The following is a 135,911-nucleotide window of genomic DNA, read 5'->3' as shown; positions in this document are numbered from 1 at the left end:
CTCAGGTATCCAGGGTAGATCCTTGACTGGTTGTGCAACCTCAGTTGAAAGCTGGGCCGGGTGGGGGTGCCGTGCTGGGAATAGAACTCCAGGCCTCTGTATGTCGGGCATACACTTAACCCTTTTGCACTGTCTTCCCAGCTCCACATTGGTTTTGAATACTCCTTGACATTTACTTATTTATTTTTGGTGCTTGGGTCGCACCCAGCAGTGCTCAGGGTTTGCTCCTGGCTCTGTGCTCAGGAGTCACTTCTTGCAGTGTTCAGGGAACCACATGGGATGTCGAGTATTGAACATGGGTTGGCTGCATGCAACGCAAACGTCTAACCTGCTGTGCTATTTTTCTCTAGCCCCAACTCCTTGAAATTTTCTTTTTCTTTTTTTTTTCTGGTGGCGGGGGACAGGGGCCACCCCCAGTAGTGTTCAGGAGCTATTTTCAGCACATTGCTCCTTGAGGTGCTTGAGGCACCATGAGTCACTGTGGCTCGAATCCAGGCCTATTACTGACAAAGGCTGTGACACAGATGGGTTCCATGAGCTCCATTTTGCAGGGCAGACCATGGAGGGACTCCCAAAGAATACTCTAGGGGCCCAGAGGCTAGTCCTGGTGCCACTGGCAGACGGGGCTGGATGGTTCTGTGTTTGGGCCCAGCAATGCTGCTCGGCCCCTCTTGGTGGTTTCCATCTTCTTTCTTGAGGAAATGTCGATCTGGGGAGTGTTAGACCAGTTGATCTGTTGAGATGGGTTGAGGGTGGAAGGACAGAGGCCAATGCCTGTGGTCCCAGTGCGGTTATATATTTTCTGCATAGCATCTGGGAAAGCCTCTTACCCTCCATGTACCTCTGATCCTCATCTGGAAACCATGACAGCTTGAACGATGCTGATCTTGGTTAGAGACTGGATGTGCTCCTGGGGTTAGAACAAAACAAGCCCAGTGGGATGAGGTGAGGCCAATTAATGAGCGGAGAGCCCTGTTCCTCACACTGCAGGGTGTCTGCGGATGCCCTGGGAGCTTGTTAAAACGCAGGCCTCATTCCATTGCTCTGGGAAGGCGTGAAAGGCCGTGCGTGTTACGTAGCTTGGAGAGGGCAGAGGAGATGGTTCAGGGGCACATGCCTTGCAGGTGGAAAAATCCAAGTTTGACACCAGAGCACAGAGCCAGGAGTGGCATCCAGCCTTCCCAGGTGGGCTTTCTGCAAAAGAGAGATTGGAGGAAAAGAGCCTGCTGGTATGGTCCAGAGATACCCAAGAATCAAAGATCTTGGTGTTTTAGTACCATTACTGGTTCTGCTTTAACCGTGTCTTCATTGCTCTAGTTTTATAATTTTTATTCTGTTTACACTACTTGTTTGGTTTGCTTAATGTGCATCTCTTATTGAACTTGATTTTGTTTTTTTTTTTTTTGGGCCACACCTGGTGATGTTCAGGGCTTACTCCAGGCTCTGCACTCAGTAATTACTTCTGATGGTACTCGGGGGACCATACAGGATGCCGGGGATCGAACCCAGATCGGCAGTGTGCCCGGCAAGGGCACTACCCGCTGTACTATTGCTCCAGTCCCCTTATAGAACTATTCTTATATGTATGTCTCATATCATTATCTCTACAAGAGGATACAATCTTAACACCAGGCGTGTCTTCTGTTACCTTTATGTCCCTGCTGTGGTCACGGTTGCCACACCACACACAGTGGTATTCAGACTGCTTTGCATTTTGCTGAGATTCCTGTAACATGGAAATTGCAGAGTGGGGATGACCCATCTTCGTCCACAATGTCTGGTGCGCTGCAGCGGGGGAGCCAAAGGCTGCTGGTGACTTAACAGCTGGGTTCCTATGAGTCCCTTGTTACGGTTTAGTGGTCGATCCTTGCTCCTAGCCAGGACATCCACCATGACCTGTCCTTCCAGTCGTCCAATATCCAATATCCAGAAGTCATGATATTGGACTTCTTCCCAGCACGATGCCTGGGCTCCAGGAATTTGACTTGCAGGAAAAGGTAGAAGAGAGGGATGGGTTCCCACTTCGCCTGGGAAATGTCGACTCTGCTGTCCACTTGTGGCTGCATTTTGTTTCAGAGGCTTGTCCAGGGTAAGGTGGAGGGAATAGCCACCCTGCCCGGCATTTGATGGGACTGTGACACCCGTGTGAGGTGAGAGGCAACATAAGGGAGCTCATCTTTGGCAAATGCATCCTGCCAGATGTCCCTGGCACTGCCTAGAATAGTGTGGAACATGCGGCATGAACTCAGGAAATACTGTAATGATATTTAAACACCCAGGTTGGGGGATTGGATAAGCAGGGAGAAGGCTCAAGGGGGCTGGAGTGCACGTGGGAGCCCCTCCTGATCTGATCGCAGTACTGTATGGTCCTCCAGGCACTGCTGGGATGTGGCCCCCGCTGCAAAATAAAGTATTAAGCACCGAGGTGGATGAGGACCAAATTAAAGCACTCAGTTCCCTCAATAAACTTTACCTCATAGTACTCAAATTGTGACCGTCCCCTTCCAGTCTCTTCTCATTCTGTTTCTGGCCTGGGAGTCATGGAACTTCTCAGGTGAGACTGACAGTCTGGGGCTGTGCCTCCGTGGGCTGTACTCTGCCTGCCCCTCCGGGCGGCGGCGGTATCCGAGAACTTTCCCAGTGCCACTGGCGGTTGCTCTAGTTGCTTGTTTCATTGGGGATCTCCAGAGCAGAATGTGAACTCTCTGTCTGGAACTTTATGTGCCTTTATCCTTTTTTCTCAGGACATTATGTCACAATCAATTTATGTCATAGGAAAAGCAAAACCCAATCTCTTCTGCAAGTGTAAGATGGTGTTGTTTTAGCTAAATCACCAAGAACGACTGGCGAATGTTCTTTATTTCATTTTACTTGAATGGGTCAGTAACTCATTATTTATTTATGTTTTTATGGTTTGGGGGCCACACCCAGCTGGTAAGCTTAGGGCTCACTCTTGGCTCTGGTTTCAGGGCTCACTCCCAGAGGGCTTGGGGGACCATATATGATACCGGGAATTGAATCCCGGTCTGCCACATGGAAGGCAAAAGCCTTAACCTGCGGTACTATCTCTTGTCCCATAATTCAGTATTTAACTTTCATTCTTATTGTTCTGTCAGAAAGTAGTTTTTCCATAGTCTTTTAACATTCTTCCTAGTGCAGCACATTTCTGATTTAATGCTATTTATTGTTCTATTTAATTGTTATTATTTGTTTATGGCATTGTAGGCTAAAATGGTTTCTACTTTTTGTTTTGTTGTTTTTTGTTCTTGAGTCCCACCTGACAGTGCTTGGTAGAATTTATTCTGGTTCTGCACTTAGGGATCACTCCTGGCAGTGGTGCTGGGAATTGAACCTGGGTTGGCTTCATGTAAGACAAGCACCCTACCTGCTGTACTATTGATTCAGCCCAAAGTGTTAAAAGTGACTTTGGGAAAAAAGTGACTTTGATTTTTTTTTTTTTTAAGAGCTAGCTGGGCAGTTTAGTGGAAGGCAACAAGGGGGTGGTACTGGCCTTCCAGGTATTAACCCTTACAGAGACCCATTAGAGGCGCTCCCCTCTGAAACTTCTTAAGCTAAAAATATTTGCCAGATCATTTTACAGTCATTCTAGCAGCACTATGGTCAGTTTCTGCTTATTCAACATGAGGAAGAAAAGCAGCAGATAGAATGGCCTTAAATGCCAATCATGGTAGTTGTCGTGGTTTGAAAAAAAAAATAGAGTACCTGCAGGGTCCTGGCAAGGTGCTGGCAGGACCGAGGTAGCATCTCTTGTGGCCACCACTCTTGATACTGAACTATTGGGATGAGAGGCCACTGCAGGCGCGGATCTTGTCTTTCTTATAGGACTTTGTACTCTGATGTTTATCCTTCAGAGACCAGCATTGAGAGCATTCTGCAAGATACACGTCACACACACATACATATACACATGCACGGCTCAAGTAGGATCATTCCTTTTATCTTTCACCCACCCACACACATACACACACACACACACACACACATACACACACACACTTACACACATGCACGGCTCAACTAGGATCATTCCTTTTGACTTTCACCCTACCCTTATGACCCTGGCCAGGGAAAATTTTCCCTCCAAGAAGTAAATGCTGGGGGCTGGAGTCATAGCAGAGCGGGTAGGGCGTTTGTCAAACATGTGGCCAACCCGAGTTCGATTCCCAGCATCCCATGGAGTCCCCCAAGCACCGCCAGGAGTAATTTCTGAGTGAAGAGTCAGGTGTAATCCCTGTGCATTGATGGGTATGACCCAAAAAGCAAAAAAAAAAAAAAGTAGTAAATGCTGTGCCCAGAACATCCTGGGAGACTGGGTGGGACTCCATGGACAGTGACGTGGCCCTTCCTTGGTCTCCAGGTGAAAGGTCATGTGCTGTGATGGCACCTCGGAGCTCCCCCTGTGAGCTGCCTGTGGTCTCTGTAGGGCAGAGTGTTGCCAGGAGTAGTCTGGAGAGAACTTCCTATTTTTTGAAAAAAAATTATTTTATTTTTATTATAGTTGTTCACAATAATTTATTACATCCAATATTTCAACACCAATCCCACCACTGTTACACCTTCCCACCACCATTATTTCGAAGTTTCCTAACCACCCCCCAAGCCTGCCCCAATTGCAGGCCCTGAATAATTAATTTTGCAGTGCTTGTTATGAATAGTCCACTAAAAATGATCAAAAAAATTTTTCTTAGAAGAAAGTGTGTGAAGATTGTTGTATCTCAACCTGGAGCCGTTCAGTCTTTGTATAGAGATCACTAACATGTCGTTATAGGTTGGAGCTTCCTACTTTGGGTGGCAGGAATAAACTGGGGTTTGGTCTTTGCTTCAGAGTAGCATTTGGAACGTTCTTAGGGGGCCCAAGAGATCATCAGGGGCTAAGGCGCCTGGTTTGCACGCAGTAGATACTGGTGTGGTTCCCAGCACTGCTATGGTGCCCAGTCTATCACTGTGTCATCGTCATGGCCTAACTTCCCTCCCCCTAAACCAAAACTGACGATGGCGGGCAGGTGTGTGAGCCGGCTGGGACATTGAGAGTGCCGAGGTTTGGGGAGGGGGTGTCAGCTGTCCTGTCCCACGGGCACACAGCAGCTCCACCGCCTTGGCTACCTCCAAGCTTCCTGTGACTTGTCCTTCTCCATCATTTGGTCCGTTCGGAGCCCTTTTCTGCTCTGCAGGAGTGCCCAGGAGCGTGTGCTGGAGGCGCAGCCAGGCCCGGTGCCCTCCGAGTGCTCTCCGGCAGGAGTTGTTTTCCAACCCTTGGACCTGGCTGTGGCGTTCTGAGCAGCTTTGCTGGCAGCAGCCGCGGCAGGGCGGAGCGCCGTGTCTGTCTCTCTTGGCTTCTGCCCTGAGGACTCAGTCTGTTTTCTCCCTGCTCAGCGCCCCCACCCGGTGCCCTGGGCCCTGCGGGGAAGGCTGGTGCAGGTCTGTGGTGCCCGGGCAGGCTCGGCTCAGAGGGCGATGCTGCCCACAAGGCTCACAGTGTCCTGGCCACAGTCACACGGAAACCTCGGTGGAGGTGGGACCTGCAGGAGGGAGTCGCCGCTCGCCGTTAGAAAACTGCACTTTGTGTTTCTTACCACAGTGACTTGGCTTTTTAAACTCTCAGGAATCTGCCAGGGACAGACTTGGAAGTGGCAGGCGATTGCTCTGCCACAGGACAGAATGTTCTTCCCTCCGCCTTCCTGCACACGCACGTGTGCCCGCTTCCTTGCGGCACTGCGTGCTTGCTCTTCCTCCCAACGTGACTTCACTGAATTCCTCTCTGGGTGCCGCTTTGGTATTCCTGAGTCATCAGGATGTGACTCCCCCAAGAAGAGTGTGACCTGGGGTGCAGTTGCAGCAGTAGCTCTTTTTTTGGGGGGGGTGGGTGGGTAAGAGGTGAGAGGGTTTGCGCCATGCCCTGTGGTACTGAGGGACTGTATTTGATGCTGGGGATCAAATCAGGCTTGGCTTCATGCAAGGCAAGTGCTTGGACCTCTGTAGGATCTGCAGGATCTAGGGTGGCTCTGCAGTGGCTCCCTTTGGGCAAAGCGGTGTCTCGGGAGGGACTTGGGATCTGTCTGCGTATGCACGGGCCTCAGTTTGGGCAGGGCGGGGTCTGGGGGGCACAGCACAGTACCCGCCTCTACAATGCTCTGGGAAACACTCCACTCACCGCCACTGAGTCAGAGCTGGGGTGGGACCCGGCACTGTTTAACCGGCCCTCCCGCGAGTTCTCACATGCTCAGGAGAAAGCCACCGCAGGAGAAAGCTGTAACTGTTTGCAAAGAAAACTGGAAACATGCGCATTAGGTGCTCTGGCCTGTGTGCTCCTCAGTTTCAGCCCAGAGAAAGGCAGGTGTAGGTTCACACAAAGGTCTCCTATGCTTGGACGGGTACAGAGCCCTGCTTGAACAGCCCAGAACTTCAGGGAACGTGTGCCCTCAGTAGAGTGGCTCATTCACGGTGTAGCCACGCAGTGGAATGCTACTTAGCCCTAAAAAGGACTACTCAAGCTTCAAGATAGGCTGAGCCAATGCCAGACTGCCCCACCCTCCACCCCAATAAATCCCTTCACACTAGGCTTCCATTCTGTGTACAAAACACAAACTGGTGTCTAGGTAGAAGCCTCGCTTGGGAGTAGGGCTAGCCGAGGACTCTGACAGGGAGTGGAGGTGATAGGTTTTCAATAGTAAAACCCATCAAATCCTGTGTCACTCCTGCCTCAGCCCAGTGGGCAAGGCAGAGCCCTGGTTCCTGGCACAAGCAGGAGGGCGGGCAGCCCCAGTTCTGGAACTGCATGGCTGGTTTCTCGGTGCCCACAGAGAGCATCGCCTTGGGTTTCCCTGGGTTTCGGTCTAGGCGGTGCTCTTGAATCGCCTTACGAAATGTAAGGCCTTTTGACCACAGCTTGGCACCGCGTGGGCCTCGTCGCATTAAAATTCAGGCTATTTTACTAATGCATTCTTTGTCCATGTAGCCACTGAGCCTGCCTTCTGCTAAGACTTATATTCTAGTCCTTCTTCTGTTGGATCGTCTCACTGGCCCTGTTCTTGCCTCCTTGTCTTACCTGCAGATCTGACTTGTGTCTGCTGTGATCAGCACTCTTGCTTAAGGCTTCCTGGATCCAGCTCCAGCACCCCAGGGCACACTGGATCGCTTACGCGTGAGTAGCCCCTCTGCTCCCCTGGCTGCAGGTCAGAGGCTCTCCTCGTCTCCTGGGCGCGGCTACACCCTGTCCCAGGGAGCACAGGACCCAGCAGTAGGACTCTGTGGTGAGAGGAATAAAAGTGCCCAAAGTCACAGGACCAAACAGTTCCCTTTTCACTATTAATACTGAAGAGAGCTTAGAGTAAATACTAAAGAAAGAATAGACTTCGGATATGAAACTAAGTAGGTAGGATTCATCTCGGAGCCTAGTATTGACCGAGGGAGGTGAAGTTCCCACATTTAGTCACAGATCAGCTAACATGCGCCTAACATGAATATTTGAGGCCTAGGCCTTCAAATTGACAGGAATTATTTCCAGGGAAATGCTGCAGCACATTTTATCCCAAACATGTTGGATATCCAAGTGTTCATGTCAGATACAATAGGAGTTAGCTATCTTTTGATTTGGGGTCACGCCTGGCAGTGTTTGGGGAACCCTGTGGTATTGGGGATCAAACTCAGGTTTCCTATATGCAAAGCGTATGCTCCATCCTTTGAGCTCTTTCTCTGGCCAGGAGTTACCTATTTTTTTTTTAAAGTAACACAAAGCTAAGGTAACAATATATTTGTAATGTTTCTCTCATATAATGCAGTTACAATTTCATATCTTTCTAGTCCATAAAGCAATTTTATTAAACATAGCTCTCAATGTGATATCATATTTTGTACTTACGTTGTAAGATCTGTCTAAAATTAGGCTAGGAAACTATAGCCATCCTGAGGAGACTAGCACGCATATGAAAAACAACATGTGGGCCAAATAAACAGGTTAAAGTGCCTGTCTTGGCATGTGGCCAACCCTGGTTTGATCTCCAAGACACTGCATGGTCCCCAGAGTGCTGCCAGGTGTGACCTCTACCCTCTGCCCCCCACAGTCTCTAAGGAGGGGTCAGAATTCTATTTCATCTTTATTACCAGGAAGCATCACCCATTGTTATTCAGCAGGCGCAAGGACCTGGGCCAGAAAGCGCGTGCTCTGGGCTGGAGCACTTGTTTAGCAACCGCTGGGTGCAACACCCCCTCTTGCACAAGCCAACAAATAGAGTACAGACACGTGCCCTGCATGTGGCCCACCCCTGATTGATTCCTGGCAACACATAGCCCCCCAGCACAGCCAGGGAGACATCCCCTCGTCCCCGAAAGAAGGCAAGACCCTGAAGACTTGCTCAGGAATCAATGGGCCTGTTTCTCTTTAACTTTTCCTAAAATCAGTTGGCTATTTTATTCTAGTGCTCCTTCCCCACCCCTGCCTCTTTTTAAACAATCACCAGAGCTGAGTTCCACATTGATTTTCCATTGTCAATGGAAAATCAATTGCTTTCGCCAGTTGGTCAGTAGAAATTGATTTACCTCCCTCTGTTCAAGCACACAATCTATTATAGAAAACAACCTCCTCAGCCTTTTACCAGCCCATCCTACAAACCCCACCAAAGGCTGTGCTCAATCATCCAAGTGTCAGATCAATGACAGATCCCTGTGTTTCAGGAAGGAAACGGTCAGTTCGGACTGCTGGGCGGAAGGCGGCACGCACACTCCGGTCTTGCCCCCAAGGATGCGAGTGTGACCGCCGGCGTCTTCATGAGCTCCAGAGGTCACAGCACGCTCCCGCGGACTCTCATGGCCCCTCGCATGATTTCCGAGGGAGACATAGGAGGCATCGCCCAGATCACCTCCTCCCTCTTCCTGGGCAGGGGCAGCGTGGCCTCCAACCGGCACCTCCTCCAGGCTCGTGGCATCACCTGCATCGTGAACGCCACCATCGAGATCCCCAATTTCAACTGGCCCCAGTTCGAGTATGTTAAAGTGCCTCTGGCCGACATGCCTCACGCCCCCATCGGACTATACTTTGACACGGTGGCCGACAAGATCCACAGTGTGAGCAGGAAGCACGGGGCCACGCTGGTGCACTGTGCAGCTGGGGTGAGCCGCTCGGCCACCCTCTGCATCGCGTACCTGATGAAGTTCCACAACGTGTGCCTGCTGGAGGCGTACAACTGGGTGAAAGCCCGGAGGCCCGTCATCAGGCCCAACGTGGGCTTCTGGAGACAGCTCATAGACTACGAGCGCCAGCTCTTTGGGAAGTCGACAGTGAAAATGGTACAGACACCTTATGGCATAGTCCCGGACGTCTACGAGAAAGAGTCCCGACACCTGATGCCTTACTGGGGGATGTGATGCCACCAGCGCCCGCAGCAGCCCCCGGCGCAGTACCAGCAGCTGCTACACACCGTCCGCGCCCCTCGTCACCTTTCTTTTCCAATGGTTGACTCTGGTTTTCCCTGAAGTGTTTTTTACACTGGGTGTTGAAATTTATTTTACGACCTAGGGAGGGGAGGAACATAACGGGAAAGTATACATTGCTAGTAACATTTTTAAATCAACATTTTGGAATAGTGTTTATGAAAAATCTTTAACTGGCTTTTAATCATTTTTAACAATCTGGACAGTTTAATAAACTGATTCTGCTCTGTGCTGACTCCCATGCCTTTGTGACCATAGCAGGTGTGCGGGGAGCTCAGTAGAAAAATAACAAACAAACAAACAAAAAATCTCTCTGGGCCTTGCTTACAGCCCTGAGGCCAGCTCTGTCCAGGGCTGACACCAGCTCCCACTCTCGGATTAGCCCTTCTCTTCCTTTCCCTTCTACTAGTGACTCTGTAAATGAAAACACTATGTCATCTTGTTAAATAGAATGAAATTTGCTGCAAAGACCCTCTTGGAGTCAATGTGTCCCAGGGTTACATTAGCATTATTTTTAATAAATATATCTGCTTAACATTAGAATTTTTACTAATAATTCTCAGGGCATGTGTGTATGTATGTATTGATGGAAGAAATTGTGTTCCAACAGTTGTATAAAGAACAGCTCTGGTGACATTATTAATAGTACTTAAAAAAGAAAAAAAATATATATCAGGGGGCCAGAGGGAGGGGGCAGTAGCTTGCCTTACATGCAACTGATGGTGATTGATCTCCGGCACCACACACAGTCCCCTGAGCACCGCCAGAAGTGATCCCTGAGCACAGAGACTGAGTATCACACAGTGTGGCACCAAAAACAATACCTACCAGAGGCTGGAGGGATAGTACAGGGGTTGAGGTACGAGAGGCCCACCCGATCTCCAGCACCACTATAGATCCAGGACTACTCCAACTAGGAGGAGCCCTGAACCCTGATGAGTGTGGCCCCCAACCAAAGCAAACAAGGGCCAAGAGACCTCAGCAGCTTGAGAGCAGGCTTTGCAGGTGGGAGGCCTGGGTTTGCTGACTGATCTGGCATGAACTCCCAGGCAGGGCTGAGGAGATGGGTAAGGATCTGAGTTTAAGCCCAAGAACCAGATGGCCCCATGCTTTGAATCACACATCCTGGTTGATTATTACTGGGAGTCACCCCTGAATCTTCCCACCCACAAAAAACAAACAAAAAAAGCCTGAAAGAGCATGTCAACATTTACCTTCTTGTAAACTGGCAGATACTCATATTCACAATACTACATAAAAGATAAAATTTTTGTTGTCTTTTGGAGGATGCCAAAAAATTGAACCCTCCAGCCCAGAGCCGAGTTTTTACTGAAAGGCATGTTGACTGGGGCTCTTCACACCCGCAGATGTTTGGGACCAAACCTCATTACAGGTGAGGGCAACTAACAGCTTCCTCTGCCGCAGCTTGGAAATGTGACCCTGGTCATGGGTCCTAACACCTCTGACAACACACTGGGGAGAAGCTTGATGGGCTTCATCACATTCTCCTGGGAATCCAGCAGGCACTGCCCAGGGCTGCCCCATGCTCTCAGACTTAGTTGTCACCGTCAGCTGCACAGTCTGACGTCACTTCCCGTGCCAGGCAGATGAGGCTCCTCATCCACAGCGGTTTTCTAGACTTTTGATGCGTGCCAGCAAGAGGCCAGAAAGAACATTGCCAGTGGCTGCATATTGATATAAATGAAATCTTCCAGATTTTACATGGGCTGTGGCAATGGTTTCCATCTAAATTCTACCTTTTCTGATTTCATATGACTTGCTCACTTTTGCAAACGTCTACTGGTGTCTAAGTAGGGGAATGAAAATCAAGGACTGGCTTCTGTGGGAAGCCAGAGGCCCCTGTATAGATGATAATCAGCACATTCTCTGGAGAAAACAATCCAAGGGGGCCCGGACTGTTAGCAGGAAGATAACTCAATCTCAAGCCCTATGAGACCCCGAATAAATCCGCAGGTAATTAAGGAGTATTTCCTAGAGAAATCCTGGCACTCTACTGTGACATGAAAGATAGCAAATTTCTTTTTTTGGGGGGGGTGTGGGGGGGTATGGGCAAACCACACATCAGGGCCTGCTTTTGGTTCTGTACATAGGGGTGGCCCTGGGTGGTGTACGGGGGAACATGTAGTGCTGTGGATAAAACAGTTGGATATATGCCAGGCAAGCACCCTACCTACCTGTCTCTGTGGCCCCCAGAAAAATTTTTGTATTTAGGAAGCCCAGCACATTTTGGGGGGGATTATCCCTGGCTGTATGCAGGGCTTACTCCTGGTTATGCATGAGGGATAACTGCTGGCATGCTTGGGGGATCATATAGGGTACTGGGGATAGAACCCGGGCAAGCCATGTGAAAGGCAAATGTCTTAAAGACTGTACCATTTTCCCAGCCCAAATCTAACACCTTTTAAGTAAAATTGTGCTTTTTGTTGTTGTTTTTTGGGGCCACACCCAGTGATGCGTAGGGATCACTCCCAGTGGTGCTTGGAGGACCACACAGGTGCCGGGATTGGATCTGAGTTTCTGCATGCATTCAACATATATTCCCAGCCTGTTGAACTCTCTGCTCCACCAACATCTTTTCCCTTTTTCCCCAATTCAGAAAAGGTTTTATTTAAGAGAAAGGAAAGAAGGCAGGGAACTGCCCAGGTGATGAGAGGGATCCCCTTAAGCAGGATGCCCCTTTAACACTTCTAAAGTAAATATCAGCTTATGAGCCAGTCACAGAGGATGTTGTGTGACCTAGGAGGTGTTAGAATTTTGTAGTAATCCCCAGCACTGAGCAAACATTTCAGATTTCCATCACATAAATGCTCTAAATCTTTTAAAATTTTTTTTTTATTACAACACCATTGTTTACAAAATTAGTCATAGCTGAGTGTTAGGCACACCATGTTCCGGCACCAGTCCCACCACCATGCCAACTTCCTTCCACTGCTGTTTCCAGTGTCTGAAATCTTTCAAAGGCTTAAGTACTCACTAGTTTGGGCCGGGGGCATGCTCGAAGGCTGGACAACATGCTTTGCATGCTGGAGTCCTGGGTTCAACCTCTGCCACCACAAGGTCCCTGAAGTATCACTGGGTGTGACTCCAGAACAGTAAAACTCACCAGCTGGGTTGAAGAGGTTGTATAGTAGGTAGGACACTGGCCTTGTACATGGCCAATCTGGTTTGCCCTGGCATCCTATATGGTCCCAGGCCTGCCAGGAGTGATCCTGGCACACAGAACCAGGAATAAAACCTGAACAGAGCCAGGTGTAGCTCCCAAACCAAAATAACAACAAAAACCCTCACCAGTTCTGGGCCTGGGAGTAGACCATGTGAGGTATGTGACTGGGTTCAATTCCTGGCACCACGTGGCGTCCCGAGCATGGCCAGGTGTGGGCTCACCTGACCCCCATCCCTGCAGGGCTCTTCAGCCCGAGCACTGACTCACCAACTTGAATGTGTGAGTATTGCTAGGAGTGATCCCTGGGCTCCCTGAGCACTGCTTGGGAGGACCCCCCCCAAAAAAAACCCACAAAAACAGTCTCCCCCTCCTTCAACTAGTCATTTTAAAAAGAACAAGCAGACGGCATCTTTAAACAGAAGATTCATATATGCACTCAACACATCCCCTAGACTATGCAGGAGCCTATGTGGAGTGAAGACAAAGCCCAGATAACACCCTGCTGGACCCTGTACCTCTTCTGCCTCAAACGTGTCCAGACAAATTCAATTACACACAAAGCTGTAAAAAAAAAAAAAAATTAACGGCAGAATACAATACCCAAAAAAGAAGGGTGTTTATTAATCGCCACTCAGGCCGTAAGGTGAAACCGCCGCCACAATGCACAGTATGGAAATAAGTAACCTTGGTTACTGTTTCCAAGGACACTGGACTCTGGCTAACAAGAGCCATGGTGAAGATGAATGCAATGTTGAGTCATTCCAGTACTCTCACACAAACACCAGCACACTGAGACTCCACATCCCAAATCCCTTATCAGTGGCATCTAAAAAAAATATTTCCATTATTAAAGAACGATGGAAAGTAGCGAGTACCTCTCACGCCCAAGGTTGATGTTGCCGTCTGCTCCCCACAGAGCAACTAAGCGGACATATCCAGGAAGATCAGCAGATCCTCTACCTTAACAACTTGAACTGAGCATTCTGGAATCAATCCAGGATTAGGGAAAGGCTCCAGGGCTGGGTCCAAGTGGGAGGCTCAGGTTTGCTCCTTGGCACTACATGGTCTGTGCTCTGAATATCACCAGGAGTAATGAGCCAGGAGTAGCCCCTGAACAGTGTCAGCTGTAGGCCCAACAACCACATCCCCCTCCAAGAAAAAAGGATCAATCAAGTTAGCAGGTGAGCGGACTTCAAAAATGCCAGGTGCAGGCTGGGTGCGTAGCCCCAGTGGAATATCTGCATGTTCTCCCCCGGCACTGTGTGGCCTCTGAGCACCTCAACTCTCACGCCTATACCACCTTGCTAAGCATCACCAGGACTGGCTCTGGCCCCGCTGTTTCACCAGCATCGCTAGTGGTGGCCTGTTTGGAAGAAAAAAAAAAAAAACAACAAAGAAAGCCATGGTGCTGCTTAGGCTGTAGACTGAAACACAGCACAGAAACCTCAGAAGTCTGCTAGAAACTGGCCCACTCGTTATGATAACCCACAAGTGCGTGGGGAGAAAGGCTGTGAAGGAACACTGCAGAGATGTCTCAGTTGTTCATGAGGGGAGACGGCACTGGTCTGCCAACCTGAAGCACCGCTTTTCCCTGTGTCTGCGCCTGGGGCTCATGGTGGGGGAGGCAGAAGTCCCGTCAAGAGCTGGTCTGTAAGAACGCTTGCTCGCTTTCACCTTTGTTGGAGGAGGAGGGAAAAGGTGTGAAAAGGAACAGACAGGTTTGCTCACATTTTGTTCAGAGGAGTAAAGCAACAATTACAAAGGAAAAAACCAACCGAATCAGTGGAAAACTAGCTGCAGGACAGAAAACCTAAGTCCTACAAAATTAAACAAACAGGGCTGGAGAGATAGTGCAAGGCCTAAGGTGTTTGCTGTGTATGTGGACAACCTGGATTTGATCCCCAGCACCACACACAGTTCCCCAAGCACTACCAGGAGTGATCCCTGAGCACAGAGTCGGGAGTAAGCCTTATATACCACAGGGAGTGGCCCCAAAACCAAAACTTTCAAAGCACACATATAAGACATAATCAACAACTTAGGTAACTGTTTCCTGGAGTAACATGTGCTTCTCAGGAAACAATTATCTTTAACCACTTAAAATAAATAAAGCATCCTATTTAAGAATATAGCCCCCCCCCCCCCCCGCCAAATCCTGACACCAGAGTATGCAAGCCTTCTTCTAAAATTCAGAGCTGTTTCTAAACAGTCACAGATCGCTGCCATAACTATCCATCTTACTAGTCACTTCACTAGGCAGGAATTCTAAGTTCAATCAGGTTTTTTGTTTTTGTTTTTTATTTTGGTCTTCTGTGGTGCTGGGGATTGAAGCCAGGATCTGCCCTGTGCAAGGGAAGCGACCTCTGATCTGCCACTGAGTCACATCTCAGGCAGCAGCTCCACCTTCTAACTCTGAATTAACATTCAGGTCTCCACACAGGAACTGCAAAGTCAGGCAGTGTGGGTCCCCATGTCAGCATATTTATGGAAATCTGAAAAGAGGCCTGGGTAAAAACATTTCACTCCCTTGCCCTTCCAACACTTGCTGGCAAAGCTTACCGTGTTTGTAGCCCTTATGAGGCCATAAAACAGTTTCTAAGGTGAGGATATTTTATCTTGACGTGCGCAAATGGGGATCTCCGTCAAAACACAGTCATCACTGTACAATGCCGAGGCCCCTTTTGGGAAAGTCCTCTTGAAAGTGGGTAGTTTTAGAATGAGCAGAAGTAGGGGCTGGAGAGATGCCCTGCATGCAGCCAGTGCTGGTTTGATCCCCTGCATGGCGCACAGTTCCCTGAACACCACCCATGGCGACTCCTGAGCACTGAGCAGGAGAGAGCTCTGAGACCGGCCTGGTGTGGGAGTGGCCCCTGCAGCCAAGGGGATGAACACAAGGACAAAAACGATCCAATTTCAACAGAAATAGCTAGTAAATCTGCCCTTACCTGCCAGGATTTTTTCCCCCTATAAATAGATAAGACATCAGTTTAATCACAAATTCCCCTTTTATTCATTTGAGATATTAAACTCAAGGCAGATAAAGGCATTCTACTTCACAGGACAGTAAGGGTTCTAGCTATGAATGACCACGTGCTCAAAACAATTTTGCTAATTTCGATTCTACAACAATAACTTATGTTTCTTCAAACATGGCTTCTTCACAGTTTCCATTCTGCAGCAGCAGCAACAGCAAATTATCTCGTAGGGAAGAAAATTATGGTCCATTCTTGGAAACATCCTAAGAGACTCAGGATAAGTTCGCCAACTTTTGGCGCCACCACAGAGGGGCAGGGCCCTTTTTCTCTCTGTCCCACTGGTGGTGGCAGCCGGGAGACAAAGGTCATCTGTAGGAAGGCCTGGGGACCGCCTCAGCTTTGGTCTCCCCCCACCTGCTGGGGATTTCTCTTCACACAGATTCACGGAGTAGTCAGATTCTGTTTATTGGTTCCTGTCACCCCATCAGGTATGACAAAAAATAAAAAAAAACAATACTCAGGCTTGCACTTCCCAGAGGGGCTTTTCAGAGCAAATCAGGCAAGATGAGGCCAGGAGGCTTCGGTTCAACACAGTTGATCCAGAAGTTGGCACAGCTGGCGTGGTACTGGTGTCCTCCATACGCTAGCTTGAAGCTGTCTGTTTCCGAGTTGAACGCCTGTGGGAAATGGACAGACACACCCCTGAGAGCCCAGACAATGCCCCAGGTCACAGGGGCTGAGGCGAGGCTGGAGCAGACACAGAAGCTGAGCTGGGATTCAAGCAAGAATTACAAGAGCTGAGCTGGGATTCAAGCTTGATTTAGCCGGGATCCCTGCTGCTAAATCAAGGTGCCCTCAGATCTCTGCCGCTCAATCCAGCCTCCGTAAACAAAGGTCAGCTCTGTCCCAGAACAGCCTGTCAAGGGCCGGGGATGTGGATCAGCGACCAAGCGCTTGACCTGCCATGTGTGAGGCCCAGAGTTAGACCCGCAAAAGCACAAAAATAAACAAACAAACAAACAAACAAATAAATAAATAAAAGAGAAAGAAAAGGCAGACTAGGGTGGGGCTAAGGAAGTGAAATAGCCAGGGGCAGTGGCTGCCTCCTCCCTCCTGTGAGAGGTAAACCAGGCTACTGACTGGGACCTGTAATCCAATAAGCTTCTGTGCCTGGTTACCGTAATTTCATAAAAGAAAAATGGCCTGAGAGTTAGAAAACAAAGAACGGAAAACTCTTAGGGTCTAATGCCAATGGGAGTTAAGAGAATTGATATAGAAAGTCCGAGTAGGCACACTGCTTCGAAAAGAAAAAGGCATTAAAACATCATCCAGGTGAGAAGAGCTTATAGGCAAGCTACAGCCAGCTAGTTCCAGCCACAATCCTGAGGAATTCTCTACGGCATTACAAGTAAACAAACACAACTCTAAACCCAAAGAATTTGTTTTGTCTGTTAATTGTCAAATCCTGAAGGTCTGTGATCTCACTCTGTGTCAATACCGCTTCCAGCTTCCAGAAGTTGCCCAGTCTGTTACCCTCTTCATGGCAGAGAAAAATAACCGCAATAGCAGAAGCCAATTATGAGATACAAGCATGCAAACAAGACAGAAGTGGCTCCACAGACATAGTCGCTGATTAAATCAAACATTATGGGAACAAGAATGACTCAGTCGAGGATTCATGATTGGAACAATTTGGGATGACATGGAATCATCTGATATGCCTTCCACACTCAGAGTTAAGATGGAGACGCTCAGATAAGGTGTAGCTGGTTCATACTTTTTTAGGATGTTCTCCTGTGGGCTTCTCTTCTTTCTGAAATAACGTCGAAACCATAAGGTCAACAAAGTTCCTAGAATTCTGCCTCCAAACAGATTCGCTGGGTAAAGCTTTCCTCTCTGCCACCCCTCTGTGGCCCCGGGTGCTGCAGGCACAGATGCAGACAGGGCGGGCGGACAACAGGACCTAGTGTCCATTCCCTCACAGTGCTCCCACGGTCCTGCCTCTGTGCCCAGCTCAACTTGGTAACAGCGCTGCCTCTGCACCTGGGGCTGGCCGCAAGGGCGCTGGAGGGGCCGTCCCAGGCCATCTGAGGGATGGTAACTGCCACTGCGAGCAGGAGGGCGTACGACTTACCCGGCTCCTGGAGTCCACGTTTAAGAGGCATACCCCACAAGCAAGCTCCTGCGCGTTCTTAATGCCGGGCCGAAGCATACAGGAGGAAAAGTCCAGTGAATTCTCATCGGGCTGTGAGAACAAGACATCTGGGTAAGAACTCAGAACTCGCAGTGCTGCTGGCCTCCCTCCCGGATCATTCCTCCCCGACAGCTTCATCAGTAAAATGGATCAAGGCTCTAATAGCACCAATAAAATGATGCCACTGCCCAAATACTGAGTACCTGCTGGACTCCAGGGCTCAGGCTCCCGCAGGAAATGCCCACTAGCCCCTAATCTCAGAACTCACATCCAGAGTCGGGTAAGGGAACTCTCAGGCAACACGGTGCCAGGATAGGCAGACAAGGCTGAGACTCCCAGCCTTAAAAACTTAAAAATACCTTGGCTGTGTCTACGGGGTCTAGGCTAGGTGAAAGGGTGAGGGAGAGGGGGAAGGTGTTTATTCCCTGGAGACCAGCAGCACAGGTAAAGGTCTCTAAGCCACAGATGGGGTGTGGGAAGGAAGCTGAGGGACTGGAGCAAACTTAGAAAAGGAGCTAGCAAATGAAACTGGAGCATGAGACCTTTCGAGAACTAGAAGGGGTGGCGGCTTTCTCCTGGGAAGCCTTCAGAGTTCCAGCTGAATCACAACTGGACCCTTCGGCTGCAAGAATAGGTATTGATTGGGAGGCAGTAAATCTCAAGGCATGGGCCTTGGTGACTTGGCTGTGGCAGAGGCCCAGGCAGCAGATATAGAGGTGAGGACCAAAGTGTAGCATCCAGCCACATGGAAGAGCTAGTAAGGCAATGGGCTCGGCCAGCCCGCATGAGGGGCGAGCGGGGAGAGGGCTGGCAGCTGAGCAGGCTCACAGCCTACGGGGTGAGGAGGGCCGGAGCGAAAGGACAACAGGAAGGGTGCTTGCCCTGCCCATTCAACTGACGTGGGGCCAATCCCTGGCACCTCCTCTAGTCCCCTGAGTTCTTCCAGGAGTGATCCCTGGCTGCAGAACCAGGAGTAAGCCTGAACACTGCCGCATGTGGCCCCAAGCCAAACCAACAAAAGTGTGTGTGAGGAGACCAAGACTGGCAGCGGAGGAGGGGGAGAGATGTCTGTTTGGCGACAAGTGAGCTGGAATTGCTGTAGTTCTCCAGTCTATAGCCAAGGGGCTGGAGCAATAGTACAGCGGGTAGGGCGTTTTGCCTTGCACGCGGCCAATCCGGGTTTGATTCCCAGCATCCCATGTGGTCCCCTGAGCACCGCCAGGGGTGATTCCTGAGTGCAGAGCCAGGAGTAACCCTTGTGCATCGCCAGGTGTGACCCAAAAAGAAAAAAAAAATCCAGTCTACAGCCAAGAATGGGAGCTGTGGGGGCCAAGGATGAAATTCAGAGAATGTGTGTCACAAGGTTGAGGGCCTGGGCCCCCTTTCCGGCCCTCCCTGTTCCTTTCTAATTTGACGTAAGCCCCTCGGACTTGTTAAGGGACCTGGGCTGGAACTGTGGAGACTCATCTTGGGCGAGGCGGGGAGGTTGGCCGGGGAGCGCCTGCGCGCAGGACTCTTCTCCAGTGGCCGACGGAGACCCACAGGATGGAGCTCAGCAGGGAAAGTTTTGCTTCTGTTTTTGGAACTGGGGAGTGTTGGGCCACACCTAGAGGTGCCTAGCCCTCTCCCCTATTTCTGGCTGCCAGCCCTCTCCCCTATTCCTGGCTGTGTTCAGAAGTGACATATGATGTGCTTAGAGGACCAGGGATCAGATGGGGGCTGGCCACATCACTATCTTCTCTCTGACTTCTTGCTTTCTTGTGAGTGCAATTCTAGAAACAGGAGTTACTATCTTAGTACTGCTTGCTGTAAAGTCCTGTCATCTGTGAAATGGTCACGATTTTACTAGCTCTATCTCCTTTAGTTGCTGACACCCTATAAATATATACACATCTGTATGTATATACACATCTGTATGTATATACACATCTATAAAATGTGCACACACACATATATAAATACATATATATGTATATATATATATGTTGCTTCAGAAATGATAAACTACTCTATATAGGGGTGGGGAACTTTTACACTTGAGAATCACTAACATCAGTCGTGGACCCTACAACACAGGCCGACAGGTCATGGGCAGCCGTGGGAACCATGTGTCCGCGCTGTCCTGGATCTGGGCCAGGCACAGGCTTTGCAGGCCCTGAATGTCCATAGGCTGGCCAGCCCTAATTCCTGCTCTAAATGATTAATCACAATTACTCACTTTGACAAATAAGATAAGAAAGCTTTGCAGAGAGGATGAAAACAGCAGTTCTGAGATGGGGGAGATGGCTCACAGGGCTGGCGCGCATGCTCTGCCCGGGGGAGCCTTGCGTCTGACCCTGAGCACCACAGAGCAGTGGAGAGGAACTGGATCCGACCCTGAGCACCACCGTGTGTCCCCTATGCACTGTCAGGGGCACCTTGAGGCAAGGCCAGATGTGGCTCAGAAATAAACAAAAACTCAAACTAAATGAAAGAGTAGCACTTCCATAATTGACACTGTAGATACTTATCAAGTTAATGAAGAAGAACTATTTGAAAAATAATTAGAATCTGGGAAAACTCTTCATCTTGAACCCAATCAAATTAATAAGAGCCTTTTAATATTTATTTGAGCCCTTTAATATTTATATTCCAAAGACAAGAGGGAATCAAAGGGAAAGGTCATATTGTAACTTCTGGTTGAAATACGTAATGTTCTGCATAAATTAGTGTGTGGTCAAATTCATCTTTCCAAATGATAAAATCCACCTCTATAAATGTGTCAGCAAAGGACTGGAGTCCACAGTAATGATGTGACGCCATTCAATGGCTATAATTCTATAGGAAGCTATGGTTTCTACAGACTGTCATCTAGTTTAATTTGGCAGACATTTTACACAGTAGCACTGTAGCACTGTCATCCTGTTATTCATTGATTTGCTCGAGTGGGCACTAGTAATGTCTCCATTGTGGGACTTGTTACTGTTTTAGGCATATCAAATACGCCACTGGGAGCTTGTCATGCTCTGTAATGCGGGAGGGATACTCAATAGCTTGCCGGCTCTCCGATACAGACGGAGGAATTGAACCCGGGTTGGCCGCATGCAAGGCAAATGCCTTACCCGCTGTGCTATCGCTCCCGTAAACATTAAAAATTTGGTGCTGGATACCAGGAGTAATTGCTGAGTGCAGAGTCAGGAGTAACCACGGAGCATCATAGGTGTGACCAAAAAAGATAAAAAATAATTTGGTGGGGGCTGGAGCGATAGCACAGCGGGTAGGGCGTTTGCCTTGCACGCGGCCGACCCGGGTTCTAATCCCAGCGTCCCATATGGTCCCCTGAGCACCGCCAGGGGTAATTCTTGAGTGAAGAGCCAGGAATAACCCCTGTGCATCGCCGGGTGTGACCCGAAAACCAAAAAAAAAAAAAAAAAAAAAAAAAAAAAAAAAAAAAAATTTGGTGCTGGAGAGATGGTATAATGGGTCAGATGCTTGCCTCGCACAAGGCTGACCTGGGTTCAATTCCCAGCATTCCACACAGTCTTCCGAGCACTGCCATGAGTGATTCCTAAGTGCAGAGCCAGGAGTAACCTCTGAGCATTGCTGCATGTGACCCCAGAGCAAAACAAACAGATTAAAAATTATGTATTACACATGACGGCCTATAGTGACAAGTCTCAGAGTCAGGCTTAGAGATATAATCCTGAGCCTTCTGCTAATAGCTACTAAAATGATGTTCAAGAAAACCTTTATTTTTTGCATTGCTTGAGGATACTGAACCCCGGGTCTCACACGTACAAGGTAAGCACTTGACCACAGAACTATATTCCATGCCTCAAAAAAATAATATAATAAAAAGAATAGTAATTTTTTTGGGGGGGGCTTACTGGGTAGTGCTCAGAGGTGACTCCTGGCTCAGTGTTTTGGGGTTGTCCCAGAAGCACTTGGGGAACCATGTGGTGCTAGGAGTTGAACTCAGGTCTCAGACAAGCACTCTGGCCCTCTGAGTTTCCCCACCCCAATAAAAGAATTATTAGGGAAGGAGAGTTTCACAGTAATTAGTGTTCCTCACCAATATACTCATTCTCCTTTTTCCTGACAAATGACAGGAAGAGCCTCTTTAGCCCTTCAAATAAGACACGGATCTTGCCAGGATCAAGGCCGGGAGTGTGTCATAGATGTCGTTTCTGGAAGGAAGCCTTTAAAAGCAATGTGTCACTGATCATGCTCCCTTGCCCCTCCCATGGTAACCAGTCTTGTTCTCTACGGTAAAGCTCCTCCAGCTGTGGTCCCTGAGTGAGGAGGACAGGCCACAGAGGCCCTACGGACACACAGCGGGAGCAACAAACACAGCTTTGCTCGGGTGCATTGTGAGTGTGCATTACTGCAGCTTAACCTAACCAACTTGACTGATGCCAGGGCCCGACAGAGGTTCCACGGGCTGAGTGCATGAGAAGTTCTAAACTTCTGTGAATTCAGAATTCATACAGCACTACGACAGGCTGCTAATGCTGTGCTCCATCTGAAAATTCATGGGAGGAATATCTCCTGCCCGTTCTTGTTCCTTCCTAGCACTCCGTCTAAACACCTCTGTCTTTAGGGCCAGGAGCACAGTTTCTGTCACTTTTCCTCCCTCGGCATGCCACTCGTCTTCTCTCTTCCTCTCCTGCCTTCCCCTGATGAGGCGCCTTGTGATGTTCCTGGGCCCACCTGGATACCCCTGGAGAGCTTTCCCAGCTGGAGATACTACAGAGAACATCTAAAATGTCCCTTTTTCCATCAAGGTACTACTCAGGGATCAATCCTGGTGGGGCTTAGGAGACCATATGTGATGCTGGAGATTGAACCGGGTCAGCCACATGAAAGGAAAGTGCCTTAACTCCTGAACTAGCTCTCTGGGCCCAGCAAAATCTTTATGTATTGCCATTTTTCATTTGGGACAAAGGCTAATTGGTTTGAGTACTGGCCTTGGTTACTGACATTGTTTACTGAGATCACTACTGCCAGCAACTGAGGTAGAAGTGACTGTTAAGCTCCCATGATGCTTTTGTGTATTTATACCTCCAGATGTGGCCTCTCCTACTCCCCCCCCCCCCACTTTTTGTGGGTAAGATCCACATTAGCCTTATGTGCCTTAAGCATAGCCTGACTATGCTTTTGGAAGGGGGCTGAGGGATGAAGAGATGGGAGGAAGGCGGGGCGAGGGTACATGTTTTGCCAGAGATCAAACAGTCAAACCCAGAGCCCCACACATGCAAGGCATGTACTCTGCCATGTGAACCTCCTTCTCAGCCTCGCCCTCTTTGATCGTTTTGAAACGCCAACACCTTCATTATAGCATTCAGTGAATTTTGTCATCATCCAATGAATTAAATGAGGACCATAAAAGTCTATGCCCATCATTCTGGGAAGGTGCCTTCTTAGTCATTCCCCAACTCAGAATCCCTATTCTGATTTTTAACACTGAGAATTAGTTTTGTCCAGACTTTTTAAAATAAGCCGTACAATTTAATTATTTTTTAAAAATTTTTTGAAGAAAGCCTATTGGCTTGGGTCATCTATCTGCTGTGAGAGTTCACAGCACCAGTGCTAAATCCCTCAGTGGGGACTTGAATACCGCTGGGGCAGCGGGTAGAGGGCATTATTTTATGGTATGTAATAGTAATATTCACCTTATGGCCATTTGGGCAACTGAGCAGAAACATGAAAAGTCTGTCTCTAAAACACTGTACAGGTATAAGATGACAAAAAAAAATGCAATCATTATTAAAAAATTGTTCTTCTGATGTAGGGCAGCAATAAAAGTACTATAGGTTTTTAATTCACTGAATATTCTGAAATTCACTACTTATTTCACAGTGAAAATACGAAAGAATTTGTATTATACTGAGGATTAAAATGGCATCACAGAGTCTTAAGATGTTCAGTTGGCTAGAGGTCAGAAGGATAAAACAGCCCTTTCTTTTGGTAGATTTTTAATTAGGAAAATGAATTCACTTTGTTTTCCAGGACTGAATCATTCTGTTCCAAACCTACTTAATTCCAGCCCACATTCATGAGAGAAAATTACATAACAATTCTGTCAGGGAGCTAACGACTGGGGCACATCCTTACTAAAATAGTTGGTTTTTACTTCAACAGAAGGAAGCCCAGTTCCTTCAGTCAACGCCCACAAGAGACACACTTCTACCACAAGAGGGCGTTTTAGTCCTGAGATAGAGGAAATGGCAAAAATAAAATAAATAAAAAATAAAAATAAAACTTGGCTAGTAGAAATTCCAGCTGAAATGAGTAAGGACTTTCCAATTTGGACTTTTAAGGCTGTGTACTCTTGCGTTCCTTAGAATTACTTCTCTGCTGTGATGCAGCATTAACATTATGGGAGTTTTTTCATGGACAAAAAGTTATGTGGTCACCTTTCCACGGGAAGAATTTCAGTCTTTTTTGGCGGCGTGGGTTGGGAGAGTTGGGCTACACACAGCTGTACTCAGGGGGTCCTTCCTGGCTCTGTGCTCACTCCTGCTGGTGTTCAGGGGTCCATATGCGGTGCTGACGATTGAACCAGGGTCAGCCACATGCAAGTCAAGTATCTTACTCCTGAACTATGTCTCATGGAGTTTTTGTGAGAATAAAGAAGAAACAAGTCTTACTTCTTAGAAGCTGGGGTTAACACAATGGGAAGAAAGGATTTAGCACTCTTATGTGCGTTCAAATCCTAGATTTGCTTCTTCTCCTATAAAATGGGGATCATCAAATAAATAAATTAACTTAAAAAAATGGGGCTGGAGCAATAGCACAGTGGGTTGGGCGTTTGCCTTGCATGCGGCCGACCCAGGTTCGATTCCCAGCATCCCATATGGTCCCCTGAGCACCGCCAGGGGTGATTCCTGAGTGCAGAGCCAGAAGTAAGCCCTGTGTATCGCTGAGTGTGACCCAAAAAGCAAAAAAAAAAAAATAATAATAAAAATAAATAAAATGGGGATCATACTATGGAGTTCAAGTGACTATTCACAGGATTACATGAGAACTGCAAAAGATAGACATACAGGACATACATACTGAACATACAGGACAATGTCTGGTAGATTCTGGGTGTACTACAAAGATTAAATTCGTTAGGGACTTTAAATTTCACTTAAAATGAAGCAATGCTGTTGGCAGTTTAAAGATTTCTTTATCACCTCAATTATGCCTCTTCTTAATGATTTCTCTGCTATGAGACCAATTCAAAATCCATACAGTTTGTATAGTTTGTTCCAACTGAACTACATAAATATTGGTTTGTGTTTCATTTATATTTATGCATCATTTCAGAGTACAAGCTCCATGACAAGGCACAACTTCCATTTCCTCTGAGACTGTCTGCTATCCTATCTGCACGGGGCAAATCAAGTATGATTTATAGGATGAGGAGCTATCAGTCAGAGAAAATGACACAGTAAAATCAGCACAAATACCTGAGTGGAGAATGGTTGATTTTGTGTGACACCGAACCCAGGAGTAATCACAACTAGGAGAGAGGGAGGGGAACAAGAGAAACGAATACTCCGTGGTGCTCACACACAGTCTGCGGCCCACTGCCGAGCTGCTGGGCTGCAGACGAGTCACCCTCGTTAGCCATCCTGGTGTGGAAAGAAATGTCAGCTAGCCTCTCCCTACCACCCATGTGTGGGTGCTAGGGTGGGTGCTCCTAAGGGGAACTGGAAAGGGAAGAGAGAATGTTCAGCCACTCTTCCCATTTTCCTCAGATTCTGACCCCTGAACAATTCAGCACTGGTGCCTGTGAACTCTCATAGCAGATGGATGATGCAAACCATCTTTTGGCTTTCTTCAACATTAAAAAAAAAAATTAAATTGCACGACTTCTTTTAAAAAGTCTGGACAAAACTAATTCTTAGTGTGAAAAATCAGAACAGGGATTCTGAGTTGGAGAATGACTAAGAAGGCATGCTAGAGTCCTTCTTGGAATGATGGGCATTGGGTAGGGGTATAGGCTTTTATGGTCCTCATTTAATTCATTGGACGATGACAAAATTCACTGAATGCTACAGTGAAGATGTTGGCATTTCAGAAAGATCAGAGAGGCTGAGGCCAAGAAGGAGGCTCATGTGGCAGAGTACATGCCTTGCATGTGTGGGGCTCTGTGTTTAGACTGTTTGATCTCTGGCAAAACATGTACCCTTGCCCTGTCTTCCCCCATCCCTTCACCCCCCAACCCCTTCCAAAAGCACAGCCAGGTCACTGCACAGAAGGCTGGTTTTGATTCCCACAAAATAAAACAAATTTGGGGGAAGTGGTCACATCTGGAGGCCACAAAAGCATCGTGGGAGCTTAGCAGTAACTCCTATCTCACCTGCTGGCAGTAGTGATCTCAGTAAATAATGTCAGTAACCAAGGTCAGTATTCGAGCCAATTAGCCTTTGTCCCAGACTTAAAAATGGCAATACATAAGGAGTTTGCTGGACCAGAGAGGTAGCCCAGGAGTTAAGGCGCTTTCCTTGCTTGTGACTGACCTGATTTATTCCCTGTATCACATATGGTCTCCTAAACCCCACCGGAGTGATCCCTACGCAGTTCTGATGAGGAGGAAGGGGAGGCTGTGCAACCCCAGGCATCTTTTTCTAACAGTACTAGAAGAGATGCATCTGTATAGACATCTGGTTTAAGAAAAGCATTTCCACCGAACAAAATCTCATGGAAAATTTCTGGTTTTGTATCAAACCCAGCAGTGTTCAGAGGCTACACCCAGTTCAGGGCAAGGAGGACCATGTGGTGTTGAGGATCAAACCCAGGCTGTCATCCTTTTAGCTATCACCCAGTCTGGCAGCTCCAAATTTTAGTATTTTCTTCTGTACACGGAAAGTGAATAGCATTTATATTAAAAAGACTTTATTTCCTTATTTTTGGTAGTGCCAGGTATTGAATATAGAGCCCCATACATGCAAGATAAGTACCCCATCACTGAGCCACATTCCTGTTCCTTATTCTCAAAACTTTTATGAAAATTAAATACATCTAAAGAGTTCAGAATAGTGGAGATAGCTTAAGGCCAGAGTGTACGCCGTGCCTGGAAGGAGTTGCAGGTTGCTGGATCCCCAGCACCACATGGTCCCTTGAGCACCACCAAGCATTAGTCCAGGGGAAAAAAAAGAAAGAAAGAGTGAGCTCTCGGGAAGGGAGATGCGTGCTGAAAGTAGACTATAGACAGAACACGATGGCCACTCAATACCCCTACTGCAAACCAAAACACCTAAAAGGAGATAGAGAACAAAAGGGAATGCCCTGCCACAGAGGCGGGGTGGGGTGAGGGGGATGGGATTGGGGGGTGGGAGGGATACCAGGTTCATCAGTGGTGGAGAATGGGCACTGGTTGAGGGGATGGGTTCTCAAACATTTTATGACAGAAACACAAGCACGAAAATGTGTAAATCTGTAACTGTACCTTCACGGTGATTCACTAATAAAAAAATAATAAACTAAAAAAAATTAATAAAAAAAAGAAAGAGTGAGCGCTAAGCATGTGATTAGTACTGAGTAAAAGCTGGTTCATGTTGATGATATTCAGGCTTAATTTAGTTCTCACCAGCACAGAGAAAGGAAGTAGAAAGTAGTTGCATTAGAAGAGACCTAGACTGGGGCTGGAGCAATACTACATCGGGAAGGGCGTTTGCCTTGCACGCAGACAACCCGGGTTCGATTCCCAGCACCCATATGGTCCTCTGAACACCGCCAGGGGTGATTCCTGAGTTCAGAGTCAGGAGTAACCCCTGTGCCAGGTGTGACCCAAAAAGCAAAAAAAAAGAAAGAAAGAAAGGAAGAAAGAAAGAAAGAAAGGAAGGAAGGAAGGAAGAAAGAAGGAAGGAAGGAAGGAAGGAAGGAAGGAAGGAAGGAAGGAAGGAAGGAAGGAAGGAAGGAAGGAAGGAAGGAAGGAAGGAAGGAAGGAAGGAAAGAAAGAAAAGACCTAGACATACAGATCTCTAGGTTCCTAACACATGGTCTTAGACATAAAAACAAGGAATAGACTCTGAGGTAAGATCTTTGTAAAACTCAGTAGAGAAATTCTGATGGACTACAATACCAAGGGAACCACGCATGCCCGATGGGGAACTCCTCCTCCTCTCTCCAGAGCCTCCCCATGAGCTAGTGAATGCATCAAAAACTTGATCAAAAAACTTGGCCAGCATTATTTTTAGAAGTATTTTTAAAAAATTAATATTATGGGCCAGAGAGATGGCACAGTGGGTAAGGTGCTTGCCTTTCAGGAGTAAGCCCTAAGTACAACTGGGTGTGGCCCAAAATAAGAAGAAAAGAAAAATTCCAGTTGAGAATTTCGTTGCCTGAATATATTCTACAGCTCTCCATCTTTCCTTCCAAGACTGGACAGTTGTGTGTTACTTCTAGCTTTGTGCTCCTTTAAGAAGTGGATGTGTAGTATCCTAGTGAAAATTAAATCACACAGCTGATTTAATCCTCTCGATGTGGACTTTCCATTAACTTCCTAAAATATAGTCCACATTTTACCTTGTGGTGAAATTAGAATTCAACTTAAAAAATGGGGTAAAAAAAGCCCATTTCAGTGTTAAAGAACATGCCTTGCATGTGTGAGGTCCTAGGTTTGATCCTCAATACTACCAAAACAAACAAACAAAAAAAAACCCAGAAAAAAAAAATCTTAGCTTAGCTTTTAGGTAAGGTGCTTGTCTTGCACACAACCAATCTAGGTTCCATCTGGGTTCAAATCTGGCACTCCATATGTTCTACCTACTGTACTACTACTCCAACTCTCAGGGATTTTTTTTTTCCTTCATAAGAGAGGTCAGAGGATAAATATGCTTAGGAATCTGGATTGACATAGAACATTCCTTTCCGAAGGTGGCATACCCAGCTACCCAGCACTGGTCTTTTCTCAGGAATGGCTCCAAATGGTGGCCGAGGGAACCACACACAGTGCTGAGGATCTAACCAGGGACAATTGCATTTGAGGTAGTACCTGACCACCTGTACCATCTCTCTGGTCCATCCTTTTCCTTTTTTTTTTTCTATTTCTTTCCATCAGTGCTTTTAGGGTAGGTACTCTTGGTTTGAGGCTTGGGGGAATCACACCATGCTGGCTATAGAACGCAGGGCCTCACACATACAAGGCAAGCAGTCTCATCTCCAGCCCTAGAATATTTTCTTTGGGTAGAGAGTATTTGAGCCACACACCAAGAGGTGCTTAAGGATTACTCCTGGATCTGTGTTCAGGGGTCACTCTTGAAGTTTTGTGGGGGCCCTTATATGCTGACAGGGTCAAACCAGCACTGGCTACCTGTAAGACAAGTGCCTTAGCTCCTGTACTATCTCTTTGGCCCATGATACCCTTGTTAGGTATGACATGGTAGGTTATTTGTGGGTTGCAAGGTTGGGAATGCTCAAAAATTTTCCTAAATTAGTGGTAACAGCATTTCCACACTAAAAATATAACCTACCAATTCATACCAATTGGTACTGTTTTACTTTTGGACAATGGGGGAAATTTATAAATTGGGAAGAAGAAAGTCTCAACAAACACTGTGCTAGAACACAAAGAAAAGACCCAGACCTATTTTTAATAGCTCACAAGCTAGTGGGTGGGAAACAATCGCACAATTACCAATAAGCATAATAAGCATATGTGAAGTGCTTTACAAGAGAGAAATATGCTACGGACACACAGGAAAGCATTTAATTCAGCATGAAGGGAGCTCGGAATGGTGTCTGGGGAAGACAACACACAATCCAGAGGGGAAAGTCTAACAGAGCGAGAGAGACAGGCAGAGTCCGAGTAATAAAAAGACCTTTCACAGTGAGCTCTGGAATTTGAACCTGATCTTGAAGACCATGGTGAGCCCACTATAGAATTTTAAATGGGATTTAAATGACATGATTTGATTTGCATTTTAGAAAGAAATGCCTGGTTGTGTGTGCAGAACAGACTGATAAGGGACTTGAAAAAAAAATGAACCTACCTATGTGGTCAGAAGTGATAAGGCAAGAACCTGAATGATTCGGCACATTAAAGAAAGGCTTCCACTTCTCTCTATTTTCCAATTCTTATTAATGTAAGGATGCTATGAATTTTATCAAACAACGGACTTTCTGACTTCAAATTCTGTGCGCATTTTATATCATCAGCTAAACATAATTTTATCTCTGAAAATCTAGAGTAAATAAATTTTTAACTACAGTGACCAGAACAGCATTTGTGTCTTTTTTTAATTACCCAGGCGTGAAAGAGAGAGTCCGGAGGTAAAGCATTTGTTTTCCGTGAAGCTGACTCCAGTTTGAGGCCTGGCAGTGCATAAGATCCCTGAGCATAGCTGGGTATATAGTGCCCCCGCCCCTCGCCCTCTTCAAATCCACCCCCCCAAACCAGAAAACAAACAAAAATGGGCGAAAAATATCCAAACTGTGTAATTTTAGATTGCAAACTGAAAAATGGTCCAAAGGGACAGAGATTTGCGAAATGATTTAAACCCCCAGAAACTATTATTACAACCAGAAGGACCTCCCAATTCGGAGAGGATCCACTGAGCGCTGTTAGGGCCACTGGGTAGGGGCGGCGATCCACACACGGCAGGGAGAACCACTTCCTACGCCGGGCTACAATCCAGGCGGATGCTCACACAGTGAAATGTAAGGAAAAAAGAAAGAAAATGGAGTAGCATATTTATTCCAGCTGTGCAAGGGAGATAAATTTTTAGCTATTGTGCAATAAAGAATATCATGAGAGACCATCTGAATAAATATGGATATCTAAAACTAGTTTTGCCCAATGAGATATAAGAAAAGGAAGGGGAATTAGGAGAAAAAAATAATTCCCATAAGCTTACTGGCATGTGTGTGAGTGCATGTGTTTGCACAAAATAGTAAATACTGACAACAAAACAAAACAAAAACTGCAATACTGAATAATTTTGGTAACTGTGTTTCATTGAATAAGTCACCAAATGGTCAAGAGATGATTAGTTTAAACATAAAGGAAACAAATAGTAAATTATCGTTTGGAGATGCAGAGCCTCCACAACAGAAAAAAAAAATAGGGAAAAACTGCTTATTGGTTAACATTACATGTTTGTTAAATTAGGAAACTGACAAAGACAGTCAGGACACAATGCAGAGAACTGTGTACTTATGTACCTCTGCTAGCACTGTGAGCTAGCCCTGACACAGTGAAAAAAACACATGAACACACGTAATAATGGTGAAATACTGAATGCATGTACTTATGTAAATTCACTGACTCCACCCACTTGGAAGAACTCTCTTTCTTAAAGGGGAGACGGTGGGAGGGGTAGGAGGGAGATGCCCCAGAGCACGCCTGGAATGAGGGAGGCCGCACTCCGTCCTTGGCACTGCACGGTATCCCAGCACCGCTGGGAATGAACCGAGGTCCTACACAAAGGGACCACTACACACACAGGGAGTAGACACTGACCACCACAGGATGTGGTCCCCAAATTAAATGAAGGCCTGGAACAAATGGGCCCTTTATTTAAAGACTCTGAGAGGCATAGCAGGGCAATTTAAAAATAACCCCCAAACCTAAAAAGCAAAAACGGTTAATAAACCCCAGAATAGGAAAGAGTTCAAAGAGTTTTTTTAATTTGATTCTGTGGGATTCTTACCAAGTCAAGCTGAAGTAAGGGCATGAACATTGGGGTGTGAGCCCAGGGCCTCTCACGTGCAAGGCCTATGATCTCCCACAGAGCCACACACCAGTCCTATTACAAAGCTTTTAGAAAGGACACAAATGGGAGTATAATGGGAGTATAAGTAATTCGAATTACAAAGGAAAGAACCCAAATACTCTAATGCTAATTTGGAGCCAAATCCAGAGGCACACAGGGGTGACCCCTGGAGGTGCTCAGGCGACCATATACAGAGGCAGGGATGTGACTGGAGTCAGCCTCAGGCAAGGCAAGCACCTTAGCTCATGTACTATCTCAACAGCCCACATATCCTTTATTTGTATGTGCATTAATCTGCAGTGGACCAGACAAACAGCACAGCGGGTAGGGTGCTTGCTTTGCCTGTGGCTGACCCAAGTTTAATCCCCAGCCCTGCATATGGTCCCCCAAACTCTGCAGGAGAGATCCGGGAGCACAGATGCAGGAGTAAGTTCTGGGTACAGATGGGGATGACCCTCAAACGAAAATAAAACAACAAAAAGGATGTAGAAGGATGAATGTTTTTCTATACATTTATCTTATTTTGACATGTCAGTGGGCTTGAGAGCTATCTATAGATCAGTCTAGTATTATTCAAGTAAACCCCACACATGATCGCCTTTCTTAAACATAAGCACCTGCAGTTTCCGGTAAGTGGTACAGGAACACACACTCTGTGACCGTAGGACTGTGGGAGCTTACCGTGAGTGTGGCCAGCGACATGAAGCCAATCAGGTTATTCCATACTTTATCGATGTCCTTCAGCAGCTGCTGGAGTTTCTCGCTGCACACTGCAGTGGCTTTTATTCCCAACTCCACACGTTTAGTCACCCGATACACCTCCACAACACCTGATAGGTGGGAGAACAGAGTTCAGTGAAAGCAGTAAAGAAGAGCAAGAAATGAGCCAGAGATGATGATGATGATGATGATGATGATGATGATGATGATGATTTTGGCTGGTGATGCTGAGGGGGTATTTATAACTTCTGGTAGTCCTTGGGAGACCACATGGTGCTTGAGATTAAACTCAGACTTCCCACATATAAAACATGCTAGATGCACTCAGCCTATTATCTTTCTGGTCCAAGAAAAGAGATTTTTCTTTTTTTCCTGGGCTAGGGGGCCAGGGTGATCACACGTGGAGATGATCAGGAGTTACTTCTGGCTCCCCATTTAGGAATTACTCCTGGTGGTGCTCAGGGGACAATATGAGATGCTGGGGATTGAATTCGGGTTAGCTGCGTGTAAGGCAAGTGTGCTACCAGCTATACTATCTCTCCAGTCCCAAGAAGAGATTATTGATTGCTGATATCCTAGTTGGAATTACGAACTTCATCTGGGAAGAGGGGGCATTTCTTATTCCTTGGGATCAATTTGCCTCTCGACATAACAGCAGTATAACTCACGGACTTTAGAAGCTGGGGGAACAGCTCAATTATGAAGCAAATGCCTATCATGTGTGAGGCTCTGAGTGCATCCCCAACACTGCATGGCACCACCTGCCCTCAGCACTACTGGGCATGGCCCCTATTTTTAAAAAATAAGAAAGAATAAAGACTGCAGAGCTATACTATTTGGATTCTGTTCAGGGGCTGTGTAACCATGAGCAAATTATGTAACCTTTCTTGGTCTCAGTTTCCTAAGCTGTAACATCAAGATCTCTTCAAATGATGGTTGAGACGATCAAATGTGTAACTCCCATAAAAGTTGGGAATAATGCCTGCAAAACAATAGGCCTCATGGAAGTATTAGTGTGAATCTTAATTTTAATTTCCTGGTTTCTTTCCAAGTCCATCTGTTTGAATTTGGGAAGTTCTATTACACTGGCTGAAAATGGACTATTAAAAATTTAAAAGAACTTGAACATCATCAACATAAAGTAACTAAGAAACATCTTATTCTTCTGAATGCCCAAGGATTTATAAGCTCAGAGACTTCTTATACCTTTCACACTTAACAGGATACAGAAAGTCTGAATTGTGGCATCAAACAAAGGTGATTGGTGCCAAGTATTTTCATGTTCAAAGGACATTCCTGGCCTCTGTAACAGAGGGCTGGAAGAATTCCAGGCCACCATCAACTGAATGTAGGACACTAACATTTTCCTCTCCTCTTTCCATGAGAAAGGCAGAAGCTCCTGCCCACCCTAAGATAGGGTAGGGACTTCTATGGTAATCTTTCACTGATACTAGGAAACCCAATTGTAAGGGAGAGACAGGCACCCCCTTACCTGGTGACCTAATGTGTACGCAATAGAGTTGTACCTGTGTGAGCAAGAAGGAGGAACCAGAGTGAAGTGGCAGGAGTAAGAGACTATATCCCTTCACTAGCCATTCGTCCAGCCAATATTTCTGAGGGACTACTATGTGTCAGGTACTAGTGTAGATGTTGGAGGCAGCAGGGAATGAAACACCCCAAATCACTTTCCATTCTTGGAGACTCATTCTTGTGGGGGAAGAAAGACAAAAAACCATAAAAAGTAAAATATACACAAGACTAAAGGTGATATACAAGGAAAACAACCAAACAGGGGAAAGGACAGAACATACAAGGATGGGGAGAGGGATTTTTTGAGAAAGAAGACATCTTTTAGAGAATGCTGATCCAGGTTCAATCCCCGGCACCCCTTATGGTCCCATGAGCCCTGCCAGGAATAATCCCTGAGTGCAGAGCCAGGAGGAAGCCATGAGCACCACTGGGTGTGGCCAAAAAACAAAAACAAAGTAAAGAAGAAAGAGAGAAAGAAAGAGAGAGAGAAAGAAAGAGAGAGAGAAAGAAAGAAAGAAAGAAAGAAAGAAAGAAAGAAAGAAAGAAAGAAAGAAAGAAAGAAAGAAAGAAAGAAAGAAGGAAAGAAAGAGAGAGAAAGAAAGAAAGAGAGAGAGAGAGAAAGAAAGAAAGAAAGAGAGAGAAAGAAAGAAAGAGAGAGAGAGAAAGAAAGAAAGAAAGAAAGAGAGAGAGAGAAAGAAAGAAAGAAAGAAAGAAAGAAAGAAAGAAAGAAAGAAAGAAAGAGAGAAAGAAAGAAGGGAGGGAGGGAGGGAGTAAAAAGAGAAGAAAAGAAAAGAAAAGAAAAGAAAAGAAAAGAAAAGAAAAGAAAAGAAAAGAAAAGAAAAGAAAAGAAAAGAAAAGAAAAGAAAAGAAAAGAAAAGGACATCTGAGAGCCAGAGAGGGAGTATCTCTGGGGTTAAGAGTTTACCTTACCCTTGCCCTTGCCTTGCATGTGGTCAACCAGGGTTTGATAGCCAGCACTTGTATGTTGCCCTGAGCACCACCTGGAGTGATCCCTGAGCACAGAGCCAGGAATAAGACCTGAGTTCTGGAGTGTATGGCTCTCTGGCCTCAAATCCCTTTCCCTGACCCCCAATGACATTTCAGTGAAGATACTAAAAAAAAAATCTAGGTCACATGAAACTGGGGCGGAGAGAAACAGTGAAATGGACAGAGACCGAAATTTCAGGCTGATTAGGGACTGGGAGGTTTAGCAGATGAAGATGGCAGAAAGGAAAGGAATTCGTGATGCCATGAAATGATAGCGAGGGAGAAATGGCACTGGAGATACAATGATTTTATTTTAATGCCTCCCCCAGTGTAGACTGATAAACTAGTGACATGGATGTAATTTCACATTGTTACTATTGCATGGAGTTGGCCAGAGACCGTAACTCAAATAGCTGTTACTGCCTGTGACCTACACATCTTATCGACAAATGCAGATGCTACTTAGTGAAATCTTACATAGCTTGAGAGATTTAGATGAAATTACTTAACACAAAGAAAAATAAAAATATTGAAACATTATGACTTTTTTAGCACTCTGATTTTAGATAAGTGAAATGTAAAATAACATACCTAATAAATATTCCATGCCTTGAGCTGACTGGATTACTTCTGTGCAAACAGAACTACTACTGATTCCGTTTAAGGTATCATTTGCCTTCTTAATGACCTACAACAAATGAAATCACATTACCTTATATAATCAAGGAAAGTCACTGCAAATTAATTTACTGTTAAAAGTCAGGAGGTGTGAAAAAGCATGGCTGAGTGAGATGAGATTATGAAGATAATGAAACAAATCTGAGAATTTTAATCTTGAAGAAACAATCCTCTATTTCTTTGGAAAATAAAAGACAGGTTCTTTAGCTTAAAAGTCATTTTAACTTTGGTAGAGTTAATGGTATAAACAAAGTGATGGTCAAGGGCACAGTGGACAGTGAGCCTGCACTTGCTGAGTCAGAGCTGTCTCACTTAGGATGCATGATTTTGCAGATAAGTTGGTTTCCAAATGCTATGGAGGTTTTGAGGTCTCTGCAAATTTGCATCTGTCTATTCACAAAGACCAAGAATGCAAAATTAAACGAAAGCATCTAAATATGTGTGAACGCCACAAGAGAGACATACTTACATCTAGAGCGCTTCCCAGGCATCTCTGCCACTCATAGGCATACCTCTCATTCTCCTGTGAATTGGTAACAAGAAGTGGGTTAAAAAGGCCTGGGATCCCCCATAACTTCTGTCCACCAAAAGAGTATGGTGAAGACTTTCATTTTTTTTTTTTTTTTTTGGTTTTTGGGTCACACCTGGCGATGCACAGGGGTTACTCCTGGCTCTGCACTCAGGAATTACTCCTGGCAGTGCTCAGGGTACCATATGGGATGCTGGGATTTGAACCCGGGTTGGCCGCATGCAAGGCAAACGCCCTACCCGCTATGCTATCACTCCAGCCCAAGACTTTCATTTTTTGACATAACATAAGACTGACACCCAAGGACAGTAGATAGAAGGGTCAGGAAGATTGCTCCATAGTTGGAAGCCTGCCTCATGAGCAGGCAGGGAGAGGACAGCTGGAACAGAGAAGGGATCACTAAGAAAATGATGGTTGGAGGAACTGGTCGGGATGGGAGATGTGTGCTGAAAGTAGATAAAGGAGCAAACATGATGACCTCTCAGTATCTGCACTGCAAAACCATAATGCCCAAAAGTAGAGAGTATGGGAAATATTGTCTGCCATGGAGGCAGTGGGAGGGTGAGAAAGGTCAGGGTATACTGGGGATATTGGTGGTGGGGAATGTGCACTGGTGGAGGGATGGGTGTTTGATCATTGTGTGATTGTAACTCAGACATGAAAGCTTGTAACTATAACTCACGGGGAATCAATAAAATTTTTTTTAAAAGACTTTCATTTTTATTATAATAACTCTAGCAGTTTTTCTTCTGAATTCACTAGAATATTTTTTTCTAGTAACAAAAAAACCTTCTTCAAATTTCATGTGCCCTACATAGGCGTCTGATACAAGAGTCAGTATCGAGCCATGTGTGTGTCTATTTGTACACATACATGGGAAAATAAAGGAAAGGGGAAGGCGAGTTAATAGAGTTGGCTGCAGGCCCAGAGCAGTAGTACAGCCAGTAGGGCATTTGCCTTTGCATGCGGCCAACCTGGGTTAACCAGGCATCCATATGGTCCCTCAAGGACCACTAGGAGTGATTCCTGAGCACAGAGCCAAGAATAATCTCTGGGCATCACTGGGTATGACCCCCCAATAAACAAGCAAACAAAAAACCCTTCTTGGCTAGAGAGCTTGTACAGAGGGTAAGATGCTTGCCTGGCACAGCTAACCCGGGTTTGATTCTTGGGATACCATATGGTCTCCTGAGTGAATCCATCAGGGGTCATTCCTGAGTGCAGAGCCAGGAGTATCTAAACATTAGCCAGGTGTGGCCCCAAAACCAAAAATCAAACCAACCCACCAAAACCAAAAAAACAAGAGTGTTGCCTATAGAGGGTCAAAGAAACAGTACAGTGGGAGCGTGTCAGCCCTGCATGTGACAGACCAGGGTTTATTCTGTGGCAGCACATGTGGTCCTGAGGCTGTGAAGTGATTCCTGACTACAGAGGCAGGAATAAGCCCTAAGGATGTGGCCTGAAAATTAAAAAAAAGATTTTTTTTAACAGTGTTGGCTGTAGGAGGAAGAAATAACAAGTGATAAAAAAAAAAAAGCTCTCCCCTCTATTTTGATGCATTAACATTTGCTAAGATGTTGAAAGTAAAAGTCTAGGTGCTCAAAAGTAATTTCCCCCAAACACTTTTCTCTTTGTGAAGTTGTAAAGAGTAGCTCTGGTTTTAAGTCACAGATTACTTTCTGTGATGCCACATGAGGGAATTATTTTCATCTAGGGCTAATGTTACCATTGTCTCACTTAAATGACACATTTTAAGTCTGGTGCACTGTGACTTTTCTCCCTACAAAGCTCAAAGCATTTTTTTCCTGGGTTTTTCAGTGCTCAGCTGGTCTTACTGGTCCTTCGCTGGGGGAAAAGCCTGCACTCACCTCAACCTCTCCGGTCAGATCTTTGTACTTGTCACGAATGACAGGCAGAGAGGGTTTCTCACTCAGAGTGTTGGAGCGGTCTCTGAAAGGTTGCTCCAGGGCTGGAGAAGGAGAAGAACGGCTTATTTCTTTATCACCAAGGCTCAGACTCCTCTTGTGTGACCCTGGGAGGAGTGGAAAGAACAATCAAAGGTTTTCATCAGTTCAAGCTGAGTCTCTCACTAAGCGGATAACCTCTTCTACAGACGTTTATGTCACGAGGCATTCACAGATACAGACCGCGTTCATTCTGTCAGGCAAGCAATGGATGGAATCCTCTCCATTGCTCCTTCCTGTTTGGTTTCCTTGTCTTTTGTTTTCTCCATTGCCTTCTCTGACAGTTTTTCCATAATTCTAAGTCTAAAATTACTGGAGTCTAGAGAACAAAAGTTTTCCTCAGTATTAATACACAGGCATTGTGCTGTTTTCCTAAGCATTAAACACATTAATACTGAGCACGACATATGCTTTCAACTTCAATGGACCGATTGAGAACGGAATTGAGAGAGCAGCTGAGTCAAGTAAGTGACAGAAGAGATCAGTAGGTAGGAAGTAAGGGAGCTAACATGCAGGAGACCACATCCCATCTCTTTTTTGGTGTGTTTTGGGGCCACACCTGGGTGCTTGCTCGGTGACAACTCCATGCACGATGTTCAAGAGTCACTCCCAGCAGTGCCTGGGAGACCCGGAAGTGCCAGGGACTGAGCCCTCGGAGTTCCCACATGCAAAGATGGTACTGCAGTTCTCTGGGCTGACCCCACCTCTCACTCTTAGAGGGACAGTGCTACTCAGCTTCAACATCAGGGACTGTCAAGAAAAAAAGGGAATCCATACTGTGACAGTTCATGACTTTCTGAATACTGGCAACTGCTTCACACATGAAAGAAACATCCTATGTGGGAACATAGCTTGAAAGGCTGTTTGTGCTTTGCATGTGGGAGGTCTGGGCTTCAGCTCTGCTGCTGCAGGATCCCCTGAGCACTGCTGGGGAGCAAGCACCGAGGCAGGAGGAGTCCCTGAGCACTGAGGCAGGCATCCAACAACAACAACAACAACAATAAATACACTACTACTACTACTACTACTACTACTACTACTACTACTACTACTACTGTCACCACTACCACATGCTTGTAGACTAAACTCAGGTCCACAGCTGTCAAGTTGTTGTCTCTGGATTAGCAGAAACTGTCCGGGCTGGGGAGACAGAGTGCAAAGGGCTTGTGCACGTGTGTTTTGGTGCGTTTTGTTGGTGGGAGGCCTAGGGCCCATCTCCAGTGCCGGATAGTTCCCTGAGCACTGAAAGGAATGATCCCTGAGCACTGCACCAATAGTAGCTCCTGCACATCACTATGTACAGTTCAAAAATAAAAATGAAACAAAGCAACAAGCCTAGATACAGAGATTAAGAATACAGATAACCATTTCTCTGGCTCTTAATACAATGCAGCTCCAAGTGAATGAATAAATGAACATAATAGAACTCGGGCCCTGCTTGCTTTTAGCCCCAAAAGCAATTATCTGAGGAGACTGGTTTAGTTTCAGTACAGTTTCAGGGGAATTTTGTTTATAGCTACTTGTTATAAAATTTAACTCCAAAGGCTGGAAAGCTTGTTTTCTGTTAAACCAGGGATTAATTTTAATTATTTTGGGTCACACTTAATGGTGCTAAGAGGTCACCCTTGGCAGTGCCCAGTGCTAAGGGGACCATATGTGCTGCTGGTGGATCAAACCAGGGTTGGCTGCATATAAGGCAAGTGCCTTAACCCCTGTACTATCTCTGCAGCCCCAGTGACTTATTCCCAAGAAAGAACACCAACGATGAGAGAAACAGTTCAAAGAGTTAAGCACATGTTTTGGAAGTTACAGGCCCAGGTTTGATACTTGGCACCACCTGTTCCCCCATGAGTGAGCCTGGAGCACAAGGCCAGGAGTAGCTTGAAGCATTCCTGGGTATGACCCAAATACAAAACCCAAAAAAATTGAAAGAGAAATCAAAAAGGTAAAAAGAACATCTACGTCCTGGGGATAGTTTAAAGGCCTGGAACAAGTGCATGTTCAAGGTCCAGAATGCAAACCTCAGATCACGTGCCCCCTCCCTCACCCTGCAGAACTGGGGTAGTGATCAAAAACCTCTCAGGGGTTCCCTGTGTCAGGAGAAACCAACTCTCCTAGACTCCACCACCTGAAATTCTACTTTACTCTGGATTTCCTTGAGGTCTCCTTCCAGACCTGTTTGACCTGGTCAGTAGCTGCTTCTCAAGGCCTGCTCTAAGATAAATGGGTCAACTGCACCCGGGGCCAGGCCATAACTAGATGCTGTAACCAGAAATAAAGCCCTAACGTTAGGACAGCATCTGTGCCCAGCCCCCACAGCTATCCTGGTGTAAGGACAAGTGCTCAATCCCCACAGCAACATTCCTCACTGCAGGCACAGCGGCCTCTCTCCCTCTGATGCCCCCACAGGGTGCTTCGCTTCAGTTAAACTGCTATGCGCCATGACAACTGCGAGTTGGGTGTGCTCACTCTTGGACACCACTGGACAAGCATCTGAGAACTTAACTCCAGCACAGAGACTTGCTACTGCATCAGACCACTGGGCCTGGACACTGACCCGTCAAGGAGCACACTCCAGCGGAGAGTCACTGGGGTAGCCGCTGGGCCCTATGAGCACTGCTGAGGGGCTCCCCACTACCCAGAAAAGAAAGGAGAGGGGAAAGGAGAGGGGGGAAAAAGGAATGCAGGGAGAAAGATGGAGGAGGTAGGAAGGGAGGGCACTTGGGAGGGAGAAGGGAGGGAAGGGAAGGAAGGAGGAAACATGGGCAGGGAGGGACATCTAATTGGTGGAAGAAACCAAAATCTACTCACCCTGAACAGAAAGGTCAAAAGTTGCCAGCTCACTTCTGATCATTTCCTCACTGGATTTCATTTTGCTTTGTGGATTTGCCACTAAAAAGTCAAATTTGCTGATTTTGGGTTTTTCGCTCTGAAACTCTCCAAAGTCATCTGAGCACTCCTTGGGGGTGTCATGAGAAGCATTGCTGGACGCTGGGCTTGGACACGTGATCTCCTGCTTCTGTTCAGTGGCACGCAGGTCCTGTCGTGTGAAATCTTGATAGTCACCACTTTCAAATTCCTTTTGCTCACCAGCCTGAGGAATCACGTCTTTAAAACTGGCGAAAGCTGGAAAGGCGGCATCTGGAAGAGTATCTTCACCTGCAAAGGTTTTCACTTTGGAGAGAGATGCCATGGTGATGCTTTCAGAACTGCCAAAGGAAGGCTCTTTGTTCTGAAGAACTGAGGCAGCTGAGGAGGGTCCACTTCCTGCTGAGAGGACAAATGGAGAGAGTTTTCTGCCCTGAGATGCATCATCCCTGTCTGACCAGTCATAGCTTGTAAGAGTGCTCACTGCAAAATTGCTACTGTAGGCTCCAAAAGCAGCATATTTTAAGTCCTCTATATCTGAAAGGGAAATAAGACCCTACAATTAGAGGCAAGTGCATGATTTAGGCAAAATGTCCTAAACTCTTCAAAATCAAAACATCTAGCATATTTGATTAGTTTTATGCTATGTTGGAGTTCACTAAATTAGAGCATGTACTTAAATGAAAGGAATTGGGCTGTAAAATCTGATATTTAAAACCCACACAACCCTCAGATGGACATTTATATTTATTCACAAAGAACCATTTTCTTTGGACATGAAAATTACTTAAAAAAGATGAAAAGTTCATCTACCAATGTGTCTATACTCTCTGATATAAGATTAGGGTCATTTAATAAAATGTTCATTTAATAAATTGTTCACTTATAAACCTTTAAACGTACTTACAATATTTCCTGTTAAAATACATGTCTCTTGTATCTTGACTTTAATGAAAAATGTTCATTGAAAATACATTCATATACATGTTAGATCATTTTAAAATAGAGAGTACAAGGGGCTGAGTGCATGCTTTGCCTACGGGAGGCCTGGTTCGATCCTCAGCACCGCACAGTCCCTGAGCACTGGCAGGAATGATTCCCGAGCCACTGAGCTCGGAGTAGTCCCTGAATACTGCCAGGTCTGGGCACTGTCCCTCCTCAAAGAAGATAAAACACAGTCACATAAATTGTATATGAAAGCTCGATTTGCTTGAGTGGGCACCAGTAACGCCTCCATTGTGAGACTTGTTGTTACTGTTTTGGCATATCGCATACACCACGGGGAGCTTGCCAGGCTCGGCTGTGCAGGCGGAATACTCTCGGTAGCTTGCCGGGCTCTCCGAGAGGGAGAATCGAACCCGGGTCGGCCTTGTGCAAGGCAAATGCCCTACCCCCTGTGCTATCGCTCCTAGTTAAAAGCTAAAAACTTTTCGAGCCTAAAATCAAAATGTTTTAAATCCTCTATATCTGAATATAATTTGGGAAAGAGGGGCCCCCTCCCAGTGGTGCTGGGGTATACATATGTGGGATCGAACACAGGACTTCACTCATACGGAGCATGTGCTCTACCTCCTGCACCCCATTCCTGGGCTCTGTGACTTAATTTTAAATCAATTATCAATTTCCATCCCGGCAAGGACAAATATGAGATTTTAATGAAATCATTACTTACCTAGTTGTTATTTTTGGTCATTATGGACGTCATACTGCTGTGATGGAGTATGAGGGGGGAAAAAAAATCAATCTAATCTACTTTAGCCCCTAAAAAAATAGAATCAAAGGTCTGAGTCCTGTTGGGTTCTTATTTCTCCTTCAACTATGTGTTAGCCCCTCATTTAAAGAACAAAAAAAAAGGAAAGAAGGGGGGGAAAGAAGAAAATGCCAGGCAGGAACCTCATTTTACAAAGCAGTTCTCAGGTTAAATAATTTAAGGGGTAGCTTACAAGAATAGAAAGATTTTTTTTTATGGCGACAAACCTGAGGTCGACACCCAGTACTGTCATCTACATCCTACTTGTGTCACTCTAAGCAAGTTAACAGTTCTTCAGTTTGCATACCTGTGACATAAGAAGCCCAGTCTTTGGAATAGCTGTGGTGGGCCATGAACCGATTCTGGGCACACAGGGCCTGGCTCAGCCTGGTGAGCGATCCACACCACCGGTTATCTGTACGGCAGAGGGGCCACCTGCCTTAATTTAGCTGCTGCTTCAGGGCCTCACGTGGAATAATTTCACAGTCTAAGTGAAAAAGCAACTCCTCCTCGTAGTGACCTCACTAGGGGGAAAGTGTCTTTCTTGTCCGTTTCCCAAGGCAGGCGGCTGCGCTGAACAGTGCTGGTGTGAGAGGGGCCTTTCCACTCAGGCTGCTCTGTGCTCTCACCCGCTTTCGTCATTGGCCAGGAGGCAAGAAGGCTGACCGTGAGGTTCCCTGTTTGACACCCACAAACCTGGTTTATATGAAAAATGCTCAGAATCTGTCACTCAGATGTCCGGAGCAAAGCCCAGAGGCGAGCCCACTTCGGGTCATTTTTCTCTGTGGCTTGCAGCAGTGTCCCCCCCTCCTGAAGCAGCTTAGGGGCTGCTGACGTGCCACAGCTCCTCGAACAGTATGCCCCAACCCTCACCCCTTAAAGCCTAGTAGAAGGGCACCAAATTAATAATAAGGAAAACCTTCAAGGGACAAGAAAGGCCAGTCAGCAGAGCGGGCATCTCTCAGAGAACAAGAGTATACTTCAAAATTCTAACATACAAATGGTACTCCTCAAATCTGAGTTACTAAACTGGAGGGGGGAGGTGTTGGGAAGAAAATTCAGTGGACTGGGCACTTGCCCCGCACGTGCCAACTGGGATCGGTAATGGGCATCCCATACGATCCCTCAAGCCCACCAGGAGTGAGCCCTGAGGGCAGAACCAGGAGTGACCCTTTGAGCACCACTGGGCTCAAATATAAATAGATAAATGGACAAATAAACAGAGGGGAGGGAGAATAAAAAATATACAGTTTGGAATGAATGAACCCAGCAGTTAGGCAAAATTCTTCCTTTCCTTAGTCTCTGGCTATAGTGTTTTGCTTCCTCAGTTTTTAAAGGAACCAGAAGGTGACCTGACTGAAATGATGAGAAATTCAAGCAGTTGCACACAGATGCAGTTACACACAGACTAATCTTCCAGGTAGAGTTGAGAGAGTGTTTCACAACACAGACCTTTTATTCCTACTGTTTAGGAAGTTTGTTAAGAAAGCTATATTATGTACAAGTCCTTAAACCGTTAAATCCAGGTCATTTATAAGGTAGTTTTCTAAGAGACCAAAGGTAAATTTAATGAGAAGTTAAGCTCAACTTCCAGTATTACAACCAAGTTGCTATGTAACAAGAAAGGAAGTCAGGAGGCTTTTTGTTTGTTTTTTAAACAAATAAAATACTTAGAACAGATTGTAATATAATCAGGTAAAAGGCATAAACAATAGGAATTACTTTCGGTGAATTGCTTTCAAAGCATTTATATAGTACTATAAATCTCAAAAAAACCTTTGTTAAAAATTGTTAAGTTTAACATTTTGCCTCTTGGAGCAACTCACAGAAATAACAAAAGACAAATTAAATATCAAATATTAAAGTGAAATGTTTTATATGTAAAAGTAACAAAGATTAAATATGTGATAATACTAAGATTAAGCCTCAAGGTTGTTTTATAAACTTTACTTTTACTTATATTTTTGGCTACTCAAAACTAAAAAAGTAAATTGCTGAACTGCAAAGCACTTAAAAACGTAGGGTCTGATAGTACAGTGGGTAGGACGCTTGCCTTGCATGTGGCTGACCTGGGTTTGGTCTCTTGCATCTCCTTTGGTCACCAGGAGAGATTCCTAAGTGTAGAGCCAGAAGTGACCCCTGAGTACCATTGGGTGTGCACCCCTAACCCCAAAATAAAACATTAAAAAATGTAAGTTAAAGGGGTTGGAGCGATAGTACAGCATTTGCCTTGTTAGGAGGGTTAGAGTCCCAGCATCCCATATGGTCCCCCAAGCACCGCCAGGAGTGATTCCTGAGTGCAGAGCCAGGGGTCAGCCCTGAACATTGCTGGATGTGACCCAAAAAGCCTATATATATATGTGTGTGTACACACACACACACACACACACACACATACACACACACACACACACACACACACACACACATATATATATACACATACACACATATATATATGAGAGAGAAATTACAGAGGCCAGAGAAATAGTACAGGATTAAGGCGCCTGCCTTGTATATGGCAGACCCTGATTCAATCCCTGGCACTGCACTTCTTGGAGTCACTGCTGAGCACAAACTCAGGAGTAACCACTGAGCACTGCTGGGTGTGCCCCCCCAACTAAAAATCAAGAATAGAAACAGAAAATACACACACAAAGATATATAAGGAATGTAAAAACTCAGTATTCCAAATACCAACGTATCTTCTGCCTTTGGAGATCAGTCATAGTCGTATTTCCTATTTTTTTTTTTTTTTTTTTGCTTTTTTGGGTCATACCTGGCAATGCTCAGGGGTTACTCCTGGCTCTGCAGTTAGGAATTACTCCTGGCGGTGCTCAGGGGATGATATGGGATGCTGGGAATCGAACCCGGGTCGGCCGCATGCAAGGCAGATGCCCTACCCGCGGTGCTATCGCTCCGGCCCAGTCATATTTCCCATTAACTAGAAAAAACGGTTCGACTGTAAGTCTCAAATACCCTGACAGGTGCTGTTGAGGATAGGACTAAAGGTGACCAATAGTGTTAAGTACGATAGATATAAGATACTGCTGTAGGACGATATTCAGTGCTTTCTAATCTGCACAGAAACTCACATTCTTCTTATAAAATGTAGCACTGTGGCACTGTCCTCCCCTTGTTCATCGATTTGCTCTAGTGGACACCAGTAACGTCTCCATTGTGAGACTTGTTGTTACTGTTTTTGGCATATCGAACACTCTCGATAGCTTGCCAGGCTCTCCGAGAGGGATGGAAAAATTGAACCCAGGTCGGTCATGTGTAAGGCAAATGCCCTACCTGATGACTCATAAAATCTATGGTTTAAATCTGTAATTTTCAATTGCTGTACTGCAGGCTAGTGGTGGGTATATAGGTGAAAAAAAAAAGGTTGAAAAAATTGGTTTATATGATATTGGTGGTCTTTGTAAACATCTTTAGGTTGCTAGGTGAGTAATTTAATTTCAATCACTATCACTATCACTATCACTATCATCCCGTTGATCCTCGATTTGCACAAGCAAACCTGGTAACATCTCCATTCGTCCTAGCCCTGAGATTTTAGCAGCCTCTCTTTACTCGTCCTTCCCAACGGTGACACACTAGGGGCTCTTTCAGGGTCAGGAGAATGAGACCCATCATTGTTACTGTATTTGGCATATGAATATGTCACAGTGAGCTTGCCAGGCTCTCCCATGTGGGCAGGAAAACTCTCGATAGCTTGCCAGCTTTTCTAAGAGGGAGAACTAGGCTATAAGATGTCGTGCGGCTGTGAATGCGTCCGTCCTTCCGGGAGCTTGGTTTTAAAATTTTTATTATTTTTATTATTTTATTATTTTTTAAAATTAAATAAAGAACAGCAGCAATTCTGTGGGCATTTCAAGTCAGAGGGAGCTGGTAGGCCACAGAATGGTGTGTCAAGAGACACAGTGAGACCACAGTGGTGATTGCTCCGTGGACTGACAAGCTTGCAGGGCACGAGGCCCAGATTTGATCCGTGCACAATCGCTGTATGATCCCTTGAGCAGAGAGCCAGGGACAGCCCCAGAGCTCTGCTAGCTGTGACCCCAAGCCCAAACAAACCAAAATCTACCAAATGAGTATAAAAGATGGTAATTATAACGGAGTCCTTCGTTCATGTTAGGGAGAGGTTTAATATCCAGAACCTCCAATGAGCACGAGCCTTTCATGTTTTCAAAAATACTGGGCACATATTTCCTCAGCTTTGATAATAAAAGAGCTAGAAGCAGTTCTTCAAAAAAAGAAAAAAAAAAGATTCTTTCAGCTTTTAGGATTGAGCTAAGCTTCTTTGATATGGACTATGTTCTGTTCATATACAACTGCTATTTTAAAAAACATCAGGTAGGCTTACTCCTGTTCTCCCTTGAACATGTACCTTGCCTGCTTGTTGCTATACTTCTTTACTTGCATATTTCTACTCTGGAGAAGCATGTGTTCTCTCCTGAACACACACTTCTCCCTTCCTCTACCCTCATATCTTTCTAAGTAATCGTATCTTTCTAAATAAGTTTCAATAAAAATGTTCTGATTCTCTCTCTCTCTCTCTCTCTCTCTCTCTCTCTCTCTCTCACACACACACACACACACACACACACACTCACACACACACAAAATTAGCAGGAATGTGAGGGTCAGAGCCTTGATTGAGGCAGACTTGGGTTCGCTCTCCAGTGCAACATATGGTCCCCAGAGCACTGCCAGGAGTGATCCCTGAGCATAGAACTATGAATAAGCCCTAAGCACTGTGTGGCCCAAATAAGGAAACAAAACAAAAAAGAAAAACTAACAGGAAGAAAAATAATAGAGTAACTCTAGAATATAAATGCATTTGTGTTTCTCAGGCAAGCTTGTGTGAAGTCAAGAGGTATTTTAATTTAGAATCACAGGTAAGGAAACACAGCTGGTTTCAACCTATAACATTAAGTTCATGTATGTACTGCAAGTTACATTATTGTTAAAACTACCTCCTTTGGGGCTGGGGACATAGTCAAAGAACTGGTGTACATGATGTGCATGAGGGAGGTCCAGGTTTGATCTATGGTATTGCTGTTGGCCAACGACCACCAGGAGTAGCCCTGAGCAACACCAGGTGTGGCCTCGAAACAGAAAAATTCGGGTGACTTTGGTCAGGGATGGAGATCAGAAGCAGAGCATTTGCTTGCCATGTGTAAGATTCTGGGTTTGATTCCAGCACTAGAAAGAAACAAACCAACCCCCCCCCCCCTACAATCCCTACTCCCTAGGGCCAGGAATGGAGCTGAAGTAGTAGAGTGCTAACCTTGCATGCATGAAGCCCTATATGAAAATAAAAGAATAACATAAAATTAGGACTAATATGGTGTGAAAGATTCTACTGAATTTGGCCTCTACTATTCCCTTACAATGATTCTTAATATCTCACATGAGAGATTTTATGCCGTATCTGACCCTCTCCTTCTAACTTCATTCAACATAATTCCCTCTAGTTCCACTCATGTAGGACCAAATTGTACAATTTCATTTTTTTCTTACATTTAAGTACTATATCATTATCTATATATACACCAGAATTTGTTCTTCCAGTCATCTTAAAACAAAATAGATTCAAAAGGTTGAAAAAAACTTGGTTTACTGTATTAAGATATTATTAATCATAATATATTATATCTAAGATCTTCATCTTAGTCATTACGTTGTTAGCTAGGCTACCTACTGTGAGTAGTGCTGCAATGAACACAGGAGTGTGATATCTAGAAATAGTATTTCTGGGACTTTGGGGTAGATGCTAAGGGAAAAACAATGGTCAAAGGCAATAGAACCTGAGAATTACTCTACAGAACTGAATTTCCCAAGGCTGGGGGGTGGGGCGTGGGTGGGTGGCATGGGTGGGATAATGGTGCAGGGAAGTGATCAGTGGTGGACAGTGTGGTATTGGGATGTTGTATGCATGAAACCCTCCTGTGAACATTATTGTTAGTCAGAATGTGCCAAATTTTAAAAAATTCTACAGACAAAGAGACTCTTTGATCAAAGCCACCACAAGATTGCTTTTACACACTGCAGCACAGAGTCCTAAAGGGCTGCAGCCTTTAACACTAGCTGGAAGCAACACCAAGAGATTGCTTCCAAAGCTGTTCGCAGCATACTTCAATAACTGAAATGCAATACCATTAATCAAGGCTTTTGAAAACAAGTATTCATCTACTTTCTCAGGATTCATTATGCTCTGGAAAACACAGTATTTTAAGTTTTTTTCTTAGAAAACAACTTCTCCAAGAATTCATGTAAACTCTAACAAGCAATTTTAGCCTTTTTTCTTTCTCAAATGGCCTATTTCAAATTCTGTGCATGATCTCAGGAATCCTTTTCAAAATCCTCATCTCCCACAGTTCAACTCTTTCTTCCTCAAATTTTTTTTTTCTTTTTGGGTCACACCTGGCAATGCACGGGGGTTACTCCTGGCTCATGCACTCAGGAATTACTCCTGGCAGTGCTCAGGAGACCATATGGGATGCTGGGAATCGAACCCGGGTCGGCTGCGTGCAAGGCAAACGCCTTACCCATTGTGCTATCACTCCAGCCCCTCTTCCTCAAATTTTAAAAGAGAACAAATAACTAAAACCTAAAAATATTACAATAAAAATTGTATTTATTTTTAATTATTTTGGTGGGAGGTGGGGGGGGGCATACCTAGCAATGCTCAGGGCTTACTCCTGGCTCTTTGCTCAAGGGACCATATGTGGTATCAGGATCAAACTGTGGTTGGCTGTGTGCAAGGCAAGCACCTTAACCTCTGTACTATCTCTCTAGCCCTAAGAATACACATTTTAAATACAAGAAATAACCATTTTTTCCCTCAAATTTTTGTTGGTCTAAGACTTTTATCTGAAAAACAGTATTTCCAGGTTTATTGCTTTTATTATACTGTATAGTGGCAAAAAAAACCTGCCAAATTTGGCTTACACCCATTAAAAATTTTATGGGTCCTTCTAAAACTGTTTTCTTTAAAAGGAAAATGGTTTAAAGCTTAATTTGAGGAATCTCCTAAGGTCATTTTAAGAAGTTGCTTTATGAACTATAAGTAAAAATGATGAAGGACAGCTTCATAGAGCAGTTTTAAGTTGAAAAGCTAATGTGCTCTACAATTAAAGGATGGGATGACCAATTTCAAATCAAATTCAGTCCTGAAGACTTCCCAGTATTAGCACTGAACCTTTCCATCAAAGAGATTCTCAATTTAAATTCAGTTTGGACTACTAAGCTCAGAAGACCACTTCCATAATATCTGACAATTTAAATTAAATTTACAGCTATTTAGTTATTAACAGTCTGTGCCCCAGTTCTGTGCCCCTCTTTCCCTAACACTAAATTCATATTCTCCTCAGTTTCCCCTTCTTCTGTCCCTCCCTTCACAGAGTAAGTAACAGACTCTACTGGAAGAAATTGGGGGTAAATTTCCCCCTATATATATTATGTTAAGTATTTAAGGTAAAAGTAGACTTACTCCTAAGTTTAAAGTTATATTTCAGTTAAATGACATGTTATAAATTTAGACCAATGAAAATTTAAAAAGTACTTTTTTGGGGTGGGTAGGAAGGTGTACTGGGGATTGAACCCAGGGCATCACATATGCAAATCAAGTGGAACGTTGATGAACTACATCCCCAGTCAGATCAATGATATTTTAAGAGAAAAAGAAAAAGATTAAAATGTATCAATACTCTCATGAGAAAGGTGCTTGAAGAAACAAACAAAATTGAAAAAACCCTCTAATTTTAGGAGATGCTATTTTTAAACTTGATAAGGACCAAGTAGTTCTATAGCATAGTCCTGAAAAAGCACAAATTACACACATCCCCACACTTTCAAAATATGCCAAAGAATTATTTATTAACATAGGACTTACAGATCACAAAAAGAGTGGTACAGAAGAGCTGGAAAAGGAGTAATCAGAATAAGCATGCAGATCAGTATTTGCAGAGGAATATACCAAAGCAAGTTCAAAAAGGCACATTCACACAGAAAATGTCTAAATTGAAAAAAAAAGACATCAGAAAAGCAGCCAAAAAAAGGGGATGGGGAGCTGATAAAATACAAAGATTTTCAGTGTCAAAGAAGAGCTACTTTACAGGTGGTAGGTAGTTAGCTACAAGTCTTGCTAACCCTTTGAGAGTGTCACAAATGAGATTAAGTCCTTGCTGCCAACAAAACCAGAAAATCTTAATGACTGCGCACATAAGATGCTACATGACAGAGATTAAACTGTGTGTGTGTGAGGGGGTGTGGAGGTGGGGGGAGGGGGAAAGCAGGGGAAGACAAAAGCAACCTAACTGAAATTATATGCAGCAAGGGCCCAAAGGGTTAAATGCAATATGCAGCAGAATCAGGCAATGTTATTAGTATCATTATCTACCTTCCATACAGACAATTATAGCAAGAGTTAAAAGAGCCAGTATCCCCTTCAGAGTTAAGTTAGGGTTTCAAACCAGGACTAAGGTCCTGAGACAGCAATCTAGTAGGTCTAATTCACTCATTAACCCGCTTACTTCAATAAGAAGTACTTCAAACTGTAATGAACCTGAGGACCAAGTAACACCAAACTGCAGTGAAGAAAGCCATTTATCCTCGACAATGCATTTATACAGTCGTTTTGTTCAAAACAATTTAGTTCATTGGTCAGACATGAGCCCTTTTGAACAACCGCTCTAAAGGGATACTGCTCCTTTCTGACAGAAGGTTTACAGATCAAAAAAGAGGAAACACTTTGTTTTTTAGATCCTCAAACTGAAGACACTTGGCTTGAACATTAATTTCCAAGCTGGGAATGTTCCAAACATACAGAAAAGAACATGAGCACAGAATTGTTTTTTCTTTTTTAAACAGTCCAGTCAGAGTAAGCTAGATCAAAAACCCAACCAGCCCTCCCCAAATGAAATGAAAAGTTAAAACAAAAGACATCCCAAACCCAGATTAGACTTCTCTCATAAAGACATCAAGCTTGGCACTGTGAAAGAATATAGATTCACTTTCAGAAAAATAGCTTCTAATTAATAACTTCAGAGTCCAAAAGGTAAGTATCTACGTCATGAGATTTGAAATAGAAAACAAAGATTGTTCAGAAAACAGAGCACACTCTTCAACCACTGCTGTGGCTCAAGCAGCTCGGAGAAAAATGAGAAACAAAGCCATTCTATTAAACATAGAGCAGCAAAAAAAATAGGAAAATATCTGAGGAAAAGTACAAAAAAAAGGAGTTGCCTAGGGCACAAGGAACTCTCCAGACAGTCCACTGCACTTGGAAAACGCTGTACCAGCTAGTGGGATCTCGGATAATTTATTCTGGATTCAGCAATCTACTCAAGAATACACCCCCAGATTTCAATCAATAGCCAAAGGATGGTTGCAGTTTTGTTTTCTGACTTACCAATTAGATCTACGTAAAAGCTGGAATACTTTACAATTTCTGCATGAATCTGTAAACTTGGAAATGCTTAATGTGTCCTTCTCCAGTTGAAAGAGAACAAACCCTTCATATGCAAATACCTTTGCTAGAATAATACAGTAATACTGAGATAGTTCTCATTGTTAAAGGCCACAAAAATAGGTTTATCTTTCTATGTATATACCAAATAACAAAACTAAATAAAAACTCGGACACTTGGCAATCTAGTTTTTAAATGACAGGAAGTTGGACTAGAGAATAAATGTTTGCTACATTTAAATCCACAGGAAAGGTAAGGAGGGCTCAATCATAAGATACTTTCAAACATTTTATGAGAAAGTTAGTAATTACCCTATTCTACCATCTAGAGCTATGTTACAATGCAATACTTCTGGTATCAGAGTTAACATTGGGAAAAAAAATCACATCTGATTCAATTAACAACTCACAACCTCCTCCTCACCAATCCCTGACCCCCAAGGACGCTCAACACTCTCCCTCCTCTTTTCTTGTGGGGATGTGACAAACTGTGGCATACAACTCCTTAGACAGTTTCATTTCTTTAGTCTCACAAGACTCAACTTCAAACAGAATACTATACTGGCAGCTGCCACATAAGCCCAAGAAAAGAAAAAGGAGAAAGAAACACTGATTTCACTCACAGGAATTGAGGAACATTACAGACACTACAAAAGTATTTATCATTCCTGGCAACGTGGGGTTCTGTTAGCAGTAGACTGTTTTGTGCCTCGGTAACACTAACTTGGTGGCAGATTTCAAAATGAAAATATTTTGGCTATCCAATATAAGTACAGTATTCATGATATCCGTTTATCCAATTAGCTACTGAATTAAACTGAAGACTTTTTTTTTTTTTTAAAGAATTGGCAATGAAGAAGGTAATTACTGGAAATTCATAAAGGTTAAGGGCCAGACTTACTCTTCGTAAAATGAACTCCCACAGAACCATCTCTGAGACTTAAAACACCATCACCAGAGCAATCGTACCAATTCCTCACCTGCAGCAGGAGGATGCTGGCCACTAACTGTTGGCAAATCCAAAGAGCTATCAGACATGACATGCTTAAGATCTCCTCCTACATCAGCCAGTTTCATGTCAAACTGAACAGAGAGTGCATCTTCGGAGTCCTCCTTGCCAACGCTGCTGCCCCCAATGGAAGGGAGATCCAAAGACTTCACGGAAGCAGAGTCTTCTTTGGCGTGTCTGAAAGCCATCGCTTTCTCGCCCAGGGATTTGTCTGAGCTCGTGGAAGAAAATTTATTGGAGTGGAAGTCAGCAAAATCATCATCGCTTTTGGCTGAAGGAGTGTTTTCTTTCAGTTCTTCGCCACCCAGTCCAGATCCTTCCAGAGAAAGCTGTTTGAAGACGTCGTATTTGGTAGATGGAGCAACGGAGTTTGGTCCACTCTTCACTGAGCTGCTTGAGCTGCTGGTGACAGGAGCGGGACACGCTTCCTCCCTAACGGCCTCGTATTTCTCCTCTGCCTTTTGCTCGCATGAAATGGAGCTATTACTGAAAGCCATAAACTCTGCAAAGTCGTCTTGCTCCCCACTGGGTGCTGGGCTAGAGTATTCTCCGAAAAGGCTGAATTCTCCAAAGTCATCGGCCAAACTAGAAGTTTTAGTCGATGCCAATGAGGCTGTAGCTGCAGATCCCGCTGGCTGGGGTTGTGTGGAAACGGATTTTGAAGCATTAAAGGCAGCAGGAAAAGACAACGGCTTCTCACTGCTGCAGTTAACTGAGGAAAACATATCTAGGTCAGCTAAGTTCAGAGGGTTTTTCACTTGAGTTTGATGTTTCTGTTGTACAGCTCCTGAGGAAAACGCTGCTGGAAAAGTTTTGTCTTTAGCTGGTGGCTCTAGTGGTGATATACTATCGGCGGTTTTAAAATCAGTGAAACCCTCATCGGCTCCTGCAGATCTGAATTCCGCAAAGTTTTCTCCTGAAAGAAAAAAATGCAACCAAATAACTAATAAAAAAGACAACCCGAAGGCCACATGACACATATTTGCAAGCATATGAAATTACAGGCATCATTTTGCCAACTTTCCCTGACAGGCTTGACAGTATTTAATCACAATTCAAAAACCTAAAAATAATTCCTTTGGAGACCACATATCCATCTTCACATTGAATGTTAGTGGCTGGGAAATAAAAGCCAAACTGAGAGCACCAAAAGTAATGTTTTCATCTGTTTATTATTATGTGCTACACTCCCTAATCTGACATCATCCAGATGGCAATAAACACTGTTCATCAGATGTTTTTTCACAATAGTGAGCCAACAAATAAGCATCGAAGAATTAAGAAACTGGTGCCCATTCATGTAGTGGCACACTGAAGACAAAATTCGGGGCCTGGGGAGGTAACTCAATGATGGAGCACGTGCCGTGCATAAGCAAGGCTAAGTTCGATGCCCAACACAGCACAGTCTCCTGAGTGCTGCTGGGTAGAGTCCAGGTGTGGCCCCACATAAAAAAATGTGCCACCGAGATAGTAAAGAGCTTGTCTTGCCTCCCGCTAAGCCTGGTTCAAATCTCCGGCACCACATTCAGTCCTCTGAACACTGAAAGTGGTCACACTTGACCACAGAGCCAGGAGTAGCCCCTAAGCACTGCGAAGCCTCAGCGCCCACACCCCCAAAATTAAAGATTAAACATATCAATAATGATCAAGAAAACATACCATAGGTAGAAATAAAGTTGTGGAAAATCCACATGTAAATCTACAATTTGCCATGTAGAACACTCTGCTCCGTGAGGTGCTTTACTATTGGATACTATGTGGTCTTGCTCCACAATACGGAATCATTCATTTTAAGGCAATTTTGATAAACAGTTTTGAGTAGGTATCTACTTACTTGGAAAACATTCTAGCGAAGGGGACATTTTATTTTGGTTTGTTTCTTGCACCATACCCAGCAGTGCACAGGGGTTACTCCTGGCAGTGTTTGGGGGACCATGTGGCACTAGGGATGGAATCCAGGCCTCCAACATGCAAAACATGCTTGCATCTCATTAAGCTCTCTGGTCCCAAGGTACACTTCATTTATTTTACTGTTTTGCTTGTAGCATTCAATGGTACTCTGGGATTACTTTGGCTCTGTGCTCTAAGATCACTACTGGTGATGCTTGGGGGACCACGTGGTTTTGGGGATTAAACCCAGGCCATAAACCCTATACTATGTCCCAAAGAGCATATATTTTTGAGGGGTTGGGGGGGAGAGGTGTGGGCCACACCTTGAAGTTCTCGGGGTCATTTCTTAGGAGATTGCATGCAGTGTCAATACTGAACCAGTTTCAAGGGCACATTTTAAAGTAATTTCTCCTATAATCACTGACAAATTATTTTAATCTGGCAGGGAAAAAAAAAGTCTGAGTATTTGGATTTTTCCTGAAATCAGCCATTTCACCATAGCAACCTGAGATTTTAATTTATTTTGTCATTATTTTAAAATGTATTCTTTTTTTTTAAATTTAAAATTACAGCGGGTAGGGCATTTGCCTTGCATGCAGCCACCCAGATTCAATATCTGGCATCCCATATGGTCCCCCAAGCACTGCCAGGATTAATTCCTGAGTGCAGAACCAGGAGTAACACCTGAGCATCGCTGGGCGTGACCCAAAAAGTGAAAGTCATTCTATTTTTTTATTTTTTTAAAATTTTTTTATTTTTAATTTTTTTGGTTTTTGGGTCACACCCGGCGATGCACAGGGGTTACTCCTGGCTCTGCACTCAGGAATTACCCCTGGCCGTGCTCAGGGGACCATATGGGATGCTGGGATTAGAACCCGGGTCGGCCGAGTGCAAGGCAAACGCCCTACCCGCTGTGCTATCGCTCCAGCCCCCCCCCCCCCAATTTATTCTTTTTGAAGAAAATAGATATTAATGAACTTCTCAAAACATGTGAATAAAAAAATCTAGTCCTGGGGCTGGAGCAATAGCACAGCGGGTAGGGCGTTTGCCTTGCACGCAGCCAACCCAGGTTCGGTTCCCAGCATCCCATATTGTCCCCTGATCACTGCCAGGAGTAATTCCTGAGTGCAGAGCCAGGAGTAACCCCTGTGCATCGCCAGGTGTGACCCAAAAACCAAAAAAAAAAAAAAAAAAATCTGGTCCCCTGGGGACTAGAGATAGCACTCAGTGACAGAGCATATGTGCATATATAAGGGCTTGGTTAAAGACAAGAGCCCTTTCCACACAATCTGGACCACTATTCTTGTAAGGTTTCTATTACTTCTTGTTTTGTTTTGGCTATCCTAGTGTTCCAGGATAGCTCCTGGCCATGCTAAGAGGACTAAGTGATGTCAGGGATCAAATCTGGGACCTCCCCCGCAAACCATGCACTCCAACCTTTTGAACTACCTCTTCCACCTACAGGATTTCAAATCTTTTTTATTAATCCTAATTTTCACTAAAAATGAACTATAGAAACACATGAATTATACAAATAAATTTAAGGGGACACAGAGAAAAGTACAGTGAGTAAGGCGATTGCCTTGCATACAGCTGATCTGGGTTTTTTTTTTAATTTTTATTTTATTTTTATTGAATCACTGTGAGATAGTTACAAGCTTTCATGTTTGGGTTACAATCACACAATGATCAAACACCCATCCCTCCACCAGTGCACATTCCTCACCACCAATATACCCGGTATACTCCCCCTTCCCCACCCTCGCCCTGCCTCCATGGCAGACAATATTCCTCATACTCTCTCTCTACTTTTGGGCATTATGGCTTGTAACACAGACACTGAGAGGTCATCATGTTTGGTCCATTATCTACTTTCGGCATGCATCTCCCATCCCAACTGATTCCTCCAGCCATCATTTTCTTAGTGATCCCTTCTCTATTCCATCTGCCTTCTCTCCTCTGCTTGTGAAGCAGGCTTCCAGCTATGGAGCAATCCTCCTGGCCTTTGTATGTACTGTCCCTGGGTGTCTCAGCTGATCTGGGTTTGATCTCTGGCACCCCATATGGCCCCCTAAGTACCACCAGGAGTGATTTTTGAGTGCAAAGCTAGAAGTAACTCCTGACCATCACTGGGTGTGGTCCCTAAACAACCTTCTCCCACCAAAAAATAGAATTTAAAACCAAAATTTAATTAAAGCTGGCATTCAAATAATATAGTTGCTTTAAATAATTATATTTATAAGTATTCTGATGTATCAAATAAAAAAAGCATGGGAAACAATCTTTGATTTTTCCTCCTTACCAATAGCACAGCGAATAGGGCGTTTGCCTTGCATGCGGCTGACCAGGGTTCGATTCCTCTGTCCCTCTCAGAGAACCCGGCAAGCTACTGAGAGTATCTTGCCCACATGGCAGAGCCTGGCAAACTCCCCATGGTGTATTCGAGGGGAGAAGGCAGATGGAATAGAGAAGGGATTACTAAGAAAATGATGGCTGGAGGAATCAGTCGGGATGGGAGATACATGCCGAAAGTAGATAATGGACCAAACATGATGACCTCTCAGTGTCTGTGTTGCAAGCACAATAACAAGTCTCACAATGGAGATGTTACTGGTGCCCGCTCAAGCAAATCGATGAATAATGGGATGACAGTACTATAGTGCTACCAATTCACCAGGATAATTCATCAACACTGAGAAAGCTAATTAATATTACTAGGAAACATTTAGAAAGAGTAAGGCAGTATTCTGAATTTCTGTATTTCAGGTTTGTTTTTTGAGGTGCTGGAAGTTGAATCTAGGGCCTTTACACATGTGAGACATATGGACGACTACTGAGATGTACACTGGGGTCGATATTTTACGCTTTTAAGACATACGACTAATAAAACTAAGGTCAATTTCACAAACTAAGAGAAGCAGATGTAAAACTTTGAAGACCACCCTACAATTTTAGGCAAGTTTATCACTGATTTGCATTGTTATTTTTATAAATAATAAAAAGTTATAAATAGCTAATTTTTGGTTTTTTGGGCCACACCCGGTAGCACTTGGGAATTACTCCCAGCAGTGTTCAGGGGACCAGGCAGTACTAGGGAATGAATCCAGGGGCTCACATATGCAAGGCAAATGCTCTACCAATGAGCCATACATCTGGTCCAATAAGCAACTAATTTTATCACAGACTAAATTTATGCTAGGCTGCTTTGAAATATTGTGAAATTGACAAGTTTTACGTAGCTATTTAAAAAAATCACCACAGCAAACTAAACTTACTGCTGATTTGCAAACTTTTCCATTAGAAATGTAAGCTGGGTGAGAGAAATTTAAATGGATAGGTTTACAAATTTAAAAATGAAAGTAATTTTTTGGCAATAAGTTAATTATATAGCTAGCAGATTTAGTGACAAACATAATCCTTAACACATGTTTCAGCTCAAATTTCTTTGGTTTTGTTTATGGGTCACACCCATGGTCCTCAAAGCTTACTCCTAGCTCTGCATGCAAAGATCACTCCTGGAGGGCTAAGGAAACCAAATGGGGTGCTGGGGAATGAACCCAGGTAGGCCACATGCAAGACAAATGCCCAACCTGATGTATTATCTCACCAGGCCCTAAATTATTGTTTAATATTCTCTCAACTCTAAGCTCTTTTATTCAGGGATAGGAACTACACACCTACATAAATTCTTACTTCATCTAATTAAACTGCAAGCAGGGACCAGAGTGACAGTACAACAAATAAGGTACTTGCTTTGCACATAGATGACCTGGGTTTGATCCCTGGCACCCATATTTTCCCCTAAGTCTACCAGGAATAATCCCTGAACACACAGCCAGTAGTAAGTATTGAGTATCGATGGGTGTGGCTCAACCCCCCACACCAAAACAAACAACCCTACAAAAATTACAACCAATTAAAAAAATTTGTAGTATGAAAGATTGCTGCCTTTTGTATAGTCCAGACAGTTCAAAGTTTGTTGAACATTACAATAATAAAAGTTGGGGCAAGAGAGATAGTATAGTAGGTAAGGAGTTTGTCTTGGAAGCAGCCAACCCAGGTTCGATCCCCAGAACCCCATATTGTACCCTGAGCACTACCAGGAGGGAGCACTGAGTGCTGAACCCAGGAGTAAAAGTGAGCATCGCTGGGTGTGACCCCTAAAACAAAACCAAATAAAAGTATTCACATCCCCCATTTTATTCAGTGCTCTAACCTGCTTTAAGGTTTCTAGTGAAAGGGAATGTACTATTTGTCAGGAAAATGCCCTAAATTTGAAGAGATTCCCCTAAAAATGAACCATACTTTTCCTCCTGTAATTTTCAGTCACTGAATAATGCTGAATGTCACTGAAAGAATCCCTCATCCCTGCCAAAAAACAATCCCTTTTTATTAACAAGCAAATTTGAGAAATGAAAACTTACCTAAAGATTTATTCTCTGCTGTCTGTTCGAGTTCTCTGAAAGCACTATATTTATCACCAGATTCTGTGATGAAAGACAGAAGTTTAATTAAAGTTAAGGACCCTGAGATCAGGGGCCGGGGATGTGGCCCAATGGTAAAGCGCATGACTTTCATGCATGAAATCTTGGTCTGATCCCTGGCACCACAAAAAGAAGAACAATTTTTAAAAGAGTAAGATCACAGTTTAAGGAAAACAGACCAGGTTAATTAAACAGACTTACATATGGTAGAAAGCATTTTACACATTCACCATGAAAGACAACCATGAAGAACAAAGATTGAGGCTGGGGATGTGGTCACGTGGTAGAGTACATGCCTTCTTGCCTTGCATGCATAAGGCCCTGGGTTAGAATCGTGGCATCCAAAAACTAAATGACATTCACAGGTTTATGACGCGTGAACTGGTTTTACCTCCAAATGGAACAGTATTTTCAGAGGACTTGTCAGTTGTAATTCCTTTAAACACAGCATATTTATCTGCTGAAGCAGATGTTTTAGTTCCAGAAAGTGGCATCAACAAAGAAGGGGCACTAAAAGGGGGAAAAAGATTCCTTAATGATCAGAACATCAAATTATTCATCATGTAGAAAATCAGAATTAAAATGACAAATAGGTATCTGGTTAAAATTCATGGATCCCTACTTTAAAACTGGAAACTGGGGGGGGGAAATTTTTATTTAAATTGAGTTGAAGTCTACTTTTCTTCTATGAATTTGCTTTAAAAAATTTTTTTTTGGGGGGGCACACCCAGCAGTGCTCAAAGCTTCTGGCTCTGTACTCTGGGATCACTCTTGGTGGCACTCAGGGAACCATATGGGGTGCCAGGAGATCAAACCCTGTTGCTGGACTATCTCTCCAGCCCCCATAAATCTGCTTAATTTCATAATTAAAATGTAAAGAAATGAGAAACAATAAAAAGTTAAACACCGGGCCAGACAGAGAGTAAAGGGGTAGCAGACAGGGGCCTGATCCTCAGCTTTGCAATACCAGGAGTGACCCCGAGCCCTTTGCCCTGCATTAAAAGAGCATTCAAATAAGTAATTCTTTTCTTGATAATCTTCAAAGGATTTGACGCATGCTGACTGTTTAATCTGTTATTCAAGCTATAACAATAAATGGAATGTCACGGGGAAACAACAGAATGATGACCTGTCATTTTAATTTAAGGTTCATAAATCTGCAAAGTGGGAGCCAGGGAAGTGGCTGAAGAGATACAGCACATGTCCTGCACGTGCAAAGTCCAAACTTTGATCCCCGGCACTGCATGGACCCCCTCCTGAGCAGCACTGCCATATGTAGCTTGAATCTGGCTGGGTATGACTCCTGTAGTCCTAAACCTCTGTCGGCCTTGGTTTTCATGGGTCCATCTCTGCCAGCTGTGGCCCTGGACCACCCAGTACTGAGTGTAGCCCCAATTAAAAAAATCCAAAAGACAAAACTGCAGGAGTGAAGAGCTCCAGGCCCGGGGAGATAGCTCGGAGGCCAGGGACATGCCTTACATGCAAAAGTACCTGAGTCTGCTCCCTGGTACCACGTGGACCCCTGATCCTGTAAAATCCCCAAGCACCTCTCAGAATGCCTGGTGCCAATCATCTGGCCACTGCTTGGAAGACTCTCAGCTTCAAATATATACACCCAGTTACTCCTGTTCGGTGCTTGGGGTTTCCTCCCAGTGGTGCTTGGGGGACCACATGGTGGTGGAATCAAACCCTGGCCTTCTATATGCAAAACATATGCTTCAGTGGTCTTATAACCAGCATCTTAACATAAATCATGTTAGCCTTAATATATATATTCCCTAAAATGGGCTCAGAATGCAGAGGTGGAATAGTTAGGATAAAATTTTATTTATTGTGGGGTTGGAGCAATTGTACAGTGAACAGGGCATTTGCCTTGCACGCTGCCAATCCAAGTTCGATCCCTGGCATCCCAGGTGGTCCCCCGAGCACTGCCAGAAACAATTCCTGAGTTCAGAGCCAGGAGTAACCACTGAGCATCCAGGATGTGGTCCCAAAACAACAACAACCCAAAAATCTATTTATCATACCATAAATGTTAACACAGTTGTAACCCTGTTACCTGAATGATACTAACATTTAAAAAATATAAGTGAAAATCAGTTTGTGAAATGTTCAAATCAAGATGTAAATTTTCTTTTTGATCATGTTCCAGTGCTTACTGGCAGATGCTAACAGATCTGATGGGCAACAGCAGAGCTAAAACAATCTGCATCTTTACAAGGGTGACATCAGTGGCTCCAGAAGCTAGCTTTGTAGGAAAACAACAATTGCTTGAAAATTAGATACAGATACTTTTGACTATGGATGGAAAAGTCGTGTAATGAATTGTATATGTGTGGGTAATTCTTGGATAGCTTAAAGGCATACTATTAAAAGCTTTGCCTTTTCCCCCCTTCTCCTTATCAGACTCAGGCAGCTCTGTGGAATCTTTGCACATGAATGACTACATTTCACTACCAGCATGTGTCATTCAATACCACATACATATTCTATAAATGGATTTCCATTGAGTTATTTGCCTTTGAGCAAAAATATTTCCAGTCATTCTTATCAGCAGCCTACAAGCTAGGGAAAAACCCAGCTCTTACGAAGGCATGGAGGTCCAGAGCCTTTTAGGACTTAGTGCTTCAAATATTGTAACTTTTCATCATTAATAAATATCTGCTATATATTTGATCTTGACAAATAGGTTATATTCTATATACTATAGCTAGATTTTTTTAAAAATGTTCCATAAGTAAACTACAACTTACCATACAGAAAGGTATATAGGACTAAAGAAAATTAATGTCATAGGGAAAAATAAACAAATGTGAATTTATTTTTCATGGTCCACCAACTTTAGCTATGGTCTTTAAAAGTACATTGGCAAGGGGTTAGAGGAAGTGCACAGATTAAGGCACGTAGCTTGCATGTGGCCAACTCTGATTTGACCCCGCACCACATGGTCCCTAGGGCATCACTGCTGGGCAGAGCCCAGAGCCTCAGCCACTCAGACTGAACTACTGCCCAGTGATCTGAGAAAAGCCAGGAGAGGCCCCTGGGTCTTCCTAGCAGCTCCAACCAAAAAGGAAAATGCATACTGTCAAAATTATCTGAAGGCGATATTTAATTGAGATTATAAATTAAAATTTCTGCCCCCCCAAATTTGGGAAAAATAGAAATATTAAAGGAAATGAACTGCTGTTTGAAATAAAGTAAAATTCAATTCAATGAAAGTTATGGCTCATACTGAAATTTTTATGACTATTACAAATTAATTAATTACAGTTTTCTCTACAGTCACTTGTTTTTGGGCCACACCCAGCGGTGCTCAGGGCTTTCCCCTGGCTCTGTGCTCAGGGATCACTCCAGGCAGGGCTCGGGGGACCATATGGGATATCGGGGATAGAACCCAGGTTGGCTGAGTGCAAGGCAAATGCCCTACCCACTGTACTATCTCTCCAACCGCACCCCTGGCAGCTACTTAAAAAAAGAAAAAACTATAGTCATCATGAAAATGTTTATGCTACATATAGTAGTCATTATCTATTTTAAATATTAAAAGTTATTTCTGGGGCCGGAGCGATAGCACAGCGGGTAGGGTGTTTGTCTTGCACGCGGCCGACCCGGGTTCGATCCCCGGCATCCCATATGGTCTCCCAAGTACTGCCAGGAGTAATTCCTGAGTGCAAAAGCTAGGAGTAACCCCTGAGCATCGCTGGGTGTGACCCAAAAAGCAAAAAAAAAAAAAAAAAAAAAAAAAGTTATTTCTACTTTTTCCTCCCTTCTTTTTTTTTTGTTTCTGGGTCACACCCCGTAATGCTCAATGCTCAGGGTTTATTCCTGGCTCTGCAATCACGAATTGCTCCTATTAGTGCTTGGGGGACCATACGAGCTGCTGGGAATCGAGCCCAGGTTTGCCATGTGCAAGGAAAGCATCCAACCCACTGTCCTATCAATCTAACCCCTATTTCTACTCTTCAATACCACTGAAAGGTACTCAAGTAAGAGAGGTAAGTACTGTTTAAAAATGTTAAGCTTGCACACAGGTGATCATACTGGCCGGTGGGGGAATTGGTGGGAACACTGAATGCTTAAATGCTCGAAACAACTGTATTATGAACAACTTTATAAATCATGGTATTTAAATTTTTTAAAAGTTAAGCTTGCATACCCTTGAAAAGACTAGAGAACCTGGCCACAAAAATATACTTTGCTTTTCCTCTAGTGTACCCATTAACTTTTCCCAATCATTCCATGTGGCTCTAATAGATGGTTTTACTTAGTAGCTCATTCTGTTTAATACACACATTTAAATAGCAAAATAAAACAAACTAACCAAATACAATCTTGGCCCCTTAGCTCCTTTCCTCCTCTATTCTACTGTCAGTGTCCCATGACTAATTACTATTCTAAGCTCTCCTGTGCCTGGCACATAGTATTTTCTGAGTGGATAAATGAATAATGTTGCTGTCTTCCAGCCTCCCTTTCATGTCTGAGGAGCAAGTTTAAGCACTATTTCTCCTCTCATTTGACATCCAGTTCAACACCAAGTCCAATCAATTACTCAGACACGTCTCAGTGTTTGTAACCAAATCTAGAATAACTCTCTCATTTACAACAGGACTGCCATGGCAGCTGAATTTATCTCAACTAAGCAGCAGGAATCAACATCATGTTGTCACTTTTTATTTCAAAAATACTTTACAGATTATGTCACAAATCATAAGACACGTGGTATCTCCCTTGACAATTGTCATTTTTTTCACAGACCAACAATACTTAATCATCCCAGCCTATTTTTAAGACCCTACTTTCTTTTTCATCTTCTTGGACAAATGCTCATTTTCTGCTCTTACATATTGCCCAAAGTAGTCATTCTTGCTGTAGGTTAGCTATTCATATTGTGACTTTCATACAGACTATTCATACAAACTTTCAAGATAAACACACAAAGGAAAGACTATCATAAACCAGAAAATTCATTATATATGAGTATATAAACCTGAACCATTTCTAAGAGAGTTTCTAAGAAAACACAAATACTCAGATTAAACTTATTTATAGCAGGAATTGTGTTCTGTTGCTGCATTTCTAGTACCTACTCTATGTCTGGCATAGAGCGAGCAGATGCCACATACATGCTCCTGAAGGAGTCCATGAACAATGAACGGGGACTTGTAGACATGAGCACCATGTTTTTATAAAAGGAAATCATGGAAGAAGTGAAGTCAAAATGGAAACTTTGTTTTTTGTTTTGATTTTGGGTGGGCCACACTGGCAGTGCTCAGTCTTCCTCCTGGCCCTGCACTCAGGGATCATCACTACTGGCAAGGTTCAGGGGACCATATGGGGTGCTGAGGACTGAACCCACATCAAGTATGTGTTCTACCTGCTGTACTATCTCTCTGGCCCCCAAATGAAAACATTTCAGTTTGTAAGGTATGACTGCATATAAAAGTGAACTATTACGTGGACACTGCCACCCAAATTGTTATTACTGTCTCTTAGATCTGGTCATCATCTTAAAACTTCTATCAACAAATTCTGATTTTATCTATATTAAGATACATTTTATCCCAGAGGGATAAATAACCAATTTAATAAACTTGTTACAATATAGCCCATATTACATTTTTTTATGTTTTGTTATGTTTTGATTTATTGTACTTCATAAATACTGTTATATTTTTGTCTCTGGACCACACTTGGAAGGTGTTCAGGGTCACTCTTGGGTTGGTGTCAGGGAGGCATGTGGTGGTGGGGATCAAACCTGGGAATTTCACATGTAAAACATAGTGTAAACTCATTTGTGTCTTACTGTCATATATATATGCACACATATACATATACATACATATATATATACATATACATATATATACACACGTACACACACATATATATTTTTTGACACAATGCTACCATATAGGTAACAGACTATAGTATAGTCAAATGCAACGTTCTCTCTTTTTCACCTCTTCAGTGGTTCTGGGGGCCACCAGGGATGCACTGAGAGGCACCTGGGAGACACATGGAGGACACGACTAACTCCCAGCCCTGTGTATGCCAAGCACGCACTTCCCCCTACAGCCCAGAGCATTTTTTTTGAGCCACACGTGATAGTGCTCAGGAGTTTCTCCTGGCTCTGCACTCAGAGATCACTCCTGGTGGACTTGGAGGACACACGGAGTGCCGGGGATCAAATCAAAGTTGGCCGTGTGCAAGGCAAGGCCTTAGACACTGTACGATCTCTCCCACCTGTGAACTTTCATATGCCCTGGGAAACGAAAGAAAATTTTGTATGACTTGCTTTACAATTTTACTGCAGTGGCCTGGAACCAACCTGAAATATACCCCAGGTGTGCTTGTACTTCCACCTCTACCTCTGGGAAAGCACTACATGAGAGACATAGAATATTCTCTTTAGGATCTTAATGGTCCAATGAGGTAAATAATAAAGCCAGAAAGTACCAATCAGGGCACAGGTACTTGTAAGGCATTTTTGATATAGTGAGGAGGGGAAGTGGGCATTGAGATTGTGAGGATTATTAAAAACTAACATAATAACTTTAATATTGAGCTTAGTTTTGAAACAGAACTAGAATTACCTACAGAGAGAATATAAAAGGCCAGAAATTTAAAGGCTGGTCTAGATGAAGAGTATGGTCAGCTTACAGGCCTGGCTGAAGTACAAGTATTAGAGAAATGGCAAAGAGCAGAGAGAGCAGGCAGGAAGAGAATGTCACATACAATCTTTCTCCAAGCCAAAAAAAGCTACTGGAGTCAATAACAATAAAAGGAGAGGGAGCCCCAACAAAAAAATGTGTCTCTGATTTGGTGACCAGATATAATGACATGATTCACCAAGGAAGAAAAAGATAATCTAATGTCTTAAATTGGAAAACAATTTAATTTTAAGATGGTAACTTGAGAAGTCTGGGTGATTTGTTTTTTTAAGAGACATTAAAAAGAATGAATTTTAAGAGAAAAAGATTGGGGCTGGAGCAATAATACAGTGAATAGGGTGTTTGCCTTGCACGCAGACGATCTCCGGCATCCCATATGGTGCCTGGAGAACTGCCAGTCTGATTCCTGAATGTAGAGCCAGGAATAACCCCTGAGCATCACTGGGTATGACCCAAAAAGAAAAAAAAATAAAAAGATCTAGAGGCTGGAATGATAGTACTGTGGGTAGGGCATTTGCCTTGCATACAGCTGACTTGGGTTTGATCCCTGGCACATCATATGGTCCCCCAGGCACTCTAGGAGCAATTCCTGAGTGTAGAGTCAGGAGTATCCACTGAGCATCACCGGGTGTGCCCCCCAAACAGAAACAAATAAAAATGAGTGAAAGATCTAGTAAAGAAATACAATGTGTGGGGGTAGGGAGTTGGGAGGGAAACAGGAGACACTGGTAGTAGGAAATGTATACTGCTAAAGGGATGGGTGCTGGAAAATTGTATGACTAAAACCCAATCACCTCACTGTGGAACTCACTGTGATTCAATTACGAATTAAAAACAACAGCAAAAGAATGCAATGTGTCTCTCGTGTTAATTATACAGCTGCTTGTATAAAGGGCTTGGAAATGTATTTCCATAGTATTTTTCTTCAATGTGTCATTCTCATGTTTTCTTAAAAACACAATAATCTCTTTTCCTAATCTGTAATTATATGCAACGTCTATCTCTGAGTTATATAACAGTGTATATGCAGCAAGTGTTAACCATGAAAGAATTAAGTGATTAAATATAAGATCAATTAAATTGTACCAACAGAGCATAAGAGCAACGGAGTATGTATTCTGATAAAAACAAGTTTTAAAAATAAAAGCAATGAAATTCTTCTTGCTTACTCAAAGTTCAGTATGTTCCACTCTGTGAAAGAGTGAATACTTTAGAAAAGTGAGTGATATAAAAAGTGGTTGATAATGCATTGAATTAGTCACTGCACCTGAATAAACTAGTAAACAAAAGGGCAGATGCAAATGCAACTCTCCATAAATACACATAAAATCCTAAAAGTCACTGAAACCTAGAAACATCTTTCTGAATAATGATTCATGTGGAAAGTCAATGGCTGAAAAATATCACAGCATGTGCCCATGTTTAGAAGGTTTTTCAGCTAAAACTTGGATTTAATACAAGAACATGAAGTTATCAGTCATCACAGCACAGGTGCCCTCAGTTATAATAAATCAGGTGTCATACAGGGGAAAAATGAAAAACCAAAACTGTCCTAGAGAGGTTCCCAAGGAGAAATGGCTAGAGCTGAAATTTAAGGCAGGCAGGCAGACACAAAGGGGAGAAAAGCTTAGAGAGTGAAGGTATAAATAAAGAGGGAAATTCCAGAAGAGCGCAAGTAAAGAGTCCCTACATAGACACATGTAGGGGTCACCCTCGGTGCATTCAGGGGCTATTGGGTGCTCAGAGGGCTGTGTGGTACCCGGGCTGCACATAGGGCCTTGCACATACTTGCTGTGTGTTCTAACACTTATCCCTGGCTGGAGCGTGAAGAGTCTTGATGGTCTTTTTTAGGATTCTCACTGGAACACCTCTTGCCCAATTACTAGAGACAATGTTAATGGTAACAAAGTCCTTCTACCTGTTTCCTTGCTGGGAAGTAGCTGTTTTTGAAGAAGCAGGCAACTCCTGGAAATCACTGAAGGAGACATCAAGGGATCCTGGCTTAGAAGCATCTTGAAAATCCTGAAAGTCATCCTCTTCTGGTTTTACCTAGATTTACAGGGGACGTTTAAATGAAAAGCATCAAGTTGGTAAGATAATGACACATCTCCTGCTGCCAAACTCAACTTTATGTACAACTACTAAATTTTAGAACAGCCTTTAGATATTACATCAACTAAATTGCTTAAGAAATCCCATTTATCAGAGTATCAGAGTATATCAGAGTATATATAATATATATGTATATATATACATATATATATGGTATGACAATATTAGGAATAATCACTCTGGACAAGAACTGAGTGTTGAAAGTAGGTAAAGGGATATACAAGATAACCTTTTAGTATCTGTATTTCTGTATTGCAAACCATAAATTCCCAAAAAGAAAAAGAAACCGAGTTTGTGTGTGTGTGTGTGTGTGTGTGTGTGTGTGTGTGTGTGAGAGAGAGAGAGAGAGAGAGAGAAGAAAAGTGAAAAGTTCCTGGTGCCTGCCACAAGGTAGGAGGAGGGGGTTGGAGAGAGGGAAAAACTGGGAACTGGGGACATGGGTACACTAGTGAAGGGATGAGTGCTGAAACATTATATGACTGAAACCCCATCACAAACAACTTTGCAACTGTGTATCTCACAGTGGTTAAATAAAAAATAAAAAATACACCCCTTCCCAAGAAATAAATTACGTTATTTAGTAAATAAAATTAAAATAAAGTACTTTTAATGGAAAAAATATATATCCTATTTTGTGTGTTTCTTATTAATGTCTTTTTTTGCCACGCTGGGCAATACCGGGGGTGGGGTGGGGGGCAGGGACTCCTCGAGTGGGACCTGGGATGGAGGGCACAGTATTGTCTGTGTTTCTAGATACTATCTTAAATACATGGGTTCTTAAACCCCTTTAGGGTTGATTTAAGAAGTAATCCATGCAAGTTTGAAACTGCTGATTACTGAGAATCTGTCATCTTTCAAAGGCATTTTATTCATATCCATAAATCACAAAATGCAAGCCTGTTAGAACACAAACATGCATTAATAATGAATGCTGGGGCTGGAGCAATAGCACAGTGAGTAGGGCGTTTGCCTTACACGCAGCCAACCCGGGTTTGATTCCCAGCATCCCATATGGTCCCCTGAGCACCGCCAGGGGTAATTCCTGAGTGCATGAGCCAGGAATGACCGTTGTGCATCGCCAGGTGTGACCCAAAAGAAGCAAAAAAAAAAAAAGAATGCTGATTTCTAATCTCATGTTTTATTTTATTTATTTATTTATTTTTGCTTTTTGGGTCACACCTGGCAATGCACAGGGGTTACTCCTGGCTGCACTCAGGTATCACCCCTGGCGGTGCTCAGGGGACCATATGGGATGCTGGGAATCGAACCCGGGTCGGCCTCGTGCAAGGCAAACGCCCTACCCGCTGTGCTATTGCTCCAGCCCCTAATCTCATGTTTTAGAAGTAGTTGTTCATTTCATTGCAGGTCCAGGGAAAGGTCAGACCTAGGTCTCACAAAAATGCAAGGCAACTGCTCTACCGCTGAGATATATCACCAAGTCCTCTAGTAGTAATGCTCACAGTTCATTTTATTATTTATTTATCTATCTTTGGCTTTTTGGGTCACACCTGGCGATGCACAGGGGTTACCCCTGGCTCTGCACTCAGGAATTACTCTTGACAGTGGTAGGGGACCATATGGGACTCTGGGGATTGAATCCAGGTTGGCCTCGTGCAAGGCAAATGCCCTACCCACTGTACTATGGCTCTAGCCTCTCATAGTTCATTTATAGAAAAATGAGGTTAAACTACATTGTTATATAATTTAAAATGTAATTACATAGCATGGGCATCTTTTTACATGCAACACATGTAGAGCTAATGCTAAAACAGGTTGCCACTGTGTAGATGAATCATTTTTACTAGGCTTGATGTATGTGCATGCAGGTGTAAAATTAAACTTTTAGTTTTTGTATTTCCAGGAAGCTGTTAAGTCTGAAATTAGAATCAGTTTATTTTCCATATCTCAGGCTAGCAAAAAATTTGAACATACTTAGTTCCAGTGAAAAATGTAGAGGCAATGAGACTAATATATTATGGATTTATTGATTTTTTTCTTTTTAAAGTTTTATTTATTTATTTATTTTTGGCTTTTGGGGTCACACCCAGCAATGTCCAGGGGTTACTCCTGGCTCTACACTCAGGAATCACCCCTGGTGGTGCTTAGGGGACCATATGGGATGCCGGGGATAGAACTTGGGTTGGCCATGTGCAGGGCAAACACCCTGCCTGCTGTATTACTGCTCCAGCCCACAATAGAGTGTTTTATGAAAACCAGTTTGGCAATAGCTAAATTCTTTCCTATAGAAACATTTACTCCAATAAAGAAAGACATACAAGGATATTATATAGCATTGTTAGAGTAAAAAATTTAGAATATCTAAATGTCCACCAGACAAGGTTCAACAAATTTGATTCCTCTAGCTCTATAAGTGTGACCTGGCACTAGCTTAGTGGCAGAGAACCTAATCTGTAAGCATGAGGAAACATGTTTGGTCCCTGGCTCTGCCACATATGCACCTGACACAATTCTGGCAGCTCTCTGGGACCCTCTCCCCACCCCCACCCCCAGGGCCATAACAAAATGTGTGATCCCTGGTACACTGTGACCACGTGTGTGTGTGAGCACTGCAAATAAAGTGTGCAGCTCTAGGGAGCACTGTAACTTTAAAAATGTTCAGGAGCACTGCAGTCAAGTATATCAAGTGCACTGAAGCCCTGATAACTGCAACAGCAAGAAGAAAGGGGAAATAATGTGTATAGATAATGAAGAACCATCATCTTTTGGCCCAAATCCAGGTATTTTAAAGTCTTAAGATCTTTACGCTGTATCAACAATATACCTTATAATTGCAGTTCTTTTCTGAGAGGAAACAGACTCTAAGGAGACAGTGCGCAGTGTTCCTGGGGCCTGCCCTCGGGACAGAGCCAGGTCAAGTCTCTAGAGCTCCTCTGTGGGCAGGAGGGTTAATGTTCAGCTGGCAATCTGATGTTGCTTGGGTCCAGTGGCACTGGGAATCTCGGGTCACGAGGCACCAGGCAGCAAATCTGGGGCCCCATGAATGCCAGTGAACTATCTTTGAACTATCTCCAGTCCTTGAACTATCTCCCTGGCCCTTGGTATTATTTCAATAGTGCTTAATTTTCACCTGTAGGCTCATCATACTACAAAAATCTTCTCTATCTCTAGAAAAAAATGTTTCCCAGATTTACTTTCAGGGATGATGATTAGTTAGCACTTTTATTGAAGTACTATGACTTATAATGCTGTTAATTATTTTTATAAGTATGTATCGGTCCAACACCACACCTACGCCAGAGAGCCTGCTTTCTTCCACCAGTGTCCTGAGGAACCCTCCCATCCAACCGTCTTGCCCCAGATAAGCTCATTTTTCTAGACAAAGTCTCCAGTTCCGGGGCTGGAGTGACAGCACAGTGGGTAGGGTGTTTGCCTTGCACGTGGCTGACCCAGGTTCGATCCCCAGTATCCATATGGTTCCCTGAGCACCACTAGGAGTAATTCCTGAGTTCATAAGCCAGGAGTAACCCCTGTGCATCGCTGGGTGTGACCCAAAAAGCAAAAAAAAAAAAAAAAAAGTCTCCAGTTCTGAGGCTGTGTTTACTGACTTTCTCTGTATCCCACATATGAGAGAGGTCTTTTTTGATTGCGGAGGTGATGACACCTATACACACATAGATGAATAGAACTGAATTCCTTAAATTCTACAAAACTGCAAATGATATTTATATTTTTTCAAAACTATTATCTTTTTTGGGGGGGCTGGAGCAATAGCACAGCGGGTAGGGCGTTTGCCTTGCACTCGGCTGACCCGGGTTCGATTTCCAGCATCCCATATGGTCCCCTGAGCACCGCTAGGGATAATTCCTGAGTGCAGAGCCTGTAGTAACCCCTGTGCATCGCCAGGTGTGACCCAAAAAGAAAAAAAAAACTATTATCTTTTTTACATATACATAAATTTAAAAATTAATAACATAAATAGTTCTATGCTACTACTTTTAGTTTTTCATTTTGGGTGGTGGGTATAGGTTTACTCCTGACTTTGCACTTGGGGATAACCCGTGGTGGGGCTCAGGAGATCAGTGGGGTGTCTGGTATTAAACCTGGGTCAGCCACATGCAAGGCAAGTGCTCTACCCACTCAACTATCTCCCCAGTCCCTTACATTTTAAGTTTTACATGAAAGAGATAAATTCTATAAATGTATATATACTTTAGTAAGAGTGTGGAGAAACCTTTAAAAAAATTAAAGGGAAAATCTGATAGGCCTACAAAAGTACAGGTGTTTTATCCTAAAAGGGTAATGTTGGTTTTATAATAGAAAATATTACATTATAGATAATGCTTAAGTATCTACATTAAGCAAAAAAAAATCCATAGAATTTTTATGTTTATAGACATAAAATAATTTGAATACATAGTACATTCAAAACAGATGAAACCTTAATTCATTATTTAAAAAATATAAAACCGTGGTGCCAGAGCAATAATACAGCAGGTAGGGCATTTGCTTTGCACACAGCTAAGCCGGGTTCAATCCCTGGCATTTCATATGGTCCAGGAGTAATCCTGAATGCAAAGCCAGGAGTAATCCCTGAGGGTGTGGTTCCCCCCTCAAAAAAAATTTTAAAAGCCTAAAACCCTTAGAGAGCTAGGAATAAAAAGATAGAGGACAACCATACCCAACAGTGGATACACGGCTCAGTGCAAAGTGTTAAGGTTGTCTTGTCTCTAAAGAGGCTCCTTTAATGCTTCTTATGAAACTGGTTTCAAGGCCACAAATTTCTGGTAATAATGTATCCTGGGAGTTTTTCTATTTGCATTTATTTTTGCTGGGATCTTTCAAGTATAATATTATTATTGTTGTTGTTGTTGTTGTTGTTGTTGTTGTTAATGGGGAGTGGGTTGGAGAGATAGTGCAGGGGGAAAGGTGCTTGCTCTGCACGCAGCTGCCCAGCTCAATCCAGTACCAGATATAGCCTCCTGAGCACAACCAGGAGTGCTCCCTTAGTACTGAGCCAGGAGTAAGCCCTGAACTTGGTTGGGCCCATCCCCACAACAAAACAAATAAGCAAATGGGAATTACACTCAGCTCTGAGAGGGTCTTTATGTTCTTTATAGTTTGTGGTACCAGATCATGCATGGCAAGTTCCCTACTGATGAGCAACATTTGCAGCCTTTCAGGGATTAATTGGCATGTACCATTTACCTGATTTGTAGGGTAAGTTGGTATGAAACCGCTGGAAGCCTGGGCTGCAGCTCCCCCTACTGGCCCTGCAAGGTTAATGCCCATGACCGGCTGCCCGAGGTTGAGGGCCATGGAACTGGCAGGGACTGAAGGCATCCCAGTTGGCTGACTCACGGCAGGAGGCAAAGTCATCGGAAAGCCAGTTAAAGTTGGAACAGGAGCGGCTGGCAACTGGCTTAGAGCATCGGGACTCATGGCAGGAACACCCCTCTATGCAGAACAGGAGGAAAATAAAAGGAACCTCTTTAGGAAACTAAATCAAATATGATCTATGTCAGGCATGAATGCAAAATCTATAGCATTGGGATTCTTCTCCCTAAACTCCTAAATCTGATACAAGAAAACAAGCTAAATTTCCTGCAAACCTATTATTTTTTTCAAGTCATTTCCTCATTTTAATAACAATTCATTCTAAGAGTGAAGTACTGTTCTGTATTTCATACATTATCTGATTTGATTAAATTAATGCAAGCAAGGTATTATTTGCATTTTTTTAGAGAATAAACAAGTACCCAAAGGCAACAGAGATAAGAACTGGTCTTTAGCAGGAAGCCTATCACTATAGGATGGGGTGGGGGAGTGAGGACAGGACTGGGGACACGGGGAGAAACATGGAGGGAAGCTGAAACTCTGGTGAAGGGTGTGGAGTTAGAATGTTTCATGCATAAAACCTTGCAATATCATTATTGTATTCGTTTGTATTTGTACATTAAACCTTGCAATATCATTATTGTATTTGTACATTAAATATATCACCAGAGTAGATCACTTCAGATCACTGAAGATATGTGCAAACCTATTACTAAGCAAAGAAACAGCCAACACATTATCAGCTCTGATATTTTCACTTTGACAGAGTACCTAATTCAATAAAGTCATCATCAAAAACAATTTCTACTATGATAAAAATGGTTAGCTTAGAGAATAGTTTACCTGCAGCTACCTAATTTTAAACAGGAACTCAAAGGGCAGAAAAGAGTATTATTTTTCAAGATCAGGAAGAATATAGGTAGATGGTATTACTATTTCAGCCTTTTAAATGTTTTGCTAGTATACATATCATATGAAAGGCACACTTTTGAAACACTGCACCCTGAAAATGAATTTTAATACAGAAAGAATCCTACTAGGTTGCAGTCAAAACAAATTATTATTTTTTCAATTCATACTGAAAAGTTACTTGATCTAACAAGACAAATTGTCTACCTGTGTCACAGCGATCATCGCAAGAACAGTAAAAAGTTCTTCTTTAGTAAGTTTGCCAGGTGTAGTTCGATTAGCTAAGGCCCATATTTGTCCGAGAGTTTCCCTGGGAAGCCCAGATGACATCAGTATGGGATAAAGTTTAGCAGTATCTATTCCAGTTGGAGTCATTGTAGTTTCTAAAATTTTCTTATAGGCATCTGTTAGAGGAAAATCAAATTACAAATGTTAATATAAGTGACGGACTGTTTTTTGTTGGCCTGGGTCTTCTTTAAGAATGATCTCTGTTGGACTTGAAGAGGTAACAGGTTGGAGTGCAGGGTTTTGCATGTGGGATACCCGAGTCTGAACCAAAGCACTGCATATAGTCCCTGAGCACCAGGCTGGGAGAAGCCTCTGAGGAGCAGTGAGTATGGCGCCAAGACCAAAGGGGACTCCTCCCAGGGAGGCTGGGGAGTTGTTCCCAGCAATCCAAGAAGGGACCTTGTACTGCCAGGAAACACATAAGCATGCACTTATACAACCTCCTGAGCTAGCTCTCTGGCTCTAGAATAATTTTTTTTTTTTAATTTTGACTTGTTCTATTTTTAGTGCTAGGGATTCAACCCAGAGCTCTATAGATGCAAAGCATTTACACAATGGGGTACACACTCAAACAAGAATAATCTAAAGTCTAATTGCTTTTATTATTTGTTTGCTTTGACTATACCTGGCAGTGCTCAGGGCTTATGCCTGGCTCTGTGCTCAGGCATCACTCCTGGCAGGGCTCAGGGAAACATGGGATCCTGGGGGTCAAACTCAGGTCAGTCAGTGCATGCAAGGCAAGAGCCTTATCCTCTGTACTATCTCTCTGGCCTCATTATTACTCATAAATTACGTCAAATCAGGGTTTGAGCTGCTATTCAAATGGAAATTGTATGCTAACAATTAAGAATAGGTTGGAGCTTTGTCCTAAAGGTAAGTATTTGGGTAAAAAAATAGTACAAATAAGACAGAAGTAGTATAAGTAGATGTTTTGCACCTTAAAAGAGAAGTTGTATTGTAATAACGGTGGGAATAGTAGAACATCACTGGGGAATAGTTTTTAGAGAAAGACCCTGTAAGGTGAGCAAGCAGAGTGTTTGGAAAAAGGAAGCTACTGCTAAGTTCTTCCACGATTAATTTGAACTTCCAAAACACAAAACAGAAAGATTGTTAGAGAAAGTAGGGTTTTCATATTGGTATGGAATGCCAATGTTAAAGGGGACAAATTTCTACAAAGCAATTATTGCTATTTATTCAAATTTAACACATTCTACAGGCTTATTTTTTTTAAATATGGCAATCCTCTTTAAAAGAGTTTTTGGGGATTGGGGCTGGAGCGATAGCACAGCGGGTAGGGTGTTTGCCTTGCACACGGCCGACCCGGGTTCGAATCCCAGCATCCCATATGGTCCCCTGAGCACCGCCATGGGGTAATTCCTGAGTAAAGAGCCAGGAGTAACCCCTGTGCATCGCCGGGTGTGACCCAAAAAGAAAAAAAAAAAAGAGTTTTTGGGGATAAAAGCAGATAGAGTTAAGGCTCAGACACAAGGATCTAAAACAAAAATGCTGTAAGATTTAGATACGAACTATAGGTAAATAGGCTATCCATAGGAAAACATCTGTGGAGGGCTGGAAGATGGCTCACCCAGCTAGTGTGAGAAAGTGAGTTCAAATCTTGACACTAGGGTAAAAACAAAAAGCATTTTTGGCTGGGAAATTATGTGTACATCAATGTTTGGAATGAAGAGGAAGAAAGAAAAAAAAGCTGGCAGAAAATGAATACAACTACAAAATATAACAAGATATAGATTCTGTCTGACTTAAAGACAGAGAAGAGAAGTAGTTCATCTGCTCTCTGGAGTTTAATAAAGAGCTTTAATAAAGAATTTTATCTAATAAAGTATAAACTAGCTTTAGTTTTTGATCTATTAAGAAAACTAACATCTCATGAAAGCTATCTTTTGTTTTCAAGAGGACGCAAAGCACAGAAAATGAGAAGTTATAGTAACATAACATATGCTATTCTAATTGCTATTCTGTGCACAAAGCCCTATCCTGAACAGACCATTCCCTTGTGTTAATATGGCTGCAAAACTGAACCTACGTGACTGTTTTTGGCTTAACAGTAATCAAAAACTAATGCAGAAAGAAAAGAGTAAATACCACTTTGCAATGTAGAAAAAGATGTCAATAGGGCCTTTTACTTCATATAGTATTATAAAACAAAGAGGCCATACTTAAAAAAAATATATATATATATAATATACATATATAAACTCGGGGCTAGAGAGATAGCACAGTGGGTAGGGTGCCTGCCTTGCATGTGGCCGACTGGGTTTGATCCCAGTATCCCATGTGGTTCCCCAAGCCGCCAGGAGTGATTCCTGAGTGCAAAGCCAGGAGTAAGCCCTGAGCACCACTGGGTATGACTCAAAAAACAATAAATAAATTAAAATAAATAAATAAATCATGACGCACTTGGAATATCACATTAAGTATATCAGCACTATTCTTGGTAGGCTTCATAATCTGTGAAATGAATATTTATAATATCTTAAAATATAAATCTACAGAACAGCTTTCAGAAACAATAAACCCCAAATGACAAGTGTCTCAATTTCTGCTTCATATTTCATAATGATGACAGTACAAATATTTACAACTACTTTTATGACAGTTAAAGCAAAATACTCAATATATCCAATATACTCAATATACTAAAAATCTCAAAATACTGGAAATCTGGAACAAAGAAGCTTTTTACCTGGAACCAAATTTTCATTGTAAATCCAAGCAGGCATCCTAGTCTGGACAGGATCCTGTGAGGGAAATACCCCCACACCTAGAAGACAAGAAACATTATCTACCGACCTACTACATATAATGATCCATGCAGGAGATGAAGGAATCATAGAGAGGCATAGTTTTTATAAGGGCATTGGCTGGAGATGTTAAAATAAAAAGTCACCAATGTAACTAAACTATTTGGTTCCAAACAGTTTTTACACAATTCTAAACAATTCTTATACTGAGATTAATTCTTATACTGAGATTGGTATTTTGAATCATAGGAGGCTTGCACTATTTCACATGTATTGCAAATCTAAGAGAAAAGTATGCAAGATGGTGGTTCAAAATTGTACATGTGAAAGGACTGTAGTGTCGGGGTTCAAATTTAGGGTCTCACATATGTGAGGCACATTCTTTACCAGGCTGTCACATGCACAGCCTGGCTTTCAAAACTTAATGTTCAACTTGGCTTGCAGCTTTTAATAACATGTCTTAGTAAAGTCTGACTATTTTTTTTACTTCAATAATATCTGCTGATATTATTTTGAGATATAAATATTTTGATATTTTGAGACCACATTGGTCTACCAATACTGTAAATGTTTAGATTCTATAGAGGCACACCTTTTAAATTTTGTAAAGTATCCTCCGAGAATGCTTACATTCTAAAGATCTTTATAAGCAGAGTTTTAAAAATTTGGATCTTTTTGGCTGCAGTGTATACAATTTATTTCAGAGAAACAGAATTACATTGTCATTGGTGACTTTTCCAAGGTAGGTTTTAACTTTCAATCCTTACAGAAGAACAGAAAGTGAGTGTGTGTGTGTGTGTGTGTGTGTGTGTGTGTGTGTGTTTGTGGGAGGGAGAAGGGGGATGTGAAATAATTTTTATAAAATACAAGGAGATTTAAAACCAGGAATGATTCAAATTTTAAAAGTGGTTATCAAACAATTATATAAAAAGGAGTAACAGTGCATTGAAAGAATTTAGAACAAAATCATAACGGTTAATTGGAGAAAAGAATGCATTAAATATATTTTAAGCAAAATTTCGATTAGCAAAATCAAGCAGCATTCATTTTAAGATTAATGCTTAAGTTGTTAGCATTTGAGCGACATTTGGTTAAGTGAACTTGTTGCTGAATATTTCATGAGCTCACCACTCTCTTCAATGGACAGATTTTGATCTGAAGTCTTTTCTGCGTCTGCAGTAGTGGTACCACTTACACGGCCATCTACAGCACCCCCGTTATTGGCTGTAAAACTGGAATGAGTTTTACTGGAACCTGGGGCTAGGTCTTTGTGCTCAACTTCAGAAGTATTTAATTTAATTTGTTCCTGCCCAGATGTACTTATATCACAAGATACTAGAAGCTTCTTTTCCAAGGAAGGGCCTAAACAAACAGCACGAAGGATTATTTGTTTATGATTGCAACTTTCCAATTGTTTCAATCATCCATTCCCACCCCCATATGCTAAAGGGAAGGCCCATCTGAGAGTAAATTTTGAGATGATTCAATCACTATGCATTTGTATGGGATTTGAGAGACTTTAGAGAACTTAAACAACATTACGTAGTTTGACTCAAGAATTTTGAGACAAGAGGTAGGATGGCTTAGGAATCTGGTGAGCAAAACAAGAGATGAACACTTCCACTAACTACTGGATCTGTTTCTGCATTTGTTAACTGAAAGAGTGGGACTAAGACAGCCCTCCGTATGACTTGTGGAAAATGTGTAACTGTTCCTCCCCTCATTATTTCCCAAAGAATAAAACTGAGGTAAAGAAACATTTGAAGACTTGTTCAAGGACAAACCATGGACAAGTGAAGATCCCATTCCTTTGTGACTAAAGGAGTGTTTTGCTATTGTTGTTGTTGTTGTTGTTGGGTCATACCCAGTGGTGTTCAGGACTTACTCCTGGCTCTATACTCAGGGATCACTTCCAGCAATGCTTGAGAGACCTTATAGTGCAGGGGACTGAATCCAGTTTGGCAGGCCAATGCAAGTGCCCTACCCACTGTACTAGGATTCCAGCCCCAAGAGCTTTTCCCTGACTAATCTCCTTCAGAAAACACTTTGCGGGGCTGGAGCAATAGCACAGCAGGTAGAGCGTTTGCCTTGCACGAGGCCAACCCAAGTTAGGTTCCCAGCATCCCATATGGTCCCCTGAGCACCGCCAGGGGAAATTCCTGAATGCAGAGCCAGAAGTAACCCCTGTGCATTGCCAGGTGTGACCCAAAAAGCAACACCACCACCACCAACAACAACAAAAGAAATCACTTTGCTTTAAAATTCTAAGCCAGTTTAGGAGAAAAAGTTCAAGTCATTTTTTAGAATGGGAAGCCCTTAGGAATTAAAAAAAATCTAGACTCACATTCTCGTGAATTTCAACAGTACTCTTACAGTTAGGCACATGTTTGTTTGCCCACATCTCTGTATTGTCTTCACAGGAGAGAAAGAAAACATCATCCTAAATTTCCCGAAGGATACTTTGATCACTATTCTAGGAGTCACTTGCTCTCTGTACACGGTGTGAAGTAGAGCAGCAGAGAAATACAGGCTTTGCCTACAGACCCCACAGAAGGCGAAGGGCACTGAGATCTGACCTGGAGGGAGAGGCTGTGCTCCAGCCTTCTGTGAATGCGACTGGCCAAGTGGGATGGTGGCATGGAAAGACTGAAAAGGCTGGGAAGTGGAGGGGAGCCCACATGCGGGGACTTCAACAGGCCCCTGCATAAAGTCACTGAATTCTTCTTCATCAAGAAAAGCAGGTGATGGGGAGACAGTTTTGGTAGAATGAGATGTGGGATAATCTGCAAAATGGAAAATGCAATGAAACATACAGAAATGAAAATCAACAAGAAAAGAAATTAGATGTGGTACAATTCTAAAAGAACACAGTAACATGAATAGGGAGATGAATAAGGAACAATAATATGTAACAATAGGTATGTAATGTGCAACAATACTGAATTGGAATTATCCACACAATGCAAAAATGCTCTGATGTTATACACAATCTCCTATTGTTTTAAAAAGACATTTTCTATATTTTGTTCAAAAACAAAAAACAAAATTTCTTTCTTCCTTTTTTAAAATTAGGACAGTACTCCTCCTTCACTAATAATTTACATGAAAATGGTGATTGCTTTTGAAATGTAAACAATCTAGGTAACATTCTATAAAGCCAATATGTGACAGAAATAATAAAATCCACCTATATGCTGAGGATATATTTTGGATAGACACACATTCTTATGATAAAGTTTCATTATACCAAAAATACAAGGGAAAACTACACACTTCCAAATTTTGATAATCATGCCGAATTCTTTTTTTGCTTTTTGGGTCACACCTGGCAATGCACAGGGGTTACTCCTGGCTTTGCACCCAGGAATTACCCCTAGAGATGCTCAGGGGACCATATGGAATGCTGGGAATGAAGTCCGGGTCAGCTGTGTGCAAGGTAAACACCATACCCGCTGTGCTATTGCTCCAGCCCCAATCATCCTAAGTCTTATACTCTGCATAGATCATATTTCAGTAAACTTACCACATGGAGAATGAAAATTATAAAGGACCACTAAACATACTGAGTGACAGTTTTTTTTTTGTGAGAAGCACTGAAATTGGGGCACCAAACAGTGCTAAATCAAACAACAGTCAATTTAATAAAATAAACCTTGAGTGAGATCCATGTTTTAAGGATCTTTGATTCTGGGGCTGGAGAGAGAGTTCAAAGGGCTGGTGGAGTACATGCTTTGCATATGTGAGGTCAAAATTTGATCCCTGGTACCACACGGTCCCCTAAGCACTTGGAGTGATCCTGAGCACAGAGCTGGGACTAGACCCTGAGCATCGCCAGTGTGGTCCAATCCCCATCCAATACCAAACTCCCATCCAAATATAAATAATTAAAAGATCTCTAATTCTAAGGAACATAAATATCACTGTGGTATTTTACTGTTCTTAATAATCTTCTCTAGAATGTCTACATTTAGCATAAAGTTCATAACAGTATTATTGTTGTCATTTCTTCACTTTTTGTGTGTTTGTTTAGGGGCACTTCCAATGTTGCTCCAGGGATACTCCATGGCTTAGAGGCTGCTGCTCCCTGTGGTGGCTGGGGGACCATTTGGGGCAGGGGATCAACCCAGGCCTCCTTTGCATGCACAGCAGTTCTTTGAAATATCTCCCTCGCCCTTCACATTTTTAATTATTGAATTGCTTTGAGAGTTACTTAAGTCTAAAGTCAATATAGTCAATAATACGCAGTCTTATCTTCAAAAGGTTCTCATCTAGGGGATAAAGAGATAGTACAGGGGGTAAGGCATCTGTCTCTCAAGCAGCAGGCGAAGGTTCAAACCCCAGCACCCCAGGTGGTCTCCCAAGTTTGCCAGGAGTTACCCCTGAGTACAGAGCCAGGAGTAAACCCTGAGCTCCACCAGGTCTGGCTCAAAGACCAGAAGAAGAAGAAAAAAAGCAAAATGAATACACAAGGTATTGCCTTAATTTTAACAATGAAAAAACACTCATGCCACATTGTATTCTGGAACCACGTTAACTGAATGTGGTAAATATTTTGGCTTGACATTATTGTAGCTACACAGGTGTTAGCACATTATGTGAAAATACAGGTTGTATATATTTTCAAGTAAATAGTCTAGTGAGTAGAGTAGACCTGAACATTATCAGATGTAGCCCCAAACTAAAACAGAAATTCAATCACATTAAGTAAATTGTGAAGTAGGCCCATAAAAAGTTGGTAGTTTTGGGTTTTTTTGAGGGAGGTTATTGCTATGGCTCAAACTTGGGTCTCACACGATAAGCATGTGCTCTGTAAAGATGCACTGAGCCACCTCTCTGGGCAGAAGTTAAATTGTCCGTAAACGAGAATGAAACAATAAATTTATTACATTTGCCTCCAGTGACTGGATTTTACTAACAGCCACCTATACCAACGACCTATAAGTTGCCATACTGACTTTGATTATAAGTCAAGAAGTTTTATCTACCTTAGTTATTTAGACCAGAAGCTCTTAACTCCAATGTAAATAATGTACAATATCCAAATCTGTGAACTGCCTGCAATAAGAGCTCAGCACTTACTCTTCACACACACATATCAGTCAACTAAACAGCAAGGACTCTATGTCACCTGTCAACAAAATATAAATTTCAAAGAAAAGATACCTGGCTTCTTAGGGTGCGATGCTGGCGTAGGGTGCATCTTAGCATCTCTGGAAAAACCATCTAAGTTTCCTTTAATGGCTTCCAAAGCATCATCTCGACTCCTTTCTCCTGACTAAGAGACAATAAATATTGTACTGACTCTCTTTCACTTCATTTTAAATTCTCCAAAATTGAAAGCATAGTAATTATTCTATCCTCAATATTTTTACTGCATACTTCCGACAAAGAATTCTCCAATTCAGAAAAAAAAAGGCAAATGAATAAAACAAAGGCATAATAAAACACAAATTATAATACAAACATTCAATACAAAGGAATCTTTTGTAAATAATCTAGAAAAGCATTCCTCAAAGGGGGCTGGCACACGGCCCCTTGTAAGCCTTTAGAATATTCCAAGAGGGCTACAAGTGACGGGCTGGAGTGATAGCACAGCGGGTAGGGCGTTTGCCTTGCACGCGGCCGACCCGGGTTCGATCCCCGGCATCCCATATGGTCCCCCAAGCACTGCCAGGAGTAATTCCTGAGTGCAAAGCCAGGAGTAACCCCTGAGCATCGCTGGGTGTGACCCAAAAAGCAAAAAAAAAAAACAAACAAACAAACAAACAAAAAAACCAAACCAAGAGGGCTACAAGTGAAATTCAAATTCAAATTAATGGAGGACCAAAGCATAAAACTAGGGGGTCAACCTGTAGGTCTGGGTGGGTGGGCCGGGAGTGGTGGGAATCGGAAGGAAATAACGTTGAAAAAGGGCCATGGTTGGGAAAGATTGAGAAACACTGGCTAGAACATAGTTATTAGGTTTCAGATATTTTCTAACACGCTTTCAAGAAAAGGCTACAAGCACTGTGATAAAAGATTTTTTGTTTTTTAAAAGGGAATATGTGTGCACCCTGGCCTGCAAGTCTGATAGCTGGTGAGCCTGTGAGAAGGCAGTACAGTGACTCCCAGTGAAAAAAACTCTAACTTGTGTGCCTCAACTAAGGATGTGATTCCCAGTTAACATGCATACACGCACTGCAACAAAAGACCTGCAAACCTCGGCAGGCACCATGGCTGAGTACACAAGTAACACAACAACGGGACACGTGAGCCCCGCATGAGCACCATAGCCAGGTGCAACACCCACATGATCGCTGAAGCAAAAACATGGGGGTGGGGGGAGGGAATTAAACAGAATTGTTTTTTCGTTGAAAACATATGCTATTCCCTTCAACAATACCGTGTTTCTTCAGATAAGAAAAATGCTCTGTTTGGGGACTCAGAAACCAAAATTAACCAAGCTCAGCTTTAGTTACAAACCCACGGAATGAGGAGAGGCGCACGCAGCCTGTGTGCACGGGGAGGGGTGGAGTACCTTGGGTTTCACACTACTCAGAAGTCTGAGCTTCTGCTTCTGCTCTTCAAACTGGCGTCGTTTTCTTTCTTCTTCTAACAATTTCTGCTGCTGCTCAAATCGTTTTCTGAGGGAAAAAAAAACAGCATCAGTAAAGAACCAGCTTCAGGGATTAGCAAACTATGTTATATTCATATTTCTACCAATATTATTAATGATATCAAAATTTCTAGAATGAAAAACTTCCCCTGCTAATTTTATATATATATGGTTTTTTTTGCAGAGGGGGGTAGGGGGCTTCCAAGCAATGCTCAGGTGCCTGGGGGGGGGGGTGCCCACAGCGATATTCGATCAAACAGGCCTCGCTGCTTAATGCTCAAGCTCATAGTTGAAGTCAGTGCTGCGCAGGCCCTGAGGTGCTGAAGGGCCACCAGTCACAGGGATGTCAGAGTCACGGATAAGGTGCCTCCAGGGATATGCCTAGCAGTGCTTGATTATTTATCAAGTTAATGCAAACCACTGTGTATGTTTTAGGGGTACACTTTCTAATTCTCTCACAGCAATCCTGTTTTCCCACTACTGTGATTTCAAAATACATGGATCATCTGGAGGTGCAGCTCAGGGGATGCTCAGGGATGTGGCTCTCAGGCCTCAGTGGCACCGGCCTTCATGGAGACCACGGGCCTGACAGCACCACTGGGCACTACAGGTATGGTACCTCGGATGCACTATGGCCAAGCGTGCATCTCGGGGCCAATGACAACAACAGAGAGAAAAAAAATGCATAAAATATGTTTTAAAAACCATTTATCAAAATTACAGACTCTGAATCCACCTAATCTAATGCATCTAAAGAAGTGAGCTTCCTAAATTACAGGTAAGAACTCACTTCTGGTCTGACTTGCAAGGGGAGGAGACAACCAATAACATACAAGCAAAGAAAGAAAAACAATAGGGAAGCATATAAAATAAAAACACTCTTTGCTCTACACATGAATAAAATAAAATAAAAAACAACCCTCCACTTGGGAAGGCAATGTCAGAGAAAAAGAGTAATGCTCAGGGAATCAGAAGGTCTGCACTTGGTCTTGCACTGTGTAACCTGGACTGCCAAGTAGCTTTATTTCTCTGGTGCAAAGTAAGAGAGCTGAATTGGGAGATCTCCGAGTTTCCTTTTTCAAAGTTATAATAAAAGTATTTAAAAGAGTTTTAAAAGCCAACACCAGTTTTGGCTTCAAATCTGCACTAAAACACATACAGCAGTGAAAAAAATGTGTCATGGGGCTGGGGAGATGGTAAGATGGATGCTTGTCTTGCAGCAGCTGATCCAGGTTCAGTGCCCCCTGCACACCACATGTTCCCCCAAGCACCGCCAGGAGAGATCCCCGAGTGCAGAACTAGGACTAAGTTCTGAGTACAGTTGGGTGTGGTCCCAAAACAAAATACACAAAAGAACTATCCTGTATCTTTGTTACTCTAGAATCCTGGCGGTCTCTTACTGTTGCTCTTCAGCAAACTGCTTCTGCATGTCTGGAGTGTACTGTGGGCCCGGAGGACGCATTCCCAGGAAGGGTGCTTGACCCAGGTAAGGCATTCCTGCTGCTGGCATCGGGCCCATTGGTATGCCTGCCTAGAAGAAACAGTTACAGACTTAAAACTGGAATTTCTCCTTCTAATTATTAAAGATCGCTGCAATTTCTATAAAAATTTTATTCATCAACTATGCAACTAATTTTAATACAAGAGCAGGGGAAGCTCATCTTAATATGCTGCCCCTTCTATTTCCTTCACTGCCTTAAGAGGTGACCAGAGCTGACAGTCTGAAAGTCTGTGTATATAAAATCTTTCAGGGAGCACAAACATGCGAACATGCTCTGGGTGGCTCGCTGGTCCATACTCTGAGAAGAGGCATATCATAAATCTTTGAGATATCACAACATATGGCAGTTAACTGGCAAAGGGAATGAAATACTTTCTTGATATTATAGCATGCACACTTTCACAGAACATATGACTAATGACGTATCAATGCAATAGAATAACGTTTACCCAAGTGTTCCGGAGTAGAAACAGTTTACCAGGATTGTTACTCACAAAATCTGCTAACTATGATGACAATATGAAAATGATTAATTTTCACCAAGTAGAATTTCTCTACTCTTCCTCCTTCTCCCTGACACATTTCCCTCCTGCTCTCTGAGAAGACGCTGGCTGTCCCCTGAAGCCCGTCTCATTGGGAGACTGCTGCTTCTCCTCCACACTCCTACAAGTGGTTTTTTTGTCATGTCACTGTCATCCCGTTGCTCATCAATTTGTTTGAGCGGGCACCAGTAATGTCTCTCATTGTGAGACTTATTGTTACTGTTTTTGGCATATGGAATACGCCACGGGTAGCTTGCCAGGCTCTGTCATGCGGGCTTGATACTCTTGGTAGCTTGCCGGGCTCTCCGAGAGGGGAGGAGGAATCGAACACAGGTCGGCCTTGTGAAAGGCAAATGCCCTACCACTGTGCTATCACTAAAAAAAAAAAAAAAAAAGTACGGTCCCTTTTGCTTCTTCATTGGGCTTCTGTTCTCTCAATTTTCCAAAAACCGGAACTCCCTCACTCCCTCCACCCATCCCTCCCTCCGGTAATTCCAACTGTTACCATATAAGGTCATTCATTGGGCCAGCTTTACAGGCTAACAATTAAATCTCAGAAGAGATGCAAACCAAGCTGCAAAAATTCAAGAGTACATTGGTCTCCTGAATGAAATCTCCGGAGTGTCCTTGGGAGGGGGTGGGCTCAAGTCCCACAGTTTCGAAGATTGGGCAGCCGCACCCACAGCCCACAACTGCTGCCATGCCAACAGCCCAACTCCACTACTTCATGACTAATATCTGCAGAGATACCAAAATTGCAAGTGCACCAGTTTTCAGGCTGAGAACTCTGGGTTCTTCCTGGAGTGGAGGCAGGCAGCCTCCTTCGACTGCTCGGTACTTCTGGAAGCCTGACAGCCACAGCCACAGCCACATCTCACAACCCTTCTCATATACTCAGTCCAGCAACATAGCCTGGAGTTTCTGGCGCTTGCAGCTGCCATCTAGAGCTATGTGACACCTCCAAATTTGACAATACTGATATCCCAGTAGGAGTACACTAAATTTGATGGGAAAGTAACATAGAAGCCAACTATACTCAATAAATAATAACACAGAAGGCTCAACTAGCTTAGTAAACTCTAAGACATGTATTTAGTGACCCCGTGATGAGATACAACAATTTTCACAAATTTTATTTTACTCAAATATTTTTTGATAATTCCATTAGCAATTTCATTGTAATAAGCAGTATAACATATTTTGTGCCTATTAAGAGGGCAGGCTTGGGGTGAGGTTGGGGAAAGGGGGACATACTAGAAGGAAGGTCACACATTGGTGTTGGAATATTGAATGCCTAGTACTGTATTATGAACAACTTTGTAAACCAAAAAGTTGTTTAAATAAAGGGAAAATGAAAAAAATATTGGTAAGAGGTGGGGTGCCAAAAAAGATAGTACGAGGGTAGTGCACTTGCCTTGCATGTGGCTGACCTGGGTTCAATCCCAAGCATATGGTCCCCTGAGTACTGCCAGGAGTGATTCCTGAGTGCAGAGCTAGGAGTAAACCCTGAGCATTTTTGTTTGTTTTCAGGCCACACTGGGTTGTGCCAGGGCTTACTCTCAGCATGGTGCTCAGGGGACCACACATAGTAGCATGAAGTCACATCTCTCCAGCACTTTAAAGCATCCTCCCATCCTAATTTTTTTTTTTTTCAGGATGATAGTTGGTCTCATACTTCACAATGTTCAGGGATCACTCCTGACAGTTCTTGGGAATAGACAAGGGACAGCTGCATGCAAGGCAAATCTCTCAGGGCCTGCCTGAATTTTATGTTTTAAACAAACCATTTAGGTTACTTAAATTACATAAGTATTGTCATATTTTGGGTTTAAAGCCCTTTTAGCTCTGGGCCTTCAAAGGTGGAAAGCTTAGCTCTGTGCCCAGTGGCAAACTGCAGGCACATGACACAGTGATTAAGAAGCAATGAGACCCGCTTCCTTCAGTGCTAACATGTAACTACTTTACTCTTCACATTTATTCTCTCCCTTTTGTGTGTGTGTGACTTTTTCCTGAATCATTTGGGTGCAAGATGTATATTTATGCCTCTTCATACCTCTATTTAGTTTTTCATATTCTCATAATGTGTTTCCCAAGAACAAAGATATTACTGATCTGTGGTCTTTATTATGATAAAAAATAACACTCAAAATTACCTTTTGTTCCAAGCTTATGTACTGGTGTGTGGGAAAAAGTTTCATTAGGCTGAGGCAGTTTGCCACAAAGACTTTTTTCTTGGAAAAACAGAAATATTTTTCCCTTGAGTAAGAAAGCCTTGAGATAATCCCTACCCAAATCACAAATCCAGCCTCTTGTGAAGCTATTAAGACAAGAACAGGCAACTTTTAATTGCTTAGCCCTGGGCCTTGTATTCTTTATTCTGTGAAAGTTTAATTCTTATTCAGGGGTTGGGGAGATAGCTCAGTTGACTGAAACACATACTTTGCATGTAGTGGCCGATCCACACGGCTGACCTGGGTTCAATCCCCAGCACCCCATATGGTCTCCTGAGCTTGCCAGGAGTTATTCCTAAAGGCAAGAGCCATAAATTAAACCCTGAGAACTGCCAGGTGTGGCTGGAAGACAAAAGAAAACCCCCCAAAGCAATGGAATACAAAAATTAAGAGATCAAAAGGGAGAAACCTACAGAATCATCATCATTAGATACAAAGAACTTGACAAAATTCAGCATGGTTCATAATGTTTAACAAATTAAGAATAAAAGGAACTACCTTAATAAAAGCTATATACAAAAAAGCATACAATGAACATCATACTCTATGATAACAGAATAATAGCTTTTCCTCTCAAGATAGCCACCTTCACTTTCTATTTGACACAGTATTTCATGCAATTAGGCAAGAAGAATAAAAGGTACCCAAATTGTAAAGAAGTAAAAGCATGAGCTTGAAGATGATGCAATCTTTTTTTTTTCTTTTCTTTTCTCCAAGCTATGTTCAGGGTTACTCCTGGCTCTGCACTCAGGAATTACTCCTGGTGGTGCTTGGGGGACCATATAGGATGCTGGGGATTGAACCTGGGTCAGCCGCTTACAAGGCAAACGCCCTACCCACTGCACTATCACTCCAGCCCCAAATGATGCAATCTTTTATGTAGAAAATACTAACAACTTCATAAAAGATGTCAGAATAAACAAATTTAGCAAAGCAGCAGAAGATGTCAACTCACAGCAAAAACATCAAATGTTTGGTGTGCAGTGCCCTCTCTACACACCAAACACCAAACAATTTTGAAAAGGAAAAAAAAAACACAAAAATATATCCCATTTACAACAGCATCAAAAAGAGTAAAATACTTTGGCCAGAGAAAAAGAGCTCAATGGGCTGAGTGCATGCAGGTCAGGCACTGCCTTGTTCCCTAGCATTTGCTAGAGCACCCCGAGATAAAATAAACAAAATAACACAGAGGGAAATATTTAAGAATTAACCAAAGAGGGCAAAGACTTGTACAATAAAAAAGTACAAAATATTGGTGTAAGAACTAAACAACAACAAAAAGAAACATATCCTATATCAATTTTTGGAAGAGTTCACATTGTTAAAATGTCAGTGCTACCCAAAGCAATCTAAAGATGAAATCCCTATAAAAATGCACTAGCTTTTAATGAAAACAAATAAAACATCAAATCCATATGGAATCCCAAGGGACCCAAAATTGCCCAAGAGTTTTGAAGTGAAAACTAAAGGACGTGGGGCCAGAGAAACAGCCTAGACAGCAGACCTGCCTTTCACACAGCAGACCTGGGTTCAAGCCCTAGCACTTTATGGTTGCTGAAGTCCTGCCAGGAGTGATCCCTCAACAGTAGAGCCAGTAGTCAGTGCTGAGCACTTCCTGGTGTGGCTCAAAGAAACAAACAAAACACGGGACTGGAGTAATAATACAGTGGATAGAGCGTTTGCCTTGCAAGTGGCTGACCTGGCTTCAAGCCCCAGGATCCCATATGGTTTCCCCAAGCACCGCCAGGAGGAATTCCTGAGTGCAAAGCCAGGAGTAGCCTCTGAACATTGCTGGGTGTGATCCAAAATGCAAAAAACAAACAAAACACTAGAGGAATAACATTGTCTTATTTCCAAATTCTCTATTTAAAACTATATGTGATTAAAACAGTGTGACACTCACATAAAGACAGACATATTGACTACAGGAACAGAACACAGAATCTGGAAACAAGTAGTGGCATCTATGGTCAAATAATTTTAATAAGGGTACCAAGACCATCTAAAAAAAAACTTCTTTTTCAACAAATGCTGCTGAGAAAACTAGATATATACTGCAAAAGACTGAAGTTTGGCCTTTATAAAACACACCATCGAAGTTAATTGAAAACAAATCAAGAACCTAAACTAGTAAAACCCTTAGAAGAAAACAGCACAATAGCTTTTGCAACATATTTGGTAATGATTTCTTGCATATAACACTAAAGGCACTTGCAACAAATTGGAATTCACGAAAGTTCAAACATTTTGTATATTAAGGGACATTATCCATGAAGTAAAGAGCCAACAATCAGGAAATGGGTTTTGTTTTGGGGTCACATCCAGAGATGCTCAGGAGTTACTCCTTGCTCTGCAATTCAGGATTACTCCTGGCATGTTCGAGGACCATATGGGATACCAGGGATTGAAGCTGGGTTGGCTGCATGCAAGGTAAGCACCCTACTCTCTGTACTTATCACTCTGGCCTGGAGAATGCAGTTTTCTTTGCTTAAAAAAAGAGAATTGTGTCTTTAGTTTACAACTGGTCTATAACTTTTTGATTTGAAGTCTTCTCTTTTCCTACTCTTTTTCAATAAAATATTTGTATCAAGTAAAGCTCTCAGAATTTTCTTTGGACATTTTCCATTAGGGAAGTGCAAATTAAGGGGCTGGAGAATTTGTACAGCAGATAAGACACCTGCTTAGCACATAACTAACCTGGGTTTGATTCCTGGCACCCCAAATGGTCCCCTGATCCTGCCAGGTGTGATCTCTGTGCAGAACCAAGAGCAAGCCTTGAATATGGCTCCAAAACCTACATTTCAATTCCCTACCACCCACAAAATTTCTGTCTAAAATTCAGTTGAAATGCTAATAACAAGTGGCAAAAATCATAAAGGTAAGAGGCCAGAGCTGTGACCCAGTGGTAATATGTATACTTGGTATACATGAGACCTGTGTTTAAAACCTGGCACTGGGGGAAAAAATACACAAAAAGGGTGATACACAATGACCAAAGTTAAGGAAGCACCAGTAACTAAGAACTAATCTCTTAAATATAAGATAGCTTTGGTTTAAATTTCTTCTCTGAAATAAGTTTTATGATCTTGAAAGGATGACTGAATCTCTGTAGTTTCCTTTTTTATGAAAGGAAATAAAAATATATTACCTATATTAGCGTTATCATAAGAATTGGTACAATGTACACAGTGAATACAGCACATGTAAGTAATACATAGTGGTTATCACTGGCTATTATTATTCTATAAAGAATTTCTTAACAAGAATGGGAATTGCGAATCAATTAAAGCATGGAAACAGTCAGATAAGTATGAAAAAAAATAGCAAGTCACTAGAGTGATTACTTCTGATACTAAGATTAATAAAAAAAATTTTGCCACTTCTGGCTGAGTGCTAGATACAAAATTTTTAAAAAATTAAAAAAATATTTTTTCCTTTTAATCAAATCACTGTGAGATACACAGTTATAAAGTTGTTTGTGATTAGGTTTTTAGGCATACAATGTTCCAACACCCGTCCCTTCTAGCCTTACACAATTTTCTCATTCATTCCCTTCTATGTTTTACTCAATTCACAGGTATTACTGCATCCTATTTTACAGGCAAGTGGCAAAGCTCAGATTTGATTTTAGGGCTATCTGACACCAATGTATACACTAAAAAAAAAAAAAAAATCCTTCTTCCCCTACACACACTTCTTGTAGCTGTTCCTTTTCAATATCCTCTACTGACAACACTTTCTCTTAGATTTAAAACATGATATCCTGGTGTGAAGGTCATAGCTCAGGAAGTAGGGGTGCATGTCTTGTGTGCACAGGGAACTAAGTTCAATTCCCGGCACCAAATGGCCTCCAAGCACCACTGGGCCCAAGCACTGACCATTCCACCAAACTGGCCGAGTATCTCCAGAAGTACTTCCTGTGACTCCTGAGCTTGGAGGCCCCGTAAATTAAAATGTTAATTAATAAAAGTTGAAATCCTGTAGACTCTACCCTAGACTATTTTCTCCATCTGGATGTTCTTTCTTGGATGTTCTAAACTGATCACTATGGCATCAATTCACTTCTATGTGTGATTTCCAAATCAATAATTTTCAGCCAAGGGTGATAAATCTTGTGTTTCTGGTTATTTTGCTATCTCTGTACATTCCCACCTGAGTGTTGCACAGGGTCTTCAAAGTTGTGCACATTAAACAATTTCCCTGCAGTGGTACATTAATAAATATGCAGAAAGCAGGGAATACATTTGATACTACCTTCTTCGTTTTCAACAGTCAATCACTTAGCAAGTTCTATTGGTTTTATTTCCTAAATAAAAATCTTACCAAAAACATTTTTATTTTTTCTTTTTGGGTCACACCTGGCAATGCATAGGAGTTACTTCTGGCTCTGCACTCAGGAATTACTCCTGGTAGCACTCAGGGGACCATTTGGGATGCTGAGAATCAAACCCGGGTCAGCTGCAAGCAAGGCAAACGCCCTATCCACTGTGCTACCACCTCAGCCCAAAAACATTTATCTTTTATCCCTCTGTTAATACCCTAACAAACCTCAGGAGGTCACAAAGGTAGACCAGCAAGTAGGGTGTTTACCTTGCAGGTGGCCGAGCTGGGTTCAATCTCAGGCACCCAGTATGAACCCCGAGCCTCACCCAGGAGTGATCACTGAGTGAAGAGCCAGGAGTAAGCCTGTGCACAGCCAGGTGTGGCCCCAAAATAAAAAATGTAGCACTGTAATCCCATTGTTCACTGATATGCTGGAGCGGGCACCAGTAACGTCTCTATTGTGATACTTGCTGTTACTATTCTTGGCATATTGGATATGCCATGGGTTGCTTGCCAGGCTCTGCCGTGCAGGCGGGATACTCTTGGTAGCTTGCCGGGCTCTCCGAGAGGAATGGAGGAATCAAACCCGGGTTGGCTGTATGCAAGGCAAACACCCTGCCTACTGCTCCGCCCAAAAATAAAATAAAATAAACCAACATCTCACTAACAAAGAGAATATGTTTCCTTACACTTTCTCTTGCTCTTCCCTCTCCACTCCCATCATTCCTCACTTAACTCCGTAAAACCTTTCTGTAATATAAAACCAATCATATCATTCCACTGCTTTAAACCACTCTATGAGGGGGTTGAGAGACAGCACATTGGTAGAGTGTTTGCCTTGTACATGGCCAACATACCAACAGTTCAATCCAAGGCACCCAATATGGTCTCCTGGGCCCCACCAGGAGTGGTCCCGAAGTGCAGAGCCAGGATTAAGCCCTAAGCACCACTGGTTGTGTACCCCGACAAAAAAAATAATAAACCAATTAATGGCTCCCTAAACTGTTAGGGAAAAAATTTTAAAGATATAATATGTATATTATGGTCAACTATAGATATACTAGAAACTCACAAGTAAGATCAAGCTTTTGGAGACTTACCTTTTGCTTATTATACTTTGTGGTACTTTAGTTTCCTCATCAGAAAAATGGAAACACTACCTACCTTAAATGTAGTTAGAGGCATTAGATAATTCATTATTAAGAAGCCTCTGAGCCTTCCAAATTATTGGTTCTTTCAAACACTGCTGTTGTTTGAGGGCTTTTTTCAGTGGGGGGAAATCACGAGTCATGCTCAGGAGGCCTGGGGCCCCTCCTGGAGATTCTCAGCTGGCCTTGAATGTATTGTGGTGCTCAGTGTCCTCCAGGTGACACTCAGGGGACCATGTGCTGCCGGGAATTGAACTGGGGTTGGCCATCTGCAGAGCACTTGCCTTACCCCCTGTATTATCTCTCTGGTGCCAACACTGCTTCTGTTCTGAGCACAGTGGTACATCTTCTCAATGCAACTTCTTGGCACCACATCCCAGAATTTCTAAGATGTCTTGAATTCCTGATATTCTCACATCACCAGACAAGTCACCATATTTTCCTTAAGTGGCTTATCTTGTTCATTTTCCCCACTCTTATGAATGTATCATGTTATTTAATAGAAAGCCACTTAATTTGTGGTCAACACTTATTTCCATGTATCTCATTAAACCCCTAGCACGTAGCTCATTTTATGTTGATCCATAACAAACATTCGCTTTGTAAATTACGTGTAAAGAGACAAGTACCTGCATAGCAATAGGTCCTTGGGACATTTGAGAGCCATAATTCATTCCAATCATGCCTTGCATGTTAGGCTGCATGACAGAGACCATAGGAAATCCTTGTTGCTGCATTGGCATCAGGCCTGCTGAAAGATAAAAGTATCATTAAAGTCAGTGTACTTGGGGCTGGAGAGACAGCTCACTGGGCTGGTATACATGCTTGGTATGGGAGAAGTCCTGGTTTGATCTCCTGCATCACACAGTCCCATGAGCACCACAGGGAGCAATGCCCCCCCCCCCAAACAAAAACAAACAATAAAGGTAATGTGTTTCAAAGCTTCTTTAAAACCCTAAGTACCTAAAAGACTTGTTACTTAAGCAGGCTGGTCAACTGGGTTGAAAGAGCACAGGGCTCCACTGTGAGGCAGACTTCCAACTCTACCACTGACATTATAATCTTGAGCAAGCTAAAAAACTTCAACTGTAAGTTAAGACAATATTTATTCTGTCCATTTTCAGTGCATGCTTCCTGGATCACCTGCTCTAAGAAAAGCATTGCCTTGCAAACACCTGCTGGACACGCTCGCAAACAGTCCTGTGAGGGAATCCATGTTGCAAGAACTCAAGTCTTGTGCCAAAAAGCAGCACAAATTTGCCATCTATGTCTTAGAAACAGATCTTGGAAACAGCCCCACAAAATCCTCCGCTGCCTGTCATCCTGGGCAATGATGTGTGTACTGCAATCTCCAGCACTGAGCACAAGCAACACAGACCAGTGAGGTTGCTCCAGACTCCTGCTCCCACTCCCCACAGTGTGACTTTTTCTTTACTTTCCTTTTTTTTAGTTTCTGGGTACCTTCTACGCAGCAGCAGATAACAAATACAGTAGTGGTTAAGAATATAAGCTCTGCAGGTAATTTTAATTCTCAAGTGAATTGCTTAAGACATTTAAAAGCATAAAAGCAAACAGATGAAAAGTCGAGGGTGTGGCTGAAGTGACAAAGCAGATACACTGCATGCGTAAAGCCCTAGTTCAATCCACAGCACTGGGTGGAATTATAGGCACTGCCTGGTGTGGCCTTGGTGCCCACTTCTCAAGCTCCTCCCATAACAGGGAGAAGACCATTTGCAACAGTGGAGTGGACCCCCACATTAAAAAAAAAAAAAGGCAGCACAAGTTTTTGCTTGTTTGTTTTTAGCTTTTTTTGGTCACATTCAGTGATTCTCAGGGGTTACTCCTGTGCACTCAGGAATCACTTCTGACAGTGCTCAGGGGACCATACAGGATGCCAGGGATTGAACCTGGGTCTGCCATGTGCAAGGCAAATTCCTTACCTATTGTATTATTACTCCAAACTCCCGGTCCCCAAAGGTTTTATCTCTTGAAATCTTATGGCTACTCTGGCGATTGTTTCTTAAATGTGTTTTAAAAAATTAATGCATAATTTAAAAACTTCAAATGATAAAAAAGTTCTAACACATTTTATCTTTAAAAAAAAAAAGGCTCAAAATCAATTCCAAGTTTCAGAATAAAAATACCTTGGCAGCCTCCTGGCTCTCATGTTCTTTCACTCCTCAGATAGGTAGACTTTTTTGGTTTGTTTTTGGGCCACACCTGGTGGTGCTCAGGACTTACTTCTGGCTCTTCCCTCAGGATCACTCCTGGAGGGGCTCAGGAAACCATATGGGGTGAACCTAGGTCAGGGCGAACCTGGGTCCATGCTTACAAGGCAAGCGCTTTCCCTCTTGTTCTACCTCTCTGGTCCCTCATTCCATTAGGCAGACTTTTAAAGTTTATAAATATGCAAAATAATAAGAAGCACATAACTGTAATGCCTTTCTACAGAACAAGGTTCCAAGTTCTCGGATCTAAATCTGGGCCACATAAATAATGCATATAAGTGAACATAATGTAAAGAATACAACTGACCCTTGGAAAAATTTCCCTGAAACCAGACCCCTATCACTGATTATAATAGAAGACAAGGTCAGTTGAGCAACTAACCACCTGCTAGTACGCAATTCTATCTCCCTCATCTCTGCTGGGTGACCTAGAGTGTTACTCTAACTAGTTTACAATAACCCACAACATGGGCTTTGTGAGAAGGGCAGCTTTGTTTTCAGTAGTAGCTTGGCTTATCTAGAGGGGAGAGGGTATGTCAGACTGGGAGATGTGAGCAGAAATCATTCCTGCCAGGGTCAGGGGACCACATGAGATGCTGGGAATTGAACCCAGGTTGACTATGTGCAAGGCAAGTGCCCTACCCATTGTACTATCTCTTCGGCCCTGTTTATTTTCCGTGTGTGTGTGTGTGTGTGTGTGCGTGTGTGTGTGTGTGTGTGTGTGTGTGTGTGTGACTGCCGGCTTTACTCTCAGGGAATCACTCCTGTTGGGGGTTAGGGCACCACCTAGGGTCCTAGAGATTGAGCTGTATGAATTGGTGAATACACATGTGAATGTGAATACACATGCAAGGCACGTACCTTACCCACTGTACTATGGCTTTGGCCTCAGAATGTGCTATTTTTTGTACATAATTATAATAAGACAAAATTCATATCAAGGAAACATGGCAGTAGGAAAGAGATTCACTCATTCACTCAGCAAACACATACAGAGAATCTGTCAAGTTCCTTCAGCATCCTGCGTACTGAAGATACTGATGAGTGTAAGGCAGACATGGCCCCTGCCCTAACAAATATCACAAAACAAGACAGTAGAAAGATGTCAGAGAATAACAGCTCACTGCACTGCTGTCACTTGTCCTTTAACTCTGTACAAAAAGTATCCTTTGTTTATGAGATTAAGCAACAATATGTCAGCATAATGTTTCAATAAGCTTGGAAGAAATGATCCTTATTATTCTCCAAATTACACACTTTAAAAAAATTTTAATAATATAGGTTGAATACTATAGAAAAAATCTTACCCAATTCGACAGCAACAGAACTTACTATTTATGCATTTAGTAACCAAATATATAAACTTTCACGTACTTTGAGGGGGTCTTATTCCACCTGCAACAGGAAACATGAAGCTGAAAACAGAACAGAAACATATTGGAATCTTCATATTTCACATAAAACATGCCATTAAAAATAAAACAAGAAAACTTTCACACAGCTCTCTGAGAAAACTGTAGACAGCCACGGTGTCTGTACTGCGGTACAATTCTGAATCATTCGACACTAATACAGACTGAACATCCACAACAGAAAACCTATGAGCCTCCAGGGAAAATTTTTTTGTTGTTGTTTTTCTTTTTTGTTTTTTGGCTATTTGGGTCATACCCAGAAATGCACAGGAGTTACTCCTGGTGGTACTGGGAAACTGATCATACCAGGTAGCCGCATACAAGGCAAACACCCTACCTGCTGTACTATCAATCTGGCCCCATCTGGGGAATATTTTTTATATCAGAAGAGTCGGGTGCTGAAACTAGTCCTGGTTCTGCCGTTGGATGGCTTCCCTGATCCCAATTTTCCCCCTCAATATAATGAAAGGGTTCGATCAGATGCAGTTCAGTGAACATTTATTGGATGCTACTACATGAAAAGACTAAATTAGCTCACAATCTGGTTGAAGACACAGATGCGAGCAAGTAACCTTAGTATAGGACAGTGTGTACTAAGTACGAAGAGAGTCCAAAACACTAATCGAAATAAAAAGGATTCATCTTGGAAAGTTCTGAGGAGCTTATCTTTTTGAGCTGAATCTTAAAGAAAATAACAGAATATAAGTAGCTAAACAAAAAAGCTGAGGCCAGAACTGTCTGATTTAAGAAAAATGATTTAAACGTACATGATTAAAAAGCATATTAAAGAAACTTTAAGACCTCAATTTCTTTCAAATATTAAATAACTCCCTTCCAACCTCCAACAACCACTCTTCTACCTTGTCTCGCTATAAATCTACCTAATCTACGAACTTTATATTTAAAAAAAATCATAATACTTATCCTTTTGTACCTGGTTCATTTCACTTAGCATGTTTCAATGTTTGTCCATGTCATAGCGGCTATCAGAATTTCATTACCATTCATGTCAGTATCATATATGTGTATATTTGCATTTAGTTTATCCATTCATCTGTTGGCTAAAAGTTGCTTTTTAAAATATTTCTATTTGGGGGCCACGCCCAGCTGTGCTCAGGTCTTACTTCTGGCTCTGTGCTGAGGGATCACTCCTGGCAGGGGTCAGGGGACCATATGGCTGCATGCAAGGCAAGGGCCTTATTCCCTATCCTAAGCTCTCTAGCTCTCTATTGGACACAGGTTGTTTCCCATCTTTTTGTTTCATTTGGCTTTGGGGCCATGCCCAGCTGTGCTCAAAGCTTGCTCTTGCTCTGTGCCCAGGGATCACTCCTGGTGGGCCTTGGGGGGACCACATGAGGTGCCAGTAGTTAAACACAGGTTGGCCACATGCAAGGCAAGTCCCCTACCAGCCTACAGCAGAACTGGGAGCTTGTCCCATACATATCTCAATCAACCTTCTGCTTTGGTTACTTTTGAAATTAACAGGATAAGCCTTCTCTTGTTTTTGCTGTTGTTTGCTCATGGAACATTCCCAGCCAGGTGTTAGGGGGCCATGGAACCCAGGCCTTTTCCCCATGCAAAGCATGTACTTCATTCCCCTGAGCTCTCCTCTTTGCCCCTCGCCTTCACTTCTTAAGCCAGAACTGCTATTCAAATTCCCAATGCAACTCTTCCACCTAGACACACTTGAGTCCTCTAAATTGGCATACTTGACCACCAGCATCAGCTTGCAAGTCAGAAAGACTGGAAATCACTGGCCTACCGGCCAGTTTGCAGTTGAAAAGAACGCTGGTCAACCTCTTCAAAAAGATTGAAGAACTCTGTTCTGAACCAGTGTTTCTCGACTTCTTTTCTGACCATTGTCCTATCTACTGGTTGCTGGCCCCCATGGAATATCCTGTTTTATTTATTTTTTTTTGCTTTTTGGGTCACACCCGGTGATGCACAGGGGTCACTCCTGGCTCTGCACTCAGGAATTACCCCTGTTGGTGCTCAGGGGACCATATGGGATGCTGGGAACCGAACCCAGGTCGGCCACGTGCAAGGCAAATGCCCTACCCGATGTGCTATTGCTCCAGCCCAAATATTCTGTTTTAAATCACCTCAAACAACACAAGTGAAGTGCATCTTTCTAAAGAACTACCAAGGTCACTTCCAAGGTTGAAAAACCTTTACAAACTCCCTCTTAAAATGATTTTCCTGTTTATATTCAAGGCTCTCTCCTGTTTCTCAATTTCAACTCACAAAACCCCCATTTATTGCCAGTCCATCTGGTCCACCTCCTGTTCCGTCTGTCCCTAGGTCTTCCCACCTCTACAAAATCATCTCTTTTGATTTTTTTCACCCCTTTCTCTTTCTCCAAATGTGGCCCAGCTGGAATAGCTCATCTTTGTCTTCATAGTTACTTGCAAATATATGTCGAATGTTTCTTTTTTATGTATTTGGATGCATTCAAAGTAGAGGAAAGTGAAAATAGAAAATCCTTCAGTTTATTTTAAAATTTTTACTTCTTTTTAGTGTGTGCTGGGGATCAAACACAGTCGACCGCATGCAGGGCAAACACCCTACCTGCTATACTATTGCTCTGACCTCTTAAGGAGTTTATTAAAAAGCAGGAAAAAAGATTAGCTCATAAGTGATAATATATCAAAAAGACACAGGCTAATTGTTATCTAAAGATTCTTTTTTTTGCCATACTTAAAAATACTTCTTAGGTTCAACTTGACTTTTATGCAGGTCTATCATCTACCCACAAATAGCCCATTCAGGACACAAATAATAAAAATGACACAGCTTTTTACTTAGTTTCTCAGAAGTGAGACATCTGAGAAATGCAGTTAGGTAATAGTTCAATGGATTTTCTCCAGAAAAAAAAAAAAAGAAGTTACCAAGTTCTTCTCTCTTCCCCCTAAAATGTTTATGCTACCACAATGTTAGCTTCTTTATAAATTTACCCCAGCCCCCTCATTCATCATTACTCTCGAAAAACCGCAAGATATTTTTCCACATAGTATCTCAGCCTCAGAGTGTCTAATATATATGACATATTTGCCATATATTTTTCAAGGTAAGGGTCAGCTTAACCACTTTCTTTTGCTCATATCTTCCAGAGCAGCATTTTCCAACTGGGGGCCACAGGTGAAAATGATGGGAATGGGGGGCCATGGCGGGAGACTGGGGAACAAACAGCAACACCAGAATGACAGGAAGGAAACAAGGTTGGAAGGGAACCAAGACTGAAAAAAAGTTGGCCTCCTAGAATCCATCTGTGGCCCCTCATTTATGTTATTTTCACCTATAGCCCCTTGAACTATCCTGAGGGCCCTATAGTTCCCTATGGATAATGGCTGCTCTAGTGTTTTGGAACGCAAATATTACTACTCATGGGGTAAAAAAATGAAAACAAATCATTCTAATTGCATCATAATTTAGTTAGCATTTATTTATTTATTTACTTATTTGCTTTACACCCTGAAAGGCTCAGGGGTTCCCTCCTTGCTCTGCACTGAGGAATTACTTCTGGCAGTGCTCTGGGGACCATAATGGAAGCTGGGATTGAACTCGGGTCTATCATATGCAAGGCAATTGTCCTACCCACTGTACTACCGCTCCAGCCCCAAGTTAGCACTTATTTTTAAATTTTGTGCTCAAAGACCAACAGTATTAAAATACTATGAACCAGGTAAACTCAATTTTCCACAACTGAGGCCCTTCCTTTCCAAAAAGTTGAATACTGGGCCTAGAACACTATATTATTTTAAGGTTATATTCTCCCGTATCTTGTTGCCAGAATGAATCTTACTTTATCAAATGAATGTCATTCAACAATCGTTTAGAAACCATCACTTCACACAGAAAATAAAGATTATATATGTCATTTTATTCTCCAATTGCAAACAAACTTCTAACTAGCAGTCATTAAAAAAAAAAAAATCTAACTCTCGAGGGGCTGGAGAAATACTACAATGGGTAGGGCACTTGCTTACTCCGCCAGGAGTAAGCCCTGAGCACAGCGGGGGGTGGACCCCCCGAACTAAAAAAGTCTAACGAAATTGTAAGACAAGAGAGAGTACAGGGGTTATGATTCTTGCCTAGCATACAGGCACGGTCGCCCAGAAGTACTGGGAACACAGGAGTCACCAAGCACAGTCCCAGAACCCTCTTTCAGTGGCCACCTTCCCTTAAAGAGATACTATAAGACAAAAGTTTTAAAATTAAAGTCAAAAGAAGTGTTGAGGAAAGGGAAACAGGCTGCTCTTTTATGAGCAACCGCAGGAGGTGGTAACTAGAAACACTGTGCGTTTCTGTAGTGTCCAGAAATTAACATTGTATCTATTTCAAAACAAAACAAACTAACACTGTTCTCCCCCAAGCAATTTAGGATTCTGAAGACAACAAGCTTTCTCTCCAACGTGAATGCGGTATGCACTGGCATATATAAAAACAAAACAGAACTAGGTCATGCTAGAACTATGGGGGGTGAACACTCCCCGGAATAAAATATTTCCTGAAACGAGGGGCTTGTCCGGTGTTGCAAAGGTGATCCTCTCCCTCGCAGCCCGGGCTCGGAGAGCCACAGACAACTGCTGACACACGGTCGCGGGCTTAAATTAAAGTCTGGAAGCTTTTTGTTCTGCAGGCTGCGCTGACTGCAAGCCAGTGTTCTTAAGTACGCGTCAGGTCTCCGACGGCCCCTGTCCCCATTCAAAGGCCTGTAGCCTTCCCTGCGGCGTGGTGTAAGGAAGCGGAGAAAGGCCGGAGCGCTGCAAAAGCCGAGCCGCACGCACACACACGCAGCTCGCTTTGGGACCAGGTTTTTGATCCCCTCCCCACCCCCCGCCCAGTGCTCGCCGCGTCCCCGCTCGCCCCGGAGAGCCCCTCCAGGACCAGAAGCCGGGGGACCCTCCCCTTCTCCCCTCCGCTGCTCCCGGCCCCGAGCGCGCGCTCGCCCCGCGCGTCGGCGCCAGCCGGGAATCCCGGGAGCGGGGCGCCGGGATGCACCTGCCCCTCCGCCGGCGCCCGCCGCCCGGCCCGAAAGGCAGGGTCCGGGTAGGCGAAAACCGCCATAACCGTCCGCACCCCTTGCCGCGGCGGGCGCCGGGCCCGTGTCAGCGCGGCGGGGACGCCCGCGGAGCCCTGGCGCGGCCCCGACACCCACCTGCCTCCCCCGGCGGCCCCCGCGCCAGCTCCCGCGGGCCCGCCGCCGCCGCCGCCGCCCGCCGCCGCTCCCGGCCGCAGCGCCATCTTGCTCCCGGCTCGCAGCCGCCGCCGCCGCCGCCGACCCAGCTGACAGCTGAAGCCAGCCACTTCCGGGGCAGGCGCCGGCCCCGCCCTGCACTGCGGGCTGCCCACGCCCACGTGACTCAGTGCCCGCCCCGTCACGTGGCCCAGCGCGGGGCTCCGGGGCTTCGAGGTCCGCGACCCGTGCAGAATGAGGGAGGGAGGTCTCGAACGCCCGTGGCCCGCGAGCCCATTCATTCTCTCTGACAAGGGCCGCGGGCGGGTGCAGCGGGAGGCTGCACGGAAAAGCATCACGGTTTCTCTAGTTGAAAACCAGCAGCTGGGGTTATTGGAAACAGTAAGCTATTTTTTAAACCGGATGTTGGATATTCAAGTGTTCGTTATACATTTTACTCACAACAATGGGGATGGATCCTGAGCCCTAGTAACTCGAGAATGTTGAAGACATAACTCCACTTTTCCTCCGGAGCCTCTTAGCTTCTTTTTACTACCCATTCTGAGAGTGGAAGGCAGTTAAATGTTATTTTAGTAAACCCAAATAAATCTATTAAACCTTCCAAGTATTTGTTCTGTTATGACACCAGTAATCCGTTTTGCCTACACTTGCAAACAGGAGCAAACACAGTGCAGACTAACCCTACCCGGTTATAGTTTTACTGATTATTTCTTTTACTAATAAAATCGCTGTAAGCAAAACAACTTTCAAACCTTCAGTATGAATGTAAGCTTTTTTCAAGCCCTTCAAGCAATCTGCTAGCCTTTTTCTCTCTCTTGCCTTAGGTCTTTTACTGGGCACAAATCACTGGCCATTACTTAAAACCTCAGTATTTCAGAGTATGGACACTTTACAGATGAGAAAACCAGTCAAAACAATACCATTTGCCAGGTCATCCTTGCGAGTACTTTTTTTTTTCTAGACCAGCTATTCAATTAACATTTATATTTATTAATCTGTTTTTGTTTGTTTGGGGCTACATCAGGACCTGCTCTGGGCACCATATGAAGTGCTAGGGATTGATCTGGATGCTGGGCCACATATAATAAGCCAAGTGTCTTAACTCCTGTACTATCAACTCCTATATTAAGTTCATTCCTTTCTTTTTAAGTCGAATGTTGGTATTTTTGTGGCAATTTGTTCCAATATAAAGGCACCAAATTCAGTAATCAACCCATTGACAATCTAAGGTGAAACTGGTTTATCAAGCCACTTCTAAGGATGGGTGGTTATACAGAAGAAACTAAAAAGCCAAATAATGGGAATAATGTCCAGAACCACAGATGCAATATTTTTAAAATATTTTATTTGCACATTGACTCGTGCATGTGGAGGTTAAATTCAGGATATCAACGTTTTAAGACATTTTCAATTTGGATTGAATAATCTCCCTGTGATGTTTCAGTGTTTTGACCGTGTAAATTTATGTGCCAGATGAAGAAATAATACATGGATTAAATACTCGACTTGTATATGGCAGATCCCCATTTGAGCCATTTCAATATATGGTCCCCTAAGCACCACCAGGAGTGATCCCTGAGCCAAGGACTAGAAATAAATCCCAAGCACAGCCAGATGTGGCTCCAAAGCAAACAAAATAGTACACCCTATTTTTTTTCCTTTGTGGTGCCAGGGATTGAACCTAGGGTGCATACAAACGAAGCACGGGCTCTGCTACTAAGCTACATCTCCAGTCTAATTTGTTCTTTTATTTCATTGCCATCACTACATTTTAAAGGTAAGTTGTTATTAAGTCTTGATTTTCTAAGTAAATAACATGTCTGCTGAAGGAATATTTGTTATAAATTTACAACTTGCCAGGCACAATGCTAGTTACCTTTAGGGAGGAAGCAGTTTGGGCCATACTCCATGGTGCTCAGGGGCTATTCCTGGTTCTGTTCTCAGAAGTGACCCTGGAGGTAATTGAGGAATCACATGTGGTGCCAGAGATTCAAACTGGAGTTGGCTACATGAGAGGCATAGTGCTTGATATTTTGGGGTCATACCTGGCGATGCTCAGATGTTACTCCTGGCTCTGCACTCAGGAATTACTCCTGGTAGTGCTCAGAGGGCCATATGGGATACCAGAGATTGAACCCGAGTAGACCGCACGCAAGGCAAACGCTTCACCCACTTTAATATTGCTCTGGCCCCATGCTACGTTAATTTTGAAATAGTAATCTCCAATTTCATAAAGGAAAAAAGTCCCAAAAGCTCTGGGAATGAATTTATTTAACATCAAATAACTGGGTGGCCCCAGTACAACCCCTTAAGTTGTGCCCTTTTTATGTTGATAGGAGCAAACAAAAAGATAAGTCATGTGCTTATTTATTTTGGGTTTCTGGGCCACATCTGGAAATGCCAGGGGTTACTCCTGGCTCTGCGCTCAGGTATCAGTCCTGGTGGTATTCAGGGAACTATATAAATTGCTGGAGATTGAACCTGGGTCAGTTGCATGCAAGCCTTATCCTCTGTACTATCTCCTCACCCTTATTATTTTTTTGCAATTGACTCTAGTATATAAATTCTGAAGATGGACCACTTTAGTCTCTTCCAAAATATTCAAGATAAAGTCTACCTATCCTGGCTCTAGAATAAAAAAAATAAAACAAGAATGAGAGTTGTTGGTGAAAAGACTGCATTATTGCCAAGGGATTGACTTTTGACTAGGGCTGCTGAGACCATGGGTTCCTCTGCTGGATGTACTCCCCAGAGCCAGTCTCTAGATACTGCATCTGCCAGAATGGTGAGGAGAACGAGAAATGTTTTAAAATTATTTACTTGTTTTTGATTTGGTGGAGAAAATTTTAAATATTTTTAAGAAAACTAGGGCTGCATTATTATAGGTCTATCAATATTAATAACCAGCATTCACATCAGGTGCCATTCTAAGCACCTTACAAGTATGAAGTCAATTTTTTATTACTCTGCATAAAATCAGCCACTGTGGGAAATTTGCATAGAGTAAGTCTTTGTCACTGTATGGTCATTTTCCTTTACCCACGGGCAAGGACCTGCTTACAAATAAAGTCTTGGGAAAGGTAAGCTGTAAAAGAATGAAGCCAAAGGTGTATCAAGTAATAGGAACAGTCTTCCTTATCAGGATAAAACATTCATTGGTTTTTGACCAAAGTCGTCTTCAATGGAAAGAGACAGGGAAGAACAGTGGAAAAATGAACAAGGGGAGAAGCTGATCATAATACTGTAGCTGCAGCCTTGTGAGAGGTTAAGATATAAGCAACATCATAAACGAGGTCTAAGGATATTTAATGACCACAGAATTAAGACTCTCATGGCCCTTGAACACAGTCATAGAACTCTCTGCTCATACCATAAAAGGCTATTAACAAATTGAGAAACAATAAATCAAGCAGCAGTTTTCACTTGTTAGTCTTTGCAACTTCCTGTCCATTAAAAAAAAAAAGTGGTTGGAAGGATATTCAACCTTAAGGCTTTATTTGGAAATCAGATGCCTCTACATTGCATATTATCACTTTCCTTCATACTTTAAAGGAAAACACTTAAAAGTTCACCACAATTGGGTGCTGTTATTTTTTCTTTGCATAAGATTTTGTTCTTCTATAAGAAGTATCTTTCTCTATTCAAGCCATAAAAATGTCAATGAATGCTATTTCCATTCATATAATCATTTGAAAGTCACCTACAAACAAAATTTGACATGAAGCACTCATAGTTTAGGATCTTTTTTCATCAGTCCCATGTTCTTGTAGTCGATTTCAAATGTTTGGTACAGATAATATGAGACTTGAAGAATTTCATGAAACCATCATTTGTGTGAGAAACACAAAATGGTTTCTAATTCTGTCTTTTTTTAAAAGTCTTTTCTTTTTTTAAACTTTTATCTTCAACAGCTCTCTTCTTGCTATTTTGATCAGTGGGCTTTTTCCTGTGAAAAGAAAAAAGAAAGATGAGTCAGAAATTCTAGATGTGTGTACTTCCAAAAGATTACCAGCTTGATAGACCTTTACTGAAAACTATCACATAATCATGCACACGAGGTACCAGAAACACAAAAACACATCAGACATGGCCTCTCCTTTAAAAAACCACAATCACTTAATAGAGAAACATCATAACATGGTAAAAAAGACAGATTCTGAACCTAACTTTATATTACCTTAATAGTAACAACTACATCAAATAAGAAAGTATTTTATTATAAACTTATATGTATTAACCCAGGCAAATTTCCTAAATTATGAAAAGGATTTTACTAATATCCTCACTTTACAGATGAAGAAAATGAGGCAGTGGCTGAATGACTTGCCCATCACTACCACACTATTAATAATAGAAGTCAGACCTAAGTCCTGACAGTGTCCTAGTGTGCTTAGACTCTGGCGAATGATGAATGCTATCAACTAAGTGAATATAAGAGGATGTAATCAATGTTTTCAACTGTAGTGTAGTAAGTCAAAGTCCTTAGATGTGTACCAAATAATTTAATCCTTAACCAACTCTAAGTGTAGAGTTGGTTAAGGATTAAATTAGAGTTGGTATTATTTACACAGTCATTTTCAATTTATAGAAAAGGAAAGATGCTTAGAGTGGTGAAGTGACTTGTCCAAAGTTCCAAAATTAGATCATATCAGAACTAGTTGTTCTGGCTCCAAATCCATTTTTCCCTCTATACAATACGGTGAGCTGCAGTCCACCAGGCAACAGGATACAGATACAGGCTGATTACTCAGCTGGGAAGCTGAGACTGAAGACCTGGACTTAAGAGTTTTCAGTATAGAGGTGTGAGCTGAGGCTCTAGGTAGGGTTAGGCTCATTTGAGTGGAGGGGTCATATGCCTGGATAGAATGCATTTTGTCAAACCAAAGAAAACCTTTTTTTTCTTTTTTTTGCTTTCTGGGTCATACCCAGCAATGCTCAGGGGTTACTCTTGGCTCTGCACTCAGGAATTCCTCCTAGCAGTGCTTGGAGGACCATATGGGATACTGGGAATAGAACCTGAACCCAAGCTGGTTACATGCCAGGCAAACGCCCTACCCACTGTGCTATCGCTCCAGCCCCAGAAAACCATTTTTGTAAATTCCAATCTTGCCTCAATTTCAAATTCTGTTATTGGACAATTTGGTTTAATTAGTTGAGACTCTAAGAGATACCTCATAATCGACCTATAAGTCAACTTGCATTCAATATGTCCAGTATCAAACTAATGAGACTCACTTAAGAGATTCTTTTGTACAGGTGAGAAATGATTATTACCTTAATGAAATCCAAATCTAAAATAAAATATAAGGTAATTTACTTTAGATCCCAGAGTTGGAAATGTATATATGTCAATGAGCATAAGCATCAGATTACATTATATTAAATGGTTTTAATTTTCCTTTTTGTAAGTCAAAATCGTAAGTAATAACTAATTGGCTCTTACTGATTTATCTTCTGATCATATCTTCCAGTTCTTAAAGTTTTTCTGGAATAAGCAATATAAAGATCGTTATGTGCCTAAGGGGGCAGGTTGGGATGGAGAGGGAAGCTGGGGATACTGGTGGAGGGAAGGTTACACTGGTGGTGTTGGAACATTAAATGCTTGAAACAACTGTATAATGGTCAACTTTGTTAAATCCCAATATTTTTATATAAAATTTAAGAAAAGAGACACTTTTTGATACTTTGTATGCTCTATGCAGTGAACTGAATATTACTTCCTATAGTTAACACCAAATGTTAGGCTAAGATTAGTTCCCCTTAGAAAAGAAGGGTATTCTACCCTATTCCTTCTATATGCCCAAAGTCCTCCTATCCTGAAAGATAGTTCTGCCATCTTGAAATCTCAGTAATCACATCAATGGTTGTTTCTTCTCTGAAAACTTCTATCTTATTTAAAAATTATTCTCTAATTTTTTTTATGTTTGCATAATTTTGGGAAAAAAAGTCTCATTTTATATTTGTTCACATATCCAACTATGCAGTACCTGTAAGAACAATAAATACTTGTCTATTAGGTGAATGTAGGTGAAGGCTTTTATTTCATATATATTTTATATTACTAGTACAGGTAAAGCTTGAATAATATCATCTTTCTTAAATAATTGATAAAAAAATATCATCTTTCTTAAATAATTAACAATATCCTATCAACACATGGTGCTTCGAGCAACACTGAGCAACAAGATAGAACTCTATGCTAGGTAAAAAAGCTGTAGGCTTTAAGACTCTCCCAGGGTGCAGAGAAAAAGTGCAGGGCCTTACAGAGCCTCCACAAAGAGTAAGGTCACAAGTTCACACCTCCACAGATGCCAAGCATGAGTCTGGCAGCTCTGCTCCGGGGTGGTCGGTACAGACTGCACTGCATCCACATGTGTATAACACCACAAAAAGGGCAACTTAAAAAATTTCTAATAAACTTGCTCAAACTGCTACAAGTTTATCCACGTGTTACTTTTCGTAAGTGTTACAATATGCTCCAGCAATAATTTAGGGTTATATTGAAATCCTGCCCAAAATTCATTCAAGAATGACTCCTTTACAGCATAGTAACTGTAACACAATCAATACAATTTGTATAATATAAACTCCTAGTCTGGTATAATACTTTAGGATTAAACTGTGTTAACAATCATAACCATTGTGTCTCAAGGTATGTTCAAATACAGGCAGTGTGAAGATGGTGTGCAAGGCAATTCTAATTCAAAGTAAGTTGAAATTATACTTGAAAAACAACAACAACAACAACAAAAAGCCAGACTATTATATACAGAGAATATAATAGTTCTCCAAGTTTCCAAATCAAAGGTAATCCACTACTTTTACTATATCCCCCAAAGAAGTGAAGTTCTATGCATTCTATTTCTAAAAAATAGAGACTGAGGAAAAATAATGCCTTTTACTACTATAGGACAACAAGCAATAACTTATTTGAATCATATACTTACTGTTTATCTTTAGCTTTTTCTAAGAAATATTTTGGTGTTGTACTAATGCTTGCCCTTTCCAATGGCTTCTTAATCATCTTTTTCTTTTGTTTGCTGAAAGTTAAAAGAGGAAAGCATTAAGTGCCACATAATTTTTTTTTTTTTTTTTGCTTTTTGGGTCACACCCAGTGATGCTCAGGGGTTACTCCTGGCTTTGCACTCAGGAATTACTCCTGGCAGTGCTTGGGAGACCATATGGGATGCCGGGGATCGAATCCGGGTCGGCCGCGTGCAAGGCAAACGCCCTACCCGCTGGACTATCGCTCCAGCCCCCAAAGTGCCACATAATTTAAAAGAACTAAAACTAGGTTGATACTTGATCACAAAATTCAGTTATTAATGCATTTTTTACTTATAGTGATATTGTAACTACTTCAGTAGATTACAAAATAATGTTCAGAGTGTAACCAAGTGTAACCCCTGAGCACCACCAGGTATGGCCCAAAAACAAAACTTATCACCAAAGAGAGATGGTAAGTTTTGGGCCATACCTGGTGGTGCTCAGGGGTTACACTTGGTTCTGCACTCAGAAATTTCTCCTGGCAGGTTTGGGGGACTAAATGGGATACCAATCATAGAGCCCAGGTAGGCTGCATGCAAGGCAAGTGCCCTACCTGCTGTATTATTGCTCCAGACTCCAGATGAAAAATATCTTTTTTGGTATTTGGCGTTGGGGGGAAGTTTGGACCATACCTAATAGTGATCAGGGGTCATTCTTGGCTTTCAAAAGTGGTGCCAGGAACTGAACTGGAGCCAGCAGCATGGATGGCAAGTGCCTGACCTTTTGAAGTATCTCTCTAGCCCCTATATTCAATATTAACTTGTTTTGCGGCCACACCTAGCAGTGCTCAGGGCCTATTCCTGGGCTCTGAAATCAGGGATCACTCCTGGCAGGTTCAGGATACCAGGGATAGAACCCAAGTTAACTGATGCAAAGTGAACACCCTACCCACTGTACTATGCCTCCAACCCCTAAAAGTTATTTTTACTGTACTTTAGGTACCATGGTTCAATGGTACCTAATGTTTATGCTTTTAGATGTATAAAGTTACTGTACCTTTACCGCCATCAAAATGACAAAGACCCTCCTCCACTGTCCTTGAGTAACCACTCATCAGTCTCTCCCTCCCTCTCCAGCTCCTCCCCCAATCCACTTTCAGTATGTTTTTTAAAAAGCTCTGATTAAAATATCTGTGTCAACCTTAGATCCCATACCAACAAGCATTAGAGTTGATTTTGCCTAGTTAACTGTTTTTGTTTTATTAAAGTAAAATAAACTCTGAGCAACTTCACCTGTTCTAGATGCTTTAATTAAAAAAAAAAATCCCTGAATACTCAACAGAGAGATAATTAAATGGTTGAGCATATGCTTTGCATGCTAGAGGCCCGGGGTCAGTCCTCAACACAGCTGGGAATAACACTGAAATACAGAGCTGGGAACAGACTCAGCACTTCTGGGTGTGACCCAAAAAGCAAAACCAGCACCCCCCCTCAAAAATCCAAATACTTATATTTTCAAATAAGAAAAAACTGGTGAGGAAATAACATAATATCCACTGACATTTAATAGATTCATTTTATCTTAAAGATGTTGTAAAGTAGTAGTAATAGTATCGGAACTATAATGTGCAAGAAACCAGGAAAGTAAATGCAAATAGCAAAGTTCCAGGAAAAATTAAGATTGTACCTTAACAGTTTCTGGAAACCTTTGATGTATTCTGGTACTGGACATCCGGCCTGCTGTATAACATTGGCAACACTGAAAATACACCCATAAACGTAAATTTGCATAATATCAACAGATGTTTATTTAGACCCTCTAAATAAGAAAAAATAAAGCACAAACAAACCTAGCCAAGTGTTTTGATATACTATCAACTGCCACCAGAAGTGATCACAGAGGACAAGAAAGAATTATATACTAAAACCTCTGTTAGATTAATTTTGAATAAATCATCAAATTTATGAATAATTTTATGTAGTTATAAATAATTTTATTTTTGTTTTTTGGGCCATACTCAGCAGTGTTACGGCTTCCTTCAGGCTCTGCACTTTATTTTTTTTTTTAGCTCTGCACTTTAGATTCACTCTTGGTAGGGCTCTAATGTGGGGATCAAACCTGGTTTGGCTACATGCAAGCCTAACTCCCTACAAGCTGTACTATTGCTCTGGTCCTTGATGAATAATTATAGGTAGCAACTACTTCTACTCAACATTCATCAAGCTCTCAAAAGTTACTTAGCCCAAGGATGAGACATTGATGGAAACAGATTCATACTTAAATTTATTAAAAAGACATCTGCTTACTATAGGCGTGGCCTTATTTTAAGCAGTTCATGTAGAGTTACTCAATTCTCATGATGATCCTTTGTAGTAAATGACACTGCTGCCATTTCCCACATGGAAAACCTAGATGCCTGGGTATACTGATATCAGGGTCATCAGGTTTGTATAGCAGACCTCTGGTGAAGAGAGGCTATTGGAATGTACTCCTCTATACCTGCACTTGGGTAAGTCTGCTCATGGGGTAACCAAGGCTGATTGAGCCCAACTAGAAAGCACAAATCTGTATCTTTATGAAAACTGATAAATCAAAGCACAAAACTCAAATTTCAATTATGTTAAAATCTATGAGGAGGACTTAAATTTAGACCCAAAATTCTAAAAGTATATCATGAGCTGGACTGTGTAACATCTGAACAGTTTTTCCTGGGATTCAATATAGAACGCCATCTGCCTCTGAGAGAAATGGAAGAAATAACTTTGATTGAACCCAAAACCCTTGGGAGTTAACTTTTTTGAGGGAGAGGGTGAGGGGATGGTTGGGGACACACCTGTCTTTGTTCATTAATTACTCCTGAAGTGTTTAGGGTACCACATGCAGTGCTGGGGATCAAATCCAGGTTGGTCACATGCAAGCCAAGCCTTAACCCATGTTCTATCTTTCCAGACCCAGAGGTTAACCTTAAACTGCTCAAGAGGATCTAGGGGCTATTGGAGTACACTCCTCTATACATGCCCTGCATGACCCCAAAAATTCAATCCCAATGCCATACATGTAAGCTAATAAGGACAGTCCCTGGCCCTTTGCTTGGGACCCCAGTTGTCATAATGGAGCATGGATGTCCAGAACACTGCAACTAAACTATGACTCCTTTGTAACTCCCCCAGCCCCCAGCAAGTATGTGTCTGAGCACCACCAAAAAATCCCAGCAAGCACAACCAGTTTGGTCACTTCAGCACTGGTAAGCACCAAAAGACAAGCGTGAGTACCACAAAAGACAAAGAGTGAAAGAGAGAGCATATAACATCAGAGAGAAGGAAAAAGGAAGCCCCATAATCCAAGTATGTGGGTACCACCATCAAGTGAGTACGTGTATGTGTGTGTCTCCCTGTCTCACCCCCTCAGCACAGTGGCTGGAAAATAAAAAGCCCTGTGATCACCTGCCTTTCTATCCTGGCTAAATTCTCATTGACTAATACCATGTAAGAATTTGGTTACTTCATAATTATCAGTTTATATAGATACATATGTAATAATATACACATATGTAAAATAACCATGCCAACTTAAAATTAAGATTAAGCTTTTTTTTTCTAATTTACCTTCTTAATAACGGTTTATCATCTTCAGTAAAAAATGTAACAGCTTTTCCTTTATGCCCAGCTCTTCCAGTTCGACCTAAGAGAAATCAGACCACCAAAATACACTTTTGAGAGAGCATAGGACCTTCAATAGTCACCCATAAAACTGAATTTTGGGGTAGGGGTGAGTTGAGCCATACCAGTGGTACTTGGGGAATTATACTTGCTGCAGATCTAATCAGGGTCACAGCCAAATCAGACTCATGCAAGGCAAATGCCTTACTTTCTGTACTATCTCTCTGGTTTCAAAAGTAATTGAACTTTTCACAGCACTAAAAACAGTATCTTTGGGAGAACAGAAAGGAACTAAGAAGCTAGGTTAATAGGGGCTTAGCAGAGGCAAAGAGCAGAGACAACTCACCTATCCTGTGAATATATTCCACTGAACTGGTTGGAAAATCATAGTTGATGACCAAGTTCACACCTTTAAAATCAATCCCTCTGGCTAGCAAGGCTGTACAAATAAGAACCCAGATTTTTCCAGCTCTGAAGCTCTGGACTGTGTTATCTCTCTGGTTAAAAGAACACATTTTTATCATTAAATGTTTTAGGGCCATTCTAGGAGTTAAAAAGAAATGCTTCATATACTTTATCTTTATCATGATCATGATCATGATCATCATCACCATCACCATCCTGTTGATTGTCGATTTTATCGAGTGGTCTCAGTAATGTCTCCATTCGTCCTAGCCCTGAGATTTTAGAAGCCTTGCTTTACTCATCCTTCCCAACAGTGCCACATTGGAGGCTCTTTCAGGGCCAGGGGAATGAGACCCATCATTGTTACTGGTTTTGGCATATCAATACGCCACAGGGAGCTTGCCAGGTTCTCCGAGAGGGAGAACCAAGCTATAAGATATCCCTTCTGGGAGCTTTTATAGTCTCTGGATGTTGGCTGTTGATGGTATTACATGGTGCTGGGGGCAGTTTCTGGGTGTAGTCACTAGCTACTGGAAAATGATCTGAGTAGAAGAGGCCCAGTCCCTAACTGAGCAGGCTTGGAGATCTCAGCCCCGGGTCCCACACACCTGGGTTCCTCTGCCGGTTCCTTCATGCATGAGGCTCGTCTGAACATGGAGAGGGGCCTTTAAAATTTTTTGTAATTAAAATCTTATTTTAAAAGTATACATTTGATTTTGGACTGGAGCGATAGCACAACGGGTAGGGCATTTTCCTTGAATGCGGCTGACCCGGGTTCAATTCCTCCGTCCCTCCTGGAGAGTCTGGCAAGCTACTCAAGAGTATCCTGCCCGCACAGCAGAGCCTGGCAAGCTACCTGTGGCGTATTCGATATGCCAAAAACAGTAACAACAAGTCTCATAATGGAGACATTACTGGTGCCCACTAGAGCAAATCGATGAGCAATGGGATGACAGTGACAGTGACATTTGATTTTGGACTGGATTGATTGCACAGCAGGTAGGGCGTTTGCATTGCATACAGCCGACCTGGGTTCAATTCCTGTTCCTCTTGGAGAGCCCGGCAAGCTATCGAGAGTATCCCGCCCGAATGGCAGAGCCTGGCAAACTACCGGTGGCGTATTCAACATGCCAAAAACAGTAATAAGTCTCACAACGGAGATGTTACTAGTGCCCGCTCAAGCAAATCGATGAACAATGGGACGACAGTGCTACAGTGCTACATTTGATTTTACCTGTTGTTGAGTTCTGTCTGCATGAATAACATCCACATTAATACCCTCATATATGAGTTCATGAAAAAGTTCCTTTGCCCTTTCAATGGACTGAACAAAAACAAGAACAGGTGGATTGAAACCCTGAAAGAAAGGCAAAAAACATCAATGTAGCACCCTATAATCAAGAACACAATTGCACTATTTTCATGATTTTAGTTTTTTAAAAACCAAATTCAATTCGGCATATTTTCCTCCTCCCAATTTTCAGACCCGGGTCTAAATTTGCCTTCATCTTCCCACCATCCATTCTCTACTTGACAGGAACTGTGATTTCCTATATGCCAACTCCAGGTTCTGTCTACTTTCATTCCTTTCTTACTGTTTTGGGGTCACACCTGGTGATGCTCAGAGCTGATCCCAGCTCTGTACTCAGAGATCACTCCTGGTGGGGCACAGGGGACCGTATAATGCCAGGGATTGAACAAGGATTGGCCATGTGCAAGGCAAGCATCCTCCCTGCTGTACAATCTCTCTAGCCCCTGAATACTTTATCTTTCTAGGGCAGATACTTGTTACTTAAAATAATCTTCTGGTTTTTGTGCCTCAGAACATTTTTATTCTACTAAATGTAGAATACTATCTTTTAACTCAGTTATTGTAACTGTGTTAAGTCCCTCTACTGCCTCCAAAGTTTAGTCCTTGTCTTTTAATTCTTTCAATATATCTAGTAAATAAAATTTCATGTATCATCTGTCAGCTCTAAGCAGATGATTTTTACAAATCATTAATTCCACCCCCCACCCAGCTTGCTTTCTCTCTCCTTCCTTAGTTTTGGAACCACTTTATGGTTGTCAGAGGCGTCCCTGGCTCCAGGTCAGGAGTGGCACTGGTGGTGTTCAGGGACCATCAGTGGTGGTAGGGATGGAGCCAGGGCTGCTGTCCCATGCATGTAAGCCCCTGTTCCTGTACTGTCTCTACTGTCTCTCTGGCTCCAGATTTCTTTTTTCTCTTTTCCACTTAAGACTATTAACAAAACAAACACATCGGCACTTACATGCCAAATGCTAAATGTTTTTTTTGTATTAGATGAAAAGTACTAATCCTAAAACAATTCTATGAGGTAGATTATTATCATTCCAATTTTACAGATGTGAAAACTATGAAGTCAAGAGGTTATTTTATTTAGAGGAAGGTTTCCAATTCAGATAGTTTGATGTGGCCCCCAAACACCAAAAATAAAAACCATAGGTGGCCACATTCTTTATATATATATATATTGAGCAACATAACACATAGTAAGGGCATTTGCCTTGTATGCGGCTGACCTGGGTTCAATTCCTCCATCCCTATAGGAGAGCCCGGCAAGCGACCAAGAATATCCCGCCCGCACGGCAGAACCTGGCAAACTACCTTGTGGTGTATTCAATATGCCAAAAACAGTAACAAGTCTCACAATGGAGACGTTACTGATGCCCACTCGAGCAAATCGATGAACAATGGGACCACAGTGCTACAATAGTGGTTTCTTTCAGTCTGACAAATGGTTCTGTCCAACCTGTTCTTTAATTCTCAACATAAGGCTTTCACCTTAGGTAACCTGTTCATTAATCAAACGCACTTGTTCACCCCTGAATCTTAAACTTCACCCCAGATGCTCTTCTGGTTTTTATCACTATCTCTTAACTTCCTTTTATAGAGGCCATATTCAGAAGAGCTGGAGGTAGAAGTGTAAGGTGGAGGGAGCCAAAGTGACTCCTGTCAATGCTGGGCCCAGGGGTGTAAGCTTTGTGCTCACAGGCCCAAGGGTATTTGGGTGCCAGCAGGGTCACACCCAGTGGTACTGAGGGTGAGAGTCTTGGGGGTGAGGCTGCCAGGGACAGAACTCAGGGCCTCACACATACATGGCTATCTGCTCCCTAGTTTCCTCTCTACCTTTTCGATCCTAAAATCCTTTAAGACTCAGACAAACTGTATTTTTTCTGTAAGGCTTTTCCCAATCAATTCAACTCATCAAGGTAGTCCCACCCACTCTCTGGATGTAGAATCAAAACACTCCAGAGCCTTCTGTGATACCTGATCATAAATCCAGTACACATAAATCCAGTACACATATTTAACTCATCCTCCAAAAAACTAAATTCAAGGCGGAGGACGTGGGATTTCTATTCCTTTTGTTTCTCTTTTGCTGTGCTGGGAATCAAATCCAGAGTGTCAAATATGCAAGACAAGTACTCTACCACTGAGTCCCAGGATTCATATCTATTAACCCCTGCCCTCACCCCTCACTTTTTGGGGGGGTCAGAAGGATATCCTAAGCAGTGCTCAGGAGGCTGGAGCTATTCCTAATGATACTAGCCTTGGTGCTGCATTAGTACAGCGGAGCTAGAGGTCACTAGGGCCATTTCCAGCGGTGCCAGGAATTGAACAGTTTCTCCACATGTCAGATATGCCCTTCAGTACTTAAGCAATCTCCCGGCTCCTCATCATTAAGTTCTTTAATATTTTTCAAATACTGAATCACCGTGAATTAATTACAAAGTTATTTATGATTGAATTTCAGGCATACAATATTCCAATACCCGTCCCTTTACCAGTGTCTACTTCCCTTCCCACCCCAGCTTCCTGTATGGCAGGAACTTTTTCATCATTTTTTGTTTTGGGGCCACTCTTGGTGATGCTCATGGGTTATTCTTGCCTTTGTACTAAGGAATTACTCCTGATGATGCTCATATGGGAGGCAGAGGATCAAGACCAGGTTGATCATATGCAAAACTGCCCTACCTGCTGTCCTATTGCTCTAGACCCCCATCATGAATTTTTTTTTTTTTTTTTGCTTTTTTGGGTCACACCTGGCGATGCACAGGGGTCACTCCTGGCTCTGCACTCAGGAATCAACCCATGGCTGAGCTCAGGAGACCATATGGGATGCTGGGACTCGAACCCGGGTCGGCCACGTGCAAGGCAAACGCCCTACCCGCTGAGCTATCACTCCAGCCCCCCATCATGAATTTTTATCGATAGCTCTATTCAATACATACTGAAACAACAAAAGAAGAACTTTGCTTAATGACCTACATTTCTATAATGCTCCAATTCCACAGGAAACCAGAGGAGTAATGAATGGGAAGAAGAAGGGAGCATGTATTAAGAGTATCTGTATCTCTAGGCATAGGATATAGATATAAAAGAAGGAGGCTCAGTTCTTCAGGTAAACCTTTTCCTAGCATACCCTGTGCTGGTAACATATTCTAAATGGCTCTGCACTTGGTACATTGTTTGGCTCAATGTGTCTTGTAAGATTTTACACTGGATTACTAAATATGATACAGAAACAGTGCTCACTCTCCACCAGTAACACAAGCTTAGGTAAACTTCATAAACGTTCAAGAATGTTAGCCAAATGTACCTTTTTAACAAGTTCCCTCATTGCAAGAAGTTTCCCAGTTTCAGACCCAACAAAAAGAAGTTCTTGTTCTACAGTCTCTACTGCAGAATTCCTGAGGAGAAAGAAATAAAAACTTGTTATTAATCGTATCACTGTATCACTGTCATCCTGTTGCTCATCAATTTGCTCGAGTGGGCATCAGTAACGTCTCCATTTTGAGACTTGTTGTTACTGTTTTTGGCATATCGAATATGCCTGGTAGACTGCCAAGCTCTGCTGTGGGGGTGGGATACTCTCAATAGCTTGTTGTGTACACACACACACACACACACACACACACACACACACACACACACACACACACCAGTGGATAATGCAGAAGAACTATTACCTTGCTCCAATAGATACAGAAATGACACTGTCCAGATTGAGTTTGCACCACTGTTCGACATCATATGCAAAAGTTGCACTGAACATAGCTCTTTTGACCTTGTGGGATGTACAGGCCAGGAAAATGGAAGCCAGCTGTTCTCTGAATCCAGTTTTGCCATCTTCAAACAGCTTGTCTGACTCATCTACCACCAGCCATTCAACACTAAGAAATAACAAAAAATGTGTGGGTATTAAACTGAAAGATCCACATTTCATTAATTGGGCATACACGAAGAAGTCAATCAGGAAACTATTTCTATCAGAAGTCAATCACGACACTATTTCTACTTATACCAAATAAAGTAGGAAAAGGTAAAAATAAGAAACAAAGCTCTATTCCATTAGCCTCAAAGTTATGAAATTCCATTAAACAACAACCAAGTTTCATATAAATTGTATGAACTTCATCAACCATGACTGTTCAAAGATGTGCAAAAGTCTAGGTGCATGATGCACTGTTTATCAGATCTTTGTCTTTTTGGGACACACTTGCAATACTCAGGGGTTACTCCTATATTTGTACTCAGGAATCGCTTCTGGTGGCACACACCTGACCATATGGGATGCTCCAGAAGCTGTAACTCTTTCCCAGACCAGATAATTGCTTTCTACTCGTTTCAATGAAAAACCATTTTCAGCACCAGCACTTACTGAAGCTGGCAGAGAACAAGCCCCAGAGGGCATTGTATAAACAACTGAGGACAAGACATAATCACTAAATGAAAAGCACACATAAAAGACACGACAATATTATCTGTACCTTGTTAAGTCTATTCCTGGGGGATCTTGCTTCAGTAAGTAGATCAGTCGATTTGGAGTAGTCACAAGAATATCTGTAGAAAAACAAACAGTACAAATAGCAATAACCAGACTTCACCCTCTTAAACCAGGGATTTAATCCCCCAAATCTGCTAATAAATAACCTGAGACATCGAGAGGAAGTGTTATACTGAGTGACTTATTTCACCAATAATAATTAATTTGAAATGAGAAAATACACCATTTCCTAGGCCTTGAAGTAAAACTTTGATGACAGACTGCTGGTTGTTAAAAGAATCTGACAACTGATACTTTCTTCTGATTTCCTACGAATTCCAAAACATCCCAGTGATAACTGGATCTTTCCTATTTAAAAGGAAAGTTCCAACACCTAAACCTATCATTATAACTGGTCCAAAATCTAAACCTATCATTATACTGGTAATATAAATATTACAATCTTCTTCCCTTGTAAGAAGCTAACTCTTCTAAAAAGAATTTTATACTTGAAGAAACACCAACTTATTAGTAATTCTTATGAATAAGCCCATAAACATGATTGTTCTGGGGCCATACCTAGCAATTGCTCAGGGGCTTTTTCTGGCAGTGCTCAGGGACCATGCAGTGCCAGGGATCAAACCTGAGCCTCACATTTGCAAAGCATGTATTCCACTCTTTGACTTATCTCCCCAGTCCTACCTGTACTTTTAAAAGTCCACCAAAGTCCAAATTACTATGTCCTAAGTTTTAGTTTCACGTTAACAGCATCACTGTCTCTATCCACTATAAATTAGTAGTATCTCTTATCAGTGGCAACAACTTTAAATGTCACCATATACTGCAGAACATTCTTGGGGTGAACGATGAGGTGATGGTAGAAGGCAGCATCGCCTCTGGTTGAGAGGCCCTGGTATATGCTGCACTTAAACAACTACTGGGGGCCTGTGAAGAGAAGATCTGCTCTTAGCGTCCCTGAAAGTCAAATTAATTACATGCACAGCTACACTTTAAGAACTTGGAATGCAGTGATTTTCAAATATCTTACATGCTTTCTGTATTTCAAGCGTGAATCTCTTACCAAATTTCTTAGAAGATTTGGGGCCAAATTTCTTGGCTGCCACTGCTGCTTTGTGGATCATGTGTATCCTAAATCCTGTTCCCTCAGAGATTTTTACCAGCTCTCGGTGAATCTAAAAGGGAAGATGTCTGAAACATTAGCTACTAAAATACTTGGTTAAGATTCATAGTCTCTTATACACTATTAACAAAATAAATATATCTCCAATCCTGATTATCTGAATTTAGACTGGCAATAATCTTTACATTAACCTGGAATCTCAGCATTTCAGACTTCAATGATCAACTAAATTCAATCATTTCTAGTAAACTTCATGTCTAGTAAACTAAGAGATTAAAATCTATATGCTACACGTCTTTAAGAATATTTTTACAAAGCTGTTCCATTCTGGGCATGAATTTTCTTTTAAGTACATAGGGAGGGTGGAGTAGATTGTTATATCATTGTACTATCTCAAAAACAGATGTTTCATTTTTCCCTAGATGAGAAAAATTAATTTTAGAGATGGGCTACATGACATATTCTTTTAACTTCCAGGATCTAGGAGCACTTAGCAAAAAGTACAAAATGCTAAAGCCACATTTAGACAATTATCAAGGTAAAAGGAACTTGTCCATTTGCAGTAAGATACAGAGCAATGTGTCATATAAATAATATTAACCATAGGGGCTGGAGCGACAGCATAGAGGGTAGGGCATTTGCCTAGCACGTGGCCAACCCGGGTTCTATTACCAGCATCCCATATGATCCCCTGAGTACCACCAAGAGTAATTCCTGAGTGCACGAGCCAGGAGTAACCCCTGTGCATCGCCGGGTGTGACCCAAAAAGAAAAAATAAATAAATAAAATAAAATGAATAATATTAACCATGAAAAGAATGTGGACCTTACCCTTCCCTTTCTAAAACCTTTTTAATCATTCTCAAATAAGATGGCCATCTCAAAAAGTTAATAGTATTGTAAATTAAAGAAACTTAAAATTATTTAAAAAAATAAAAGATGACCAAAGCAAACAAACAGCAAACACATCCTCTTTTAAAGTGCAAGTCATACCTGAGTGGCAAGTTCTCGTGTTGGAGAGATAATTAGGGCTCTGAAGCCTTTATTTGCTGGTTGTTTCAGCTGCATTAAAATAGGTATGCTAAAAGCCAAGGTCTTTCCAGATCCAGTGGGAGCAGAAGCCAGAAGTTCTCGACCCTAAAACCAAGCACATTAAGTACAAGGGAAAGAATTTAAAACTGTAGCTGTAGTGGTCAAGACAAATTCATGAAAGCATAGACTTATGAGAGGGGCCCTTTAAAGAATTCCAATAGGTCACATAAAATAGGAAGATTTAAAAGAGAGTGAAAGGAATAAACAAATGATGAAAGAAGGACAATTAGAGGCATTTTAGACCTACATACTCACATGGAGCATAACTGGAATAGCCTGCATCTGGATTGGTGTAGGTGACTGAAAGCCTGCATCGAGAATATTCTGAAGGAGTCGAGAATTGATTTTATATTCCTGATCAAGTTGCTGAAATGTAGCAATTGGGTCAGGCAGATCAGTTCCTTGTACATGAATTTTGTGTTTATTCCGGAAGAAGTTTATCTGAAAATGAAGTAAAAGGTTAGCCATGAGGGGCTGGAGAGATAGTACAGCAAGTAGGGGACTTACATGTGGTCAACCTGTGTTCAATCCTGGTATCACATACGGTGCCCCAGGTCCTGCCAGAAATAACCCCTGAGCACAGAGCCAAAAATAGGCCCTGAGCACTGAGGGTATACCTGCCTCCACCTCAGTCTCCCTCCCCCGCAAAAAAGAAGAAAGAAATTTAAGGTACAGTGCTATGGCTCAGCTATCCAAGTCAAGAACCTCACTGATGCGCACCGAGTTTTTGTGGTTTTTTTTTTTAATAATGTAGGAGTACTGCTATTTGTTCAGCCATTGATTAAGCTGATTGAAATGGGCATAAACTCCACATTACTTTTTTTTAAATTGTATCACCGTGAGATAGTTACAAAGCTATATATATATATATATATATACATATATACATATATATATATATTTGAGATTCAGCCATACAATGATGGAACACCCATCCCTCCACCAGTGCACATTTCCCACCACCCACATCCCAGTCCTCACCCTGCCTCTATGGCAGACAATTTCCCCAATATTCTCTCTAATTTAGGGGCATTATGTTTTGCTCGAAATTTCCCACCACTAATTCAAGTCTACCTGCCTGGGGCAGATGCTAGATAATTTATTTTCTATTGCTCATTTTGTTATAAGCAATAGAAAAACACATGTTCTAATGATGGCATTTCGACAGGTCTGATTGTTGGGGGAGAAACTCCAAATAATAATAGTGGGTTTTCTGTTGAAAATTGAATGTAATCAAAGTAAAGAGAGAGTAAAGTGAAAATCATCTGCCACATAGGCAGGGACAATAGTGCAGCGGGTAGGGCGTTCGCCTTGTACGCAGCCGACCTGGGTTTGATTCCTCTGCCCCCTGAGATACCGAGAGTATCTTGCCCACATAGCAGAGCCTGGCAAGCTACCTGTGGCATATTCAATATGCCAAAAAGAGTAACAAGAAGTCTCATGATGGAGACGTTACTAGTGCCCGCTTGAGCAAATCGAGAGCAACGGGATGACAGTGACAGTGATTGATCGTTCTGAATATCATGAGAGCTCACACAGCCATGATTGTAAATGTAAATTTCCAAATTGTAAACGGCTGGGTTCCAGAGACATCTCTGTATGGCACTAATCCATTTTGGGATTCAATTGGGAGTCTCTGGGCCAAGGCTGTTGGTCCGCTAAGATGGCCCGGAGGCAAATTGTGCTCACTGGGTTTTAACCCAAAATCACAAAATAAACTTTATTTTTTTAAATAAATAAATAAATAAGCATCACAAAAATGCTCAGGAGCTACTCCTGGCTTGAGGCTTTGTTTCCTACAGAGCTCAAGGGACAACAGAGTGCCAGGGACCAAACTTAGGACTCCTATACACACAACATGCATTCCAACCCGAAGATCTCTCTGCATCCCCCAAGAAAACACCATCTTAAACACAAATCAGCCTTGAAAACTGACCAAATTAAGAATAACGCATACTTTTTCTTAAAGAATTTTATTTTATTTTGCTTTTTGGGTCACATCCAGCAATGCTCAGGGGTTACTCTGGCTCTGCATTCAGATATTACTCCTGGAGATGCTTAGGGAACAATATGGGATGCCAGGGATTGAACCCGAGTTGGCAGCGTGCAAGGCAAATGCCCTACCCACTATATTATTGCTCTGGCCCCTTAAAGAATTTTAAACTTTAAATTTGTTTACTTTAAAGTTTTCAATCTGATCAATTTGTGAAAAAGAACTGAAAGTCCTTGGACAACCATATTATATGTATATGGACATTTATGACATGTATAAATGTATAAATGTTTGGACAAGCCTCACACATGAAGGAACCAGCAGAGGAACCCAGGTGTGCGGGACTTGGGACCAAGATCTCCAAGGCTGCTTGGATCAGGACTGGGCCTCTTCCACCCAGATTCCCCATTTTCCAGTAGGTAGGCAGTCACACCCAGAAACTGCCCCTGGTGCTGTGTAATCTCATCAATGGTGGCCAGCATCCAGAGACTATAAAACCAAGCTCCTGGAAGGGTGCAACTGCAATGTGGCTGCGTGACATCTGATAGCCTAGTTCTCCCTCTTGGAGAGCCTGGCAAGCTACCGAGAGTTCACTGCTTGCATGGGGGAAAGCCTGGCGAGCTCCTCATGGTGTATTCATATGCCAAATACAGTAACAATGATGGGTTTCATTCCCCTGACCTGAAAGAGCCTCTAAATGCGGCACCACTGTGGAAGCAAAAGTGGGGAAAAAAAAACAATTAAGGGGTCAGAGAGATATTAACAGCAGGTAGGGTGCTTGCGTTGCACATAACCAATCTGGTTTCTATTCCCAGTGCCACATTTGGTCCCCCGAGCCCCACTGGTAGTGATCCCTGTGTGCAGAGGCCAGAGTAAGTCTTGAGCACTGCTGGGTGTGGCCAAAGAACCACCAACAATGACAAAAACAAGGAATTAAATGAAAAATTTCTAACCTTTTCTTTTCTGAGATGTTCCAACTTTCCTGAAGTTAGTTTACCTTCTTTTTTAATTTTTTTATCCTCAATCTTTGCTTCCACAGATGACATCCACTGTATTGTAGAACCTTCTTCTTGAGTAATTGTTTCTAAAATATATTTTTAAATGAAAAAAAGTTTTAAGTACGTGGCTGGAGAGATAATACATAGGGAAGGTGTTTGCCTGGCACCAATTCAAGTTCTATCCCTGGCGCCCCATTTGATCCTGCAGACTGCCAGGAGTGATCCCTGGGCGGACAGGTGTGGCCCAAAAAACAAAAACAAAATAAGATTTTAAATGCAACATTCTTAAGTACAGCAAACGGACAGAGCACAACACACACAAAACATACAGGCATTGGAAGTATAGTTCAACAAGACGAGAGCATGCTAAGTGCACTAGGGTCAAAATATAATCCCCCAACAAAACATGGAGGCCCCAATTAATCCCTGCACCACATGACCCCCTGAGCACAGAGCTGGGATTAAGCCCTGAAAACCATACAGTTGTGGCCCCTCACCCCAATAGAAAACACAAGAGTTGATGCACCTCAAAGAACATTGTAGCACTGTAGCACTGTTCTCCCGTTGTTCATCAATTTGCTGGAGCGAGCACCAGTAATGTCTCCATTGCGAGATTTGTTACTGTTTTTGGCATATCAAATATGCCATGGTAGCTTGCCAGGCTCTGCTGTGCGGGCGGGATACTCGGTAGTTTGCCGGGTTCTCCGAGAGGGACAAAGGAATCGAACCCGGATCAGCCACGTGCAAGGCAAACACCCTACCCACTGTGCTATCGCTCCAGTCCATAGAATAAAATAGGAGGTATAAAAGTTGGAATAGATAGTGCTGCAAGGAACTTAGGGGTGCAAACGTATTTTCTGCTTTTTGTTTTAGGGTCCTTAGAGTATATTCCGAGAAGCAGAGTTGCTGAGAAGCTCAATTCCTAGATTTTTTAGGAATGTGCATATTGTTTTCCAGAAAGGCTGTACCAGTCAACATTTCAACCAGTAGTGAATGAGAGTTCCTTTCTCCCCACATCCACACAAGCACTGGTTGTTCTTGTTGTTTTTGATGTGCACCAGTCTCTGTGATGTGAGATGATCCATGTTGTTTTGATTTGTAATCTCCCTGATGATTAGTGATGCCAAGCATTTTTTTTTACGTGCATTTGGCCAAAATTGTATTTCTTCTTTGAGGAAGTTTCTCTTCATCTCTTCTCCCCATTTTTCTAAAAACAACCCAAGTGTCTGAGAATAGACAATGGGATAAAGCAACATAATGGAATATTACTTAGCCATAAGAAAAGTGTGCTGCTACATGGATCCCTCCATCTAGAGAGTACGATGCTGAGTGAATTTAGTCAGAAGGAGAGAAAACAACACAGAATGATCTCTCTAATATACTGGGATATAGAGAAACATAAAGGTGGAATAACAAGTACCCACAGACAATAGAAACAAAGATCATTAAAACTGGTATTCATGACATTTGAGGGTGCTGGAGGATAGGAGAGGGAGGGGAGGGGACAATCTATGGCAGAGAGAAGGTTAACCAGGAGGAGGAGGTGGTGCTGAAAGATGGTAAAGTGTTATACATAAAACCCTACCAGCAATAGTACTGTAAACCACAGAGCAAATATTATATATATATATATATATCTGTACACACACACACAAACACACACACTCATAGAAGCAGACTGGTAGGTGGGAGGCAAATGGGGTTAATGGTGGCAGGGAATTGGGGGAGGAAGTGGACACTGGTGGAGGAATTGGTATTAAAACATTGTGTGCCTGAAACCCAATTCTGAGTAACCTTGTAATTTCACTGGTAACTGAAAAGTAGTGTGTTTTAAAAACTGGAAGAGAAGCAAATTCTGGTATCACACTTCACCACAGAATTGTCACCACTGTATAATCAAGCCTACTTTGTTTTTCCAGTAATACCAGCACAATTTTGTTTGGGGGGGCCCACATCCAGCAGTGCTCAGGGCTTACTCCTGAATCTACTCCTGAATCTACACACAGGGATCACTCCTAGAGGGGCTGAGGGGGGCTTAATGTCAGAATTGTTAATGTGCCATTGTTGAATTGCTGATGCATCGTTCTTACTTGGGACTGTTTCTTGTTTCCCAAAAAGTCCAGTCTCTGAAGCACCTGACTTAACCCCTAGATTCTCTCTTTGGCCCTGAAACTTTAGGAAAAATAAGTTTCAGAGGAGCTTGGAGGTGAAGAGACAGAGGTTAAGACTCTGGTCTTGCAGCCAGCACCCTTTATCCCAGACAATACCTGTGGTCCCCAACCATGTGAGGAGTTATCTCTGAGTATTGAGCCAGGAGTAAGACCTGAGAACAGTCAGATGTCCAAAAGCCAAGACAAAGTTAACAAATAAATAAGAAAAAAAATGATGAAACAAATGACATGTGACAAACTAGAAAACATCTGTAAACATAACATGCTAATAAATACACAGCTAACATCCTAAATGTCTGAGTAATAAATAAAAATGAAAAGATTTAACAGAAGGAAACAAATCAAGCGCGAACCTGAAGCCAATCTCTTCCTCTTTCTCTTGTTCTGCTTCCTTTCAGTAAGGCACTCTTCTCTTTTCTCTTCATCTTGGGGCTCTTGAAAAATTGCTGATGCGCCATTCTCGCTTGGGACGGACTTCTTGTTTCCAAAAAAGTCCAGTCTCTGAAGCACCTCCGATGAATCAAAGTCGCATTTCCGTTTTCCTACCTGAGACCACAAAATTTATGTCTATTGACAGGTACTGCTCTCATCCAAGCAGAACTGATAGTATGGACAGTAATTTCCCATCTCATTCTTTCACCAAACATTGGTTGTAGCTAACAAAGCTGAAAAAAAATGGAATCCACAAAGGCATCCTTCCTGAGCTCAATATAATAATAGAACGAACACATACATGCTTATCAGCACCAGCAGACGTTCACATCTATATTGTACACATAAATATATCTTCAGGCGGATTTCTAACTATATTTATTTGTTTTTTGGTTTGGGGGCCACATCCAGTGATGCTCAGGAATCGGGATCACATGGGATGCCAGGGACTGAACCTGGCAATGTAAGACAAGCACCTTCCTTACCAGCTGTACTATTTCTCCAAACCCTCTAAGCATATGTATACCCATTAAGTGACCCCATCCTTCCAACAACCCTGCGAGGTAAACAGAAGTACCACAAATGAGAAAATCAGGGCATTAGGAGGCTCATTAATTCGATGTAGTCTCAAAACCATGGTAGCTAGCAGCTCCTGGCTTTGCAACCAAACAATCTGGGTTCAGATTTCAAATTCTTTCGTTTGGGGACCACAGCTAGCGATGCCCAGGGGTTGTTACTCCCCACGCCGGGCTGGGAGTAGTGGCGGTGATTCTGGAGGTGGCCCGGGGGGACCACACGAGATTCCTCCACCTGGTCCGCGAGCTCCTCCCCGGCCCGTCGAACTCTGGACCAATATACAACATGCCGCCGATGGGAAAACGAAGAAACACATCTCTCTCGCCGGCTGCAGGGGTCATATTAAAAATCTTTAGACCACCGGGCCCGGACTTCCTCCTCTCTTTCCTGCTCCCCCTTCTGAACCGCGCGTCTCATTCCGTTACCTAACACGCAGGACGCACGCCTGTATCCAAGAAAAAGGAAACAGTCCCCGCCCGCTAAACGAAGCACATGCCCGGTGTGGAAAAAGACGACAGCAACAAGGATCGGTTCCCTCTATCTGGCGGGGGGATGAGGGGGTTCCGGTTGTCAAAATTCCTTCCCCCGCTCCTAAAGCGGGGTGGGAAGAAGACTTCTCAAAGTATTGCAACGGTGCCTGGAATAAACGGTCGTGGGAGGGTGGGACGGGGCAACTGTCGCAGACGCCAAGCCGGCCGAGCGTGCCCAGGGCCGGGGAGGAACTCCTGGGAACGCGACGCGGGGAACCGTGCACAAGCGCCGCCGGGACCCGGACCACGCCTCGCGACGCTCCGGGGACACGTTCGGAACGCCGGTCACCCCGCCAAGCTGCGCCAGCTCCCACCCAGCTACCTGCCGGGGGCTTCAGCCTCGGCGCAAACGTACCTGGAATCGGGTCGCGTCCGCAGAGAAGCGCCTCACGTCAAACCTGGCGCCCGCGCCCAGGCGGCGGAAGAGATCGTGAGCGTCCATCTTTACCCGGAAAGCACCAGTCCTTCCGGCGCCTGCGCGGAGGGCGCCCGCCTGACAGCGCCTGCGCAGACGCCCCTCCCCCGGAAGTCGAGGCGGGGCCTGTCGCGGAAAAAGCTCTCGGGGGGTGGAGCCTGGCTGTGAGCTGCTAGAGTATTGTATTGTGTTATGGTTCTTACCCCCCCCCCGCCCACGCCCCCCTTTTCTTTCCCTTTTTGTGTGTTTGTGTGTATGTGTGTGTGTGTGTGTGTGTGTGTAGGGGGGTTGGGGAGGAGGGATGACAGAGGGGTCCGCCCCATAATGCTAGGAATTTGTGTGTGTGTGTGTGTGTGTGTGTGTGTGTGTGTGTGTGTGTGTGTGTGTGTGTGTGTGTGTGTAGGGGGGTTGGGGAGGAGGGATGACAGAGGGGTCCGCCCCATAATGCTAGGAATTTGTCTGCGGACCATGCAATCTATCAACAACAAAAAAGTCAAGGTCTGTAGATGCATATATATATATATGCACATATATATGTGTGTATATATGTGTATATATATATGTATATATACATATATATATTCCTTTTGGGGGCACACCCAGCGACGCTCGGGTTACTCCTGGATCTGCGCTCAGGAATTACTCCTGGCGGTGCTTAGGGCACCCTATGGGCTGCTGGGGATAGAAGCTTGTCGGCCGCGTGCACGGAGCTATCGCTCCAGCCCCTCAAGGTTTGTTTAATGCTGGACATTCGCCTCAATTTTTATGGAAACTTTGTAAACAAAAATATTCCAAATTTGTCCTCCCCAAACATGTACGTTTGGGGCCGGAGCGAACGTACAGAGGGTAGGGTTCAATCCCTGGCACCCCATATGGTCTCCCAAGCACCGCTAAAACTTATTCCTGAGTGCAGAGCCAGGAGTAACCCCCGTGCACCACCGGGTGTGACCCCAAAACCAGGAGGGAGGAAAATATGTTCTTATTTTTAATGAAATTTACGTTTTAGTGGTGGACAGATACATTGTTTATACTTTTCAAAAGGAAACTTTTCAAATGTAATTGATGGAGAAGGCAGGGAAACCGCTTTCAGGCTTTTTAGGCTTATTTTGATTTTTTTTTTTTTTTTTTTTTTGCTTTTTGGGTCACACCTGGCGATGCGCAGGGGTCACTCCTGGCTCATGCACTCAGGAATTACTCCTGGCGGTGCTCAGGGGACCATATGGGATGCTGAGATTCGAACCCAGGTCGGCCTATCTGTTCTAGAAAGATTCATTTGATAAGGTTAACTTGCACGTTTGTTCCAAGGATCACACGAGGTGCTTACTGGTGTATGTATAGAGGCAAGAGCCTAGATTTGGGGTGTCAGAAAGGCTTAACATTTGAATCTATTATTATTTAATAATTTGAGCATCTTGGATTATCTCATTTTTCCATCCCTCACAAGTAAAACAGATTATGGGATTATAATATCTGCTTGAAATTTAGGAATCATATGCCTATTATTCATTACTGCAAATAACCATTTCATTTCACATAATTTTATTAGAATGTTGATTTAAAAAGGAAAATCTGTTGCAAGTTAGGACCAATGCCAAAACCCATTACCCATATGGGTTTTCTCCAGTTTCTGCCTGCATTCCACAGATGTGTATGTGGGTTCACTGGCATGTCTCAGTTGTCCCTATCTGAGTGAGCAAGAGGGAAAGGGGAAGACAGAGTGTCTTGTGCAGAATTGGCTCCCATCTTGCACTAGAGCTGCCAGAAGAATGGGCTGGAAAATAAATAGGTTAATGCATACAAATTATTGTGTAATATTAGAAGTGTTACTATGTGTTGGGGGCTGGAGTGATAGCATAGCAGGTAGGGCGTTTGCCTTGCACTCAGCTGACCCGGGTTCAAATCCCAGCATCCCATATGGTCCCCTGAGCACCGCCAGGAGTAATTCCTGAGTGCAGAGCCAGGAGTAACCCCTGTGCATCGCTGGGTGTGACCCAAAAAGAAAAAAAAAAAGAAGTGTTACTATGTGAAACATTTGAAAAATCTTAACATAGTAGGTGCATAATATTAGTTTTATACTTTTAGCCCATTTAGGTTTTTTTTTTTTTTTTTGCTATTTTTTGGGTCACACCCAATGATGCACAGGGGTTACTCCTGGCTCATGCACTCAGGTATTACTCCTGGTGGTGCTCAAGGCACCACATGGGATGCTGAAAATGGAACTGGGGTCGCCGCCTGCAAGGCAAACGCCCTACCCGCTGTGCTATTGCTCTTGCCCCTATCCCATTTAATTTTAATCTTTTAGCCCATTTGTTTGCAACAGCACTTCCCTCCCTTTCTCTTTCCCTCACTCTCTCCCTCTCTCCCTAAATGGGCTACCCTTATACAATATGACATGGTTGAAGGTTTTCTTTTGCAATGCCAGGGGTCTAACCCATGGCTTCACATATGCAAGGCACGTGCTCTACCACTGAGCTACATTGCTCACTTATTGCTGTAGGGTGCTTTTTTTTCATGTGGGAGGGGGTTGGGCCATATTGACTGTACTCCTAGCCAGGAGTACAGGAGTGATCACTCCTGGTGAGGCTCTGGGAACCATTTATGGTGCCAGAGGTAGAATCTGGGTTGGCTGTGTGCAAGGAGACTGCCTTGTCTGCTATATTTTTTCTCCAACCTACAATAGTATAGTCCTTAACCCTAATAACACTTTAGAACCCCCCTGAGAAACTTGAAAAGCAAATAAAAATTGAATTTAATCCCCAGAAATTCTCTTTTATTACTCTGAAGTAGCTCCATGATTTGTAAATGTGGAAGTTTTCATTGATTCTAATTGAAATCAAAATTAAAAATCATTGCCAGAATTGTCTTTCTAAAGCCCAAGTGTATCATGTTGCTTCTCTCTTTATAAGTCTCTCATGATTTCCCAATGTCTCCACATGTAGTCTAATTCCCTGTAGTTTGTATGCCAGACCTTGGTAGCAGTTCTCAACACTCTCAGATATATGATCCACTCATTTAAAGAACTTAAGGAGTGGACTATATATCTTCTAGCCCTATTACTAATATTGAGTGACTGTGTGCAAGTTACTTGTCCTCTCTAAGCTTTAGTTTCATCTTTTCAACTTTGCTTTTACAACTTTGCTTGTTTTTTTTTTACAAATTTTTGCACATATATTTTTCTTTTCTTTTGGTATGTTCTCTTTTACCTCCTGGAAAATTCCTTCTGTTCTTCAAAAATCAGCTGATATACCCTTTTCTATTCTCTTCTTGACATCTCCATCTTTGAGTATTCATGCCACTTTGTAAATGTTTCTATTTTAGCTCTTGACCTGTTGTGATGGAATTATGTTCCTATGTCTGCCCCACATCAGACTTCCAGCTCTTTAATGGCTTAGTTTACATCCCATTTATCTTCATATTATGTTTGTCTACCCTGGAGCCTGTTTCATAATAAGTGGTCAATAAATCTTGAGTTAATGAAATGAAGTCAAAGACAAAGATCCCTAAAACTGCCATCCTTGTGGAATTAGGAAGAACCTATGCCTTTCGCTTAGTACTATGTAATAAATTTTGAGTGAATGCATAAATTAAGTCAAATGAAAACTTTGGGTTTATTCTACTTATTCTACTTATTACCTTGACAATGTTCAGTTTCTCTTGGGAAAACAAAGCAAATTTAAAGGTATTGTCAATACAGTAGTACAGAAACTGAACTATGGTTTAGTACAACTGGAATTTCTCCAGAAAACAGTTTGGTCTGCCTGGTAGACACACATGGTTTCCCAACAGTAGCAAGTGAGAACACAATGTTTAGAATAGACTATAGTGGAAGCTATCAGGATAACTTTTGTTATGAACAGATAACATAAGTCACTCCATATCTATGAATATGTTTTTAAAAATCATTTTTATTCTCTATTATTTGTTTTGTTATTCAACCAATTTCTGGTTTTTGCTCTTTTTTCTTTTAAACAGCATACAAAGATTAATGTAGGCATATGGATGCAGAAATGGGTGAGAAATAGTCTTTACTCTCAAGTAGATTCTAGTTGGCTAACTCTTTTGAAACAGAGCAAGAAAATCCTCCAGGCACTGTAGAATAAATTATAAATTCTAAGGGAATCCTCACTCTGCGGTGGCAGATGGAGAAAATTTTTGTGAAAAGTTAGAAAAGATTAATAGAGGAGATAAAGCTTACTTAGCTTTTAAAAATAAGATGTTGATAAATAAGAAAGGTAAAGATATTTTTTGTTCTGTTTTTGTTTTTGTTGGGGGGTCACACCAATGCTCTGGGGTTTCTTCTGACTCTGCACTCAGGAATCACTCCTGTCAGTGCTCAGGGAACCATATTGGATGCTGGAGATACAATCCTGGTCAGTCATGTACAGAGCAAGTGCCCTACCCACTATACTATCTCTCTAATCCTTGGAGTTTTTCTTTCTTTTATCTTTGCTTTTAGGCCACATCTAGCTGTGCTCAGGGCTTACTCCTGGCTCTGCACTCAGGGATCATTCCTGGCAGGGTTCAGGAAACTGTATGTAGCGCAAGGAACCAAATCCAGGTTGGCTGCATGCAAGGCAAGTACCCTACCGGCTGTACTATTGCTTCAGCCCACAGATAAAAGGAAAAGTAGTCACAAATGTAAGTAGCCTATTTTAGGAATCTAGTATTTCATCCAAGTGGGAAGCAGATGATGCAGCAAGAGATAAACCTGGACCGGTGAGCAAGGACTAACTCTGTTATGCTTTAGGGACAAAGAATTTGGACTTGGTCTTATAGATACAGAAAATCACTGAAGGATATTTAGCCAATCATGCAAATAATTTTTCTTTTTATTTTTTTAAAATATATTATTTTATTTATTTATACTATTTAAGACATTTGGACCAAAGAAACAGTAAAACAGGTAGAGCATTTGTCTTGAACACAAACAACCCAGGTTCAATCTCCAGCACCCCAAATTGTCCCTTGAGCCCTACCACGAGTGACCCCTGAGCACAGAGCCGGGCGTAAGCTCTGAGCACTGTTGAGTATAGTCAACAACAAATGCATTTTTAATTAAAATTATTGTGAAGATCTTTATGCTGCATAGTTTTCCCTTAAAGTTTTGTTTTGGGGTCATACCTGGCTGTGCTCAGGGATTACTCCTGCCTCTGTGTTCAGATATCGCTCCTGGTGGGGATCTGGGTATATATGGAATGCCAGGGATGGGACCAGCATTCGCCATGTGCCAGGAAAACATTCTACTGACTATACTCTCACTCCAGTCATCCATTAAATTTTTTTGGAGGGGGTAGTATCATAGTTTAAGCAGAGATTTTTATAGTATTAATATTCATGCAAATAATTTTTAATTTTTAAAGATCACTCCAGTATCAATAGGGTTGTGAGTCACATCTGAAATCAAAGAGACTACAGGAGTAGTGTCATGTAGTACAGTGGTGAGGAAGGCAATACCGTTGAAATGACTCTAGGGAGGTAAGGGTCATAGGCCTTCTTTAGGAATTGAGTGTAGAAAGATAGGAAACCCAAAATGACTTCCAAGTCTCAACTTAGGTGACTGGGTAAGTGGCCTCATTCATGGAGATGGGGAATACTGGAGGGCTAGGTGTGTGTGAGAACAATAGAGTAAGTTTAAGTTTTGATATCGGTCACAGTAGTGCTGGGGGTGGAGCAAGAGAATACTCCTAGGAATACAGTGTTCAAGGCTGGTTCTGGTGTTGCTAGAGCCCAACAGGGCTTCCTTGGTGGTACTTAGTGGTCACCAGGACAATACCTAAAGATGCTCAAGGGTCCATGTAATATTAGGAGTTGAATTCACACATCCCAGGCACATGTCCTACCACTTTGAGTCATCTCCCCACCTATAAGTTTAATTTGGTGATGGGACCCTAGGCCACATCTAACAGTACCAGGGCTCACTCCCAGTGGCACAGTGCTGGAAGACTCGTGTGTTGGTCTCCTGCATGCAGAGTATGTGCTCAGCACCTTGATCTGTCTCTCTGGCTCCATGTTTACATTCTAACAGGTTGAGTTTGAGATGACTGTGGGAGACCTGAGTGGAGTTTCTGTTGGTCATTTGGAAATATAAATCATTGTTTCTTTGCCAGAGGAGCTGGAAAGTTCTTTTTTTTTTTTTTTTTTTTTTGCTTGTTAGGTCACACCAGGTGATGCACAGGGGTTACTCCTGGTTCTACACTCAGGAATTACTCCTGGCGGTGCTCAGGGGACCATATGGGATGCTGGGATTCGAACCAGGGTCAGCTGCGTGCAAGGCAAACGCCCTACCCGCTGTGCTATCACTCCAGCCCCGGAGCTGGAAAGTTCTGAACTCCAGTTTCAGAATCTTCAAGTATAAGTTGAGGAAAGAGTGCTTGCCTATACAAGAAAAATCCAGCAGTCATTAAAAAAAAAATCTTGGGAAAATAATTTCACTTTGCCTTGGGCTAGGCTTTCAATCTCAAATTCCCAAGATTCATCACTAGACTACTCTAGAAAATCTAAAACAAAATAGCTAAAAATCCAGATTTTAAGCTCTTGTATATTATTTTTTTTGGTCACTGAGCTTCAATAGATTGTACTTTTCAGACTGCATTAATGCAGTATAAATGTTACCATTCAAATGGTCAGGGCGGAATTTAAGCAAACACCACCAGGAACAGCGCTGACCTCATGGTGGCACTCCAGTCTTGTCAGAATGAAGGGCTCTGGAATCACTTGAACTAATCTCTACTTAGAGTCTACTTTGAAATAAAGTGTTAGCATAAACTCTAGGTCCATAGACCTCCTAGTTAAACTTCCTGGGGAGAATGTACAGAGGAAAGGTATGCTTTTTTTTTTATTTGATTTTTGGACTATATATAATATAGCAGAATGTGTCCATGTAAAAGAAGAGTTTATCAGAATTCAAGATTAACCAAAATGATACCCTCCCTTTTTTTAATGATAGTTACAGTTATTTATTTATTTATTTATTTTTTGCTTTTTGGGTCACACCTGGCGATGCACAGGGGTTACTCCTGGCTCTGCACTCAGGAATTACCCCTGGCGGTGCTCAGGGGACCATATGGGATGCTGGGATTCGAACCCGGGTTGGCCGCGTGCAAGGCAAACGCCCTACCCGCTGTGCTATCAC

General features: G+C 42.7%; 3 protein-coding genes across 12 annotated transcripts in view; 1 reads left to right on the top strand and 2 right to left on the bottom strand.

Moving 5' to 3' along the window:
* DUSP14 (dual specificity phosphatase 14) overlaps positions 1–10,003 on the top strand; it is a 19,306-nt gene extending 9,303 nt beyond the window's left edge. Inside the window, exons 2-3 of the mRNA XM_055133686.1 lie at positions 7,073–7,162; positions 8,692–10,003. Of these exons, the coding sequence (XP_054989661.1) occupies positions 8,785–9,381 (597 nt within the window). The 5' untranslated portion in view covers positions 7,073–7,162; positions 8,692–8,784 and the 3' untranslated portion in view covers positions 9,382–10,003. The remainder of the gene's footprint in view (positions 1–7,072; positions 7,163–8,691) is intronic.
* Positions 10,004–14,785: 4,782 nt separating this feature from the next.
* Positions 14,786–102,671, bottom strand: SYNRG (synergin gamma). 10 transcript variants are annotated; one of them, XM_055130156.1, is made up of 23 exons: positions 102,554–102,671; positions 97,358–97,398; positions 94,385–94,506; positions 85,408–85,538; positions 83,930–84,035; positions 82,576–82,687; positions 79,989–80,195; positions 78,541–78,774; positions 77,355–77,432; positions 74,570–74,766; positions 73,325–73,573; positions 67,965–68,095; positions 59,767–59,885; positions 59,316–59,378; positions 52,973–53,917; positions 40,708–41,301; positions 37,801–37,964; positions 35,873–35,926; positions 35,317–35,413; positions 32,170–32,318; positions 17,741–17,851; positions 17,384–17,419; positions 14,786–16,283 (listed from the first exon to the last, which is right to left on the bottom strand). In XM_055130156.1, the coding sequence occupies exons 1-23, from the start codon at positions 102,637–102,639 to the stop codon at positions 16,152–16,154; spliced, it is 4,158 nt and encodes a 1,385-aa protein (XP_054986131.1). In that variant the 5' UTR covers positions 102,640–102,671; the 3' UTR covers positions 14,786–16,151. The 10 variants fall into 10 exon arrangements, with proteins under 10 accessions (XP_054986131.1, XP_054986134.1, XP_054986135.1 ...); XM_055130159.1 differs by having other exon boundaries at positions 40,708–41,166; XM_055130160.1 differs by having other exon boundaries at positions 40,708–41,163.
* A 3,211-nt stretch (positions 102,672–105,882) lies between these two features.
* On the bottom strand, positions 105,883–128,849 carry DDX52 (DExD-box helicase 52). The gene is made up of 15 exons (XM_055131414.1): positions 128,720–128,849; positions 127,180–127,372; positions 124,611–124,741; positions 121,920–122,105; positions 121,566–121,709; positions 120,514–120,625; positions 119,437–119,509; positions 118,636–118,839; positions 118,266–118,356; positions 114,878–115,000; positions 113,585–113,735; positions 113,185–113,260; positions 111,266–111,337; positions 109,540–109,632; positions 105,883–106,538 (listed from the first exon to the last, which is right to left on the bottom strand). The coding sequence occupies exons 1-15, from the start codon at positions 128,804–128,806 to the stop codon at positions 106,448–106,450; spliced, it is 1,827 nt and encodes a 608-aa protein (XP_054987389.1). The 5' UTR covers positions 128,807–128,849; the 3' UTR covers positions 105,883–106,447.
* Positions 128,850–135,911: the final 7,062 nt, after the last annotated feature.

Source organism: Sorex araneus, chromosome 3 (genome assembly GCF_027595985.1).
Source record: "Sorex araneus isolate mSorAra2 chromosome 3, mSorAra2.pri, whole genome shotgun sequence".
Classification (NCBI taxonomy): Eukaryota; Metazoa; Chordata; class Mammalia; order Eulipotyphla; family Soricidae; genus Sorex; species Sorex araneus.
This window is presented reverse-complemented; position numbering and strand designations above follow the sequence as displayed.

What these genes read in the sequence shown, in the direction of transcription:
- SYNRG (XM_055130156.1), bottom strand. Translation starts at nt 102,639, where the DNA reads ATGGCGCTGCGGCCGGGAGCGGCGGCGGGCGGCGGCGGCGGCGGCGGG. An exon ending in TTTTGACCTTTCTGTTCAGG is followed by an intron (nt 37,965 to 40,707) that starts GTGAGTAGATTT and finishes CACTCCTCCCAG; the next exon opens with GGTCACACAAGAGGAGTCTG. An exon ending in ACGTGGACTCCAGGAGCCGG is followed by an intron (nt 17,420 to 17,740) that starts GTAAGTCGTACG and finishes ACGTTATTTCAG; the next exon opens with AAAGAAGAGAAGCCCACAGG.
- DDX52 (XM_055131414.1), bottom strand. Translation starts at nt 128,806, where the DNA reads ATGGACGCTCACGATCTCTTCCGCCGCCTGGGCGCGGGCGCCAGGTTT. An exon ending in GAGGAAGAGATTGGCTTCAG is followed by an intron (nt 124,742 to 127,179) that starts GTTCGCGCTTGA and finishes AATATATTTTAG; the next exon opens with AAACAATTACTCAAGAAGAA. An exon ending in CACGAGAACTTGCCACTCAG is followed by an intron (nt 120,626 to 121,565) that starts GTATGACTTGCA and finishes CTTCCCTTTTAG; the next exon opens with ATTCACCGAGAGCTGGTAAA.